At 40.6% G+C, this 144,179-nt stretch overlaps 2 protein-coding genes and 2 long non-coding RNA genes across 11 annotated transcripts; 1 reads left to right on the forward strand and 3 right to left on the reverse strand.

Moving 5' to 3' along the window:
- Positions 1 to 2,308: 2,308 nt before the first annotated feature.
- Positions 2,309 to 15,054, reverse strand: LOC119009657. Its single transcript, XR_005071780.1, has 4 exons — positions 14,918 to 15,054; positions 14,397 to 14,468; positions 13,848 to 13,910; positions 2,309 to 2,573 (listed from the first exon to the last, which is right to left on the reverse strand). It is a non-coding gene; the product is annotated as an uncharacterized LOC119009657 (long non-coding RNA).
- A 931-nt stretch (positions 15,055 to 15,985) lies between these two features.
- Positions 15,986 to 16,892, forward strand: LOC119009656. Its single transcript, XR_005071779.1, has 2 exons — positions 15,986 to 16,094; positions 16,195 to 16,892. It is a non-coding gene; the product is annotated as an uncharacterized LOC119009656 (long non-coding RNA).
- A 15,037-nt stretch (positions 16,893 to 31,929) lies between these two features.
- On the reverse strand, positions 31,930 to 36,393 carry LOC119009641 (cytochrome P450 26A1). The gene is made up of 7 exons (XM_037081104.1): positions 36,087 to 36,393; positions 35,523 to 35,747; positions 34,705 to 34,986; positions 34,124 to 34,273; positions 33,900 to 34,034; positions 32,897 to 33,043; positions 31,930 to 32,782 (listed from the first exon to the last, which is right to left on the reverse strand). The coding sequence occupies exons 1-7, from the start codon at positions 36,273 to 36,275 to the stop codon at positions 32,444 to 32,446; spliced, it is 1,467 nt and encodes a 488-aa protein (XP_036936999.1). The 5' UTR covers positions 36,276 to 36,393; the 3' UTR covers positions 31,930 to 32,443.
- A 9,302-nt stretch (positions 36,394 to 45,695) lies between these two features.
- exoc6 (exocyst complex component 6) lies at positions 45,696 to 108,609 on the reverse strand. Of its 8 annotated transcripts, none has more exons than XM_037081082.1 (25): positions 108,441 to 108,580; positions 92,058 to 92,229; positions 86,419 to 86,466; positions 86,134 to 86,224; positions 85,523 to 85,568; positions 79,782 to 79,835; positions 79,090 to 79,240; positions 78,839 to 79,000; positions 78,564 to 78,632; positions 78,013 to 78,096; positions 77,309 to 77,355; positions 77,042 to 77,162; positions 74,615 to 74,686; positions 74,236 to 74,333; positions 72,144 to 72,249; positions 71,153 to 71,262; positions 70,906 to 71,017; positions 70,686 to 70,820; positions 67,075 to 67,254; positions 66,238 to 66,267; positions 59,498 to 59,639; positions 59,015 to 59,088; positions 51,543 to 51,655; positions 51,079 to 51,090; positions 45,696 to 50,186 (listed from the first exon to the last, which is right to left on the reverse strand). In XM_037081082.1, the coding sequence occupies exons 1-25, from the start codon at positions 108,578 to 108,580 to the stop codon at positions 50,060 to 50,062; spliced, it is 2,496 nt and encodes an 831-aa protein (XP_036936977.1). In that variant the 3' UTR covers positions 45,696 to 50,059. The 8 variants fall into 8 exon arrangements, with proteins under 8 accessions (XP_036936977.1, XP_036936982.1, XP_036936979.1 ...); XM_037081087.1 differs by lacking the exon at positions 108,441 to 108,580 and adding an exon at positions 107,194 to 107,519; XM_037081084.1 differs by lacking the exon at positions 66,238 to 66,267 and having other exon boundaries at positions 108,441 to 108,609.
- Between the last annotated feature and the right edge of the window lie 35,570 nt (positions 108,610 to 144,179).

A 144,179-nucleotide genomic window follows, 5' to 3' on the forward strand; every position in this document is an offset into this window, starting at 1 on the left:
GTGGGCGTTCTCTAGATGAACAAGTGGACTGGATTGGATAACGATGCACTGAAGGGGCCCTCTCTACCTTACACTATGAAGAGAAGGGAAATTTATGATCATATTTAAGTGAATAATGACAGGTTATATGATTATTTATTCAAACTCAAACTCATATTCTGGCACTTTTTTTGTAAAATTATATAAATAGATAAATAGTAAAAACACCAAATTATTTAGGGGGGGGCTTAAGAATATTTCAGGGGGATGGATTTTAAAATAGGCCTAACGACGCCACTGGTCAGAGCTGTGTTCAGAACAGAGTGAAGATCTGGTTCCATTTCTTTGGAAGCAAGTGCTTGCCGGTGTAGCATACAGTGAGTAGCCATAATCCTCGGATTGACTTCATCCGTGCAGTAACTCCACTCTTTCGGCCGGTCATTGCCGCAGTGCCATAAGTACAAATGGCCACACAATTTTTCCAACTCAGTCTCGCTTCAGTCATGAAAGCATCCAAAAACACTGATGTTTCTTAAAAATGAGGATGGTATTAATATTATATTATTTCAACGCTGCACAGGCATCTCAAGTCGTTAGGATTGTTCAGGCGGAAAGCCCAGTCTAAACTGAAACCTTATGAAATATGTATCAACGGTGCCGTTGATGGATTTTGTTATAGTTACGAGAATTACCAATTCCTAATCTCGTAATTAAGAGATCTTTTCTCACAATTACGAGATCCTGATCTCGCAATTACAAGTTTTTGTCTCATAATTATGAGATAAGGTGTCTAATTTTGTTTTTTATCCAGTGAATGCAATGCGCTTCTGTACTTTACCACAGATAGCACACCAAAACAATCAGTTAAGGTGCAATGGAAATGTCTGTTGATTCATCCAACTGAATAGAAAACTGCTCACATGAACGCACTCAGTAGCTGTGACTGAATGTTAGTTCTTCAATTCCCTTCTCACTGTCATTTGAAAGTGGTACAACTTTAAGTTTATTAGCTGCCTCTGTCCAAAGCACAGCTTCACACATTTCATCTGCTGCTGGGAGAACAACTTCTTGTCCAATTGAGCGTGGCTTCTTAATTTTTGCGATCCGTTGAGCCACCAAATATAAAGCCCTCTATGCTTTTTCTGAAGTTGTGGCCAGGTTAACTAAGTCGTGTTTTCTGATGCATGTATTCCTCACTCTTTTGGTGTTAAAAATATTTTGTTTTGTCCTTAAGCCCTGTATATTCAGGATTGAGAAACTGTCAGATTATTTGACCTGAACATATGTGTCTGACAGAGAGAGCAGGTGAAAGAGCTGTGTCTCCCTCCACCACCCTGTGATACCCTGGATGAACTGCTGCTGAACTCTGTGTGACTGTGGTCATGAAAAAGTCTCACACACACACACACACACACACACACACACACACACACACACACACACACACACACACACACACACACACACACACACACACAGGTGTGTATATATGTGTTCTTGTGTGTGTGCGTTTGTGTGTATGAGTGAGCAAGTGATTGTTATGTACATGTGAAGTAAGTGTTTTGGTGAACAGCAAATGGTAGTTCCTGCCCTGCACTGCTGATCCAGAGGCTTTGGCCCTGTAGTCACCACACATCAGTCATCGGTTTGTTATACACTCCTGATCAAAATCTTAAGACCAGTTGAAAAATTGCAAGAATTTACATTTTGCACTGTTGGATCGTAAAAAGGTTCTAAGTACCTTTTTACGATCCAACAGTGCAAAATGTAAATTCTTGCAATTTTTCAACTGGTCTTTTTTTATTTTTATCAGGAGTGTATGCCTGTGTTAACAAAAAATACAGTGATCTTACATGAGCTACATAAACACTCTCCCTTTAGGCTGCAGAATCATTCACTAAAGTGTTACAATATGTTGATGTGGGTTCAACATTATCTATTCTGACAACACAGGACAGTTCATAGTGTCCAAACTGGAAAGAGTTCAACCACTGAGAGCATTAATATGCTTAGTGACTTTCATGGCAGTGTGTCAATATATTTAGACATGTCTTTGGTATGATTATCATAATGTTTTGTTTGGACTTGTTCATAACAGGATTTTGACTGACCAACATTAGACCCTGCAATCAGTTTCTCAGTGAGGGATTTTAAAACTTTAAGACCAGAGGTGGAACCCGCTGTCTGAACACACACATCTACTGTCATGCAGTACAAACAAAGACACATCCATACACAGACACATCAACACACCCAGAAAGAGACAGGGCACAGCTAGTGTTATGAATTGAATTTGATCTTAACCCAGAAGCACAACTCAAACCACGGATGACAGTGAATAATGATTCTTTTAATGAACAACTAGGTGAAAATAGTGCAAGAGATGGTTTGTGGTCCCAGGGTCCCGACATGTCTTGTAGAATCACCAGGAGAGATGAGAGTGAAGGTGTCATGGCGCGGTGAGGCGTGGTGAGGTCTGTCTTCCTGAGCATACTCGCTTGGCAGGGAAACACAGGAGATGAGACAGCATGCAGGCAGAATCCACAGGCAGGCAAAGCAGCAGCAGACACAAGCTACAGCATCCGCACAGCAATCTGGAGCAAAGCAGGAGAGGCACAGAGACATTAGCTACACAAGCTAATCACAAAATGTAGTGGAAAAAAAATAATACTGAAGAGCCAAGGTGAACAAGGTGACAAAACAATCTGGCAGCCAGCAGCAGGGAACCCAGAGCCTTTAAAGGGAGTTGATTGAAGATTGGATCCACCTGGCTGCTGCCTGTGGAGAGCGAACCATGCCCACATGCAGGCACACAGAACAGCCAGAGGAAGGGACACAGGAGGAAAACAGACAGGGAAAACACACATACACAAGGGAGAGGGTAGGGCTGCCATGATGGGATCATGACAGCTAGTTCATTTAAAGCTATGTTAACACACACACACACAAGGTTGAGGTTGAGGTATGCTGCAAGCCAAACATACATAGCCCTGGACAAAGGTAACACGAGGACAAAGGTAAAGTAGAGGTTAGAGCATGGACAGAGAGCAGAGAGATGGATGGATGGATGGATGGACAGATGGATGGATGGACAGAGGGATGGATGGACAGAGGGATGAAATCAGGGGGCTGGAATTGAAAATAAAGGGGAGGACAGGCAACAGGAGTGAAAGATGTTCAGGGAAAAAGGAAAGAAGAATAGACAAAAGACCTTCTGTAACATGAAATCAGAAAATGTTCTGCCTTCATTTTAGATGGATTGTTGTTATTCACTCATCCTTTGTTGAAAGGTTTAATGATGTGAAGGAGAAAGAGTTTTGTGAGTGACTGAGGGAAACTCTCACTAACAGATTGTTCTTGACATTTCTCATCAATGTCACTGAAAGGTGATTATAAAACTCTGCTTACAACGAGGCAGCAGCAGCTCAGCAAGGTTGTACATAGTTTAGTAGCTGGTGATTGTGTGTGCACATCGATGGATTAGTGATAACAGTAAACATCCAGGACAGCAGGCAAATCAGTCCTGTGTGTTTTAAACTAGTGCACATCACGCAACATAGACAAATGTCTGTTGTGTTTCCCCTGGTGCATTTAGCCACACTAGATAACCCCCTGCAGCCAGCACCACCACTGCCGAAACACACTACCCTCATTAAAATGTATTTTGGCCAAACCACCTGATTTGTTCTGACTTCAGCCTTTTTCAAGCTAAGGTTAATCTCTTATCCTAATAGGAGCTGCCATTCACTAATCTGTCGAGTTCTCTTAGCTTTTTAACCCAGCTGATGAATGTCAAATACCACAATCATCCAAACACAAGCAAACTAGCTGTCACAGATGTTTCTCAAGCTGACAAGGCTTTCTGGTGAACCTCCTTAGCCCTGCAGTTCTGTGCTGTGTGCTCCTGAGAAAGGTTGACACTGCCACTGCCTCTCACTCATTCAGGATCAGGCCCTGTGTGCTTTGTGCTACTTGAGTTAGCAAGCTACTGAACGCCATGCTCAGGTTCTGTGTGCTATGATCCTTGTCACTGTAATCTGTATCCAACTAGTGCTGACTCATGTCTCACTCACACTAACAACAATGTTGTCATACTCATCGTAAGCTAAACATGACTCTACTGAGCATGACTGGATGGGTTTATTGGAGGAGTGCAAGGCACGGATAATGGATTTGTTAAATTTTATTTGTCAGAGCATTTGATTTATTGATTACTGTACAAATACAAATTTTGACCTCTACAAATCAATTAAGAAGGCGGTAACTTACCAACCCTAGATTTAAAACCAGGTCATGTTCTATGTGATGTCCTCAATATCATTAAAACTAGTGATGTGTGAGAGGGATGGTTGTCCAGTAAAGGTTCTAATGTAAAGATGATGTCAATGACATCACTCATGAGTTAAACTGAGCAAAAACTTTGGGATAATGACCAAATAATTAGTGTTTTGCTGTATAAAGATCAGTCCCCTCAGGAGTGCAATTGGACATCTCTCCTAGAAACTTTCCTGGTTCAGTTAGATCAGTGTTGGGTGTCTTTGTATGGGCACTGAGACACCTGTACATGAGCAGGACTCAATCTTTGATCCTACAATTGTATACTATTTTTTTCATAAATCATTTTGTCAAGTGTTTTCGTATTTTTTAAGTTGTATGATTTTATCATTGAAGGGAAGGGCTGTGGGAATGAAGAAATGAAACAGGGGACAGCAGGAAATGAGGGATAGACCAGAAGAGAAGAGGGAGTAAAGGGGGTGAGAGGTGAATAAAGAATAATCGCATCCTCATTAAATGGTTGGTATTTAGAAGATCTGAGGCCTGTGGTGTTTATCACTACACCTCTAGCCTCCTGTCCTCTCCCCCAGCTCTTTCAAGCTCCTCACATGTGTGAAGGGCGTAAAATCACTTCCTGGGTGGATCGCTTTTGACCCCATCTTCTCTGTGGGAGGTGGGATTGAAGGCCAAGCCTTTCACAGGGCTAAAAGGTGACCGCTGTCTCACGAGACAGACACGGACAGATGATAGAAGGAGGAGAAGGCTGTTGATGGTTCCAGCTGGAAAACCAGTCAGAGTGGAAGACCTTGAGTTCAGGAGGTACAAGGAAAAGAAAGAATCCTTCCCATCAAAAACTGCTTCATGGGGACATTTTAACAATGATGACTGAAGGATTGAAGACATGAAACAGTGGCAAAATACTATATAGCCTATATTTAAACATACCTTCTAGACACACTGCCATGAACTTAAAGGCACCTTATTGGGATGCATTTATGATTTGAGTATAGAGTACAGTTCTAAAATGTATACAGTTGTAGTTTTCAGTGAAGTCTTGATTCAAGCAATTCAAATTTACTCCAACTTGTGAACCCAACAACAGAGAATACGATACACACACACACACACACACACACACACACACACACACACACACACACACACACACACACGCCTCCACTCTGCGACCTGCAGTCAACCTCTGTCCTGCTAACCTGTATTTATTGGCCATTAAAGGCCATAGTTCACTTGAACACTGACAAGCCTGATTTATAGGCAGATTGATCACACCATGTTACTACAGCACACACACTTACGGCCTAGTGAGAGGACAAATCATAGATGGATGTGTGAACAGAGATGATTAATTCATTATAGACACACGTATGTATTACAGCAAAGTGTAGAGAAATCCTGTCGCTAACTTTTCTTTTAACTTAGTACTGTGTGTGTGTGTGTGTGTGTGTGTGTGTGTGTGTGTGTGTGTGTGTGTGTGTGTGTGTGTGTGTGTGTGTTTAAGTGGTGAGCCATTAGCCAGGAGTCAGGTTGTCTGGTTACTTCTATTGTTCTATACTTCCTGATGACCCTAAAAGAGGTGTGTGTGTGTGTGTGTGTGTGTGTGTGTGTGTGTGTGTGTGTGTGTGTGTGTGTGTGTGATGTAGTAGTTCAATCTTTTTATGTACATCAGGAGCAGGAACTGTTTCCACCACCAGTAACAGAGACCCCAGATTCACTAGCCTGACCATACAGGTAGGACTGTTGTTACAATACCTTTTATCACTATATTTTTTTCACTATTACATTTTCATTTTAGAACAGTTCGTCTCAGTTCAACATCATCAGTTCAACATCTCTGTGCAGAGTGTTTTGGCACAGTATCAGAATAATCTTTGTTCATACTGCAGTTTATACCCATTGCTTGAACACTGTAGACACATGCTTAAACCAAAGTAATATAACTTGAAGTTGTTGTTACTATACCTTAAACAAAGTGTAATCATACCTTAAACAAAGCCGCTGCTTTGCACTTTAGTTGCAATTCTGTAACACACTTGCTCCTTTCTGTAAGACACTTGCTCCTGTACATTAAACACTATTTCATAAGACATACATAAGACACTTAGTTCAAAAATTAAATCTCAGGGTACACATCTGTTCAAAAAAATACAAAACACAAAACTGAACACCAATCAGCCAGCTACAAAAAGGCCTCACTTACAGTTTTTCTTGATTGCTCTGATCTGCTTAAAGAAACTGGGATCCACTTGGTTTTCATCGTCATTATCTCAGCAGAGCACAAGACACCTCTTGCAAATGTGTTAAAAGTCTGCAGGCCTTAAAAGTCGCAGCATCTGTGTTGTTCTTTGCCAACATGGATGGAAGAGGTCTAAGGCAGATGAGAGTGAGTAATAGGTGCAGAGGAATGTCAAGGTTGGATGATGTATGCAAGAAGATTTTTCCCTCAGTGCACTGCAAGAGAGGATGTTAAATGTGATCTAGCTGAGGCCATGTGGCCCCATCGTCAAGACAGAAGAGACTGAATATCAGTAGTGGCTATTTCACATACTCTATAGTAATCCCAGCTAGCAGGGAATGTTCCCACAACATTGGCTAACACTCCCTACAAGTTCTTATTATGTTTTAAAAAAGATGTTTTCTATCTTGTTCAAAGAAAATTTTAAGGATGTTTATCATTTCAAATAATGTTCCTATAATGTTAAATGTTAAGAAAGGAATAATGTTTTAGTCCAACATTCTGAAGATGTTTTGGTGATGTTGTTGAAGTAACAGATTATAGAATGTTCTTCTATAAAACATTCCTATAATGTTACAAAATAGCAAAGGAAGAACATTCTTAAGGCAACATTTAGAAAATGTTTTTGGCATGTTTTTAAGGCCTCCGATAACGGAATGTTTTTTTTATCAAACGTTCCCACAATGTTATACGATAACAAAGGAAGAACATTGTCAAAGCAACATGCGGAAAATGTTTTCAGAATATTATCAAGGCCTACAATCCCAAAAAATGTTTTCTAAAACATTCTTGTAATGTGATATGTTGAAAAAGAAAGGAAGTTTTAGCTGTAACATTCTCTAGATGTTTTGGGTATGTGGGTGAGGTAACATATTATAGAATGTTCTTCTATAAAACATTTAGAATGTTACATGAAAACAAAGGAAGAACATTCTGAAAGCAACATTTAGAAAATGTTTTCAGGATGTTATTAGGGCCTCAGATTATATCACGTTTTTAAAAAAAAAAACAAACAAACAAACAAATGACAACAAAGGAAGAACATTCTTTAAGCAACCCTTGGAAAATGTTTTTGGGATGTTATTAAGGCCTCAGGTCACAAAACATCACCATGTTTCCATTGATAAATTGGCTAGGTTGCCGTTAGCAAATGACTTTATCAGCTACAAAGCAACTAATGCCAGATCCATGCTGCCTGGCCACTGGCTGCTCGCTCCTGTGCAAGGTCGCTGTCTGCAGGTGCCCTAATGGCCATCAGTGTCATTCTGATTCTTACACATAGGCCTACCCTTAAATTGGTGAAAACATCCAAGTGTAATCGATGGATGAATGGATTCTCACAATCACAATCAGTGAGTCAAGGATATTCAGGTAAAATCAAACAAATCATTTTATAGCTCAATATCACAAATCACAAAATTACCCCAAGGGGCTTTACAATATATATTCTACAACACAGGCTACATGGGACAGATCTCCTACAGCAATGGAGGAAACCTCAGGAAGAGCAACTGAGTTGGATCCCTCTCCTGGGATTGAAAGACATGTAATATTGCATGTAAAATGCCAATATGGACAATCTGGGTGACAAAATTAGAGATAAATTCATGACAATGTCAGATCAACTTAAGTGTTTACAGTATTTTTTACATTATTGTTGTGGCCAAAAAGTTAAGTTTAAGGTTTAGGTTTAAAGTGCACATGTCCCCCCCCCCTTTTTTGGTCCTAGCAGAATGTCTAGTGGCAATTTTAATGTGTTTTAATGTTTAAATATTTTAATGAAAAGTTACTGCAAAAAATTTGTAGATTTTTTTTCAAACCATGCAACTCTAAAATACTATAATTCCAGGAACATTAAAAACTTTCGTCTAAAAATGTTTTATGAAAATTTGGGCATAATGTTCTAACAGGGCTTTTAGTAAACATTTTAAGGAGGTTATCACTAAAAATGTTTGTAATGTTTTTAGAGAACGTTATCCTCAAACATTCAGGGAACTTGAAGAAAACTTCCCACTGAGAATGTTTTCAAGAACATTCGGGCATAATGTTCAAGCAATGTTTTCACTGAACATTTTTAAGGTGGTTATCACAAAACATTTTAGATCGTTTTTAGAGAACGTTATCTTCGAACATTCAGGAACATTCAGAACAAGCAGTTTGGGGTGGCTGTAGCTCAGCGGGTAGAGCAGGTTGTCTGGTGATCGGAAGGTCACCGGTTTGAATTCCAGGTTGTGTCAAAATGGCCTTGAGGAAAATAGTGAACCCCAAACTGCTCCTGATGTTTAGTGGGCACCTTGCATGGCAGACTCCACCATCACTGTGTGAATGGGTAACTGTGGCAAGTAATGGAAAGACTGCTATATAAATGCAAGTTGTTTTTTTTTTTTAATAACGTCCCGCTGGAACATTAAGGCGTAACATTCAAGCAATGTTGTCATTGAACATTTTAAGGAGATTACCACAAAATATTTTTGGAATGTTTTTAGAGAACGTTATCCGCAAACATTCTGGGAACGAAAACTTCTCACTGAAAACATTACAAGAACATTCTCAGTAACGTTCTCAGAATGTTTTTAGAACAACAAATTGCTAGCTGGGATAGATTTTTATACTTTACTGTAATGGATTTTGTCTTTATCTTCTTTTCTACATTTTAAAACAAGTCCTCGGCTACAGTTCAGTTGTTCAGAAAAATCCTTGCTGTTAAGCTGCAGAAGTGTTTTTTGGACTATGAGAGTACCAGCTTTCCTAATGTCTCATACTCTAATAGATTTTATTTTGGTTTAGATGTATTTTGTGTAACATTTCCAGTATTTGAGTTTTCAGCCACAGTTTGAAAAAAGAGTCAATGGAATCAATAAAATTTGCATCAAAGCATCTCTGATTCAGGATCCAGTTCTTTGCAAGAAGGCAAATTTGACAACAACTGGCACTGGCATGAAAGCTCCATACAGTAATAGGCTACAATGACAAGCAATGGTGCACTGATTCACGCTGAGTGCTGTATTTTGTATTTTGTTGTCCACTGTGTAATGGTTGATTGGAAGAGCTCATACACTTGTTTGCAAGTTCTGTTGTTTGAGGGCAAAAATCGCTTTTGTTGCATATTTCAAATGTTTTGGCACAGTTAGAGCCTTCTGCAAACAAAATGTGTAATTTTGACCATGAGTGCCACTGTTTCAGCCTGTGTGTTTTTGAAAATGTGGACTGCTGCATCAAAGCAATAAAGAAAAACTGTGAGCCATTTTGAGAAATTTGCAAGCATGGAGGCAGAGAGAGCTAGAGGCAGAGGATGAGGAAGACAGAGAAAGAGAGGAGGACGTGGTCGAAGAGGCCATGCAATGACCATTATTTCGGATGACATAAGAGCAACTTTGGTGGACCATGTCATACACCATGGCCTGACTATGATGGTCCACCCTAATCTAAGCCGTTTCACAGTTTCATCCATAATAAGCACATTCCGACTGGAAAACAGGTATGTCTTAAACTTTCTGTTCAGATTGTATCTAGAGTATTTACAGTACTGTACCATAACACGTTACCGTATCACATGTACTGTATTGCAGGGTGGCTAATGCTCCTTTGGCTAATACTAAAAAAGTGGTAGTTTTGTGAAACATACCGTGACAACGTGTTGAGAAGTTACAGTAAAGTACAGTATATACAGTACTGTAAAAAAGAAGCAAACAATAACAATTGGTGGTTGCATTTTTCTATAGAATGGCTAGAAGACCTACTGGGGGTGGATGCCAATGCCTGTTCACCCAACTGCAGGAACTTGCCATAGTGAACCTAGTAAGAGCAAACAATGCAATCAGTCTCCACCAGCTACAGCAACAAATACTTGCAGATAGGCAAGTATTCAACAACATAAATTGAGTAATTTCATTTACATGAAACAGGAAGCAGATTGTGTACTCTGGTTGACTAGTTGCAGAAAATACTACAGAGTATGATTGTGTTTCAATGCACTTTTGTGTTTGTCAAGAGAGTCTATGTAAAATCCATCCATCAATGTACTGACTTCAGTATATCACAAAATCATAACACATACTGGAGTTCACATGTAAATGCACTCTTTACTCTTGAAACTAAATTTGAATTGTATTTTCTTAAGGAAATCACCATCATTAATGACCAATTCTATACCAATTTACCTTAATACCTTTGTATCTAGCTGCATACATGCTAACAGAAAGGCAAGTACAGACAGTAATTAAGCTGGTAAGGCTGTGGCTAAATGATGATGAAGATGTATGAACACAGTAACAGCAGGTTAACCAAAGTTGTCATATACTAGGAAACCTTTATACACTGCTGCATCAAAATGAATCTATAGGTCATATTTTCAGAGTTTTTCTGTGGCACCGAGGTAAAACAACATACACGCTGCCCCCATGGGCATCCTCATTCTTTTGCTCAAGTGGCTCAAGACTGATTAGGACATTTCAAAGTTCTCGCCATTCGTTGGAATTCGCAACTTCACTTATATAATTAGTGGTTGTTTAAGGTTGCCTCACCAAATACCCGTAGACTATGTAGGGCTCATAACACCGCTAGACAGGCAAACTGTTGCAAATCGATCACGGAATGGCATGCGACCTGTGCTTGTACTGTTAGAAGTAGCATTAGATAATGCAGGATTATTAAACTGCACAAAGTTTGCTATCACAGGCAACAAGATCAGCACTGGCTGATATTCTTTATCCATGTTGACTGACAGCATAGGCCCGCCCTGTTTTTTCTTATGAATAAGAGTAATGTGTTAGGGGTGTGGCAAATCAAGGAAGGGACGTGTCATCACTAATCAGTCCCACTGATAAATGAACAAGATCGGTTAATGTAGTGAACAGTGAACACAACACATGAGCCTGACAATAACAGTGATGTATTTGGAGCTTAATGTTTAGGGCTGACTAACAGTAAAGTTAACCTTGACCACTGACACTCCCCCACTGTACTCCTGTCTGTCCTCTTGTATGTCTGTCTGTACTCCTGTCTGTCATCCTATCTATAAAAACGACTCTTAGTCATAAAAACGTCTGTCCCATCTGTTTACCAATGGCCATTCTGTAATTAAATAATTTAGAGCATATAAAAATAACTTTGTCACCATCCAGGATGCATGATAGGTCAGGATCTTAATCACATGAACTGACACACTTGAACGGCTTTAAGCCGGTGCTGCTTGGTTCAGTGTGAACAAATGAAGGTGGCGTGAAGGTGAACCTTCTTTGTGGCAATAATATGGAGTTTCTGTGTGAAAAGGGGAATATCATATAGTGAACATTAGGTAGGCTGAGGGTAAAGTCATTTCCTGTCATGCTTTTTATCACTTCATAGAAATGAATAAGCACTCTCAGCAGATCAACATGTGATCATCGTGTGAAAATGACTGAAGAATAACCAGAAAATGTTAGGTTGCTAAGTGGTTTCTCCAGTCAACAATTTTACTCATGCCAGTAAGCAGAATCCCATAATTTGGATATTTTGCTTAATGGGACATTCCGGAGAAAGATAGCTGGTTGTTGAGTCTCATTCCCAGCTTGTTGGTATTTGATTAACTAAGTATCAAAAACTTCTTAAGAATCGCTTTGGCCACCTGACTCCCACCAGAAACCTGTGTCTGATGTGTTTTTGCTAGGTAAGAGAAACACACAGGTATAGCCCGACACGCTGCTACTTTGGGGTTAGGAGGTGAGCAGGGTTCATGTGCAGGCCAGATGACGGTATGAGACGGAGGGAGTGAGGGGGGTGACTGTAACGGTGTCTCCCTTTTACTTGTCAGCAAAAGCCCTCTGGCACTGAGTTCAGTTCAAAGGTTGTGAGAGTTATTTGGTGGATTCTTGGTTTGCATGTAGAAAGGATGCACTATAATAACAGTCACTTAACTGTCTCAACTGTAGCATTGCTTTCTACTGGAGGATGGTACGTTTGACTTTGATACTTTTATTTTACTTTACTATACAGCATACATTGATGAACATCAATAACATCAAAGCTCATATATTGTATTAAATAGTGTGACAGTTGAGTCATTTAAAATCTAGTATTATATCTGCACATTTACCCACTAAAAAGACTGTACTTGATTAAAATATTGAGTGATTGTGACAATTCAGTTTTTGTCTTCTGTGATATTTACACATGCAGGATTCAGAGCTGGAACCATGACAGCCTGTTGTTTAGGAGCAAACTAAAAATTATACTCAGTGATAAGAAAAACTAATTTGTAAAACTTACACTGAATAAAAATGATCCATAATACCAGACACAACAAATATCAAGGATCCCCTTGGATAATTCAGCACACATAGATGAATATATGGAGCTGATTTCTTGGTTTAATGGGTGGAACCTTATGGTTCACTACCAGTGACCATGGATGTGTTTAAGGTATAGTTATTTTTAAATATAGTCACGGTGGATGATTACTTGCAGCAACACAACACAGACACAGGACGGTATGATTCTGCTTTTTTATGTGATGCTTGACCCTCCATCTCGCTTCTCATAACACCACTCTCCATCTCCTTGATTCCACCAAAGAAAGACAAATACAAGACTTGGTTACTCTTCATTTAGAGAACTAAATGGCTCCATCAGAACACCTTCATCTATGGAAAGGATGCATGCATCCTTCATGACACAGTGACATTCAAAAGGCACTGATGTACATTTCCAAAAACTTTACTTTACTTGTGACTTTGTGTCATTTTGATTTAGTTCCCTCATAGTAAATGTAAAACTATACTATACTATGCCATACCGTACCATGTGATCTACTCTACTCTACTAACATAAATCGGCCTCCATTTCCGTTTCTCTCTCTCAAAGACACGCACGCGCACACACACACACACACACACACACACACACACACACACACACACACACACACACACACACACACACACACACTACAAAGAAGACAAGATAATTCTTTAAAAGTGACAATGAAATATAACCTGAAGCAGAGCAAACACTGGGACTATGATTGATAATGGGAATACACAGAGACAGAGAGAACAGAAACTCAAAGTGGATGATAAATGTGTTCACACACATGTGCATTTGTGTGGGTGGGTGGGTGGGTGGCTTTGCATGTATGTGTGAGTGTGTGTGTGTGTGTGTGTGTGTGTGTGTGTGTGTGTGTGTGTGTTTGGAAGTTACAAGTGACCTATGGCAACCTTCCAAACTGGAGCCCTGCTCAGACCCATTATCCTGCATCCAGGTGTATCCAGATTGTGTGTAAATCTGGCTCAGATAGTTCACACCTGAGATCATAATGCGTCTCAAGTGACAACTTGTAGTTGGGTTTCATTTCCTTGCTTACTTTTAATTTGATCCTTTGGGTAGTTGGTAAAGCTGTTGGGGGCCCTTTCAGTTGGATTTGATTCTGCATGAAAAATATGAAAAACAGAACTCTCATTCACTTCAGTCGAACTAGTTTGGTGACAAAGTGGAGGTGCCCATGTACAGAACTCCAACAGTAATATTCGGGTTTCCCAGCAAAACATTTTAACTCAACTTTTGCTGCAACCCAACATCATCTAGCAATCAAATACATTTGATGTGTCAGCAGTACTCGAAGCAGCGCACACCAGCAACACAAACCCTAGCACTGCTATAATGTACATATCTGGTTGCATTTAATGTGTTTCTCTTTAAAGGTAAGAAAAGTTGAGTCTCATTCCCAACTCACCGGTCACCATCCACCTGTCAGTTTTTTGACAAGTTGGGAAACCTAAAGCGTATTTGACGAGTTGGGGATGAGACTCAGCAGTCAATCTTTCTTTCAAATAGGACCTTTATAACTTTACACTAATTGACCCTTCCTGTCCTGCTCATTGTCGCTCTATGCTTCACCAACAGTTGAGCAAACCTGGTATGTGGATGAACCTCAGTCAACTCTTCTGTTTCCCTTTTAAATGTAAGTGCTGAAGGCTAGGTCCATCTATGACGAAATAAAAAGACGGTTAAACAATATAGCAATATAGACCAAGGTCTCACTGACATTACATGGTCACATCTTAGGTTTGCTAATGTTAGCAAAATGTCACCATCCTAGCTAGCTCACAATGTTAATGGTAATGGTGATGCTAATGGTTAGATGACGTTAGCTTAATGTCAGATCACCAGCGTCAGTCTGATTTGCTTCCTTATTATTGCTGACAGAGAGACGATTGCTGATCCATTTGTAAAGAGGTCAGTATATAACCCTATTGTGATAATTTTCAGGTTCATACTTTTATTTGTGAGTCCTAGTAGAATATGTTACATACTTTAATTTTAAAAAAAAACACATTATTTGTCTCATCTGGTACATTGCTGGAATGTATATATTTTATAATAAAAATGTATATATTTAAATTTTCATATAAAGCCTGTTTCATAGTGACTTACATAATTTACAGAAGTAAAGGCTCGACTCCAAACCAGGCGTTTCAGACCGTGCAGCAGCAGTGCTTCTGTGGCAGAGAGTAACTCTCTTGACGTGGATTTTGGTCTTTTTCACTTTGCAGAACTTTTGAATGCACAACAATGCTACAGAACACAACAAAGGAAAGGCAAAAAAAAAAAAAAAAAAATTCATCAAGATTGGAATGATCTGGTCTCTACAAGCATCATTTTGCCACGTTCATAAAACCATGGCCTCTGCCATGTTTCCTATTGTCAGTTTGTCCTAGCAACATTAACTAAAGGGGGAGGCTTCAGATCAGTCAGTCAGGTCAAAATACAGGACAAACACCAGGTGAATTTACACTATATAACAGACATGACCATAACAGATCCTACCATACATGCTCATGCTACTATCAAGCTACATATCAACAGTACTCTAATGAACCTGCTATAGGTTGACATCAGTGGCTGTCCAACATACTGGTGGTCCAGTATGATCCAGTGGCGAGTGATTCATTCACAGTTTATACAGTGGGACGAGACCAGGGCTGCTGTGGAGACAGACCACCCACTTCCATCCAAAAGCCCCAATCACTCCCAAAGGTGTCATACCACCTCTGCATGTAATATATGGCTAGAGCACCATCACTGCCAGCCAGTTATATAATTGGCTGTTCGCTCAGACAGACTGCCAATCATGTCGCTGTTTTTCCTGTTTTCCATGACTTGCAGGCATTTGCAAAAGAAACAGCAGTAACAGCAATTAGATTTGGAAAAAGACATTAAAAACTTTGGACAAAGACATTAAAGAACAGTAAAAGTACACAATACAATACATAATGAGTTTTAAATATAGTTTTTTCACAATATCATGGTTATATTGAGTATGAATTATAGTACTCTGATCATTAACTTTTAAGGCAAAAGTTGAAGAATAATGATCCATTTGTCATGACTCCTGTCAGGGCAGCTAATCCTTTCCCTTTGTTTTTGTCTTTTTCCCCATGTCTGTCTGATCCTCTTGTCTCCCCCTCCCCTGTCTGTGGTTTTTTGTGCATGGGCGTGGTTAGCACTCTCTGCAGAAAGCGCCAGGTGATACCACTTCCACTAATCAACCACTCTATAAGCCTCTGGACCTTCAGTCACTCATTGCCAGATCATATTTTCAGCCATAGCGGTATTTTGAGTTTAGATCCTGATTCACTCGTGTTCTATGTTGTTTCTTGTGAAAAATAGCTTGTGTAGTTATCCTGACCTGTTGTCTCCTTGTGCTACAGTTGATTCATCTTGTCTCCTGCCTGCTTACCTGCTTACCTGCCTACCTGCCAATCTATTAGTCCTACCTGTTGGTGTTTTGAGCTCTCGCTGTTTGCCTGCTTGTCGGTGCTCCGGTGCTCCCCGGTCCCAGCCGTGAGCATATCACCGTGCAACGAGATCACCAGCGAAACGCAGACCGCGTAGTACACACGGTGCTGCCATTGCATGGAGGACGCCGAAGAAGGGGGCTTCGCTTACCGGCCACCGCCACCTCACCTCACGGAGCCAGGGATTCTCCAGCGCGTCACTCCTCCCCCCTGCTATTTATTCACCGTGTCACAAATGAATATTGACTTTGAATTGACTTCCCACAGTCTGAGTCGTGCGTTTGGGCTTGATCTCTGTTGTTGCCGTAACACCGTTATTTAAATATGCTGTCAATGTCATGACAGCTACAGAGCTTGTGTTTCAACGGATCCATCTCCGTGACAAGATGAAGACTCCTTCCACTGATGAAGACTGTGTGATATATCTGAAATCTGGAAACAGGCCTGCCTGTGGGTGTACCTTGAGTCTCAATTAATCTGTCACTATATCTAAGGTGAAGAATGAACATTGATATGTAAGAATTTTTAAAAGATTCTGCCTTTATTTGATTAAAAAAAATCTCATTTCTACCCCGTTTGTGTGAATATTTAACAGTAATAACAATATGAAATAGTTTAATGTTCTCCTGATTAAAAAAGGAGCTTTTTAAAGTAAAAAGATCTGTATATTCTAAGCCTGAATTCTTCGTCGCTTCTACCTGTTTATTCACTCAGCTGGTGCACCTTGATTGAACTGTAAGTTTTCACCAGTCTTGTTTTCTATGCTAACACGCTGTCTGTCACCAGCCTGCCCTTATACCTTTTAGTACTTGTAGCTAAGTGCCGGTCTTTGTGGAAAGTGCCAGGACGCTAACCTCTAAATGCACTCCAGACATTGGCATTCTTTCACGCCTACTCTGTCTTTCGCTCCCTGCCTTCCTTTCAACTTTTGTGTCATTGTGTGATGGTCATTTGATGTTCACCTTAACACCCCCCCCCCCCCAAACACACACACACACACACACAACAGTGGCTCCTCTTTTGTGTTCAAACTTTCTCTATCATCCTCATCCTCTGTGCTGGTTATGACAAGGTTCTCCATTACTATTGGATGGATTAGCATGAATTATGTTGGACACGTTCAAGCCTTCCTCAGGGTAAACTTTAATTGTAGTGTCCTTGTTTAACATTTCTATTTCTAATCCTTTTTTACGACCAAATACCAAATTACCTTTCCATGAGCCTGAACTACTACAACTAACGACATGTCTATTCTGTTTTTGAAATACACAGTGAGCAACTAATCTGTTGGTCAGTGGCTTTCATGTAACCTTAAGTCATGAATTGTACCCATTAAGAGTGCTGTGTTTATTCGACCAGATGAAGTCATTTATATATTGAAGGATTGTTTGTTTGGCTGCTAATTGTTATCAGCAGTGGATTCATACAGGACCTGGCGAAAAAAAAACAACTCAGTGAGCAAATTCATGCCAATCCAAATTAATTTATAAATAAAAAATGAAGCTACTATGAGCACAGATGATGTAGTTTAAAATGTTATGTGGAATTAATCTAACGTTATATACATACTAAGGTTGGATGGTAAAGTTCAATAGGCAGTGATGAAGTTAGTGTGCACAGTGAACAGATCAAACAGTTAAAAGGATACATGACCACCACCAAGTTCAAAGTGAACTGTTAAAAAAATGCAGACAGCAGTTTACTGGGATTGTTTTTTCCTGTTTTCCCTCTGACTAGCACAGCATCTGGCCTATCGCACCTAAGGAAAGAAAAATGATCTGCTGGGTTCAAAGTTAAGCTTCAAATTAGTCTCATGTCTCATAGAAGTCATAATTTAGATATATATCTACACTGTTCACCATCTTTAAAACTAAAGAGGATCTTGTGATGGGAATCACACATCCCAGCTGATACTCACATCCATTTTCACCCACACACACATGCACATGCACACATGATAAAGGAGGAAAGAAATTTAAGTGCTTCAGCCATTTCTAATGTAGCAGAGAGTCTGTGGTGAATTGTGGCAACAAACTTTATAAAGTTTGACTGTGATGAAGACACGCATGGTGTCAGAATGTTTAAAGTATGTGCCTTGATCTGTGCACACCAGTAGAGCAGAAAAGTATTTCCTGATGCTAAAATGCTGGGTTTATTGAAGTAATTTGATCAGATCATTAAAAACCTAAGGTCAGAGATTGTGTTTGATTTTGGTTTGTGTGTATGTGTGTGTTAGTGTGTGTTTACATATGTGTCTGTAGGAGTGTAGGGGATATCCATCCTTCCTGACAGGCTGCTGATGAAACAGTTATATTGGGGTCTCCTCACAGACAATAGCCATTTTCTTTCTTCCTCATCAAAGGACTGACAGTGTCTAAAATGTGACATATAGCTGTGAGATCCTTCGGCCTCTCCACGGCCTCGTACACCATCACATCATCTGAGCTGTGTGTATGTGTGTGAACTGGCATTTTGGAGTTAAGTTCATTAAGTGGGTTGTAATTAGCTAATGTAGGTATGCTTTTTCTAATACCCCTCTCTCTCTCTCTCTCTCCTCTGACTGGAGACATCAGACGGTCAGCCTTTATGAGTCAGTCTATTGCATTTGGATGTAATGACTCTGAGGAGATGATAATGGCACTAGAGAACAAGTGTTGTTTGTGTCTTTTATTTCTTTTTACTGTCTTTTAGATGTTTCATTGTTCCTGGGCACATGAAAGTGGAGAATCCATGTAAAAGTTAAGTGATGTGACCTCCTTACCTGCTCTAGCCTGAGTTCACATCTTTGCTCAGCCTTTGTGAAACATGGTTCCCACTGTAAAACCTTCAGCTCTTCTTCAATGAATCCATGTCTCCAATTCAATTCTAAAGCAGTCAGTAGAATTAAAAGATACTTTCTTAGAGCTTAGGAATTTAAATCCTTCAGAACTTAAAGCTTATTATTGGCTGCATCAAGCAAAGAAAACAACTAAGGAGATGCTGAAACTACTAAAATTGGGTTAAAAACTGCCCAACACATTATTAAAACCTGAATTATTGGTGTACTATCATCCTCCAGGAAGAAACATTTTTTGATGACGTTTGGTGAAATTAAATTGTAAAAAAAGAAATCAACAGCAGAACTCATGGCTATGTAAAAGCATCTCCACTCACACAATGTAAGGAGAACTCAAGGGATTGGGACCAAACAGCTGTGCAGCCTGAATAAAACCAATTATCAGTGAGGCTTATAAGAAAAAAAGGCATCAGTATGTTAGGGAGCATGAAGATTGGACTCTGGAGCAATGGAAAGAGGTCATGCGGTTCCAATGAGTCCAGATTTACTCTGTTCCAGGGTGATGGCTCGTCGGGATAAGAAGAGAGGTGGATGAAAGGATGCACCCATCAATGGATTTTTTTCCTCCCTGATTGCGCGGACATATTCCAAGATGACAATGCCATGATTCAGCTGGCTCAAACTGTGAAGGAGTAGTTCAGGGAGCGCGAGACATCATTTTGACAGATGGATCAGCCACCACAGAGTCCAGACCTGAACCTCATAAAGAATCTTTGGGATGTGCTGGAGGACAATTTAAGCAATTTCTCATCTTACAAGATCGTAGTGAAAATATGATTGGACAGTGAACATGAACAAATGTTGTGACATTCAAATAAGCTTTTCAAAACAAGGGCACGGTGAATGTGTGCTCTAATCAAAGCTAAAGGTGGAAAGAATCTAAAGCTAAAACTGAAAGAACCAGGGTGTTTTTCAGTTGCTACTGAATTTTTACAGAAGCTGTCTCCCTTATTGATCTTATTGGCTCTTCTGATTGGCCTTTATAGAGACTTTGAATGAAAGTATTTATAATGAGTATAGGGCAATATCAATTGGTAGCCCTTCAATCAGAGCACTTAGTTTATCTATAGTGTGGCTGTAAGGACTAGAGACGACTCAATGCTAGACCTAAAAAAACATTTGATTAAGTATTAAGTGCCTTTAAAGGCTAATAGAATTAAACACGTCTGCTTATTTGACATATCTCTGAAATGCAAATCAAGCACCAGCTGTGTATCCAGAAGTGAAAGTTCTTGTTAGTGCAGCATTACAGTATTTTGGCTGATAGTCTAAATGGTTGTTAACATGAGACAGTGCAAACAATGACCAGTGCTAATAATGCTGTTCCTGATCCAACTGCAGTTACTTAGTTACAAAGCTAACAGAAAATCAAAAGTGATTTGGCTTTTCAAGGCTTTTTAAAAAAATGATTGATGCTGGTAGTGGTGTTGTTGGTGTGCTGTTGGTCTCTTGTTACTGGGCATTGAGTATCATTTAAAGTAACATATGAAGTCGTGCGTGAGAACTTTTACAGTAGAGAGCTGGCACACTGAGTATTCTTTTAGAAGAAATAACTGTCTACTACTGCACCACTGTTGTGTGTATGTATGTGTGTGTGTGCATGTGTGGTTGTTGCTGTCTCCTGTATGACCTCTTCGCTAAGTCATTAGTGTCACCCTCACCTTGGCCTTAAGTTGTAACCCCCCTGGTATTCAAAGTATTCCCTGAACCTTACTGGGAATAGTTGTTGTTGGAAGTACAGGGGAATTCTGAGGCATAGACCGCTGGCCTCCTGCCTGCCGCCAGAACCCCTGACAAAGTTCAGAGCTGTGCTGAACTTTTGAACTTGGTGAAGTATGTTTAAGGGCAATAGGCAGACAGCAAAATCTGCACACAGTAATCCCGGGGGACTTTGGCAGCAGTGTAACAGAGAGGATTTCCCCATTTGAGACCAAGCGAACTGCTGTTGTACTAGTGAGCTCTCAGGACAATGTGGTATAAATGTCTAATCTGACTCTATACAAATCCTGTCAGTGCCATTAAAATACTTGAATGGATCAAGATGATACTCTGCATGACTCAAAGGTTTTCCTTGTACCAAGTAAATAAGATAGTATAGTTAGTATTGAGTATAGTAAAGAGTAACATAACAAATACTACTAACAGCAGCAAATTCGTTATGTTTCAACTATCTCTCAGGTTTTTAGTCTCATAATCACATAAATAAACAACTCTGTTAAATGCCACAGTTATATAAACACAAGCAAAATAGCTGTTATAACCTACCTCTGTCTGAAAAGGCTACCTGGTGTATCACTGCTCTGTGCTGTGGGTGTGTGTTTTGCTCTAAAGTTAGACCCTGAAAAAGTCTGTTGCTGCTGCAGTGGCTCTGTTCTTTGGCTCAGGGCCCGTGTGCTTTGTGCTAACATATCTGCTGAATGACATATCTGCTGAATGACTAGCGTGTTATTATTCGGAAATTTTGCACCATCAACCTGGCCAAGCCTGGTGGAAGACTCTAGTTATGCGCAATGAGTGCATGGGCAGAGTGCATGTGAGTAGACAGGTACCTAGGCGGCCCAGCATGTAGCCCATCCAATCATGCTTAAATGTTTACATTGTCAAAGAGGTCATACCATATGGGAATCAGGAAAAGTCAGGGAATCCCCCCAGTTGTTCTCCAGGGTCCATCAATGACTGTGCAAACTTTTAGGGAATCCATCCAATAGTTGTTGAGCTATTTCACCAGTGGAGAGACCAACAGAGACACATTACCATCTTTTCTACCATACTGCTAACATGGCTAAACCTGGCGACTGAAGCTGTCAAACATCTGCAACATGCTGCCACTGAAAAAGAGTTTCAGCCATTTTGAATGTAAAAGTTAATGTAAATATTTGTAAGATTCACAGTTTTGAGGTATATTAATACATGTGGTGTTTTCTAGGCACTGTAGCTGCTTCCTAGCAGGAAATGAATGAAGGACTGCACTGATAAAGACACATACAGTACAGTCTGTTAATGCAGTCATGAAATTAAAGGTTTACATCTTGAACTGATAATTGAACTGAATGTTTCTAGATTGTGCAGTGAGTAGAGTGTAAGTGGATTATCTATGATCAATTTCATGCATGTCTCCTTGCCAGGGTATTCATTCAGGCAAAAAGAGTCCCTCGGAGTGTCCAGACACCATTTTAATATTGCAGAATAATGAGTGGAATAGTGTGATGTGAACTTTAAGCAGACATTTAGATGTCTACAAGATGAAACTTATCTTGCGGTCCACTTACTCACTTCAGATGCTTATTTTCCAGTTCAAATATAAAATATTTGCTGATGTTGTGGTAGGGTGGGATCATAATGTCTAGTGCATAGCTTTCAATCCTCGAAGCAAGGCTCACTCCTCTGCTGCTGCTCTTCCTCAGAAAGCCTGTTGAGGAGAATTTGTAACTTTGGGCTACCTAAATAAAACTGATTTGACTACTAGACCATCTGAGGCTGCTGCTAAGAGGATCCCACACCTTCTTTTTGTCCACAGTATCTGTGACCACTGCCTCAAGCCCCCTGCTGCACAAATCTATCCACTAAAAAGTCAACAGTGTTCAAATCTGTCATTTCTCAAGGCAGAGATTTTGGATGATTACCTTCTACAAAGATACGGTTCAAAGAAGCAGTGTACTACTGTTCATCCAACAATACCAGGAAAACAAGCCCTCCTTATCTGAGTTTACAGTTCTCATACCTGAGGAGACACCTGAGGTGTGGGCTCAGCCGATGTTACAGTACATTTTTCTGGAGCTGAAATGAGAGGAACACATATGACTTTGTCACAAAAGATATTTATGAAGTTTTGTTCAGCAATGACTTTATTAATGGTCTTCTGAAAATGTGATCACATCTGCTGGATCATAAATATACATGGATTCTAATATTTGGTTAAAAGACTCTCAGCCATTTTCATATCAGTCAGCTGCTTTTGATTTCCATCCACAAGTTTCTGGTCATCCTCTGGGTGAATGTTTAACCACTCCTCTTGACAGAATAGGTGAAGTTCAACTAAATGAGTTGGCTTCCTGGAATTGACTTGTTTCTTCAGCACAGTCCACATGTTCTTATGGGGTTCATGTTTGGACTTTATGAAGGCCGTTCAAAACCTCAGTTCAGCCTGATTGATCCATTCCTTTACACTTCTGATGTTTGTTTGGATCACTGTCCTGTTGGAACACCCAACTGCACACAAGACTCAATCTTCTGCTGGTGATTGTAGGTGTTCCTCAAGAATTTGGAGATAATCCTCTTTCTCCATTATTCTACTTACTTTCTGTAGAGCAGCAGATCCACTGGCAGCAGAACAGCCACACACCATAATACTACCAGCACCATGCTGGACAGTATTGTACAGGGCTACCAAGTTTCGCCAAAAGCTTGGAGTGAGACTTTAGGAGATGGCAAAAAGAGTAATATCTGATTTTAAATCAACATCAGGATTAGACTGCTGTGATGTCATTATTCAGTCTTGTTCTGTTATTGTTCAGGCAGCCCCTCTATCATGTCCAATTATTTTTGCAACTTCAAAAACAGTTTCCTGAAATTGTATACATTGTTCATACTGGACCGGTATAATTATAGAGATGAAAATAATGATAAAATCTGATATAGCAATAAAAATTCAGACAAATGATCACTGCCCAGAATGAGCAGGTATTTCTGCTCATCCCCTCACATCTTTAAAACATTCAACAAAAAATAAGTTGTGTATTGTAAAAGAATGACCCACAGCCTCTACTGTCCTGTAAACCCTCTGAGCTTATGGTGTCAGTCAGCTCACAGGCAAATTAGTGATTTCAGTTTTAAATCCAGTCTGACACTCAACACTAACAAGAAAGAAAGAAGTAATAATATGGCAGTTATGTGGAACGTATGACCTCAGTTTTTTTTCATGTTGCTGAAGTGTGCATACAAGCTTCTGCAGATGAAGTGGATTATTGATGATCTGTATTAATGGTTTGATTATTCTGATCCTCTGTGTAGGAGCAGATATTATTAGCTATGTTACAGGAGAAATTATCAGACTGAACTATACCATTTTCCACTGCCTGTAAATTGTGGTGACTGTTTAAGAGCACATTTTATTAATGTAGAAAAATAACATAATTCATGTCAAAATTAGGTTGTTACCTTTAGTTTGACCTTCAGCTCCAGTTGACAGACAGTCAGGTGTTGTGTTGTTTGCAGTCTGTCAGCCAAAGTTTGTTTTTGCCTCCTGAGATGTGATGGCATGACCCGCCATGCCCTGCCTCTGATTGGTTGGTACATTTTGCCTTTCGTTGGGTTGGTGAGATTTAGGCATGAGGACTAATGATTGGTTAGGGCTCATATCTGGGTAAGCCAATCAGAGGCAGAGAAGGGCCCCAAGTACGGCAAGAAGCAACTAAGGAATATATTTAGAGAGGAAAAATGAAATACAAATGTATGATTCTAACCATGTGACAATTGAGGAATAGAATGTGATTGTGTGAAGATGCTCATTTGTGTGAGTCTCACGGTCGATATGTGAGACTTGGAGCTCTGTATGTGTGGTCTAATTGGGGTTATAGGCCTCACCTTCTCTCCTCCAAACACACTGCTGCTCGTTGAGTTTCCATCAAGAAGGTTTTTTCTTTGTCCATGTGATCAGCAGCAAACTTCAGTGGAACTTTAAGTGTCCAGACCAGATTCTTCCCTCAGCAGCAGGTGACACTTTTTCTGATCGTGGCAGTGACAAAACTGTGCTGTGAAATGTATATGTAAAGTTGGTTGCCCACTTAATCTTGGGACCTCTGAAACGACTGACCAAGTGACTTTCCTGACTTGTTCAAATCAATAATGTGCTCTTTCAGACCAGTACTGAACTCTTTAGACTTTCGCATTGTAGTGTTTGTGGCTAAGTCTAATGGCTGTATCAAACAAGTCCTATTAAAATTGGCCCAGAAGTGTCACCAGCTGTTATCAATCAGAATCATTTAGAAGAAGTTAAGAGGCCATGATACAAAGAACATTTGATTGACACATTCCATAAACACCAAAATTGATCACTCCAGTTGCTGTATATATATTTTTTTTTACACATTTTCAGAAGACCTATAATAATTAATTATTGAAACAATCTTCATAAATATTTTGTGTGACAAAATCATATGTGTTCCTCTCATTTATTACAGAAACATGAGAGCTGTAGAAATCATTGGAACTGAAGACTGACATGATTAACATGTTATTTATAAGAGGATGGAAACTTTTGATGAGGACCTCAGTTATACTAAGTTTCATTTACATTATCTCATTAATGTCATCACTGTGGACATCTGTAATGGAACAGCACTGTGGTCCAAAACTTCTCTAGACAGAGGTTGCAGATCTATCAATACTGTTTGTCCTTCAGCCTTCAGGTGGCTGCATAGAAAGAGAAAGCTATGTGGACAACATACTGTAAAAATCACCATTTTTAATTTAAAGCCATATACAACTCAATTCTATTCATATTGATCTGACTCCCCAAAATGTTCAATGTATTCAACACAAAGATTGACATGGATATACACATCTATACACTGGCAGAGAAAAATAAGGCCAGAAATGGCTTTTTCGAGGAATTTTTATTTTCATTTTTATTTTATTTTTTCATGCAAAGTTCTTCTTAGTTTTTCAGAACAACAGAAATTCAGGAGGGCTCTTCAGCAACACCTCCCAGAACATGACTGCTACCATCTATAGAGCATCGGCCACAGCAGTAAAGTGAGACATCTGCACAGAAGTATCTGCTGCCCCCTGACAACAGATACAGATGTATCTGCTGCCACCTGACGACATATACAGAAGTATCTGCTGCCATCTGACAATAGATACAGATGTATCTGCTGCCACCTGACAACAGATACAGAAGTATCTGCTACCATCTGACAACAGATACAGAAGTATCTGTTGTTCTATTACCAGGCAACATAACAGCTTTACTCCTCAGACTATGAGACTCCTGAACTCATCCTCAACACTCGTCCCTATCAAATAGTTTTGTTTGTTGTGACTTAAGAATTACTAGAATAAAGGAATTACAAACTGCGTTATGTTATACAGCCTTGTTTCATAAAATGACAATAAATTTATCTTAAATCTTGTAGTAGGGGAAACAGCTTAGAAAAGCTGTTTGACATATATAGGTGTACTGAGCTACTTGGCCTTTTGTTTAGTGCAGCTTGTAGAGAAACTTTAACCTGATGACTTCACTGGATGTGAGTCAACCCTCTGCACACTGCTCATGAATACATTGTATGTGTGTCAACTCACACCTTGTGCAAGTGACTTCAACTGTGAAAGGTCAAATGTGAATTTGTGAATTTAAAAGTGACTATCCAAACAAATGAATTACTTTCACTTCTCCTGATGGCTCTGCTGTCTGACAGGAAGCAAATGCAACGTGACTCTCAGACTTGAGAATTGGAAAGGTTATAAGTAGCTCAGCTACTGTGAGTGACCTGCTAAGAGTGGCTCTAAACACATGGTAACTACTGGTAACTACTCTTTAAATACATTGTATTGTATGGTGTAAACTGAGCTTCGTCTGATGGGCACTGCTGATTTGTATTTAATTGTATGCCAAGGATGATGTGTACACATTTTAAAAGATATTCTAAACTGTAAAAAAAAACAATTCATGGTATGTTTGATTAAATGTATGTACATATACTATATGTGCATACATCCAGAGTGAATCCCAATGGACAGAGATGTTCATTGGCTCAGGGTTCTCAGTCAAACAGCGAGAAGATGCTCAGCAATGCTATGCAAAAGTGTCGAAGTGCAGTGGATGTGTTGTTAAAAGGCCAGGCTGCTCAGAATACAGCAACGTAATACTAATGTATTGTTGTTATGTAATGCTCTGCCACTCATCCTCCCATTCACATTCATACACTGATGGAAGAGGCTACCCCCCCCCCCCCCCACACACACACACACACACACACACACACACACACACACTCAAGTTAACAGTTAACATGATAGTCCAGTCATTTCACATTATTCTCTTCAGCATTTACATCATTTCACCACAAACACAGACAGATAAATCTTCATGAGAATAGTTGTGCACAGGGTGCTGAACTCTGTTTGACCTGCTGAACTTGTCGACAGTGTCTCAAGTTATGAATTATCACAGTGAGCTGCCAACAGCCATGCTAACGATGCAATTAGCATCTGTTATTTGGGCACTCATATGACTCCACAGCAGGGGATGAGGGGCAAGCAGATGCTGTGCAAATGCAGTTTGAGGAATTAACGCTCCCATTGAAGTTTATGTGCATCCTTACTGTGCCTGACTAGGCCCATATGATAGCATTACGAAGTGATTATTATTTGAAAACACAATTTCCCCTCTTCTGCTGATCAATTGTTTGACCTTTTAGGTCTGGATCACAGACCGTACAGTCCCTTGGTTATTTCTGTATAAATGATTAATGATTTTAAAGCAAATCATATGGTAATTATCTTTACAGCTGAACCTTACAAATAATAATAGAATACCAACCTGATTACAAAAAAGTTGAGACGCTGTGTAAAACTTAAATTAATCCAGAAAGCAATCATTTACAAACTGTGTTCCTTAAACATTTTTCTTTTTTCAAAATATCTGTCAGGCTTGTCACAAAATCATTCATTGCTGGATCCTCCTGCTTTTCGTGGTACTTAAACCAAATACAGGCAAACCAGGGAGGGCAGACCAGATTCTGTTCATCTCTGTGCTTGTCCCTGTTTTCTCCAGTCTCCACCCCTCACTTCTTTCATGTACTGTTCATGGCAACAAAGTGTTTTGGTGTATAAAAGTGCTGCCTTCAATGACATGACTGCACCAGCTATTACAATGATTTACACTGGACCATGTTCAGGCCTGAGGATCTAATTGAAAGCAAGATATTTTCAAACCTCTTTCAACACCGTGTTGTAAATTCACTACAATGGTCACAAATTTGGAGGAAAATGGCCTTGGCCGTGCAAAGTTTTGTCTCCACTGGGTGATGTGAACAATGAAGGCAAGCAGACGCTCTTTAGAATGAGGAGAGGAGACAAAGTTCAGAATAGCTCATTCACATCGTTCGAGGGCTGGACCCGTGCGGATAGGATAGCCGGACATAAAGGTGTCAGCTACAATTTACTATTACAATTTGGCCATTAAACTGAAACTCTTATCGACAGTGACTTACAATGAGTACAGCAGTTCAGCATTTGTGGATCCAATAATCGCAAGAAGCACAGTAATAAACAAGGGCCAGGGACAACAGCACAATGCGAAGAAGTCGATGTGGAGTGGAGGGAGGCTAGGTGTGTAAATCAGAAGGGCACCAGAAAGAGAAACAACTTGTGAAAGAGGCCAAAGCACATCTCCCAGTACACCATTAGCCTGTAGAAACACTGGTTCTCACTTAGCAAGCCGAATGAAGCCTTTTATAAAGTGTTGCATATACATGCAGTCAAAATTTTTGCTACACTGATTAGTACATGTAGTACATTCATCATCATCTATTCATCCACCTAGACCAAGACCCAATAGTTTCCATCTGTGCAGACACCTAAATCCAGCTGTCTTTAGCAGGATCCATGCATTATTCGCTGAGAAATTAACAGAAAACATCTTATCTTGCACTGTCAAAGACAGTGAACAAAATTCCTGGATCTGTCCCTTTATCTGGATCAGCACCAAAAGTTGTCTCTCCTGGGCTGGGACCTATCCTCCATCCAAGTTTCATAGAAACTCATTCAGCAGTCTTTGTGTAATCCTGCTGACAACCAACCAACCAACTGACAAACACATAGACACAAATGAAATCAGGTGGAGGTGATAACCAGGTCACACAGGACATGAAAAGGCTTTTTACATGCACATTACACACAGCTCATTATGTCATTCCACATAACATTTTCAAAGACATTTGAGGTCTTACATACATCTACAGTATGAAGTGATGAAGGTATAACTAATATATATATATATATATATATATATATATATATATATATATATATATATATATATATATATATATATATATATATATATAATTATATAATTATATAATTATATAATTATATTATTATATTTAAGTCCATATCCAGCGGTATATTAGGATCAATCATAAACTAACAAAAGAAACAAGAGGCTCCCAGATTGGTGTACACTCTTTATATAAATCATATTGCTATGATGAGCATCAAATACACAAACAGACTTCAAAATAATGTATTCATAGAACAAGGACAACAACACAGGAGCCGTCATTTTACTGACATTAATGGACACAAAGTGTGGCTGGTTCCTTTTAGATTACCATCGCAAGTAAGAGAATTACTACATAAAATATCTCCACGAGCATGAATATCTTAAGCTGTTTACATGCTGATAACAAACGCACCGTTGGCAAGACTGAACCAGAAGTATAACTGATCTGTCTTCTGGTTACTCATATTGATAAGATAACTACATACTATAGAGAACCACATATGCCATCTCCACTGATGACATGTGTAATATTATATTACTGAATTTGTAATGATTTTAAGGCACTATTGTTAATCTTTTTATTTTATTATTAGGAAGATTTCATATTCATAAAGTGAAATGCATTACTCAGCCCCATCCTTTAAATTAGTTTGGACTGACGTTGATTGTTATTTTGAATCTCTTAATCTGGTGACCAATAAAAAAAACATTTCACTGATTAATATGTTAGTCTGTTCCATTTATGTATATACCGATTTAACTCTGCCCTTTCCTGTTGATACTTTTGTAATTTTTTTTTGGCCCTATTGACTTTGGCTTTATCGATAGAACAGCTGAAGACTGGGACAGGAAACAGGATGAGAGAGAGGGGTAATGACACACAGCAAAGGGCCTCAGGCCAGGAGGCAAACTCAGGTCTGCTGCAGCGAGGACAAAGCCTCTGCACATGGGATGCCTGCTCTACCAACTGAGCTAAACAGTGCCCCACTTTTGTCTTTTTTTTCTCTGTCACTTTATACATTGAAGTGACAACAGTAAACTTTTTAAAAAATTTTTTACTGTCAGTTCATGTGACCAGTAGAGGAGCAGGAGAGCCACGCCCCACAGATTTCCTGCCCCTGCAATATTGGTCTGTTTACAGTAAAGACCAAACTGGGACTGAGAGCCTGAGAAGCACAAAGATCAAGTGAGGATCACAAACCATGAGTAAGATGAATCCATCACACCTCGTACCTCTTTGTTTGTTTACAAGCTCTACACCACCTGCACCACCTACACTACCCACCCAGTCTAACACTCTACTGTGTTAACAGTGAGATGTTCAATGACCACCGCAGCATTTGTTACCATAAATGTGAGCATGAATCTTATCTCTGACCCCACAGTGAACATGCTACTGGCCTACTTCCACTGTTTCTCTTCAGGTTCAGTGCCCTGAATCTGAACTAATCAGTTTGAACTCTGTTTCACCCTCTGTCAGCTCATCTGCCAGGGTCATCAGCCCTCTGCTTTGCTTTCCCTCCTTCTATGGATTCCAGATTTCCCTACTATTTTCCCTTTTCCCTCCAACTTATTGATTCTGTAAGCATAATGGAATGTGTGTGTGTGTGTGTGTGTGTGTGTGTGTGTGTGTGTGTGTGTGTGTGTGTGTGTGTGTGTGTGTGTGTGTGTGTGTGTGTATGTGTGTGTGTGTGTGTGTGTGTGTGTGTGCATGTGTGTGTATGTCAGGACCACCCATCCTCTGTGTGTCAAGAGTAAATATATTAACTGTCATCCCCAAATCCTTGCTGGTGTTTCCAAATAAACCACAGATAGTTGCTGTTTATCTCCTCACAACTTCATTAAACCCTTTGTTTTCATATTCTAATATTCTGCTGTTTGTGTTATAATAAAGAAGTGATTTCAGATCATCATGACTATTGCAGAAAACATGTATTCATACATGGCCACCAAAGCAGATTTTTATTTTATTTTATCTTTTATATAAAAAGACTTATTTGTTTTCTTTGTGAGAGTGAGAGCAGAAGCTGTGCAGAGACGGAGTCAGGAATGAATTATCCCATCTTAGCATGAAGACTTGGAGCAGGGGGAAACAGGGCGTGGTTCTGTCAGAATCAGGAACAAGTACTTTACCAACACCCCATCAGCAGCTCAAAAGCTCACTGAGTGGCACGTTGAAGCAGTTTGTTGATCTCAGCCCCCAGAACAATACATGACCATGCTAGAGCTGAGTCTTGACAAAAGACAAAAACTTAAACCTGCACTCAATGACCACAAATGTGTTTGTGAAGATGTGTTTCCTGCTCGTCATGTTTATTTAAAGGAGTACCCCACCTATTTGGCATTGCATCTGTATGACCCCCAAATAAGATGCAACAGGCTAGAATACTGTCCTTATTCCACACATCCTATGTTGTTAGAAGCTAGTGCCAAAATTACCCACAATTCAACTCAATCATCAATACTTGAGATGTAGCATTGAGTTGCTAACCCAAGCTACGTCCACTATATAGCAAGTGCATCTATAAAGCTTAAAGGTTCCATGTAGTGTCTGATGTGTGAACACATGAAGACATGGTAGAAGCTGATTGGCTGTGCGCCTAACTCTGCATAGAGCCAGCCAGAAGTTTCTTCTGCTGTCAGTCGTGATGCTGAACCAGGTCGACATGACTGCAGCTCTCTGGTTTACACAGATGTTATTCTTTTCCACTCACTAAAGATGGTAAATGAGGGAACTTTTCAAAATGTCAACTCACTGTGGTTCAACCCTTAAATTTAAATAAAATGACAAAAACAAACAAAACAAGATTCTCCACAAAACAGTTTTATTAAATTAAAAAGCCCAAACATCATAAGTCACTTAAATAAATTTGGGTAAGACACAAAGTTATATAAACAGACTCTACATTATATATGTACATCAACCTATAGATACACCTCTGAGCTGATTAAAGTGTTCCATGTCTGTGTATAGTGCCTCTTGTTTAGTTTGCTCATATTAAAAAAATATATATGTACAGTCCAATGTATTAACATCATAATATAAAATGTAAAATACGTTTAAGTCATCTACAATATGTACAGTTTGTGTCATGCCACAAAATCCACATGGACTTGAGACAAGAAGATCAGAATCACAAACACTTTCAGTTCATGTGTAAATGCAGTCTTTGATTTGTTTCTTGAGAGCACCCAAGTGCTTCCCACAACTTCCCAAGTACCTTGATTAAGCTGAAGCTTCCCTGTGGATTCAGAGATCAAACACAGATGATACCTCTACATTGATTTAAGGAAACCCAGCCTGTTGGCATATCGGTTTAATTTTGTACATAGCTGGTAAACTTGGTTGGCAGATTGTCCACAGGATAGACAGTAGGTCCTGTTTTCATGGTGGGGGGGCCATTTAAAAGACTCCAGTGACACTTTGTGACCACTTCCACCAGGAAGATCTTCAACAGGACCTTAGCAAACTCCTTCCCCACACACATCCGGGAGCCCCCTCCAAACGGGATGTACTGAAACCTGGAGGAGTCGCTGGAGGGTTTGCTCATGAAGCGCTCCGGCTGGAAGTCTTCCTTGTTGGGAAAGATCTCTGCCACATCGTGGGTGTCACAGATGCTGTAGATGACGTTCCAGCCTTTGGGAATTTGGTAACCCTGAAATGGTAAGGGGAACTAATCAGTGAGCATACGGATATATACATAAGTCATAAGTTTACAGTACTACAGCTCATCCACAAATTGAGTTCAGAGGGATCTTTGTCAACTTACGTTGAGCTCAAAGGTCTTGAGAGCCACTCTGAAGCCTCCTGGGACAGGAGGGTTGATCCTCAAAGTCTCTTTAATTACACAGCCTGTGTATTTCAACTGCTCCAAGGACTCGATGTTTAGACTCTGGAGGTCCATCCCCTGCTCCTCCTGAAGATACATACAGATGAGCTTGTGAGCAGAGGCAGAGACTGTATGAACTTGTAACTTGTTGTATGTAGCTGAGCAGCTTCATCCCACTGGATTCATTTTCTACATCAATTAGTGTTACTAACAAAGCTTCAATGTGGATTATCTCTGCAAGTGTTGTACCAAATATTTCAAGTGAAGAGAAAACTAATTATATTAATGTAATCTCATCTTCATCTGCAACTGAACTCAAATACCAGGCTGGAATTGAATGGACACAGAAACATGTGTCAACACTCACAACATGTGAATGAGTTGGAATTTGAATGTCAGCGTTATAAAAGAAGCATCCAACTATTGAGTACAGCCCTCATACCAACCCCATACTGTTCAATTAAAAAAAACTTAATTTGTTCCGGGTCAATTAAAGACCGTGTTTAAACACATGGAAACAATATCACAGCAGATATCAGCAAGCCCTCTTTCTAAAAAGCTAGACACTCCTGCTCCACTACTAGCTTTTCCTCCACATTTCATGGTCTTCCTTGTGAGTGACCTCCACAATAACTGAGCTCACGTGATTCACTGATAAAGACCATGAGATGTAGCTGAAAGCTCACTGAATGATAGTAGACAGACTTGTAAACAGTTTTGGGCCAGGTCCTCTCTGCAAGGTCAAAAATGGGTCTTTTCTTACACGATGAGGTATGATTGTTAATTTTATCAATTCTTCATAAAATGATCTCATAAATTAGATGAATGCAAAGGTACTGGGACTGTTGTCATGGTGACTGATCAGCTAAATAAATGGCAGACGGAAGTATTTAAAGGGTTGAAAGACAACTTCAAGATGCCACAGTTACACAGTGTATAGTACCTTGTCCATCAGTTCCTGCCTCAGTCTGTCGACAGTGTCAGGGTTGAGGCCCAGGAACATCAACAGAGAGGTGGCTGTGCTGGCCGTGGTTTCATGGCCCCCGAACAGCAGCTCTGTAGCAGACTCTTTAATGGCCTGGAGACACAAATGTAGATGCACTATTTGTTTAGGTCCAAACAAAACCATGGCTTATAGGAAGGACAGTGATGACATCATGTGACTACCTGCATGCTGAAGGGTTCCCCATTCTTCTTGCTGCTGTCGATGAGCTGCTGCAGAGCGTCTCTGTGTTTTGTTTCCTTGTCTGACTCTTGCACCTTCTTCTTGATGTTCTCCTCTATCTTTGAGTGGATGAAGTTTCTCGCCTTCAGACCCTGGAGGACAGTAAAATGAGCAAGGAAACAAGATGAATCAGACTGGACGTACACATGATTCAGTTTATGAATGCAGACACATTTCATCAACTCTACTTTGTTCCGACTTAAAAGGACCACACAAACATTTTGAAGACTTTAGCACGTTTACTGGCAGCCATGAGCTCCAGTCATTTTATACTGTTGTGAAAATCTATTTCAACACTGTAATATAATGGAATTGTTTTGATGTTGATGTCAATGTGCTTTTAAATATGGTTGCCTATGCTGCAACATGCAAAATCCCTGCTATGAGTGTTCAACTCTGCATTAGTTTATGCAACTCTGTATTCATATCCAACAGTCATGCATCTACACGTGTCTCATTATTGTGCATTTTGAGTCACATATTTCAATCCTGAAGCGGAAAGTGTTCAGTTTTTCTCCCTTACCCTGTACAGCCCGCTGAAAGGCACATCGATGGGCAGTGAGAACAGATTCTTGATCATTTCTTCAAAAGCCTCCACCAGCTGCTGCTCGTCAGTCTTTATCTGTTCTGGCTCGAAGCCCAGGAGGATCCTCATGGCTATGCGGAACATCAGCCTCTTCATCTCCAGATAGACCAGCACGCAGGAGTCCTTGGCCAGCCACTCCTTCACTGCAGCCTGCACCTCCTCCTGGATGACAGGGATGTAAAGCTCCAGAGCCTCCTTGGAAAAGGCCCGCATGATGGCCTGGAGAAGGGCAGGAGGTAGGTGAGATTTATGGAAACAAGGTGCATCATCTAGTATCATTTTCTATCCAATCATCCACTGGGGGACAGAGCAGTGCTGTCTCAGTGCACTGCACAAATGTCCTCAATCTGTCTGGTAACAGCCCTTCAGGTGTCTCAGAGCAACTTAAACCATCTGCCAGAACATGAAGATGTTTTCCCTGTTTCAGTATAAATCTACTGATAATGCTTTACTCTGAAACAAAGAGATTTTTAACCTATGTTAGTGTATAAACATGCAACATGTCTGTAGAAAATCATTGAAAGTTAAGACAGGCTTAAGTCACCTTCATTAAAGTCCAATGAACACAAATGATGGTGACTGATTATCAGACACGGCAGTGATGAGACTACTTATTAAATCAACTGTGGTAGTCGTTGTGCTCCTTGATTCAAATTAAGCGAGCCGGAGGAAGGAGACACATGTGCTCTTCCTGTCCATACCCGAGTCCTCCAGTCCTGTCCCGTTAACACTGAGGACGCTGTCAGACCACTCACCTTTTTCTTGGTCTTGTGTTGGGCTCCGTGCACATTGGACAGCGTGTCCGAGCCCAGGATGGTGCGCACAGATGCGGGCCACTGCGCGGACACGAGCCGGTGCTCTCCCAGTAGGATCTGCCGGACATTATCCGCTCCGGTGACGCGCACCGTGGGGTTCCCGAAGAGGTGTGTGCGGTAGATGTAGCCGTACTTCTGGCGCTTCATCCGCAGGAACTTTCTCCTCTGCACAGTCACACACAAACAGCAGGAGTTAACGGAGAGCCGGAGATCTGTGCGTTCACACATTATCATTACAAATCACTGTCCAGCCTGCCAACGTTAACATTAATCAACAGGCTGCTAAAAAGCACAGGTTATCTCAAAGTGTTAAAAATGACATTAACCATGTCAGAAGCGTTCGGGGACACAGCGGACAGTCTGCGACCCTGTGAGCCTCACGGTCCCCCAGCACCAACACAGCCAGCAGCATTTAAACAAGGTAACACATCATCCGTGTCCACGTGAGGACACCAGGCATCACCAGGTGTTTCCGCCTGTCAGCTGACTGTGCCGCACGTTTACCTGGAGGATGAGCTGCAGCGTCTCTCCGATGAAGGGTAACCCCATGGACCCGGGTGGCAGCGGGCTGGGACAGCTCGGGTCTCTGCCTCGGATCATGTAAACCTCCCACAACTTCAACGCCACCAGAAAAAGCAGGACGGGGAGCACGATGGTGCAGAGGAAGGTGGCCAGCAGTGTGCTCAGAGCCATGCTGCTGTTGCGCTTTGTCAGAGAGGTCGTGCTACTCAGGTGAAGCTGTGTCAGCGTCGGACACTCCTGGCTGCTCCTCCGCTTCTTTTATAGGCTGCCAGGGCTGCGGGCAGCCGGTCACCCTCTCCTCCCTCAGATAAATTAGTTCACTCAAAGTTCATCTTTAATTGTGGGTGTCGCTCGGCCCCGCCCCCCGGCCCGGCCCGGCCCGGCTCACTCGCTTCTCCATTTGTTCCCAGGCCGCATCTTTAATCCTGCCTCCTGTTGCACGCAGACAATCCGCGGCGGATTTCACTGAGAAAAGGTGAAGACTCCCTCCGAGACAATGGGAGCGCGTCCCAAGACGTCTTTGTTGGCAATAAGCCGGCTAGTTTACACACTCATTAGCTCGGCTTAAATTCCGCTGCAGGATCAGGAGTCATGCCTGCAGGGCCGCCCGCATCGCATTCAGCAGCAGAAAGCTTTGAGCGACACTTTTCAGGTACTTTACAGGACGGAGGAGCTGAAGAATGTCTTAATCCCTCCGCCCGTGGCTTTGCTGCGCCTTCACTGCAGCCTGCAGTCTGCAGTCTGTCCCTGCAACCTTCAGTCAGTGTCTACAGTCTGCAGTCTGTCTCTGCAGCCACAGCTCTGATCGTGTAGCTGTAATCATTCACTCTGATCATTCTCTGCTCATCATGTCTATATGTCTATATTTGCCCTTAGCGTTGATTGGATTTGTACTTGAATGTACCCGCTGCTGTGATAGTTTCTATGTCATATAATCTATCACAGTAGGAAAACGGGCAGCTGACCATGTTCAGTTCCAGCCTCTGATCCACAAGGAGACTTTAACCCTCCTCTCTTGTAAAAATGATAAAATGATATCACTGACTGAGTTCAAACCTGGGTCAGCAGGGACACGAGGGATGCGCGCACACAAACACGCAAGCAGGGTTATCCTCGGGCTACGCCGCCTGAAAAGTAAACACCGAGCAGATTCGAGTCCACAGAGCCGAGACACCAGAACCGAGTCAACAGAGTCCAAGTCACCACATCCTCACTGTGCGTGCGCGCTGTGTGCGTGTGTGTTTGAAAGAGAGAGAGAGAGAGAGTTAGCGTGTGTGTGTGTGTGTGTGTGTGTGTGTGTGTGTGTGTGTGTCAGCGAGACGGCTGGCTGCTGCTGTTGCTACAATGACACATTACATGGATAGATGTGTGTATTCTGGCTGACTGTGAGCACCCTGAGGTTCACCCCGGTGTGAAGGCATGGCAGCTATCACTGTTGCAGTCACACAACAGCCCAGACACATGATCTGATCTCATAAACTTCCACCACTCTCCCTTTGACTGTTAGCTGCAGGGCTGCAGATACTATGAGGACACTGGAGACATGCAGTCTGTGTTTGTTCTTGGACTGTCAGGGTTTGAGCAGCCTGTGGAGTGAAACCTACAGTCTACACTGAACAACACAGTGTGTTTTAGAGTCCAATCTAAGACTGAAGGCCAGCAGTAACTTAAGAGATTAAGGGATAAAGGTTCATTTATTATTAATTTGACATCACCGGTATGTTCAAATAACATCTGAAGCGTCCCTTTATGTGACACAAAAAATATATATATATTTTTTATAGAGTTGAGGAGTCTCACAGCCCAGGGAGTGAAGCGACTCTGTAGTCTGGTGGTACAGCAGCAGATAATTCTGTATCTGTTTGCTGTAGGTATACCTATTTACACATTACATACATTCTATTTATTTTAGGACCGAAGAGAAAGAAGTGTTGAGGGGAAACAGCTTGTACACAAAACATTCACATTGCCACTTTGTAGATTGGCTGTTACAAATGTGTCAATATGAGCCACATTGTTGGACCTTAAAGCAGTATACTTATAAGCATTTTTAGAGTTCTGGCATTGAGCTGGTTTTGACTGGCCAGCCTGGCAACCCAAATGTATAGCTGGTCTTAGACAAAAATGATACATGTCCCTGTAGCGGTCCTGTCAGATCATAGAGGGCTTCAGTGATAACCTACAGATTCCCAACAAGTCAGCTCCAGAGGCATCAGGGCAGCTGCTCTTTTTTTGATAATAAATAGTAACACATTGTGTGAATCTGTAATTTCCTGATAAATTCCTAAAAAAAATTCCAAGAATGAACTTTATAATTTGACACTGGTCATAGTTACAATGGGGGACAAAGGGTTCAGCTATGTTTGTAGTCTTTTTTTTAAACTGTGCACTTTTGGAGAAGAAATGCAAAGTCAGATTTTTATTATTTACAATAGTAATGGGGTAATTCATTTTTTCCATCAGTGAATAAATAAATTGTGCTGATCTCAGTTGTTGTGATATTCCTCTGACATATATATGCTTAAGGTTTAAGCATGACAGGAACAGAAAAGCTCTGATGACAGTTTTCATGAGATTATTGTGAATCAGCGACAATATGAATGTGCCTTGCTGACTCTATGTTCAGACAGACAGCAGTGGGTGATGCATGATCAGGGTGAGTGGGTTTCCAACTGCTCGTTCTGTAGCGGGTGAGTTTTTGTCATCACAATGTGAATGTGTGAAACAGGATTCTGCTGTTCAAGTGTGATAAAGCCAAGGGGGGAACACAACTTGTTCAGGCAGAAATGTAGCACAGTTAGTTCACCTCGCTGTTCTGTAAAGAACATACAGAGAGTGAATGGACCAGCACTAGAGGTTGAAACAGGGCCACATCAATGTCTATATAATGTGCTGTGTGTGTGTGACCCACCACCAGGTGATTCAAACAGCAGTTAGTAGTTAACCCAAAGAAGAACAGGACAGAACAGAACAGGTCTGCAAACTGAAGAGACACTGAGGTCCAGGAGCCTCTGGCCCTCTGAGACACTCCACAGGACCCGATTAGCTACAGAGCAGAAGGAGCAGTGAGACATTATAAATAACCTATTATAAAGACCTGTTACTGTTCAGAACGCTGCTTGACATGTTTCACCAGTGGGACTCAGAGCAGAACAGCAGCCCCATCCAAGCAGAGGTCCACAACACAATCATTTCTAACATTTCTATGCTTTATAATTCAGATTCAGCGCTATGTAATATATTTTATTTCCTATATATAGAATGTTCTATATTTATATAAATATAGCAGAATTAGACCATAAATGACACTGACCAACAAAGGAACAGTTTTTATTTTCTCAATTCAGTCGTGCAAGATCAAAATGAAAACCTAAATTATTTTAATTTTCCAGAATTACCTGAGATATTCCAATGTAGTAATCTACAGTCACGTGTTTGATGAAGTGTTTGATAAAGTGTTTAATCTCTCCTCCTCCCTGATTGTGGATGCCTGAGCCTTTTTGAGGATGCGCCTTTAATTGGGAGCGTGATGCTTGCCTGATACTGCTGACCTGCGCAGATCGCATTTATTCCGGCATTTTACTTGGATGGTTTCTCTTTCATTTATTGGAATGTCGATCCAGAGTGTGTACAGGGTGTTTTTTGATTTAGATTTTTTGATTTAATTTCCATGCAGCTTCTCTCCTCCCCGGAAGTTTACCTAACCTGTGACAGCACTGCTGGTGATTTCTTTCGTGACAGTCCTCTTCTACTCCTGCAGACAGTGACGCCTGATTGGCTTTCAGTGACAGCAAAGTTTGACAAAATCGAAATGGGGTGTCCCAATGAGACTTCTTCAAGTTGATTTCTTGTTGTCTTCTTTGGTGCTCCACACACATCTGAGCTCAGGATGTAGTTAACCTACTAACCATTTCCCCTCCCTACAAGGAACTTTATGTAAATGGACATGCATTTCTATAGTGCTTTTCCAGTCTACTGACCACTCAAAGCTTTATAACACTTGCAACATTCACCCATTCACACACACGCACACACATTCATACACTGATGGCAGAGGCTGCCAATTGCACATAGGGAGCAATTTGGGGAGCAAGATTGCTCAAGGACACTTCAACATGCAGCTCAGCTCAGCTCAGCCAGGGGGAGCCAGGATTCAAACCAGCGATCTTCCAATCACTTGAGTACCTGCTCTACCTCCTGAGCTTCTGCCGCGCCTATAGTGACATCAGTAACTATTACACATCAGAGGTAAAAGTCTAGTTTCGGATGTCTGCCTGGATATGAATAATATGAAGAGGATACCCCTAGGCCGGCCTTTAGCTTACAGCAGTGCTTCATATTTATGTGTATGTGTTCATCATCAGGCTTCACAGACTGTAGAGCAGCCCTGAGTTACTCACTGTGAAATGTAACAGACCACCAGGACTGGCAGGTCCAGGATCAAAATGGGACCAAAAATGAACACATAAATACATCAGCTGTCAGTCATAAAACTCTGTGTGTGTATGGTTTGTGTGTGTGTGTGTGTGAGAGAGAGAGTGTGTACTCTGTTGTGTTGATGAAACACAGACAGCTGATAGGCTGATGAGTTCACTGACATCTGCTTCTGCTCTCTCTCTCTCTCTCTCTCTCTCTCTCTCTCTCTCTCTCACTCACACACACACACACACACACACACACGCACGCACACACACACACACACACACACACACACACACACACACACTGTGGCAGAGAGCGCACAGTCAGCACTTGTGCTGGCGTGTGTTTCAATCTCCCTCAGCTCGTGCATTGGCTGACCTGCCTGTGACCCTGACATCTAGGTGAACTCTTGCACTCAACCAAGTTCACCGGCTGTAAAATGGGGGGTGGAGGATGGAGGGGGAGAGATAGGGAGAGAGAGATGGAGGAAAGGGGAGAGAAGATTACTGAGGTGTATAATCTTGATTTCATGTAGAATGTTATTGTAATTATTACTTTATTACTGTTATTAAAAGAAAAGGTTTCAGCAGTTCAGTTTGGTTCTATAAAGCATGTATTATGGTCTGGGCTCTCTCACCACAGGGCAGCTGCTGTCAGGGATAAAACTAAAATGTTTAATGGATAATATATTTTTATGATTTAATAACTATATTAATACTATATATTTTTCTAAATGGTTCTGGGTATGTGATGGTTAGTTCAGCCTCTGATCTTCGGACACCTGCAGTGACGGGACAGAGGGAACACAGCTGAATACTATATTCAAGCACATAGGCAAAACTGTGGCACTGAACTGCTTTTTGTAATATGAGAAATCACTGTGTGTGTTCTGATGCTGATGCGAATATCATACTGTAATTATACATCATATAATTAGGCTCTCCCATGATGAGGCAGGTCTGGCACAGCTCAGAGAACTAATATAATGAGCCTGCCTTAAAATACAAAAGGCACATCATCAGGTTTATTATCTCACACTGATAAATAAAATAATGATGATATAATATCATCTAAACTTTATATGTTAGTTTGTGGAGTGGCCCTTTAATTATACATCCAGTACATGAAATGAGACAGTGGAGAAACACAAGAGGAGAATGTGGTCGTGGAGAAGACAATTGATAAAGAACTGGTGCAGTGTGTGAGGAGGTGGGACGATGAGGACGTGCCATGGGTCACTGTCTCTGCTGTATTGTTGAACTGAATGTAGAAGCTGTTTACTGCCTTGTAAAAGTGTTTGATCCCTACACTTAAGTTCCTCCCACTGCTGTCAACATGCAGGAAGGAAACACTGAGCCCTCCTCTCACTGCATTCACACAGGAAAGCAATATGACAAATGAAAATGTTTCCTACCATAGGACGGCGTTACTGTTCTCCAGCTGCTGCTCACTGCTGCCATCTCAGGGTCCTCTCACAGACACCAGTCATGTCTCTACTCAACTCACGTTAACCAAATATGCAACACTGTGAGAATGTTTGGTATGTGAGGGGAAGTTAATACTCTGACACACTCAACCAATACTGACTTTGAGGTGTGTGTGGGGATATGACACCCATCTTCACTCTGTAGATGTAGAGACAGAGGGTGTGTATGTGGAAGAAACGTCACTGTCCAGAAGAAGACTGGCAGATTGTAAGAAGACTGTGTGTGTGTGTGTGCGTGTGTGTCCTGTGATAACAGAGATCTCCTAATGTCTCTTGCCTCATTATGTCTGCGGCGACAGGGATCCTTCAATTTAAATTTTATTTGTAAGGGACAATGTGCAATTAAAATATAAATGTAACCATTTAATGCATTGTACCAGAGTCAGCCTTAGGCTAATTTACATCTGCAGTCCCATTGCTGACCCAGGCCAAAGTTCACTTACTGTTTCCCAGGTGGCATGTGTGTGTAGGGATGCAGTGAGACTCTGAGGGCGAGACGAAAGATGAGAGAAGACTTTCACAGAACAAGTAATGAATCTGTCAGAGTGTGTGTGTATGTGGAGAGAGAGAGGAAGAGCGTCCATATCTGTGTCTGCTAGTTCAGTTAGAGATGAAGCACCGTGCCTCTGCTCCTTTGTTTCATGCAGTGGTTTAAAGGCTCATTCACCAAAGTAATAATTGAATAAAATCAACATATTTAGTGAATGACCTCCACCTATAGAACTGGAAACCTTATCCACACAGCTCATATGGTGACTGCAAAGAAACCAGGCTGGAAGAACCTCCATGATCATTTAGTTATTTTGCTTGAAGTTCGAAGAGAGGGCAGCATGAGAAATGCATGGTTTCCATGGGGACAGTAGGGACAGATCATGGTGACATTATCTCTGAACTGAAGCCATATTTCATTTCAGCTCACTTTTTACTCCTACACGTTTGTTGTGACCGTGACATGTTTGTCAGCATAGTATGGTGCTGTGTAATACAGTGACACTCTGCTGTTGTGTTTGCAGTCTAAAATTGACAGAGATAGATGTGTTTTCAAACCTCCTTGGACTGCGGAGGTGGCAGCAACTGTTAATCTTCAAAACATCAAATTGATCTTTAATAACAGGGTCAGTTTGGAGACCAGTGTTCACACGGACAGAACAGTGTTTACATGGACAGAGTTCACATGGACAGTGTTCACACAGACAGGACAGTGTTCACATGGACAGTGTTTACACAGACAGGACAGTGTTCACATGGACAGTGTTCACATGCACATGGTTTGACTCTCAGTATTAAACAGCAGGAGCTGTTGACTCTGACCCTGAGAGTCTAACCCAGCATCCCGGCAGCTGTTCATGCCACTTATGGATGAACTTTAAAGGATACAGAATAGGGCTGCATGATATTGAAAAAAATTATTTTAACCTTGCGATATATATTGTGATATGAAAAAATACAGGAATTTTCATCGGATAATCTGAATAGCACTTTATGTTATGCTGCACTGCTTCTATCTTGTGGACAATTAACCTGCACTGATCTTACCTCTTTTTGTCGTACTGAGCTGTGTGGTACCGACATAAATGGTCAAACAAATTAGTTGTGTTACTTCTCATTGTGACACCAGATGCAAGGCAACGTCGACACAGAACACTTTGGTCAATATAGCATTATAACAATATAACACTGCTTTTCATTTTGGCACCAAGTCCTCCTTTTCTGCGACTTTCTCTTCTTGTTGCTCATTTTTCAATGTTGTTACCAGTGACTCACTCCATGTGCAGGGTTGTGGTCTGCTTCAGCACACTGAATAAAAAATAATGTGATTGGTGGATCGCTGTGCATACAAGAGTCTGCATGCACACTGCGCGTCAGGTATCCTTGAAATTAGATGAGTTCATTTGCCTCCTACATTGCAGGCCCTGCAATTGACTACTGCGCAAACGTACATCGCGATGACGATGCTCAAACGATGTATCGCTCAGTTCTACTACAGAGGTTAAACTTGACTGAGCAATTACTTAAGTATTAACATTTGTGTTTAATTCCATGAGACTGTAAGCCCAGATGTTAGTGGTTGCCAACATGACAAACATGGAAAGGCCCAATTGTCATTACCTAGAAATAATTATCTGATTTCTCAGCATAATGCATTTAGATCTGGTGATAACTGTGAGATATGCAGTTTTGGACCAGCCTGACTGTAGCTCAAGAACACAACGATAACAAGCAGACATTACTGTTCAATAAACTTTTATTACAGCACACAAAATAAAAACAACAAATTTAGGACAACAACATCTCAGTCAGGGCATCTCACTGAGAACAATGACATAAGGTAAAGCAAGGATTCCTTTGGATATCAAAATGTACCCTCTCTCCACATCTGAGGAAGATCTGTCATTTTTACACTCCATTTTCCATAAATCACTGGCATATAAGCGGTTTTATGTAAAACCTTGATTTTGAATTCCACCTGTGGTCCTCTGATTTGGCAGCGTTGATGAACTTTAGAATAAAATTATTAATAATAATAATAATCATAATAATAATAATAATTTAAAATATTTTGAATATGTATCTGAATCTAATACATTCACAGATCAATGCTGTTCCACAGGAGATGATATGAGACATTATATATTACATTAATGTACATACATGTCATTTTAAAGTATTTATCTGAACAGCAGTGAGAGGCAGGCCTTTTTTTTCCTACAACCCTGTCTCCTGGAAATAACATTAACATACTACTCATTTGACATAATGAGGAACAATTTATCGATCCATGTTAATAAACCTGCAGTGTGGGATTTTCTAATATAACTGAACGTCTTTTACATTGAAACTCTTTCAAAACCAGTTCACAAAATGCTGACTGTGCCTTTGACCACCGGCTAAATCTCATACATGTCGACATGTTTATGTATTTACTCTCACTACCAGCAGGGAAAACAGAAGTTCTGCACTCCAAGACTGATCACACTGAACATATGAGTAGCAGCAATCAACTTTTTTGAATGGTTGTATTTAGACACTCCACGCATGGCACAGGAAGTGTTAATCAACACTGAGCCAAAACCTCGATCTGTGCCTGTCCTGAAGTGCTTTAGTTGCGCAAACCACCCGACACAGGACTGCATTTGTTTCTAGGAGAGAGGGTTGTGTTGTGTTGTATTTGAGGCCGACGCACTCTCTCCTGTTCCTGTTTTCATCTGCTGTTGGTGTTCCCTCCATGTTTCCTTCACGTTCACTTGTTGTCTTGATAATTTCAGTGTAATACACATTTCAGCATTACCTCCAACACAACGACTCACGCCGTACTTCCCACTCTACTGCTATGAGTTTCTTATTTTCACAGACATTCACTCATAAAATGTTTTATTCCAGTCACTGTTAAGTTACTGTCTATGGAACAGTTCTTACAAAGACATTTCACATAACAAGCTTCCCAGGCCACATTTCCTCCCTTTATACTAGTTAGCTTTAAATGTGAAGCTTTTCCACTTGAATTGCAGACTTGAACTGCACTGACTTTAACATCACAGTATGCTAAAAAAAAAAAAAGAACAGGAAATGATTATTGATTACTTGATTTAAGTATTTATGGTCAAAAGAGAGAGCAAGAGCAGCAGAGTGGTGAGTATGTCACCATTGTGTTTAGGGCGTGTCACTTCTTATTCGATACGTGGTCATTATATGAACGCTTTTATTTGAGAATTCATGGTAAAATGGATCACTGATTACTCATAGCAGGGGAGGCTGGGTACACCCCTCCAGATCAGAAGGAAACCCTTTGTATGAAACTTAATTTGGAAATGTCATTTATCTTATAATATCTAGGAGCAGATAGTTACATTCTTTAGGACCAGTATTTACATACTTCATGTTGGAATGTTGTCATAGGATCTTTGCTAGAACACAATACAGCATTTTCATGTTTGAACCATGTGAATTAGTGGAGAGAAGGTACCAATGTAAATATGTGAGCTCCTCACAGTGTCACAAAGTAAGCAACAAACGCAAATTCAAACTCTTATTAATTACATATTTACTTTGAGTGTTGGTGGAGGTGCATATCAGTGTCAACCTCCAATTCTGTTTGCAGCAGACAAACTGCTGTAATATTTTCTTTACAAAATATGCAGTATATACAGTGGCATTTACAAGCAAATCTTTAAAAAAGGCAAAACATTAAAAAGAAAGAACCTCAATCAGTTTCAGTGCAAAAATGCCTGCTGAGAGTGGAGCACAGACCCAACAAATAAACAGAATAGAAACAGTCTCAATATAAAATGCCTGTCATCAGGAGTCATGTTCAGTTTTTAGATAAGCATCAACCTCCCTGTGAGGCTGTACAGGAACCAATTCATTATTGCTGTGCTTTGTGGATATATATGGGCTATGAGATTCTAAAGCTTCATTTCACCCTGAGGAACAAAAAGAAAATAATTCAGAATGCAAGTTAACTGTTAAATATATATGTATATATAATCACTAATAACATAACGATTCCCCAAGGAGGTCTTGTTTACTTGCAAGCATGAGTCCAGTAGTTTGAGAGGGTTGCAAGAAAAAAAAACTGTGGTTTAAATCACAAAAACCACGTCCTCAACCCTCATCTGACAGGAGCTACAGAGGGAGCAAGAGGGCACGCACTGATGTTGTTCTACATGAAACTGCCTGATCAGCCTCACCACCACTGAGAAGCCAAACGGCTGCTATGAATGAGCAGAGCTGGGAGGCCGGGAGGAGCACAAACTTATCTGAGAAAAACTCTGGTATAATTACAAGTCATCAGATTTTACTGTGGTTCATACAACACGTCTGTTGGTCTGTGGCTGCTCAAAAGTGCTGGGAACAATTTAGACCCCCTCACCTGGTGTTAATATGTGACCTAGGTGTGCATTCATATGATCAGGCCTGTTTATTTGCGCTTGGAGATAAAGGATAATTCCACCAATTTTCTACATTAGAGTGTTTTCACAGGTATTGGGGGAAGGTGTGAAGATATGCAGCCTTTTGTGGCTCCAGAAAAAGCTGCTTAAAATCTAATGAATTGGCTCCTGCAATGTCACTCAGCTTTTAGTTTATATTTAAGTATCAATTTTTTTTATGTTTCCAAACTGCCTGGCTGAGATCTGACCACAGAACATCTCCAGAGGTAGTCTGGCTGATCCAATCACATTCCTATTTCTAGCATTCACACTGAACATATCCAGATACTGATCGATGTTCATACCATGTGTCATTTTGTGTTACGGTGGTGAATTTCACATATCATGACATCACACGCAAAGCCTCCATTAGGAATCCTTCACGCATTGGTCAGTGACATTCCAAAGCAAAATCCTGATCACTTCCTTTAAGTGTTTGCTAAAAAAAGCCTGGATGTGTTCACCTGCATCATCTGACATAATCCAGTACAACAGCCTGCAATGACCTGGACAATGTCTACAGGAATTTGTGTAACAGACTGCATTATTTGGTGTTATACTATTCAAACTGTGTGCAAACTCAAGATGGACCAAATCATTTTAAAAGCCACTTTTCATATTTTATCCTAATTCTTTTACATTACATACAATGTTTCTCTTAATATGTCTTAACTGACAGGACAGCTTCAGAGATGACAGGAAACAGGATGAGAGAGGGGGGTGACACGCAGTAAAGGGCCTCAGGCTGGGACTTGAACCCGGAGCCGCTGCAGCGAGGACAAGGCCTCTGTACACGGGATGCCTGCTCCTGAGCTAATGGGCGCCCCATGTGCAGAGAACAGGTTAATATTCATCGTGCTTCCTGGCAAGTGACAGCCATGTGTCGTAGTCATGCAAACACTGAACTCCTCCATAATCTCAGGGGGGTTCAGTGTGTAATGTGAAGCAGAAAAGAAGACAAACTGGAAGCAAAGCCACCAAGTTCAACAAAACTTCACTTTTTTCATGAACATCAGTCCTTAAAGACGTCATCATCCATTCATCTATCCCTTCATCCATCCATGACCTCAGCGGCACTTTGTTTCTGCACACATGCATACACCCTAACAGTTGAAGGATTGGGACAATGAGTTCTATTCGGTCTTTGTCAGAAACATCTTTATCTACATTTCCACACCATACTTCTGTGGAAAGAAGACTGATGGTCCTGACCATCTGAATGTGGTTGAAGTTACTAATGAGATCACAGTTATTCTATGATGTTTACCTCATAGACACTGAGCAGGAAGACCTGGTTTCCAGATGAGGGGCAGAGGATAAGAGAAACCTAAAGGCAGGAACACATTGGACCAAAGGCTGGACATCTGAAATGTTTGGGGAGACTTGGACGAGTTCAGGAACAAATCTGTTCGGTGTGGTCAGCTGTGTTGGGAGCGTTTGGAACTGCGTTGAGAGTGTCTGGTCAGATTCAACTTGCAACGTCTGAGAGTGTTGTTGGTCGTAGGATTGGACTTTGATTGGTTGTCTGCTAGCTGTTCAAAGACCATTCTGATTGGCGGTGTGTAGCGAATCAGCGTGTTCGTGGGAGGGGCAGAAGTGACGATGGTAAACAAACCACTCGTTCCCTCCTGCAACGTCTTTGTATATTAACGAGCCCAAGAGCAGACAACGAGACTATCAAGTATTGTATTCCACAAACGTCTTCTCAGGTCAAACGAACACTGAGCCAATACTGTGCGCGATGCTTGAAGTTGCATCTCCGAAAGCGTAGAATGTACACGCTACTGTGTAGTTGGCGGTAGCTGAAGTGGTGTGTTTTAATGCAACTTTTTTGCTGAATGGGTCAGACGAGAGGCAATGGAGTGGTCGGATAAAGGCAGTTGGCCATTGGTTTGAGTCTGGGCGGTGTGTGAGCCCCTTAACATCCAGCTAAATCCTGCGGGAAGTTTCTGATCTTTGATTGTTTCTGTGCACATAAACAACTGGTTTTCTAATTTTTACCTCTGCCAAGGAGGTAATGTTTTCACTTTCACTCCCAGCTCCTTTTTCAGCTGCTATATAGTAACAATTAAGGATAGACACCTGCAACTACCAACAATGTGCAGCTGAAACAATGGGATTTAGAAAGGTTCTGACTGTTATCAGGCTTTACTGAAATAAAGTTTGGATTGTTGGACCTTCTTCTAGCTTTTAACATGAGACCCATGTTAAACAGATGCACAATTGGTTAAAGTGGATATGTTGGCTGGATTGGTCATCATTGAGCTACAGCTTCTTCTTTAGCTTATAAATGATCATAGTTTCATTAAATCTACAAGACTTTCACCTGACACAACAAGGAACTGTTGTCTTTTTAGCTGAATAGTTCAGGGAGGCCAAACATGCTCTAATCTGATTTTCAGTTGTTGTCATGTTGAATGTATGATTTGGGTTTCTAATAGGAGAAGAGAAAATTATTCTTGGCCTTCACCTATGATACAGTAGGTGTTGACCTTTGAGCCCATTGTCCCAGTACCTGTGAGTGTTACGACCTGTCCTGTACCAGTCTCCCTCAGCAGCTACAATCATTACACTCTCACAGATGTACAAAACATAGTTCGTCTTATCATAGCCATTAAAAATACTTTACAAACATTTAACTGTATCCTCCTGGGAAGAGTCCAGTAAACTGTTTATTATATGTGTGTGTGTGTGTGTGTGTGTGTTATTTACATTGAGTATTCAGTCAGGTATAACAGTTAGGAGAGGATATAACTTTATGTATGTGTGTATTGTATTTACTAGGAGTCTGTTCCCTGCATGCCTTGTACAGTGTGTGTATTGCTGTGCCTTACTTGGTGTGTGTGTGTACGTAGGCTGTCCATCTGTCCCTTTTTGTGTGTCTGTATTTGTGTGTATAAATTGCCTGTGTGGTTCTGTCACTCTCATGTTGTGTTTTATCACTTCATCACATGTGAAATGTCCTTCCTCTTGGCAGTTCAGTGTGTTTATGTGACTGCATGCATGTACCAGCCTTTATATCTCTTTTTAACCGACATGTCACTCCTGTGTATATGCGTGTGTGTGTGTGTGTGTGTGTGTGTGTGTGTGCGTGTATGTGTGTGCGTGTGTGCGTGCGTTTAGGAGGACATGCCATTGACCAGGCTCCTCAGCTGTTTGACCACAGTCTCTATCAGCTTCTGTTTGTCTCTGTCATTCTTCCTGAACTGAGAGAAGATGTTGTTCTTCTTACTGGTGTCCTTCATCCTGGAAGAAGAGAGACACGGACAGTCACAGAGATGAGTCACTGTAATGATTGTATTCTGTCAGTGATGTACTGGCTTGCCTGCTGCCATTAATGACATTGTTGCTATTTAGGGTTTGATCTGATTTGCTGCTTCTCTAATGACTTCAAGCACTGATAAATCAGAGGAGAGACAGGACAACAATGTTTTTTTAGTCTTATTTAGTTTGGATGAAGTGTGTTTAACAATGAGTTAACGAGGCAACTGACCTCATCTTACTTTGGAAAAAAGAGAGAAACTGGAATTCAGAATGTGTACGGTTGTTTTTTTAGTGAGGGAATAGAAACAGGAGCATTATTTGTTGTCATTTACTTATAAAAAGGGATAGTTCGCGTTTTTTTGAAGTGGGGTCATACAAAGTACACATCTATAGTCGATCTGTGCCCTACCATAATCACCGATCAACGCAGCCTCAGTTTAGAGAAATAGAGAGCCGCTCCGCTCTGCTGATCTGTGATCACGGTAGGGAATAGATTGACTAATAGATATGTACTTTATATGACTTCACTTCAAAAAGACAAACTATCCCTTCAAACTAAGTAGTGAACTGGCTGCTTTGACAGCTCCTCCATCACTATAGGGGCTATCAGACTGTTGCTTCATCAGCGGTATAAAGTGGTTTTAAGGGACAGGATGGGCCTGATATCAGAAGACATCTGTGACACACTACATTGATGTCTTTGAGACAACATTGTTGTTTCTACGACATCAGTTAACCATCAGTTACCATTTATGCTGAGTTTTAGCGGACATAAACTCTATACTGCAGGAGGTTTACGCTACGCTATTGTTTGTGCACATATGAGAGCATACAGGAGAGGACCACAGAGAAGGAGTGAGGAAGCTCCACCTACCCTCGGTAGACTCTGAGCAGCAGCAGGAAAACAACAGAGAGAAGGAGATTTAGACAAACAGAGGAGTGACAATTAACCAAAACTCAAGGAGGGGAGCATAGCAATGATAAATGTCAGTTGTGTTGATGTGGTCCCCAGACAGGAAGGAGATGTATCAATCAACACACAAAGCAATTAAGTATTATGTAAATAAATCATTTAATTAATTTGCCTTTCCTTGTCCATATTTTCAGGATATGTATGTTTTAATGCGCGCTATATTATGTTGCCTCCTGTTGAAGTCAAATGTCCCGGCACCAACAGTTAGAAGATGTTTTACATTCAAGACAGTTTAACTGTTGTTCTTGTTGGTCATCCCAGGTCTCACCTTCATACTTCAATGCTACCTGGACTTTAAAAACAGATGTTGACATAGAATACAGACGTCCCCAGCAGTGTGCCCATACAGTATCACATGCACTCACTTCTCCAGTAGAGCCAAGGCAGTGGCTGGGTTCACTCTCAGGTATTTGGAGGTTGGCTGACCATAGTCTGCCAGGTAAGTCGACCAGTCCCACACCATGAACAGGTCCAGAAGCTACAGAACACACAGAGACACAACAGTACCTCACTCCACAGAACTTTGCACAGAACCTCAGAAAGAAACAAGAAAACTGAGGCTTGGAACAGGTGAGAGTTTGATGCTTCTGAAGAGACTGCAGTGTGTCTAATGTGGCACATTGACTGGGGAGTTTTGATGTAGTGAAGCTGTAGCTCCATCCACAGGATTTAATAAACATTACTGTGGAAACTGTGCACTTGTACATGAAGTCAGTTATGCAACATGATATATAAAGTGAGAATATAAGAGATATTATTATCATATTATTTATCATGACAATCTTAATACTCGTTTCATTTGCTCTGTGTTGCTGTTTTCTGTTATAGCTCATTTGAGATTGCAAGTACGGAGCCTCGCAACCAGTTTTGGTTGATAAAAGAAGACAGCAGAGTGCTGTGTGGAAACACTCATCATTTGGGGCAAATGAACAAGGAAAGTCACAAGATACAAGCATGCCCATTTTCAAGTGATAACCACAGAGCAGTGCTAAGACAACAAATTTTAAGCACCTGAAGGAGTTACATATCACCTCCACTGTTGGTGTTGGCTCCCATCTCAACACCCCTGTATTAAAAGACACTGCCCAGTAACTACAAGCTTTCAGGTCTGAGGATCTAAGATAGCTAGGTTTCAGCTGATTCCATCACACTGAAACACCGGCCGGCTGAAGTTGTGAAATTTGTGTCATTTGAACACCAATTTGGAAAGCGCCAATTTCAGGGGACAAACCTCCATCTTACTCCAGACAGAAGTCTGACAAAGAGACGCATTTACAAATGCAGACAAAATAAACTCTGCTTATATGCGAAGGTGTTATTTTATACAATTCATCTGACACATGTCACTAACATTTTACTATCATGTTCAAATATCTTGAATTGAGAGGAGTGCAGAAGTCACCCTCAATACAGCCTTACAGTGATCTTGAAACCTGGGCCTGCACTTCTAACAGAAACCTGTGAACACATGTCTTTGGCATCTGAAGGCAAGCAGAGTGAGAGCTGTGTTAACGGCAGGTCAGGAGCAGGGTCAGATCATGTGATGATGGTAAACACTTGTGTATCCTGGGTCACTGCGTCACTCTGACACGCAGAGAGAAAGAGGGGCACTCAGAGAAGAAGGGAGGAGGAAGGGGGTTCTGCCGCTACATGATGAGTGTGAACAGGAACATTTCAAATGACCCCCCCATGACCCCTGATTAACCTGATGAAGATGACCCCCTACCCCACCCACACACACAGTGTATGCTAATGTCATAGGGTGAAACAGCTGGGTGTTTAGGTCATGTTGAAAGAGCAGTGAAAGAGCAGCTTAGTGATAATAGCATTATTCAGCTGACTGAGAGACTCCGACAAACAGAAAGAGGCTTAGCAACAATGCCATTATTCTCACCTGGAGCTAAGTGATGTGCTTCATGCAGCCAAGAAGAGACCGACACGTCTTACTGTGACAGTCACCTACCTGATTTGGTGCGATTATTTCTTAAAGGAACACTCACTTTTACGTCACTTTATTCAGTTATAATAACACAGTAATTTGCATACAACTTTGCAGTGAGGAAGCATTAGTTCCATTTTAATGTGCAGTCACTGGCTCACCATGGATCATGAGGTTTTTAAATGAAATATCAATATTGATATTTTTTAATAACACTAAATTGTACCTGTTAACATGAATCACCAGTGAACAAAAATTCTGATGACAATTCTTGAAGTGTAGTTATGAAACAACTTTGCGTTGAGATACGTAGAGAGTTTGAATTTCACTGCATTACAATAGACTTAGTTACCTAAATTATATATTTTGTATTTCTCTGCTGATATTTCTGATGTTGTTTACTGGCTGTCTTACAATTAACATCTACATGATATATCTGTGATTGACTGCTGGTAATATCCCTCTGCTGCAAGGCTCTGCGGCTCACTTTCAGTCTGATCTCCTGATTAAATTTTGTAGATAATCTGGATTAACTGTTAGTTTGTTAACAACCTGTCAGTTCACCTCACTGCTCATATTATTGCCCTGTCATAAGTCATTGTAGTGATGCCCCAGTATTCCCACATTTTAGCAATTACTTTGCTGAGTGCAAATATGAGGTAGAACCATCAAAAACCAAAGCCAGGCTCACATTACCCTTTTACATGTTAACATTGAGTCTTCTCTATCATTTGAAGTGTGATAGACATTTTTTGTAAAATGTAGCCATGTTTATCAGGGCCTGATCGGTTCGCTATATTATCAACATTATACAGCCGCCCTGCAACATAAAATCCCTGCAATGTAGTTAACTTTGAAAATCAACAAAGAAAATGCAAGTTTCTCAATGAATCCCTGATTCCAGTTGAGTACAGTTTCTCTGTATCTGACCCCAGTCAGAGGAATCTCAATCACACCTCTCCACTACGACATAAATCTTAGTGATGACCCCAAAACACAGTGACAACAATCTTAGTCAGTACAGCAGCAGTCTGCCCTACCTAATGAGGAAAGAGACACTCTGACAGTGAAAAGTGGCAGAGCAGAGACAAAGACAGGAGCAGCAGAGGTCCTGGAGAAAGGCCAAAGAGGCCGATGTGTTTACCCACAAAACTACAGCTTATCAGCTGCCAAAACAGACATTACCTGAGCTAATGTGTTAACATTATCAGTCAGGCATAGAGAATAGAAAACATAGGAGTGGGATCTATAATTGCACCCTAACCCTAACTAAATTCAATTCTAAATTAAATTTTGAGGACCAGAATGTCCCTGCTTCCGGGGTCTTACGAACTACAGGACCTTAGGTTAGGCTTGCAGTGCTTAAGGTTTTTGATTGGATGAGTATACACAGCATTTTATTTCAGTCACCAATCTGCTGCCACAAACCAGTTTGTTAAGTGGTCATTGTTATTTAACACATCAACATGGACTTAAAGAGGCAATACACGACAGATGGACAAACGCCCATTCACAAGGTTATTGGTGGTTATTGTATGAACTCATTTGTGTAATCTTTGAGTCTTTAGATCAAGTAGAATTGCAGGCAACAAGGGGCTAAATGGAAAAAAAATCTGTTTATGTTTACATATATATGCTAATATAATAAATATAAACAATAATAAGATGGAATGCTGCATACAGTCAATACCACAAGTGAGGAACAGCCGCAAATTATCTGTCACCACATCACTTTGAAATGAGCTGCAAATGTGATTTCGAGAAACTATAAAACATTGAATCTGTTTAAAAAAAAAATAACTGAACACTACTCGAAAACTGTTTTTTTAATAGAATACTGTTTCAATTTGGAAACACTGTGACATGTAAGGTGTGCATCTTTTCTTCATAGGACAACAGTGAAATAATCTAATCTATAGTACATTTATAGCTTAGACATTTTAAAACTCAATTTTAAACTTTAGTATTTAGTAAGCTTTCTTATCAAGCTTAGTTTTGAGCCAGTGCACCTTAAGTCACTCTGTAGCACGCAAACCAGAGAGGAGCTTCTTCACCGGCACACTCCCATCCTCACCCTCAGGACTAACCACCAGACCTAGAGGGACAGGGCTTTCTTCATTGCCGCTCCCACTGTCAGCCTGGATTTTTGACATTCAACTACTCGAAATATTTACAGGATAATAGTCTAAGAAGCAGTTATACCTACAAAATCAGCAGCTGTAAGGTAAAGGGAAAGTCAAAGGGTGACCTCTGTCTAACCTCAACCTATGGATGCCTCCCAACCCATACACCTCAGGCCAGGATTAACATGTCAGCCAAGCAGCCTGTATAAAAGGGAACACGGACACATCCCTTCTAAGAAGCTGCCTCACAGGAAACTAAGCTTTCCTCAAAAACAGACCCACTGCCGACATTGAAGACATCTCCACTGTGGACTCACCACTTGACCCATCTGAATGCAAAAAGCTTGATCTTGATATCTCCCTAAACAGAATGTCTGTATCAACTGCTGTAACATTGGAATTAATAGGATACATCAGTTAATTTATTTGCATGTTTTTAAAAATACGACATTGACACCTGTTTAAAAATGCATTATTTACGATGACATAGAATTTCAACCATTCATCTGCCAAGTCTGGGAACTGAAGCTGTCATGGTGTCTGAGACACAGATACTTTGAGAGCACTGGAGTAGGAAGAAATACAATCCCAACAGACACAATTCGATCTAATTCTAATCTAATTCGATCCCTAATAAAATAATGATTTAATAATAATAATAATAATAATAATAATACATTTTATTTAAAAGCGCTTTTCTAAATACTCAAAGACACTGTACAGAAGACGAACGAAGGAAACGATCTTTGGCTTCTAATAGGTCGATAATCTGGAGGACACTAAACTCAATCTCTTGAGATGATGAACTAATTAACTTGTGATCTCATGATAATGGCACGTAATGTATCTAAATCAAATCAAATCAATCTTTATTTATATGGCGCTTTTCATACAGAAAAAAGTACCTCAAAGTGCCTCACAGAAATAAACAAACAACAGCAGAAATCTATGTAAAGTAATTACAGTAAACAGAGCTAATAATGTGTCAGTGACAGCCTGGATAACTTTTTTAGGATAACTCAGGACTACTTAACTCACCAACATACCCTCTAACAGTTTGTTTACTGTTCCAAATACAGGTGACAGCAAGTCTTTATGTAAATGAAATCATGGATCAGCCTCTACTCTGACTTCCTGGAGTATTGAGATGATTTAACCACCCTCGAGGAGAGGGACCATTGTAAACTGTGTTAGACAGAGAAGGCTACTAGACTGAACACAGCTGAACCATATAGATTAATTAAGGAAAATATTATAGCTATATTTTCAGATCCTGCCTTGACACCACCCAGATTTAAAACAACAGCCAACTGCCTTTATCCGACCACTCCGTTGCCTCTTGTCTGACCCGTTCGGCAGAAAAGTTGCATTGAACACACCGCTTCGACGTGCTGCCAACTCCACAGTAGCGTGTACGTTCTGCGCTTGCGCAAGATGCAATAAGCGGGTGGCACTACATTGCACTACTACGTGCGAAGAAAAAACAAGACGCACACAGTATTCTGCCCCTCCCACACACCGCACTGATTCGCTAGCACACCGCCAATCAGAATGGTTATACAGCTGACACACAACCAATCAGAGAATACAATGTCTCAGACGGCCGAAACTCCTCAGACTTTGCATGCTGAATCGGAGCAGACGATGTCCGCGCGGCTCCGAAAGCTTCCAACGCAGCTGAACACATCAAACAAATTTGTTCCCGACTGGGGAACTGGCGTTCTCCCAAAATGCTTCAACAGTTGGGTCAGAGTGTTCCTGCCTTAAGTTAGCTGATGCACGTCTGAGGCTGATGCCTTCACATTTATAACCTCACACTCCATATATCCATGTCTACTGCTATGATGTAAAACTAACCAATAGGGAGGGAAAAGCACAGCCAGGTTAGGGCTAAACTATAGTGACATTGCAATATCTTTCTTATAAGTAATATGTATCATTAATAACCATTCAAAACAATAAAGCAAGTGGCAATGAAAATACTTCTCCAAAAACCAGCTGCATAACAACAACAAATACTGGCGCTTAATTCAATATTGCTGTGGGTGTGTGCATGTGAAAGACTCGTCCCAGAGGTCAATGCACTTGGTAAATGGTCCCCAAAACAATTCAGTTCCATTTCAGTCTACAACCACGAAAAGGAACACAACTCAAAAGTCTGCTCCTGGTGCAACTGCAGATTCTCCAAAAGAGCGCTGCTAAACTCAGCAGGAACAACACACAAATGTCAGGAGTTCTACATTTGACTCTTTGGTGTACCGTCACCTTTCTCCTGCACCTCTAACAAGCCGCTGACGTCTGTGCTGCCCTGACCATATTAGCGTTTATGACCTGCACTCCCTGGGACAAGACATGATGGTTACGTTTCCACTAAACGACAACCTAAAAGTAGAGATTGTGTCCAAGCATGCACACATGCCAGCATGGCTGGGTTGGCCCAGTCCAGTGTTTCCAGCACATTAATCTATTTGTGGCAGTCTACCACAATATGAACAAATATTGATTTTCTATTTTTGGAGCTGTGCATCCCGTTCTCACTCACTCAAGACAGCACCTGTCAGTGAATAGCATGAGGTTTAATACTCTGATTCAGTGGATGGTGGTGTGGCTTTTAGACGGTAAAACTAACAAAGAAGGGGAGGAGGACTATTTACCACAGTTGGCTTGATCTTAACTTCCTCTGGAAGGTAGACGGCTGACCTCACCATCGAGATCAAACCCCCATAAAAAGCGCCAGGCCTTGAATAGTGTGTAATAACATCGTCATGCACTGGGGACTTTTTCCCAAAAAGGTAATAAAAGCCTCACAACCTTGCGAAATGACTCCTTTTACTGTACGAATTTGAGCAATTTGGTCCAAGAGAGAAACTAGAAGAGGCGCCCACTATATTTTATCCAAGTTAGCTTGGCGCTAAACCAGAAGTCTGATTCTGTGGGAAACACTGCAGTCCAGCAGTCCTGAGTGGCACCTCTGTGGTCCACTTCTGCATTCACCAGATTATTATAATTATTATTCCTCCTCCTGACACAGAGTCGGAGAAGAGGCTTTATTTTTTTAGAACAAGCTGAGGACAATGATGCGGACATTATCACATGGAGGTCCATTTTTTTCAACTTTTTTACTGCAGCAAATTCAAATGTCCTCAGTATAGCACTGTGACCTGGACTGGATCCAGAGTAAAGCCTCCACCTCAGGCTCAAATTAACAGGTCAACACAGAAACAAGTTAATGGGACCCAGCAACAATTTACATACCACTGGTGTTTACAACAAGAAGGGAGGTAGAGAGTTTTTGCTTGTGTGTATGGATGTAGGAATGTTCCTGAGCAGGTGAGCTATAGGACAGGTGAAAGTTAAAAAGGTTAAATGAAGACACAAGTCTGGAAAAGAAACAGCCAGTGAAAAACTATATAGTTGGGTGTGATATAGATGAAGTGAAATACGGGACAGCTGAGAAGTAAACAGTGAAGTGGAAGAAGGTGGAAACAGATTCCAACTACATAAAACAAGTTCTGAATACATGTAAATAACTGGTCCCACATTCTGATGTGGTGTTCATGCATCACAGAAAGAAAGCCTCACATTGCAACAACTTAGATCAGAATTGTTACATTAATCCATAAACAAAGACTTGACATAAGAATACAAGCTAAGTGATGCAAGATTCAATTTAGATAACTAACAAAAGTCAAATATTGCCACAATAAATGAAGCTGTACTCAGCTCTATGAAGCTAGAATTTACTTGTTCAGTGCAACTCAGTGAGATAGTTTACCTGTCGTAGGTCAATGAAAGCCAGCTGGAGCGTGTCTCCTTGAAAGCCAGGCACCGGCTCTGAACTGGCAAACACTGAAAAAAAAAAACCCCACAAATTATACCAGACAATAATGAATTGTTTTAAACAAAACACAACACACATATAGCAGGGTTAACTTCCCTATGAACAAATAGGGAATACTGTCAGTAGGCAGTAATTAGAAGGTTACTGATGGAAAAACTAAATGTAGGATATGGTCATGCAGAAATAGGCATTAATATGTGCTTAATAATAAATAATAACGAGCCAATATGCAACCAAAACTGGTTCATGGTTAATCCATGTGCCCTAATATGAAGTGTTACACATTTAATCTGACTGTGTGCATGGTATCATAAGTCAGTCGGATCAAACTGAAAACAGGGTTGCATTTTTAAAAAATTCTTCTTGTGAGTCCCATAAGACTAAATTACATTACCATAAAAATTTATTTTAACTTACATTCACACTGAATGACGTCTAAGTTGAATTGCTGAATGGCCCCCATACTGATCTGTTTGAGTTCTGTGTCCAGCAGCATCTGCATCAGTGAAGTGGACAGATGTTTGCAAGCTGACATACAAGCTGTCTGGGCCACTTTACCCTGTAGACAGAGGGACAGTGAGAAGGAGGGAGGAAAAGGGTGGTGATGGAGGAGGAGAGGATGCAGAAGAGGGAGGAAAGATGTAGAAAAAAATAATGATGTGGATGAGGAGGACAACGAAAATAAGACAGCAGGGAGAGAGGCAGTTTGTGGTAGAAAAAAATGTGTACAGGGAGTACAGGAAAGTAACAGGATGAAAGTAAATAGGTACAAAAAGAGATTGTGGAAAACAGTCATCACGAGAGTAAAAGGTTAAAAGGTGAGAGGAGGGTTTGTGGTGTAGGAGTAAAAATAGATATGGGGGATAAAGAACAAAGGCAAAAAGTTACTGACTGTTAGCTCCACCCCGAATGTTGGATGAACAGTGATACAGGTGCAGATATAGATCACACACAGCAACAAGCATTTCACACAGTCTATCACCTAACCCAGGGGGGTCAAGAACCTGGAGGGTAAGTGATGGCCTTCTTCTAAGATATGTCATTCTTCAGTTTTTCTTCCATTCACAAAAGTTTGTTAAAAACAAATTTAGTCTGCTCAGACAATTTGACAGCTACCAAACCCCGCTCGGACAGAGTGGAAAAAAACCTAAATGAGTACTGTAAACATGAAAAATGCATAACTTCCATGATAAGTGAATTACAAGAAATACAGAAACATAGCTGTTAATGAAATTATTCTTGACAAACTCTCAATGCCTGTTCTACCACTATACAACACACATTATGATTAGGTCGGGTAGATGATCAGATTTCTTCAACACCAACACAGTTGTGTCTGAAGAGTGAGTGAAAAATATATTCTCAGACGTACTGTGATTCTCTTCGCAAAGATCATGTAGGAATGAACTATACGTTCTTTATAGCTGAACCAAATATATGGTGACACATACAGCAACGTTCACACTGCAGGATTTTAATAACTGTTCTTGGTGATTTTGAACAAAAAGCCCCACTCCCATGAATGATGACTGGCATGTGTGAACTATTCAAAGACGTGATCCAGAAGCATAGGGACAGCTCAGAGACAGCTCAGGGACAGATTGGGGACAGCTCAGGGACTAGTTACAGACGTAGGTTGTAGCTACAGCCTAAAGGCAGGAACACACCGGCCCAACCATTGGATGTCTGAAGCGTTTGGAGAGTCTCGGACAAGGTCGGGAACACATATGTTTAGTGTGTTCAGCTGAGTCGGAAGCTGTCGGAGCCACGCGGACGTTGTCTGCTCCGACTGAACATGCGAAGTCTGAGGAAGAGGGCCATCGGACGCCATTGGGTTCTCTGATTGGCGATGTGCTAGAGAATCAGCGCGGTATGTGGGAGGGGCGGAACACTGTGTGCCCATTGGTTTTCTGCGCACTCCATTCCGTCATTCCCCGTTTTCGTGCTTTGCAGTACTGGCACGAGACTAGCTGTTATGTCCATTCAGGACAAATTAATTTGTGTTCGTTTGGTAATGCCTCGGTCGTCTGGGCAGTGTGTGGGGGCCTTATGACAGAAGACACTGCTCTTTTTTCTCCTTCTGTCGTCTGTCATGTGCAGCGGCTCTCTGAACCATCTGTGTGCAGAGAGTAAGCACAATAATAGCCGATAGTTGATATCAGTCTACACGCAAGCCCTTCATCCTAATCCATCCTCCCACACATTTTTCATTTGTCTTTCCTGTGTTGTTTGGTGTGGTGACCCACTGGTGCTGGTTCCTCGTGTAGTGTGCAGAGCAAAATGACTGCAACACTACAGATGACACTACAGAATGTTGTTTCATTTTACACCTTTGAAAGTTGTAAAGTGAGGCCAAGGCATTACAGATGTACAGTTAACGGGCATTGTGTTAATGTTTTAAGCTTGGCTACTTCTTGAGTTTTGAAGAGGATGGCTGAGTGTGAGCAAATATGAGGGAAATACATCTATCAGTTTCTTTTAATGGATTAAAAAAGTAGTAGTCATACTGACAAAAAAATTAATCATGTAAAGAAATGAAACATTTTTAATGCCCAAGATGCATTGATAATTTTTTTTAATTGAACTGTAGCACTCTATATCAGAACTGAATTGAATTGGACATTCCCAAAGGTGTGGGAGGAGTATCCCACTGTGGTCCATGTGTGTGACGTCTTGAAATAAATAAATGCCCTGCCATGGACAGTATAATACGTGTATAGCAATACATATTTTTGATACCTAAAAGAAGGCCCACCTACAAAAATAAATCAATCTGGCCTTCGCTACATTTATCTTTCTCCAAACCCAAAGATTTCTTCAGCAAGCCATGTTAAGGTGATTTCTGCACTGCTGAATAACGTAACATAGAACCGTGTGTCATCTAGTGTTTCATATTTCCTGTTTACTTTAAAGTTTATGTATGAATGAGAAAGTGTCTTAAACTAATGCAACATACAGGTGCTATGGTCTGTACGTAGTTTCACTTATTTTCTGCCTTCTGATCAGACACCCTATGATGATATCATAACACAGCAGCCACACAGAAATGATGATGATTATTAGGTGATTGAATTAAGTTTTTGATATTCATTTTGGGTAAATTAATTGTTATATGAATCAATCAGCAAAAAATAACCTTCAGAATAATTGATAAATAAATAAGTGGATACATAAATCAACAAATAAAAAAAACAAATAATTAGGTGCAGTCTTGTACTCTTTGTACCCAGTCAGCACTGGTTATATCTAGTGTTGACATTAAAGTCATGCTTGGTATATTCAAAAACATACTGCAAAGCTACGTACTCTAGCATAAAAGCTGGATATACCTGATGACTCTGATTCCAGTGATGAATCAGAGTTTAGGTTAGGCATGGCTAAACAGCACCAGGACTTAATGTTTTTAGGTGAGCAGACAGGCAGAAAGAGTATTGGTTAAAGTAGCAATTAAAGCTGACAGGTTTGAGTTCTGTTAAGTCCTTGTTTTACGTTTTGATATTAGCCTCACTGTATTGATTTGCAAGTAGCACAGTATTATAATGTGTGATTAATCTAATTAAAAATATATCTTCAACAGCTAAGCATGCCTTATAAGACATAAAGGTTCCCAACCCCTGCGACAGAAACTGCAACTTTACATTTTCAAAAATTTCACCGTACCATGAATATCTACTAAACATGCTTGATTACCAAGTCAGTTATTATTGTCATAAAATATCTAACTGAAAGCTATGAGACCATCAATTCTGCTATTAATCTGCCAGGGTGTTCTTTAAAAACCATCACACATAAAACAAAAAACACAGCTAGCCCAACACGTGCAGGTTAGGCACAATCAATAACTACACACATGGATCACTCTGCATCATGTTTACAACTTCAAGCCTCATTAGAATAGTTTTAATGTTAAAACGTTAAGAAACGTTAAACGTGTCCACTGCTTTTGTAAGGAGATACATTTTAACTTCTTAAGCATTTGAAATGTCAACAGTAACTCTGAATGCATCTTTAAATTAGTAAGTGTTAAACAGGACAGAACAACAGATCAACACAAACCATTCTCACAGATACTCATGACCTCTCAATACCAGGGTTGATGTGATGTCAAGACTAACACACAGCAAGCAATGTTATTGACATAAAGAGCTGTATGAGGAAACAAAACAGAAAACACTGAAGAGCGCATCAGTCATACCAACAATAAGATATGACAATGAAAAACACAAACCAATGAGGATCTTCCAGACGAATATGTTGGATCGGCTTGACTTGGTTTCACTCAACATAGCCCATCGAGGCAGGGATATGCACCTCCATTACATAAAGGGGAACGTGCTTGAAGGTGTGTCTTAAATTGATGACACACGTGTCTTTAGTAGTGGTCAGAGGAACGGCTGTAAATACTCTTTCTCCCCACAGTACTAACAAACAATAGCTGCAAATAAAGCACCACTAGTTCTGTGACAAACATGTATACTTCCTATAGAATCTTCATAATGAAAGTCGTGATGGGTTCTCACCAGCAATAACTTTTAAACAGCTCAATGTGAACAAGATTAAACAGTAAAATACTGCAGATGTCTGACAGAATGAACAGTAACACTGAAGAGAAACTAAACTTCAAACCATAAAGATTCACCAAGAAACTGCAAAATGACTGAGAACTGAACAGTCATTGGTTGAGTCTCCTCACACAGTCTCATTTGATAGGTAGAAGGGGGTTGTCATGGGCTGCTAGGAGGTGGGGCAGGCATGGTTTGGCCCTGCTATGAGGGTCCATCCTGGGTTTGATGTGGCTCAACTTGGTGCAGTAAAACTGGCAATGGAAATGTTCATCAGCACGACCTGGTTTGACTTGCCACTGCAAAAAGTGTATAAATGATGCACAACTTTCAACTGTCAAGTTTCCGTATGCTTCAAATAAGCCAGACTCAAGGTGTTGTAGTTGGCTGAACAGACCCTAACCCTGGAAAGCAGTTGTACGAAGAATGAAGCTCATGATCGATCGTGAAGGTGTCTACAATCTATTTTTGAGGTGAATCACAGAGATCACATATTTGATGCCCTGTGTTTCTAATGTTTACACAACCTGACCAGCTGATCTGCACTACGGAACATAATAGTAGAGCAATGTAGACTTTGGAATCTGGATCAGTCCTATATCCAATGGACGAACTACCAAACCGGATACGGGATCAGACTGGTCCCAACCAAGCAGGAATCTCCAGCTCTTATAATTGAAGCCAATGCTGAAGTACCAAAAACTGTAATTATTCAGACACTCACTTTGAGGCTGGCTCCAAAAGAGTTAATCCTCACAAGTTAAGTTTTAAAATGCTGACCCATGTCTACAGCCTGGTGCAAAAAATGGTTTTCATCTCTATACCTGATTTATCCCTTCATGACAGCTATACAGGGGAGGAACTGTATATCCCTCACTTCAAGTTACACATAATCAGGGACTTGCTCACTTTGACTGACAAGCAGCCCACGGATGAGACAGGAAAAGATAGACAAGCTAACAGAAAGAGACAGTCTGGTAAGGGTAAATTTGCTCAGATCGAACAGACCTGGGCTTGTGGTTTAATTTTTGTCTCTGCTGTTGAATTTTAACAGTTAAGACAAAAGTTAAACCGAAACGCTGCATTCCAGGCAAAGTTGGATTTTCTTGTTGAAATTCAAACTTTGCCCTCCAAGCACTAGAGGTTCACAAGGTCAGACCTAAGCCAGAATTTGGTTGACTGTGACAAAGTGGTGTTGATTTGGCAAGTGTTCACACAAGTGAACTTTCAGCAGTGCAGTCTCCATGTATAACCAATACATGAGGTAAAAGATGGAACTATAAATTTTATTTTATGCCACTTATACAGATAGATTTTTTCATCATTCTGTCCAATAGCTTAGCATAAATCCTGTAGTCTACAAATACATCCTACCCCCTCTCTATGGCTGCTGCTATTGTTGTGTGGTGTCAGAAAATGTCTCCCTCATAAAGTAAGGTAGATGGATGTTTAAAAAGTATGAAGTCCAACTTTAAGTGGCGTTCCATTGTACTTCTCTCGTGGGGTTCGGATATTTCTGAGTTCCAAGTTGTCTGGAATGCAGCATGCCGTTATATTACAAAACCATGCAACTGGTCTAATGTGACAAATGGTGGATGAGAAGTAATCATTAAGGTCTCTGAACACAGGACCCTGATGCCCTGACATTTTATTACAGTGGAGTATGGAATACATTCTGGAACTTGGCATCAGCTTGTGTGACAATTGTATTTCAAGCGAGAACAGTAGACAGTAAAGAAGTAATACTAGCTATTCAAACCATGTCTTATTGAACAAAAGATTGACTTTGTATTTCAAAAGAGAGGCTAAGATACATGAATAAGCATTCTTGGCCAGCATTTAACAATCATTAGAGGACCTTCCCGTCTGGCTTTAGCTCTCAGCTGTGGTGGTTGTTACTAAAATCGGACTGGATCGGATTTCTCATAGTCGGATTAAACCACCTAGATTATTTGATTGATAGTCGCATTACTCGTGCATATATATGTTCCATTGGATTGCATTTTGAGTTCTGCGCAAGCTTAAGACTTTTTTTTTCTCAGGGGCGTGAGCCAGAAGTAGAAGGACGGCGGCGGTGGCGGCTTTCCTCTGAAATAACCACAAGCAAGAGCGCCATTATGCATCTAGTTTGTGTAATTATCATGTATACTATATGCAAAGTGTACAAGGATGTAGCTTCTCCTCGCTCTTCGTACGGCGTCTTTCTCGAATGCCGAGGCAGCTGGTGATGTAAAGAGATCAGCTGGAGGTGAGTCTGTTACCACTAGCTGAAATGACTACAGTGCCCTCTGGCGTACCGGGGGATGACATGCTTCAGCCAGTAATTCCATTTTCTCACTAGCATGTATACTCGGACAATTGCAGTTGTCTGATAGAGCAACATAGTTGAACTATGGCTGTAATCCGACTAAGCTGTGCATGTAAATGCACTGAATGTTAACAACATCCTTTAATGTCATCTTAAAGGTTAAAGTCGAGAAACAAACAAGTCTGGAGCAGGGCGGCGTCTGCAGTCAAACATAAGCATGCTTTTCATTTCCTCTCTGCCTGTAGAATGGCAGCATAATTTTGTAACAGCCAGGCAGGAATACTCACCGACATCGACGCATGGTCATTGTTGTTATTCTGAGCAGAGACACCCCCAAACCAACCAAAAATGGAAGAGAGGAAGGGAAAGAGGGAAAGGACAGGAAAAGAAATGTGGCAACAATAAATGGACAGGAGGAGGTAAATTCAACTGGAGATATCTTGCATGCTTGACAAGTCAAATTAATCAAGGAATTAAACTGCTAGAAAAACAAATTAGTAACAGCTGTGTATAACAGGGTGTGTGGACGGGAAGACACGAGACATTCTTGAAAATAAAAACCAAACAAACACACCTGGAACTCATTCAAGACATGAAAAGAGATGCTGGAGAGAAGAGCAGGCACTGAACAGGCTGTAGCTTTCAGCTATCTTGGCCAGAACACACATTCACTGACCTTCACACTGACCTTTGATATCAACAAATGTGTCTTGTTGAAGTTTATGTCAGCATGTGTAAAAGGTAGTCTACGAGTTGGTAACAGCACACTTACATGTGGAAAGATCATGTGGACTGATCACAATCCCAACACGTAATAAGTCCAACTTTAAATTCACAACATTAAACAGTTCACTTTAAGACAGTGCACACATTTAAATAAGGATGTGATGAACATACAGTGGCAAAACAGCAGACGACATTTTGGAGTTAAGGGAAAATTAAAAGAAATTAAAAAAAGGAAATATAGGATCTTATAAACTCAAAAAAAACCCACAATCAACACTGACACAAATCATTTGACAGCAGCTAAAATGAGTCTAAAAAACCAAGAAGGCAAACCCACAGTTCCACGAGAAAAGCGACAGGTTTAATGGGTCAGAGGTTAGGAGGATGATGAGACTCACCGGGAGGTGTGTGAACACCTGGAAAGTAGACCGCAGAAAGTTGATCAGGTCCATGAGGTATCCAGAGGCACGACCGTCTGACTCAGCCATTCCCCATTCATAGTCTGCCAACTGGATAAATTCATCGATCTTCTGGTTGAGTTTGGTATAAATCTCTCCCTCTGCAGCGTGACGAGCATCCTGGAAAACATTTCTTTTAAGCCTCTGTAACAAGTCTTAATAGGACTAAATACAGTGTTAAAACTCAGCCCTCTGGCTGAGACAATCCACAAGCAACTAGCAGTTGAAAACTCCATTGCAGCACAAGAGCTGAGGACTGTGGAGCTGGAAAAGCAGGTCAGCACCCTTATGGAGAGTTTGGACATGGCCGAGAACTATAGAAGGCACCTAAATATTAGGATTGTCGGCTTGGCAGAGGATACGGAGACTGGGCAGCCGGTAGAGTTTTTCAAGTTATGGTTACCTCGCGTCCTAAAGTTGGCCATAAGGAGAGCCAACCATGCTCTTGCACCGAAACCGGACCCGAACAGGAGCCCCATGTCGCTGCTGCTACGATTCCACAATTTCAGAGACAAAGGCCAGCGGCTTAATCTACAATGGTCTACATGGTCTCTTTTTACAGTGATTTCTCCTCAGCGGTGATGAACAAACGCAAGTCATATGATGTGGTGAAACAGTGGCTGCCGTACAGAGGGATGCCGTATGCTATGCTGTTCATCATCTTAAACATTTCTTAACTGAGGAGCACAGCTGCTCGTAACGTGAATATTCCGTTTCCACCTCATTTCGATCACTCCCACAGCAAGGATTTTCCTGGCCGTCAGTTCGCTCTTAGTGCGTTTCAAAGGTGCCTGTATGGTGAAGAGTTCCTGTTTATTTGGGGAAAGACCCTCAGTTTGTTTTTCTCTGTTGTACATTTGTGCTTGTTTAGTGTAGTTTATGTGTTAACTTTTTGATCAAGTGCAGCAAACCAAAATTAGGACATGTTTTTTACACACTGTAGCCCAGCTTCTGCTGTTTAATTTGATATAAAATATGACTATATTCTTTCACAATTCGTGCAGTAGTGCCTCTTTGGTTGTTCTGCATGTCCTAAAGTCCCTCAATTGGAGAACCTTGGAGTTTTAAGAGTTAAGCTCAGGACATGACATGTGTATAACATTTAAATTGGGTATCAGTCAATACGTTTACATGCACAGCTTAGTCGGATTACAGCCATAGTTCGACTATGCTACTCAATCTGTAATTGTCCGAGTATGCATGCCGGTGAGAAGATCGAATTATTGGCTGAAGCATGTCATACCCTGGTACGATTGGTGATGCTGTACCCATTTCAACTAGTGGTAATAGAGCCACCTCCCGCTGACCTCTTAACGTCACCGGCAACAACAAACTCTGCCTCGGCATTCAAGAAAGATGGCGTACGAAGAGCGACATGAAGCTACATCTTTGTACATTTCGTAAATGGTGTACATGATAATCACACAAACTAGATGCACAATGGTGCTCTTGCTTGCGGTGATTTTGGAGGAACGACGCTGCTTCTGGCTCACGGAACGGGAAAAAATTCTCGAGCCTGCGCAAAACGCAAAAATCCGATCCGATGGAAGGTATACATGCACGAGAAATGCGACTATCAGTCGAATAATCTAGGTGTTCTAATCTGAGTATGAGAAATCCCATCCAGTCCGATTTTAGTCAGACTAAGGTGTATACATGCATCATAAAATTCCGATCATAGTCGGACTAACCAAGTAATTTGGTTCTAATTGGATTATTATCCTGCCCTCATGGTGAATAGTGTCTTATGGTCATGTCTGATTTAAATAATATTAAGTTCCGTTCTTGGAACATCCATAGCCTCTAAAAACCTGTAAAGAGGATGGCAGTATTACCATTTTTGAAAAAGGAAGATGTTTTTATTGCGTTCCTCCAGAAGACTCACTTGGAGGAGAATGATAATGCTAAATTGCAAAGGAATCAGGTCTTGCAACATCATATTATTCTATTCTATTGTGTAGCTATTCTGATTAGTAAAGAGCTAGCATTTAGGTGTCTTGATTGTGTTAAAGAGATATGTAATTGTTAAAGGAATACTTGCAGGAAAAGAGGTAACATTTATGAATCTATTGTCCCCCAGTCTATTCACCTGATTTACTTTCCAAGGATTTTGCAGTGTTTATGGAGTGGGCCTCTGGGGACTCTTTTGTGGGAGAAGATTTCAATTGTCACCTTAATCCCTCTCTTGACAAACTTCCATCTGACATTTCACATTTCATTTTCACTTTTTTTTTTCAGCCCCACATAAAAGCTATACCAGAATTGATCCCCCTCCTCAAAGGTGTCTCTTGCTTTATCATGTTCCAGAGATGAAACTCCCCAGTGCTACAAGGATCAAACATTACAACTAAATGCCCCAATCACAAAGAAGGAAGAGGAAGTTCTACTTGCTTTGAAATCTATGCCAACCGGCAAGGCCCCAGGGCCAGATGGATCTGGATGCAAGTTTTATAAGGAGTTTAGAAGTATTCTTTTAGACCCTCTGCGTCTATGCTTGATCATTCATTTGAAAATGGGATCCTATCTCAATCCCTTAGGGAGGCCAACTTTTCTCTCATCCTTAAAAGAGGGAAAATGCCCAGATAGCTGCGCCACTTACAGGCCAATAGCCCTACTTAACTCTGAACAAAAAACGACCCTCCAAAATTTTGGCCTCACGCCTAGAGATCGTGCTGCCCCATATTATCATGGTGGACCAAACCAGTGTTGTCAAGGGTCAGAACTTCTCTGATGATGTGAGGAGGATCCTTAACATAATTTTTTTTTCTAATTTTATATACTATTATAATATTTTTTTTCCACTCAAATTACACACAGGTGCGCACACACACAGATAGTGTAGAGGGGATGAGTGAAAGGGCTGCCACACATGCTACGGTGCCCAACGTGCAGTGTTAGGGGCTGGTGCCTTGCTCAAGGGCACCCTGGTAATGCCCAGGATGTGAACTAGCATTCTCAAACTGCCAGTCCACTTTTTTTGGTCCGAGTGGGACCTCTCTTGACGCTGAGAAGGCATTCGACTGCGTCGAGTAGTCATAATTGCTCTATGCTCTTGAGGACTTTGGCCTAGGCAACAATTTTGTGAATTGGATTAGTGTTCTGTAAAACACACTTCAACGGCAGCGGACACAAAATTACCTTATACCTGGATGACATTTTGATACATTTATCGCACCTCCAAACTTCTGTTCCCTGCCTGATTAAGGTCATTTCGTCATTCAGCACCTTTTTGAGATATAAAATTAACTTCCGAGGCTATGCCTTATGTGGGAATGCATGTAACCCACCCACTTCCTCTTTCCAAAGCTTAGAGTTTACCAACTGGCATTACACCTGCAAGCTGGCACAAGTGTGGTCCAGCCTCGATTTGGCATGATATTGAATCCTTTCAGTCGAAGTGTCCCTTGTTGAATCCAATGCTTATGTATAACCCTGAATTTGTTAACAACCTATACACTAACCTGACAAGCAGTACCAAGAGACATCATTCCAGTGCAAGACTGTACAATCAACACAAAGACAAGACACAAAGATTTGCATTCACATTTTACCTTGAATGTGGACAGGCCATACAGTCTTGTAGTATGGACTGTTTCTGGGGAGACGTTGGTGATATTTGTTATAAACTCTTCCAGGTACCTGCAGGCCTGCTCCAGGTGGGTGGTGTTAATGATGATCTGCACCAGCTATGTGAGATTACAGGTGTGAGACTTGGTAACAAAATTCTTGATCCAGATGATGTGTGTTTGATAAGTACAGCACTGTTCCTACCTCGGTCAGTCCTATGTGGGGTTTCTTGATAAGGTTTTGCAAACAGCTGCTGAGTGTTCTTGTCAGCAGCAGGTTGGTTGATTTTCGCAACATGTCATCAATTTCTGTTGAACTGGATACACAGACAGTTGCACAACAATGACACCAAAAGTCAGTGAACATTAGAGATGTGACCAAGTGTTGTAGTGTCCACCTGGTCATACTGAAAACTGATCATATACAGTAGTTACTGCTCAGTGAGACCAACCTGCGGTGAAGTGACTCTGAGAACTTGAGGCTGGCGTAAATGAACTCTTTGACCTGTGTGTAGATCTGAGGGACAGACTGGGACATTGGCAGCTTCTTTGGGAAGTCCTGCTGCTCACACACACACACACACACACACACACACACACACACACACACACACACAGAAAACTAGTATTAAATGGCTGATATTAAATTGTGAGAGTTGTTGACAAAGGAGAAACTTAAAGTTGTTGTAAGTGTTGTTGTCATTTCACCCTCTCTACTCTCTACATCACCACATGAATGTGTAGCAGTAATTGCTATAGTGATGACTGTTGGAATATTGAGCTATTTAACACTTATCTTAATGAAACTATATCACTTACAGTAATTTCAAAACACTTTATGAAATGGCTATGGCAAATAGCATTAAATGCAGAACATTTAGCAGCTGTCTGAGCACACTCTTTTAGCTGATTTCAACATTTACGCTACATTTATGAAAGAAAACCACGTTTTCTTGACGGTAAACCTCAAATTTCACAAAACAGTAAACAGTAACTAATACAGGCTACTTCTTTGTTGCCCCAGAATTAAAAAAATCACTCAATTGCATGATTTGAATCAGGAGAAATTTTGTGAAATGTTGTCTGAAACAGTTTCTTGACTACGTGGGCCTTCTTGTAAATGCTGCAAAGATTCTACAGGAAGCATGTCCCTTGCATGTAGAGTGGGCGTGGAAATTAGATGAATGTCATGACATGTTAATGCAAGGCATGAAGTGGAAGGACTTGCCCCCCTAGATATCTCTGCAACATTATAAAAACATCTTTGACATAACACACAACTGATCTTCACATTCTTCTGACAATGTTTTATTTGAATATTTTAAACTAAGATTCTTACATATTTCACCTTTAATATCAGGTCTAAACATACCTATACATATAAATGCTGTGGAAGGCAGGGAGGTGATAGGGTGTGGTTGAAGGTGGTGTATAGCTTGTTACCTTCTCTATCTCAGCATCATGGAAAGGAAAGCGGCTGATCACCAATTTGTACTCCTCCTCTGTCTCCACTGGGATGGGACTGTAGTTGTCTAACTCAAAGATCTCCCTGTGGAAAATAACACAATGAAAAGGTTGCACACACTAATATTCTTGGTATAAGTATCAGAGCTTTGAGTAGCTGTCTCTTTAAACATACTGTACATGTTTGTTTATTAACATCAGATGTTGTCCTTAGAGGACGAGATGCTGTACTTGCATCTGAAAAAAGTAAAAATCATTCTCTGAAGATGATTTTTAACAGTTAAGTAAACTGGACCAGTAGTCACACAACAATTGAGTCTTATGATAGAAACAACACATTTTAATATATATGTAATCTGTTGTGATTAATGCAATTAATACATCAATACATCTCTCTATAAAAGCAAGGAATCTCTGTCTGTCTGTGTGTCTGTCTGTGCATGTGTGCCTCAAATATCTCTGCAGATCAGGATCAAACTGATCTCAGAGTTTCAACATGGCTGCTGCGTGGTTCAAGGGTGCGAAACGTTGCATTTGTTTGGACTACAATGATACCATTAATAAATTATTTCATAAATCCTTTACAAATTCCACTAGCATTGTCAACCTTAGCCACCATAGTCATGTGCGCACCAGAGCCAATCACTGCAGACCATAGCCACATGCGAACCAGCTCTCGAGTCGACGGACGCACCACCACATCCAAAACCGGACTTAGGTTAAATAATGTCCACCGCGCTTTTTCACGAACACTGCCATCATATTTGCTTTGTGTCTGGTGCAGGAAGAAATGGTAAAAACGGGCTTTTGTCACAAAAGTGTCCGCAAGCAGCAAGTTTGGTTGCTGAGGAGCTGGGGAAGTTGTATGAGGGACACCGGCGGTGATACAGACAGTGACAGAGATGGTGAGTTTTGAGAGTTGAGAGATTTGTGACATATAGCGTGTTTGGAGTGTATAGTTAGTATGTTCTATAGTGTTTAGTGTAGTGTGTTTAGTGTGTAGTGTAGTGTTTTTTTTGTGTTGTGAGTCAAAACAAGGAGGAGACTGCTGAATGTGGAACAGGCAGGAATGAGCTGAGGACCTCTGGGCCTGAGGCATTGCCTGCATTTAAATGTAAATAGTTACATATAACTTTGTAAATTTCAAAAACTTGTGCATAAATGTAGCAAACAACAATTTATATTTGCATTATAACTAATGCCATTGGTTCATTAAACATATTTGTGGTTTTCACAGTAAAAAAAGTTAACTTTTTCCTACTATGATTTTATGTTATTTTAGGTCCATAGTGTTAATATAGTATGTCAAATTGAAAAAATAACTGTTCAGTCACACATGTGAGGTTGTGCTGAAAATAATAACACCAAACAAGGCAAGGTAAATAGTTTTTAAGGTGAAATATAATGGTATACTCAAAAGTAAAACAAAAACAGCCAATTGTATCCCTGATGTCCCACCTTCAAACACAACCTCATTTGGCCATCTATGAAAAAGCTACTTAACCTCCCACTTTTCTATAGGAATACATGCTTCCTATGGGCAATGCACTAGTAGCTAAACAAAATAAAACAAAATGAAATAAAAAGTAAACAATCAACAATAGAGACTCCAAGCTTTGGAGCGATGGTGACATTAGCTTATGAATAAAGGGTTCTTTCCTACGACAGCTTCTGTTGTTAAAGAGTGACCTCAGTCTGTGGTGATGACTGACATCATTCACTAAATGGGATATACCTATTATATTATAGCATTAACAAGAAACAGCGTTAAATGGCATTTCTTAAGGATTAATAATCTCCCAAAACAAAAGTGGTACAAACTTCATTCTAACCAATATCTTAAATGTGAGACTGTTTCAACTTGTGGCCTTCATCAGGGTCAGTGAACGCTCAGAGTATTTCTAGAGTGTTGATCTTTTAGGACTGCTTTCTCTTCTCCATGCACTTTGCAAGGGGCATAGGGCATAGGGCATTAGGGCATATCTATACACAAGGATTTACCTACCTGCTTGGTTTCACATGAATGCCTCACTCATCAATGTAATAACAGTCACACATCATTTGAGCCCACCTGAAAACCAGTGCCCACTTCTTCAGCAGAGTTTCATTGTACTGGTCTCTGACTTCAAACAGCAGGTCAAACAGGCGATTCACCGGGAAACCATAACCCTACAAATACACAAAAATCACACCAAGACATTCAGGTTTGTTCATCTCACTTGTTCTACACATTTCAAAACTGGGTGCCTAAAGCCTTTTCTTTAAAGGGTACAAAGATCCCAAGTTCCCTTATTTTACTGACTTACAGCTCAAAGTGTCACTCTGAAAGCTGTGCTCAGATGATTAAAAATAATTAATAATTTGTCATTGCACACACACCTGACCTCAATCCTTTGGCTGGCTTGCCTCAGATTCAAATAAAGTAAAAATAAGTATGGCTCTGAACCAACCTGTAGTGTGTCAGCGAAGATGACTATGAGGTTCTTTAGCTCCAGGACCAGGTCTGGGTCATCACAGTATGACTGGGGACAACAAAGATCATAATCAGTACAAACCCCCTTAAAGCTGCTTGTCAGGAAAAATAATCTATGGCAAAAGCAGGGGCTATAATGTGGTGATGATTTATGAAGAAATGTTAACGACATCTGAAAAGTACTGTGTTGTATAATTTACAAAGAATAGCAGCAATCACAAAAAGGTGCATTTATATTTACACTCCAACTACTTTAGATGCTCAGTATACTCATCAATTCAAAAGCGACTGAATGCTTGTTAAAACATTCTCCCAAACAATGAGGGAGTGTCGTCACATCTTTTCCTACCAAAACCAAAAACACAGGACAAGGTATAGATCGAACATATGTTTGAGCCTCTGATGTTAGCATGACTGGAATATCTGATTCACTCTCCACAGCAGTAACCTGGCTTTACCTTCATAGCCAAGAACTGGGATGTGATAAACTACATCATTACATTACAACACCACTGCAGGTGGGCCTGTCCTCAACACTACTTTATATAAGAATTTGGGGCATTGTTAGTTGCTTTGTCTAGGGTTAGATGATATGACCCTAAAATTATGATGCAATATATATGTATAATATATATTATATTCCAATGTTTTCAAATCTCACCCAAAGTGCTTCATGAATTTGAGGACTGTGAGAAAAAGACCTAAATATCAGTATTGTGACAATATTGTTGTGATAACTACTTCAAAAAAAAATCAATACCATATCAATCATCAGTAATATGTATATTTTGACAAAGTGGGTAAAGGCAAGTATTACAACAATCTGGTAATTTCAGAGTCACCTTACATCCCTTTATTGTAATGCAGCCTTTAAATCCAGAAAAAGACAAAACTTATAACATATCTCCATTTATAACAATATCTAAAATCTAACACCACAACAATACAATGTCAATAAATTGCCCAGATCTTGCTTAATCGCATGCTCTCTGTCGCTCTCTTCCTCTGTGGAGACACTGAGGACACTTTTTCCGGTTTCAGATGTGAAACACATGACTGTACAATCCCAGACCTGTGAGTGGTGCACAGACTGATTTTGGTACACTTCACTCCTTCACTATTTACCAAACAAGAGGAACTGGTGGGTGAGTGAGCAAAGTTGTTATCTTTGAGTCAAATGACTATGATTTCAAGAGGCAAATCTGCATAATTTTAACTGTGTACATGAGATGCCCAGATAGAAAGCTTGATAGGCAAAGCAACAGTAAATAAGGGGGGAGGGGCTTAGCAAAGGGTCAATCAAAACCAACAAGTCCCTCTATTTTTCTCGACTGTTGAGTGATTTATGACCCTGAAGTAGCACAGTTGAGTCCCTAAACACTGACACAAGGTTCCTGCAAACACAGGAGTTTGTAAATCAACCAAGTAAATGAACCCAGCATCCACCTGCCTCATTGTTTACCCAGACACACTTACACACACCAAAAATCAGCTGGAGACCCAAACTGCAGCACATCACAGCAGTGGGCAGACTGTTCCTCACTAGTTGATATCAGCTGGTATATATGTTGTATATATGTTGTACCATGTTCTGGTACATGCTCTGTTTGAATGTGACATATTTTAGTCTTGCAGTGTTTAATATCATATGGGTAATCTTTTAAATTGATGTTATTAATGATAGTAAATAGATCTGTAACAGTTTGTAAATGGTCAATGTGTCCATTTTGACAATGAATTTGAAGTGAACTGGCTCATGGACAGGTTTGTAAAAAAGACTTGATCCCTGTGGATTTACCGTGCTGTGGCTCTAAGGTCAGTGTGGAGCTGCTTTTGTCGTGGCGCTGCAGAGGGACTGGAGGCCACGGGGGAGACCTGGGCCTTTGTTAGTCTTCTTACCCCACGCTGTGCAGGCTATTCTCTGGCCTGTTAGCATAATCCTCTCGGTCATTTACAACTGACTGGAACCCAGCAGTCAGGAATATGCCTTCTAAATCTGCTGTTATTGTTGCAATCTGTCTCTCATTAAGACCCCAATGACCTCCTCTCTGGCTGCTTACGTATGTGTGTTTTGACCTCTTCTCTTAAGAGTGACATCATTAGTGTGTTTGTGGGGGCACTGACCTCCACAGTGTTGTGTGTGTGTGTGTGTGTGTGTGTGTGTGTGTGTGTGTGTGTGTGTGTGTGTGTGTGTGTGTGTGTGTGTGTGTGTGTGTGTGTATCAGTGAGTAAATGACGGTTCTTCCAGTATAAATAGATCCACAGCAGGCTCTATTATCTCCATTAACTCTTAACTGTCTCCTTCTCATTCACAGTCTACTCCCTGCTGACGCTGTGTGTGTGCATGTGTGTGTGTGTGTGTGTGTGTGTGTGTGTGTGTGTGTCTGAGAGAGAGAAAGCCTACAGAGTGTGTGCGCAGCACAGCGATGATCTTGGACAGAGCCATGTTCCACAGCTCTTCAGTGAAAGCTCTGGTCACCAGCCCCTGTGTGGCGTGGAGGATATGGTCCTCCACAACAAAGAACCTGATGACACACAGAAAACACACACATTTCTTCTGTCACACTGAAGCAAACAAAACTGAAAGAAAGTTAATGAAACCATTTTAAAGGTCCGCAAAGACAATATTGTGTACTGTGATAATGAGGAGACACTGGGAGTAACATCTTACCCAACAATCTGATTGAAGTATCTCCTGTAGCCTTCCACTGTCTCATGCTGAAAACACAGACACACAAACACACTGTCATGTTTAATGGAGGTACATTAATGCATTATACTGTATGTATAAATGTTTGTATTTGTTAGCACGGGCTGTTTTTTCAAATTGTCATTGTTAGTGTATTCAAGATGGTAACAACCAAACCAGACAGCTGTTCATACAGGAAATGATAGAGGAATCGCATCTTAACTTGTAGGCTATACTAGTAGAAGCCAACAGGGAAAAGTGCAAAGGATAGAACCATGCACTGTGTTTTGAACTGTCTTTTTAAAACTACACCACTGGTCAGCAAAGACATATTTAAAATTCTTCACAGTGAAGTCAAAGTTGGAATTTAGTGCTTTAATATTTGATAGTGTGCATTTGTCTTTAGTGACATGCAAATGTTAGTTGTTAATAACTGGAGGGGTCTCTGAGTTTATTGCTGCCTTATTTGTTTCTTTACTAAACTGGCTGTCAACTTTCTGTGAGTAAAAGCTTCTTTATCCAAAACATTTTGACCAACAGAAACCTGCTCAAGTCAGGAACATTTGCTCCTGATATATAGACTACATTTAAGAAAGAAGAACTGAATTTCATAAATATACAGAGCATAATACTGCTACTATATTAGCCACTGGCTGTAATGCTGAGCCTGTTTGTGTGTTTCTTACCATGTTAGCCTGTGGTTGCAGTACTAGCCGGGCCTGTTTCTTTCTCTGTTTCCTGTAGTAGTTCTCAAATGTTTCCCTGTCACCCTGCACACACAAAAATACAACAAACTTCAACAACCTCTCCAAAGGTCACTGACAACGACATGTAATTAGTTAAAGAAAGCCAAACGATATTTAAGTTTTTATATAAATAATAAAATAATACATTTCAGAAGTAGGTGGCATAAAGATACAGTTCATTGAGGTAACTGTTTGAAAATCGTAATGGAGAAAGTGAAATAACCGTCTAAATTTGAAAACAAAATCATGTACATATTCAAAAACATTCTCCAGGGGGCTCAATCTGAAAATGTCACCTTCTTGCTTTTTTGTAAAAAAGGACTATTCTATTTTTCAAACAGAAACACAATGTTGGCCCATGAGCAAGCACTTGTCGTTTATTGATCATGTTAAATTCTAAATCCAATTATAATGCTGCTACACCACCACGTGACTACGACCCTGACAGCGAATGAGTGTGTATGCGAGTGTGAGACAGAGAGAAAACCTACCAGCACAGTGTAAATGTGCAAACACCTGTAGACTGGTGAGAAGTCCACCAGGTCCTGAGCTGTAAGAACCTGTCAGGCACAGATCAGGAAACAAGACCTATGTCAAATATTTGTTGGATTATTTCTCCATTGATGTATGCAACATTACAGAGTCACTTTTCAAAAACTCTCATTGGACTCACTACTGATAAAAACCCAGTTTAGGTTAAGATGAATATGACTGTTTCAGGAAGATCACTTTATGGTACATCCAACTATACCCAATATTTCCTCACCTCTTCATCTGCTTCATCCTCATCTCCTGTGTCGTCGTCCATCATCAGGCCGTTGTGAGTGTGGGAGTGTGTTCGTCCATTAAGGGAGTACACAGGCTTGGTGTACTGGCCCATACTGGCCTGCTTGGCAACGGCACTGTTAAATGTTCGGTGCTGCTGAGCCTAGAGGGACAAACAACACACAAAACACCATGAGCTGAAAAATAACTTTTCCCAGCTACTATGATATTTTCAAATACAATCTCTCATACCTGTCTCATGGCAGTCTCTCCAACCTTGTCTGAGTGCTTTCTGATGCTCTCCAGGAAGTCCTTGAGGTCCGACATGGAGATCTCCTTAATCTCTTCTCTCAGTCTGGGCAGGTTTTCAGCCATGATCTGACAGAACCTATACTGACTGACCCTGCAGGGGACACATGAAGAGCCTTGTTATGTACGTTAAATATTCAATCCAACTGCCATAACCTAATATATTATGTTAAAGAATGCAAAACAACAACTGGCTATATTTTTCTATCTGTAAATTTTTCAAAAATAATGCTGAAAACTGAACTGAGGGTCAAATTCCCATTAAATGGACTCCTTGCTTTCTAAAGTTACATCCAGTTTCTGGCTGATGTTTTCTTTAGTGATTCAGACATGTGGAAGGTAAACAGCATGAACCTACAGAAACATCATCTACTCGCAGTAAGAAGACACTGGATTCAATTTATTTTTGATGGAAACATCCCTACAGCTGGAACTATTATTGCATTGTTAAGAAGTTCAAACTTGGAACCTGTACATTTAAACACTGTTGTAACATGCTGGAGCATTGTTTGCGTATTTAGTATTAAGGGACATTCAGGGGATACTGTGTGAATGTTAAGCCCTGTTTGAAGCTACCAACTTTTCAGAGCCATCTTTAGAGTTTTCTTTTAAGAACCTTGATGGTATACACCTACCTGGGGATGTAGACCTTCTCCAGCTGCTCCATGGTTTTCAACGCAGCATAGTATCTGCAGAAAAATACAACTTCAGTTAAAATGCAATCACAGCTATGGGCCTGTACTCATAACCATTAAAGGACAGGCTCACATTATCAAGGCTTTTAACAATAATCAGGCACTGGAACTGATTCAGTCCTGTTCGTACTGGTCATTTGAAGATTAATTCCTGTGATGGAAAAATTCCTTTTCATTATGGGTTGATGAATTTTGAACTATTTTGTTGAATATGATTTCTTATGCAAATGTATGAACACCTAACCTCTGCCCTATATGATTGTAATAGAGTCACGAACCAGCCAAAACTCAGATAGAAAGTCGCCTTCTTGTCTCATGTTTTATGTCTGATTATTTTATGCTTCACACAGAGTCCCAGGTCATGCGTCATGAAGTTTTAACTTTATGTCTTGTGTCGATGAGAAGCCTGTCTGGTTGGGATAGTCATATGTACGTATGTGTACAGCTTAATCACTGCTGGCACCGAGAGCGCTTGTCTCTTCCCCTGACCTTGTTGATATCTGTGTATAAATTGTGAACACTCCTTTACTCGGGGCTCATTCACTCAGCTCATGAATTTGACTGTGTGGTGAGTCCATCTGCAGGTGGTTGGATTAAACTTACCGAAAAGACAGATCTGACTTTACTCTTTTATTGACAGAAATTTCCACCACATTCCTAATTAGCTTCTAATGTGAGTGAGATGGGACATGACATACTCCAGTGGTTATCTGAAGCTGATTTAAGACTTGGTGGTTTGATTGAGTGATATCATGTGAGTATCTTGCCAAGTTACAGGAGATTCTTTTACTGTTACTATGTTTCTGCTCCAGTTAAGTAAGACATCACTGTCAGGGTAACACAAAAAGGGAAGGTTGTCAAAGAATTTTAACTTTGGAAGACATCCACTTGATTTGTCAAAGTCAGGCTGATGAAGCCTCATTTCATTTTTAGATAAACTTGAATTACATTTTTGTATAAAATTCATAATGAGGATTGTGGATTGTATCTTCTATGGCTTACATAGGGAGTATATAAAGAAGGATCTTTAAAGGGGCATTATAATGCTTTGTACATAACACCACATTTCCCAATGTTACTAAAAAGAAGTTGTATCACACCATATGTGGCTGCAGTGTGAGCAATGTGATTTATGTCTTTAAGTGACATCCCCTCCCAGTTAGCCATGGTCAACAGAGAAAGGACATTCAAAACTGGTTCAAAGGTTAAGTTTTTTCACACTACTCTGTGTTGCAGCAGGGCTGTGGTCTCAACCCTCTGCAGACTGAAACTTGGCTTACAGGTAATCCCTCTGTCATTATCTCAAGTGGAAGTAGATGTAATAAAAAGATGCAGTTTATCGCAATGCAACAACTTGCTGCAGTAAAACAACAAAGTGGAAGGTTCAAGGACTCTGGATGAGAGGGGAGATGTGATCAATGCAGGTTTTCTGTTGTTCAGCAAGAATTTCCTCAGAGAGGTCTGATCTAAGGTTTACATCAACAACGCTTGCTTTACTATTTACTGTTGCTCGGAAGCACCATCAGCTGCGCTGGGATGCCTCTCTCAATGGCTACTACTCTCTATCTCAGAAAGTACTGACTGTAATCATTCAGACTTTAAATTGCAAATATTAAACTTGTCTGTGAGCATCGGAGGGGCGCCCATGAGTCTGTGAGCAGTTCAGGAGGCTTCCAGACAACAAGAGCACCTAATGGATTAAATAGTAATGTATTAAAATTGTGACCATTATATTAAACTATGGTGAGGTAGTGCTTCCTTGTTTATATCACCAGCTGATGGGTCAACTGTTCACATTTTAAGGTCCAAGAGCTATAAAATGTTTGTCTAATTCATTGCATGCAGTGCAGTGATATTTATTCTCAATGGCTATTCAGCCACCTGTGTTACAAAGATATTCTGGTCTTTCATAGTTCGCACACAGCCCAAGGGTTCAGCCTTGGGTCAGTGTGCTGAGCTCCCATCATTAGGCTGATAGGCAGGCTGTGAAGAGATCTAATTGGTCGGTCAGTGAGTGTAAAACGTGTTGTATACACATGAACAGAAGACAGCCTCATAAACTGTACAGTGAAAAGGTTTGTCAGAGTGCAGAGCACCAGGACGGGGGAAACAATGGCTGCAAGTGGCAGGACATTGAAGAGAATGTGACCTGGGCATCATTATATACAGAGCAGATAATCATGTGCATTTATGCCATATGAATTCCTTCCAATTCATGGTAAATGTATAGGGCTATGTCATTAGTGCTTCAAGTACACTTCACATACACAGATCCGACAAGGTGGCCAGCATTGTCTAATTGCCTTGGATTGGCTGTGGGCCGTGACAGTGCAGCAGTGAGGGGGCCTTGTTGTGAACAAGGGCACACTGAGGGTCAATTGTCCGGCCAGTGAATGGCCTCTCCGTTGGTACACAGTAATGAACAAGACAGGATCATTATTTTCCTGTCCAACATGAACTCCTTTCCCCTCTTTAGACAGGCATGTAAATACGGCCAAACGTGAAGTTCACAGGGTAGTTCATAGGTGGCCATTCAATCAAACCCAGAGAGCAGTGGATGACTGACACTTTGGAGGATGTCTGAGTTCTGAGCTTTCTCTTTCTAGCAAAAGAATAAACTATTCTTTAGAATGGACAACAGAAATGTATTCAGTTTTGCTTACAGGTTTACTTACACTTCAATTTGCCAAAGAGTAACACAGTACCAGGTTACAAAGCAGTCTTTCACTGCCTACTAAGCTGCAAATATTTGCCTCCGACCACAGTCAGCATCACTGATACATGTGTCTAAGAATTGAGGATAAAGCTTCAATTCAATATCTTTTTTATTATATTCAAACATTTAGGATATTGATAATGACATTTTTAGTAGTCTTATTTTGGGGGGGATTATCATAATGACATTATGGATATCTGAAATTGCTTTTGTATAGAACCTGTCAGAAAGTTGAGTGTCTCCACCAACCAGTCTGGTTGCAGTTTACATCTATACTGTGCAGACTTATATACAGTAGCTCACAAAAGTGAGTACACCCCTCACATTTCTGCAAATATTTCATTAAAAAGAAATGACACAATGATGACAACATCACAGAGCTGGTGGATGCTAGCGACCTCGCACTCCTCCACCTTCCATTTGAGGATGCCCCACAGATGCACAATAGGGTTTAGGTATGGAGACATGCTTGGCCAGTCCATCATCTTTACTCTCAGCTTCTTTAGCAAGGCAGTGGTCATCTTGGAGGTGTTGGGGTCGTTATCATGTTGGAATACTGACCTGTTGCCCAGTTTCCAAAGGAAGGGGATCATGCTCTGCTTAAGTATGTCACAGAACATGTTGGCATTCATGGTTCCCACAATGAACTGCAGCTGCCCAGTGCCAGCAGCACTCATGCAGCCCCAGACCAGGACACTTCCACCACCATGATTGACTGTAGGCAAGACACATATGTCTTTGTACTCCTCTCCTGGTTGCTGCCACACACACTTGACACCATCTGAACGAAATGAGTTTCTCTTGGTCTCATCAGACCACAGGACATGGTTCACGTAATCCATGTCCTGAGTCTGCTTGTCTTCAACAAACTGTTTGCGGGCTGTCTTGTGAATCATCTTTAGAAGAGGCTTCCCTTCTGGGACGACAGCCATGCAGACCAATTAGATGCAGTGTGCGGCGAATGATCTGAGCACTGACAGGTTGACCCACCCCTTCAACCTCTGCAGCAATGCTGGCAGCACTCATATGTCTTATTTCCAAAGACAACCTCTGAATATGACACTGAGCATGTGCACTCAACTTCTTTGGTCAACCATGGCAAGGCCTGTTCTGAGTGGAAACTGTCCTGTTAAACCGCTGCATGGTCCTGGCCACCATGCTGCAGCTCAGTTTCAGGGTGTTGGCAATCTTCATAATCACACCTGAGACCTTTTAACACTAATACGAGTCGTATGACATCACCATTTAGGAGGTATGGCTAATTGCGCCCAATTTGGACATTTTCAGTGGTTCAGACATTGATGGCTTTGTGTTGAATTATTCTGAGGTGTTGTCCCATGAAAAGATATAATAAAATATCTACAAAAATGTGAGGGGTGTACTCACTTTTGTGAGATACTGTATGTAGTGAAGACCTTTGAGGACATAATAATAGGTATTAAGTGTATTATTTATAAGCGTATTTATTGAAAGAGATGGAGGTAGGGAGGAGGGAGGGAGGGAGCGAGAGAGAGAGAGAGAGAGAAAGAGAGCACACAAAAAATTGAAACCGCCTTTTATCTGTTGAGTGTAATCTCTTCATGTCTGTGACATATTCTATGATATCTGGAATAGACGTTCTCACTGTATTGACAGATATGGTTCCAGTGAATAATTACTAGTGAGTAGCATGTTGTTGTACAGATGATCAATAGAAGCTTCTTCACATGGTACAACAACCATCACCTGAAGCTCAATTTTAGCAAAACAAACCAAGGAGTTTGTGGTGACCTACAATGCAGAAGATACGCCATGGCCTTAAGATAATATTGTGACATACTGTAGCTGTCACTGGCAGCAGGTGTAATTATGACTAGTAACACTTTGATAATAGAAACCTGAAATGGGACATTTTCTGAGTAAGAATTCTATTACAGACATCCCGAATGGTCCCTTTAGATATCTAAAAATACTAATATGAATATCTGAAATTAAAAGCCATATACACAAGAATGGAAAAGGGGATTTTTTTTGTCTTCGAAAGAATGACACGGACATCTGAAATGACAGTTTTGGGTAAGAAGAATGTCATTGCAGATATCGGAAATATATATCCAGTGTATCAAATTATAAAACCGACAAGGATGTTTAGAGATTTTACATTTCGTTAAAGTTAGTAAAATCAAAGTTAAATTTTAGTGAGACTTTTATTGTGGATATTGTTTAATGAGAAGAAATATAATGAGAAGTTACAATCAATATCAAAAAATGTGACTGCAGATAGGAGTGTGGTTCGATTAAATGTTAAAATGGCTTGCCATATGGTTGGGAGTGATCAGTGATCAGTGACCACACCCTGGGGTTCATCTTCACATCACTGCTATGTGTCCGTGTCCAGACAGATAGTGTTGCTACAGTTACTACCATCTCTAGCTGTTTACATGGAGTTTGCCTTTGATAATTATCAATCAAAATGATGACGTGATTTTCCTTTACCCCTATTGAAAGAGCAAGAAAGTGGGTACACAGGAAAAAAACTGCCTTTAACTTGCTGTGTGTATTCTCTTGACGTCTGTGACATCTTCTACAGATACAAACATTATAACTGTAGTGAAATGCTGCTATTATGTTGATATGACTGTCTACTGTTTGTTTTCAGGTTTACTTTTATAGAGAAATGCAGACATATACACATAAATGCACATATATAAATAAACTGTAGTGTTAGAGTACCACACTATATCACAGCTGGGTCAAGGGGTCTGATGCTGAGATCACACCCAACTGAGATGTGGCATGGCACTATAGTACTTCAGAACATCAAAGCTTCTCAAGGTGGGGAAAAGGATGTTGTCCCCACTTGTTAGCTGAGCTATTAGATAGTGTGAAGTTATTTCTAAAATTCTGGGAACCTTTGAGACTTACTCCTGTAAGCTGTGTTTATAGTTACACATCATTGTGCTGAAATGCTTTGGGAGATTGGTACCTTTTGGATTCCAGCTGCTCCTTCAGTTTGCTGTACATTTCTAGAACTGCAAAGAAATAGAAAATGTGAAAGCTGATCAGAAACAGGTGATGTTACTAGTGGGCTTGACTTAAGTTGCAGACCGTCCCCCCTGTGAATTGTTGCTGCAACCATTTCAGTGCTGTATCAGTCCCATTATCAAAACAGCCCTGATACCCCTCATATTGAACATGAATATGAATTTCATCAGATCAAGAAATGTTTGAACTTCCTCAGACAACTGGTCTGAAACACCAGAATTATGAATCTTCTCCTTATGTAAGGACACATGAATTTGTTTCGTTTTAGAAATCATAGCTCTGTAGTACTTGGCTTTAGGAGAAAGTTCTATATATCAACTTTTCTTAATATCTAAAGGGTTACACAAGGTCTTACCAGAAACTAGCTAACTGTTAAATTAACTTATTCTCACTAAGCATGGCCAAAATGACTGACAAGGTTTGAACTTGGTCATATTCCAGGATAAAGTACATTAATATGGACTCCACTGGCATCTTGAGGTCACTCAGGTGACTAACACGTCATTAACACTAGAACTTAAGTGACCATTGATACACAAGCAGCAGTGGTACCTGGTATGCAGAGCTGGAGCTTCTCCACAGTGGTGGCCATGTTCCTCTGCTGGATTCGACAGCGGATCACCTCCTCTGTCTGAGCTGTCACCTGAGGGAAGAAAAACACAATTGAAGGAGACAATGAGAAAGAGGCCGTCACTGTTAACTACTGGGTTAAAGAACGGTCATGTCTAAAGCAGAACTATCTTTGCAGTTAATGAGCATGCATATGTCCTGCAAGCACAATAAGGAGGATGTCTTTGTCTGCTGCACAGTCATGCATACACACATACTTGCACTTACCTCCCTCCCAGCTTCTTGTAGTCTTCGATTAGTGTCAGTAACTTGACCCTGTAAAACAAACAAAGACATCAGTGTCACTGCTCATAATTCCTACACATTTTTTATCATCAAAAAATCCTGTGTCTCATTCCTGTGGTCCACTGGCTATTAAAAACACATCAGTGAGTGGTGTGTATGTGCACGCTGTGTTTTTACATTACAACTACATCTTATTCTTTTGGCTGCTCTCTGTTGCCACAGAGGTACATCTGTTTCCATCTCACTGAAAAACTGGGCCTAGCCCAACCTGGCATGAAAATCTGGATCCCTTAATTTTATGTGGCATGGGATTTTTTTCCCCTGACGCCCTTCTTGATGCAAACCTCCCCATTCATCTTGGCTTGGAGCTGGTAATTTTGAAAGCACAGGCTCATGAATTCACAGTGCCAATGGAGCGATCCTGGTTTCAGTGCCTTGCCCAAGGACACCTCGACATGTGGACAGAAGAAAGTGGGGATCGAACCACTAACACTGATCATCTGACAACCTGTTCTACTGCACTGCTGTTAGAGGGTGTTATGGTATTTATTGTCCAGTGTGAAAGGAGTATTAGGTATTATTCAGGTTTTATTATATATGATTATTTATATTTTTTATATTTTTTATATTTGAGCTGTCAACTGATCACCACCTGGTGGTGAGTTGGATCCGTTGGCAGGGGAGGAGGCTGGACAGACCTGGCAGACCCAAACGTATTGTGAGGGTCTGCTGGGAACGTCTGGCAGAACCCTCTGTCAAAGAGGTCTTTAACTCCCACCTCCGGGAGAGCTTGGACCTGATCCCGAGGGAGGCTGGGGACATCGAGTCCGAAGGGATCATGTTCTCCACTTCTATTGTTGACGCGGCTGTCCGGAGCTGTGGCCGTAGGGTCTCCGGTGCCTGTCGTGGCGGCAATCCCCGAACCCGGTGGTGGACGCCGGAAGTAAGGGATGCTGTCAAGCTGAAGAAGGAGGCCTACCGAGCCTGGTTGGCCCGGGGGACTCCTGAAGCAGCTGACGGGTACCGGCAGGCCAGGCGGGCGGCGGCACGGGCAGTCACGGAAGCAAAAACTCGGGTCTGGGAAAAGTTCGGGGAGGCCATGGAGGAGGACTATCGGTCAGCCTCGAAGAAATTCTGGCAAACCGTCCGGCACCTCAGGAGGGGGAAGCAGTTCTCCACCAACACTGTTTACAGTGGAGGTGGGGAGCTGTTGACCTCGACTGGGGATATTGTCGGGCGGTGGAAGGAATACTTCGAGGATCTCCTCAATACCGCTGACGTGTCTTCCATAGAGGAAGCAGAGGCTGGGGACTCGGAGGTTGACTCATTCATCACCCAAGCCGAAGTCACTGAGGTAGTTGGGAAGCTCCTCGGTGGCAAAGCAGCGGGGGTGGATGAGATCCGCCCTGAGTAACTCAAGTCTCTGGATGTTGTAGGGCTGTCTTGGTTGACACGTCTCTGCAACATTGCATGGCAGTCGGGGACAGTGCCTCTGGACTGGCAGACCGGGGTGGTGGTCCCCCTATTTAAAAAGGGGGACCGGAGAGTGTGCTCCAACTATCGGGGGATCACACTCCTCAGCCTCGCTGGGAAAGTCTATTCCAGGGTACTGGAGAGGAGAATTCGGCCGATAGTCGAACCTCAGATCCAGGAGGAACAATGCGGTTTTCGTCCGGGCCGCGGAACACTGGACCAGCTCCATACCCTCCGCAGGGTACTCGAGGGTTCATGGGAGTTTGCCCAACCAGTCCACATGTGTTTTGTGGACTTGGAGAAGGCATTCGACCGTGTCCCTCGTGGCATTCTGTGGGAGGTGCTCCGGGAGTACGGGGTCGGAGGCCCCCTGTTAAGGGCCGTACGGTCCCTGTACGAGCGGAGCAGGAGCATGGTTCGCATTGCCGGCAGTGAGTCAGACCTGTTCCCGGTACATGTTGGACTCCGGCAGGGCTGCCCTTTGTCACCGGTTCTGTTCATTACTTTCATGGACAGAATTTCTAGGCGCAGCCACGGGCCGGAGGGGATCTGGTTTGGGAGCCACAGGATCTCATCTCTGCTTTTCGCGGATGATGTGGTCTTGTTGACTCCTTCGAGCCGGGACCTCCAGCATTTCCTGGGGTGGTTTGCAGCCGAGTGTGAAGCGGCTGGGATGGGAATCAGCACCTCCAAATCTGAGGCCATGGTTCTCGACCAGAAAAAGGTGGCTTGTCCCCTCCGGGTTGGGGGAGAGCTACTGCCTCAGGTGGAGGAGTTTAAGTATCTTGGGGTCTTGTTCACGAGTGAGGGAAGGATGGAGTGTGAGATTGACAGGCGGATCGGTGCGGCGGCCGCAGTAATGCGGTCGTTGTACCGGTCTGTCGTGGTGAAGAGAGAGCTGAGTCGAGTGGCGAGGCTTTCGATTTACCGGTCAATCTACGTTCCTACCGTCACCTATGGTCATGAACTTTGGGTCATGACCGAAAGAATAAGATCCCGGATACAAGCGGCTGAAATGAGTTTCCTCCGCAGGGTGGCGGGGCGCTCCCTTAGAGATAGGGTGAGGAGCTCTGTCACCCGGGAGGAGCTCGGAGTAGAGCCGCTGCTCCTCCACATCGAGAGGAGCCAGATGAGGTGGCTCGGGCATCTGTTTCGGATGCCCCCGGGACGCCTTCCACGGGAGGTGTTCCTGGCATGTCCCACTGGGAGGAGACCCCGGGGAAGACCCAGAACACGCTGGAGCGACTATGTCGCCCAGCTGGCCTGGGAACGCCTTGGGATCCTCCGAGAAGAGCTGGAGGAAGTGTCCGGGGTGAGGGAAGTCTGGGTGTCCCTGCTCAGACAGCTGCCCCCGCGACCCGGTAACGGATAAAGCGGTAGAAGATGGATGGATGGATGGATATATTTTTTCAAATTCAAGTAATCCCACTCAAAATAGCAGACTGACTCCACTCTCAGGGTGTATCGGTACATATATTTGTCCTAAACCAACTCAGATGTCAGGGCTCAGTGGAGGGATGTCCCGAGCCGATCTGCAGGATGTGCATTCTTTCTTTTTAATTTGCGTCAGAACGCAGACGCACGCATAACGTTACTCTGTTAAACCTGTGGCTACAATGTCTGCAGTGAGGCTGCGCGGAGGGGTAACAAAGGCGCTGCATTTAATACATGACTTGATACAGCATATAAAAAACAAAAACACTCAAAGTTATAAAACTTTATAAAAGTTCACTTAAGCAATACAGGCAAAGACACCATAGCAACAAACACTCATGGATACTCTCAAAATGAAATATCCTCAAGACAGCAACATGGCAAAAAATATTACACACAAGGTAACTGAATTCATTGCTCGGGATAACCAGCTCATCTCCATAGTAGAGAATCAGGGTTTCTTCGTCACCTAGAATTTTTGAATCCCTGGATGCCCTTTTATCTCGGCATAACATTGCATTGACTCCATTTTCAAGTTACAACATGCTGGTATGCGCACTAGTCGCCACATTTCTTCCGATGCATATGTTGTACGTCACTGTTCACGCCCAACTTGGTGCTTCATGTCACATCACATGTTTACGCCTACCCCAGTGGTGGCGTTTTGGGAAAGAAGGAATATCAGACCTCCCTTTTAGATAGACAGTGCGGAAGAGTGCAGCCTTTACCTTGAAGCAAATGTGCCGCATTTTCTGTCTAAAATGGGCTAGTAATTCCTTTCTCAACCAGTAGAAAATGCTCTGAACACCTGATTATGCATGAAAAAAAAATACCATCATACATTGTGAAAAAATACTGTGATATACATTTTTGGTCATACCGCCTAGCACTTAGTACCAAGAGCTCATGCAAGCATCAGCAAAATAGACACCAGCAGGTGACAGACCCTCGGTCATGCTTTCCTGAGATACAAAAAACTTGCAGTAGATAACCCAAAGGCTTACAGAGGCGTTGCTCAACTTCATTAGAGACAAGGCCAGTCTGCCATTCAGAAAATACATTTCACAGACTGCAACCAAGTGTCACTGCAGTTAGTGCACAGTTAGGGTTAAAGCCATGGGCCTGCCTGAAGGTTATTCTGATCATGTAGATATTTGCTTCCCTACAGTCTTGCATTTCAAATATTTAATCTGAATTAAAGCTTTACAGCTTCTGCTGCTACCTTTCTGTACAGGAAGCCTGACATAAATACATTCCTTTGGAATACAATTCAATTCAATGCATTTGTATATTTTTTTTTCTCGTCTAATAAGATGTGCTGTGTGGTTCAATTTAGCCTCATGATGTAACCTTCAACACAATACCAACAATAATAATGATAATATCAAAATAAAAAGAGCCCTTGTATCTGTATGAGTATCAGCCATTTGTGTATTGGAATTGGATGGGAACTGAAAAAACGTCATGTTTCTATTAATGGTGATCAGAGCTGGAGCAAATAAACATCTGCAGTGGGGTTTGGGTATGAATGCCAGTTTCACCCATTCACACTGAAGACAAAATCCAGATGTGTAGCTGTTGGTGAGTGTGTTGTTCAGAGTCAAAGATTTATTAGGGAGCAATAATTTTTTCACGCTTGTTAAGTTTTACATTTTCAATACTATCTTAGAATGTATGTACCTTGGTATTGGTTCACCCACACTGCTGTCACATGTCTTTCGGTCCCTACTCTCTGTCTGCTCCCCCTTTTCATGCCCTCTCTTTTCCCTCTCTACTTCCCTCAGCGCAGCTGCTCAGCCTTGTAATCAGCTCATAGTCCATGAAGGGGCAAGGACAAAAGCAGGCAAATTCAGATTAACCAGGCAGCGGGAACCTGAACCCATCATCAGTGCACTGGGCCTTTCATGTGGTTTAATGGCTTGTGACAGGCTCTTTCTCACAGATTCAGTGACAAACTTCTCGATTCTAGATGGGGATTTTTGAACTCTCGGCTCTTGTCACACGGCTGAGAGCCATGACCCAATTGACCAGTCGGCTTTTTGATGACAATCCTTTCAACAGTGAAGCTTCCAAACAAGGGGGTACGACTACATAATCCCTGCCTCTCTATTCAGCCTAAGCACCACAGTCAGAGCGCTGAGGAGCAAAGAGACAAGTAACATGTCTAGAAGCCCAACTAAGATAGTTGTCTGAAACAACATAATGCTGCACTGGTCAGCTACCAGCAGGTACAACCTATGACACTTCTATTATGAGGCCCCATCTTGAAGTTCTAATTCAAACAGTAAGCACCAATCACGAAACTGGAAACAAAATCTTGAAAACGTTTCTCTTCTTAACTGAACATTCGCTGACTTGTGAAATGTCTTCATTTCATGTCATATTTGATTCTTCTGGATGTCAGCTGTATATCAGATCCTGTTGTGTTGGCTCTATTGAGACCAGAAGTACAAACAGGGTTTGTAAACTCTAGAGGTGACAGGTGTTTTTGGAGCATTCCACAACTGTATCAGTCTTTTGTTGAACCCGTCTCAACTTTTATTCTGCATTTACATGTCAGACCAGATGAAAGTTATCAATACTGAATTTGGTTCTTCTAACAATCTAGTTGGTAGCTGGTTGGAGTCCATAGCCACTATATTTTATGATATAGCAGCCAGTATGTTTGCAGACTAAACTGTCTTGCTGGTCCTCTTCACAGTCATCTTTCTTACCATCAGTTTCTCTGCATCAGCACGGACTTTGAGGAGCTCTGTGATGGCATCCACAAAGCCTTGGTGGTGGAAATTGCACATCTTCTCAATCTCACGGTCATGATTCCTTATTCGGGCATCCAGCTTTTCCATGAAGCGCTTGTGGGCATTGGGCTGGTCATCATAAATAGACCTGAGAGAGACAAACATGGGAGTTGAAGGAATAGAGGAGTGGGTAAGGCAGGAAATATGGACAAATACAAAACTGTCTGAACCATTGTTTGAATGAATATGACTTGCTCATATGTCCATTTGCAGCCTGACGGAGGTTCCACATTTCTCCAGCTGCTCTCTCACACAGTCTACAAAACCCACAGACAGATAAATCTGCAGCTCTTCTGGGAGCAGCGTCTCTCCTCCTCCTCTGGCAGGAGTGACACTGAGTTACTTTGGAGTAAATATCTGTGTATGGGTGAAGTGAGTGCAAGAGTAGGCATTCTGTGACAAGACCGTGAATGTGGTCGATAATGAATATGTAGGTAAAGGCAGCACACCATCTTAATGAGCTCTTCTTTGTAATCATGAGAAAGTTTCATCGCCAGACAAGGCTGTCGCTGCACATTTTCAAACTATCATACAACCTTAATATTCCTCATAGTGGATTAACTCAATAATCTGTTAATTGTATCTCTTCTAATTTTAATTTTCCAATTTCCTTTGGGCTTTTAATTATGAGCCAGTATGTCCTCCACATAGAGGTTATTCTGAGCAGTCTGAAAATAACTGGATTCATGAACACACACCATGTTTAGAGCTAAACAATTGGAGGGGTAATGGTCTGTAACACACCTGAGCTGGATAGGGAAACGAGAGATGAACTACGAGCTCAGCAGTCTATGCGTTCCTCCACCTGTCTGTGATGCACTCTCACTGGTTGTTTGGAAAGTATGCTTGTGTTTCAGCCCACACATTAAAGCTGAAACAATTACTGGAGTAACTCAAATAATTCGATTACAAAAAATGTTTGGAGCAAAATCTCTGCCTCAAGGCTTTGTTTAATTCCTATCAACTGCATTACGTGGCTTGCTTAGCTCAGGGATCATTTTTCCACACAGACTGTTATTGTGGACACACACCACTACATTCAGAATTGAGTTGGTGCAATGGCGGACAGAAACCGTCGGTACAAGACAGAGAATGTCCAAAGTTTGGGATCATTTCACATTTAAAAAAGAAAATAACAAAATGCAATATGCCCACTGCAAAGCAGAACTGGCGTACCACAACAAGTCTACAATGATTCAACATCTGATCTGAAAGCATCCAGTTGTTAACACCAGCTCATCAAGTGTCGCCGACACAAGCTAACGTAAACATTGATGTTAGCTAATTCAATGTAGGCTACCATGGCTAGTTACAATGTATGGTATTTGTAGAGGCTGTAGCCTGATATAGGCTAGATGTCATGTTAAGATGTGGAAACTAATTTGTGTTAAAATGCAAGAGAGTAATAGCCTTCTACACCAAATAACTCTCCACACACACACACTCATCTCGTCTCTCTCACTCTCCCTCACGCACGTGTGCACACACATGGCATGGCATTGATAGCTGCAGCACTAGTGTGCACGCTGAACAACAGCACCGCAAAAACACTGAGAACCAACTGGGCTGTGGGGAGGCCTCAGTGGACAGTTGTTTGCACATTATTGTAAAGAACCCTGCTATGAATCACTATGGGTGATTCATAGCACACACACACACACACACACACACACACACACACACACACACACACACACACACACACACACTTTTCTGTCCTATCCTGGCCTGGCTTCAACAGGCACAGATGGATGTGTGTGTGTGTGTGTGTGTGTGTGTGTGTGTGTGTGTGTGTGTGTGTGTGTGTGTGTGTGTGTGTGTTTGTGTAGAAGAGGGAGAGGGAGTGACAGAGAGACAGAAAACAGAGAGAGGGAGAGAGGGAGAGAGAGAGAGTGAGACAGAGAGACAGAGAAAGAGAGAGCATTTCTATCCAATCTGAAAAAAATCTCAGGATCACAGTTCAAACTCAGCTAATGAAAAGTGGTTTGACTCTGACTGCAGGTATCTGAGAAAAAACACTTTGAAATTGATCCAGTGAAAAACACAGACAAGCTGACAATCATGAGCTGTGCCTCCAGTAGTGGGAAAAACTGAAATTATATAGAAAAACACTGAGAGCTAAAAATGAGCAGCATGAACAGCACCAACTTGAAGAAACTGAGGAGTCCATTGATTAAAAAAAAAATGGCATTCATTCAACAAATCAAACAAGGAAGAATTGGCTATTCAAAATGGTAAAATATGGGAAAAAAAAAAAAACACATTGAAAATCTAAACAGTGCAATCACACTGGATTCAGACCAAAATAATCTGCTCAACAAACTAGAAATCAGAGAATCAATCATTAAAGACAACCAAAATCCTTTAGATTATGAAGGTAATGAAGGTGAACTGCTGGCTAAAATCCAGGCCCAGCAACCAAGGAAAGCAAGTGGCTCTGATGGCATCTTAAATGAAATGCCTCAGTTTAACAACCATGAAATCTGCCATATTGAAATTATTCAATCTCATTCTGAATTTTGGACATTTTCCTGACACCTGGAGCCAAGGGCTTATCAATTCAATCTTCAAAAGTGGAGACAAATATGAGCCAAATAACTACAGAGGCATATGTGTCAGCAGCAACCTGGGGAAGTTATTCTGCAGCATCTTAAACAGCCGACTGCAAAGCTTCCTCAGTGAGCACAATGTCCTGAGCAAGAGTCAGATTGGTTTTACACCACAACACAGAACCACTGACCACATCTACACCCTCCACACCCTCATCCAGAAACACGTCCGCCAGAACAAAAACACAATCTTCACTTGTTTTGTAGATTTCAAGAAAGCATTTGGCTCAATTTGGCACCATGGTCTGTTTCTGAAACTACTAGAAAAAGGTATTGGAGGAAAAATCTACAATATTATTAAGACAATGTACATAAATAATAGATGTGCTGTAAAAAGTAGAACCATGGAAACAGACTTCTTCCCCCAAAGTAGAGGGGTGAGGCAGGGCTGCACTCTGAGCCCCACCCTGTTTGATGTTTACATCGACGAATTGGCCAAATCCCTGGAAGAGTCAGATATCCCTGGTCTCACCCTCTCTGACACAGAAGTCAAATGTTTACTGTTAGCAGATGGCCTAATACTGCTCGCTCCATCAAAGGAGGCTCTACAAAAGCAACAAGATCACCTGCAAAAGTTCCGTCAGACCTGGGCCCTGACTGTTAACCTGGAAAAGACAAAAGTCATGATCTTCCAGAAACGACCTAAGAGTCAGAAAAATCCCCACAAGTTCCACCTGGACTCTATGGATATAGAACACACACACAGCTACACATATTTAGGACTAAATATCGACAGGATATTTCAATCTGGCCATTAAGGATCTCCGAGACAAAGGCAGAAGAGCTTTCTGGAATATAAAGAAATCCTCAAACAGACATACCGATCAAAATCTGGATAAAAATGTTTCAATCAATAATTGAACCAATTGTATTGTATGGTAATGAAGTGTGGGGCCCTCTCATGAACCAAGACTTTGAAAAATGGGAAAAACAACCAATTGAAACACTGCACACTGAGATCTGCAAAAGCATCCTCAAAGTCCACAGGAACACCCCCAATAATGGTTGCAGAGCTGACCTGGGCCAATTTCCCCTTTTCTCCAAAAAAGATCCAAAAAAGAAAGAAAAAAGTTCTACCAGCAACTGAAAGCCAGCAAGCCCTGCTCCTACCACTACAAAGAGAGAGTGGCAGACACAGACAGAAGTGGCTGCCCAGAGGAGCGGCTGTGTCAGTTCTATCCACACAGACAGATGGAGACAGAGCAGCACATCCTGCAGCATTGTGACACATACACAGACATCAGAACTCAGCTCTAAATAAAGATACAGCTCCTAAGGTGAGTAGTTCAAAAACCGTCTTTTTAGTAGACTCTGCGTACACAATTAATGTTCTCAATGCTCGTGTTCATGTGTAGAGACTATGAGCTGTGTTTCATGTTGTGTTGAGCCTTCTTAGTATTTTAAAAATAGCGATTTTGATGCTAGTGTCCATTGAAAATTAGCTTGTCCGAAAACGAAACTACAGTAAATGCCACTTTTGTCATAATTATGCTTTTACATGAAGGTTTGACTCATATATAATCACAAATAAAGCCTAGGTTGCTTTTTGGCAAGACTTTCACTTTAAGTGACATCCCATTCTTAATCCACAGGGTTTAATATGACGTCAGTCCACCCTATGCAGCTATAACAGCTCCAACTCTTCTGGGAAGGCTTTCCACAAGGTTTAGGAGTGTGCTTATGGGAATTTTTGACCATTCTTCCAGAAGCACATTTGTGAGGTCACACACTGATTTTGGACAGGAAGGCTTGGCTCTCAGTCTTTGCTCTAATTCATCACAAAGGTGTTCTATCAGGTTGCGGTCAGGACTCTGTGCAGGCCAGTCAAGTTCATCCACACCAAACTCTCTCATATATTTCTTTATGGACTTTGCTTTGTGCACTGGTGCACAGTCATGTTGGAACAGGAAGGGGCCATCCCCAAACTGCTCCCACAAAGTTGGGGACATGGAATTGTCTCTATGCTGAAACATTCAGAGTTCCTTTCATTGGAAATAAGGGGCCAAGCCCAGTTCCTGAAAAACACCCCCACACCATAATCCTTCCTCCACCAAATTATACACTTGGCACAATGCCGTCAGGCAAGTACCGTTCTCCTGGCAACCACCAAACCCAGACTCGTCCATCAGATTGTGAGATGGAGAAGCGCGATTCGCGACTCCAGCAAACCAGTGGCGGCATGTTTTACACTACTGCATCCGACGCTTTGCATTGTAATTGCTGATGTATGGCTTGGATGCAGCTGCTCGTCCATGGAAACCCATTCCACAAAGTTCTATACGCACTGTTCTTGAGCTAATCTGAAGGCCACATGAAGTTTGGAGGTCTGCAGCAATTGACTCTGCGCACTATGCGCCTCAGCATCCACTAACCCCACGCCGTAATTTTAGGTGGGCTACCACTTTGTGGCTGAGTTGCTGTCATTGCTAATCGCTTGTCATAATACCACTGACAGTTGAATGTGGAATATTTATGAGCAAGCAAATTTCACGACTGGACTTGTTGCACAGGTGGCTTTCTATCACAGTACCACACTAAAATTCACTGAGCTCCTGAGAGTGACCCATTCTTTCCCAAATGTTTGTAGAAACAGCCTGCATGCCTAGGTGCTTGCTTTTATACACCTGTTGGCAGGGTCTGAAATTAACACCCGCCAAGCACCAATGGCGGGTAAATTTTCTGTTTGGCGAGTAAATCACACTGGTGGGTAAATGTTTGTACCACAATAGAAAAGAGACTACTGCGTTTTGGGAGGAACACACACAAAACAGTGTGAAGACCCGGCCGCACTCTGCTCGGACACCGAATTTCCACTGTCCACTGCGCTACGGCTCCGATCCGGTTTTGCTCCGCTGTCCACCATCCTGTAACCCCCGGTTTCGATTTGAGTCTGCCATGGTGCAGTACAGACAGCTGGCGTCGTGAGGCACGCGATAATCAGGTGATCACTCGCAACCGCAGTTATAGGTCTGTGTTATAAAAACAACAGCATTAAGTGTTCCTGACCAAAGGAGCAGTAGAAGAGCTTATGTTTGTCTCTTTCTTGAGACTTGTGTGCTGGTGTCAACACTGAGTGTTGACAACTGAATTCAACTGAATTGCTGCGTTGTGATCCAGCATCCACCAGATATAGAAGTCCTTAGTGAAAACTATGCTTCTCAGACATTAGTGTCACTGTCATATGTAACCTGTTAGGAAGCACGTTTGATGTACTTTTGTTTTAAAATGAAAATGCAATCCTACAATAGCGTTTAAATTTTCCATTTAGTATCATTTGTATGATAATGTAAATGAAAATTCAATAATCAATGACCACTTTTTACAATTATTTTGCTGAGAACATTCACTGATTTTCTGTTGTGGATAAAGTAATGTTACATACAGAAAATTAGAGAAGTAACAGCTATATTGACTAACATGATTGTAAGTTAATTTAACTGCAGTTTGGATGAAAAGAAAGGACTCATTGTGGGCTCAACATATAGAAATGAAAAGCAGGCCTCACCCTAGCCATGCAATGTGCCAACAACAGCAGCTAACTGTCTGCTTTTTTGCTTTCTGAGTTTCCCTGAGTTGCAGTAGGTGAAGGCAGGTACTCCAGTTGCTGTAGAACAAGGGCAGAGTTAGAATCTTAAAAACTTTCCTACAGTAAAACATTACATAGATCATGAAGCAAAGTTAGAGAAGCAAAGAGCTACATCCAAGCCACTTTAAAGCCACTAGGAGCCGGTCATTGTTATTGTGATGAACAGAGATTTGGGGGTTTAATTGACACCAGGAGAGGTAAAAATTTGAGGAAAAAAAAGAGGTACATCGACAAACACGCCTCATAGACACAATTAAGGTTACATCGCTCATTCTACAGTCATAAAACGAGCTAGGCTTGTATTACAGTTGGATGAATGAGGTTCCCAACCCCTACAAAATCTACGTGGCCTCATCTCTGCTGGAGTAACTGCTCCATCTAGTGCCAACATAGTGAAATACAACCTTCATAGCTGTGGATAAATAAAATTTAATTCCAGCCATCTGTATTGAAATAGACGTGATCATTTTGTGATATCTGACCCATCTCTGACATTCATTTAGAAATGACTTGAAAATTCCTTAAACAAAACCTGATCCTACTCACTGATCAAAAACATTAAGCCCGTATCTACAGCCGATGCACGATGTACATTACCCCTCCGGCAGCAAATATGGTGGTTACTGTTGTGTCTGTTGATTACAGTTGCAACAAGAAATACATCACAGTGTCATTTAAAGAGGGAATGTGATTAAGGTAGAGACCATGACAGACAGATTTCAAATTACAGATTAATCAATTATGAAGGTAATTGTTTCAGGTTTTCCCTGTTTCCTTTTCAGTAAAAGGGGATCACAGTGTGGGACACACAAACTGTGCATGCACCTTTACAGAGACTCACTGAGGGGAAGAAAGAAAAGAGCTTTCCAATGTGACCAGTAACCACATACCAACATGTGGGTCATATGACAGGGAAGCCTTGAGAAAAGAAATGACAAACAAACAAGTCAAACCGGAGAGATACAACATTTTGTTGAGCGCACCTGTAATCAACAACCTTGATGATATTGACAGAATTGTCACAGGTGATCATCTCTCTCTGTCTGTCTGTCTGTCTCTCTCTCTCGCTCTCTCTATACATATAACATATATCATACATATAATATATATCATATATAACATATATATTAAAAAAATATCATACACATAATATATACATATATTATGTATATAATATATATTTTGTATTATATATATATATATATATATATATATATATATATATATATATATATATATATATATATATATATATATATATATATATATATATATATATTTCATTATTTTTTTTTTTTTTACACTAAGGGTGTCACAATTTCAAAAATTCGAAATTCAACCAAAGTTAAGTCACAATCTCGAACTTCGAATTAAAAAATGGGATTGTCGATGCTGCCACACCCCCATGTCACGTCCGGTCAGCTTGCCAAGTGGAAAAAAAACACACACAGTAAGTGTTGAAGTACTGTGAGTCTACCTCCTCTAACTGAGCTACTAGCTAAGCCAGTAGCTATTGGCTACAGCCAGCCAAACGATAGCATGGTGTTACACCATTCCTGTTCGGCTCCCAGACCGTGGTTGGGAAGCACAGACGAGATGATTTCCACCAGGGCCAAAGTTTGTGTTTACCGTCGTGGTGAACCACTTTCACGTGTTAAGGTGGTCGGGAAATAATGCCAGGGAGCTTTGCTGTATCTGGAGGAGCCATAGCCTTTATTCACAGCCAAACTGCAGCCTATATCATACACTTTATTGCCCTCGCTACTACTGCTACTCCTTTCACTTCTTCTTCTCCCATTCATTCACTGTGCGCAAGTACGCATGCTCCCTCACTCTCACTCACCCACTCACACCTTCCAAACTTTACACACACACACCTCATGCACCGCCCTATTCCTGAAAGGGGCTAAGCAACTCTTACAACAAGTGGAGACCCATCGACAGAACTTGAACCCCCTCCTCTTTCACTTAAGTCACAGGTGCGGAAGTATTTTGGATTTCCAGTGAGTTATGTTGACAAAAAAGCCACAGTTTGCAAGCTCAGAAGAAACTAGATGGCAGGTTATTTTGTTTAGGTTTCCAATTGACTGAAGATATAAGTTATTGTTAGTAAATGATTTAAATTTGACAACGTAGTATGGTACAGTGCAAACAAAGGTCAGATGTTATATTGCATAAAAGTCTAGTATAAAAATGGCAGAGCAACCTTTGTTTAAAACAATAAATAAATGTAAAAATCGAGAGTTGAATTGAACCGTGACCTTGGAATCGAAAACTGAATCGAATCGAGGATTTGGAGAATCGTGACACCCGTAATATATACATATAAATACATACATATATAAACACATATACAAATATTTACACACACATATACACACACACACACACATATGTGTGTGTGTGTGTGGTTATTTTAAATCCTCTGATTCCAGCTTCTTAAATGTGAATACATTTGTATTGCAGATGATACAAGACTTTTGAGAACATTAGCTTGGGCTCTGGGAAAGGAAACACTGACCAACTATTTTTGGCCATTTTGTAGACCTAGAGAAAACACTGACAGATTAATCAATAATCAAGAAGATCGTTAGTCACAACCCTAATTGTGATAGCTCTAAGTCATCACATTTGCAAAGCTGCCTTTTATGCCACACTGATCTTTACACTAGCTCAGTTTTTTACAGGTCATTTCTCTTTAAGAGTAGATGTTTTTATGCAAAGCACTTCCGAGTGACCATCTTATTTAATGCCACTTCTCTTCTTTGTTTTTGTCAATCAAAAAAAACAGGACTTAACTCCTGTCCCTTCAACACAAACTAAAAACAGACAGGCTGGAAAACAGACAGCTAGATAACAAATTTATAACATTCATTTAAATTCAGAGTTCAGTCTTTTTGTGTGTCTTTTTCCAGCTGCCAAAGATTTATTCACTGGTGGGGGTCTCGTTCAGTCTTCATTTGTCTAATGATATTTTATCTTGAAGCTCATAGCTGATAAATATTCATCCAAATCCAAACACAATAAGTTAATTATATAATTATATTATTATATAATAATTAATTGTATCTTTTTTTATTGATATATAATTTGTTTGCTGTTTAACCATGCACTGCATCAAACTCCTTAAACCCCATTGTTCTGACAAACATTAATCATAAAGCCAAAGAACCCTGCCCATTAGACTCTGACACTGTGGAGCTACACAGGGGAGACATTTTGTTTAACAAATCAGATGTTACCTCACCAAATCACATGCCAATCCTTATTTGTTTGAACTCACCTCAAGTACTAGAGGACAAGTTGAAGGGCTGGCTAATGTTTGGTGTCCTTCATAAATGACTAACTGAAAGAGCTGAAGTGAAGAACTCAGCCTGGTGTAAAGAATGGCACAGTACTGGACACAAGCACACCCATGCAGCAAAGTAATCATCAGCCTCTATGCTGCCATATGAGGTTTCTTCTTCCTGTTATTAATAATTGAGAGCAGGTGGTTGCTGAAACAAATACGTCTCTGTCTACTGCTTCCTTCCAAAGCAGGAAGCTTACTTTGGCCAGCATATAGTGGCCTCTGGGTTTATACTATGCTCCACCATCCTGTCTTTGTAATAACAACCACAAGCTAAATTTGACTTTAAATTCAATATTTTTTTGTGTTTTCTTCAAAATGCAAATATTAGTTTGCAAGTTTACTAGTTTGTCTGCAGTGTTGTCATAGGTAGGCTACCAACAGCTTGCACTCTCTCAAACTGTGAGAGTTGTGACATTCTCACAGTTTGAACCTAGCTGGTCCGTTACTGCTGCAGTTCCGCAAAATCTGTGGTCTGGGAATGCCCCATATATTGTGCTCTACACTCTACCCATTGCTTTCAAGTTTGGTCATAGCAGGGCTTCCCCCTTACTTCAAAATATTAGCTGCCTCTTTGTAGACAGAGCAACACAGACCTCTCATGTCATGTCATTGTCCATAGCTGCTTATCCCTTTGCTGGTTGCTGGAGCCAATCCCAGCCTTGTCTCAGGGCGAGGGCAGGGTACTCCCTGGACAAGTCGCCAGCTCATCGCAGGGCCCTCACTGATGAGCAATGTGGGGTTCAGTATCTCGCTCAAGGACACTTCGACATGCAGCTCAGACCTGCCCAGAGCCGGGATTTGAACCAGCGACCTTCCAATCACTGGTCGACCCGCTCGACCCGCTGAGCTACAGCCGCCCCTGCAACATAGACCTAACTTTTACAAACTTAGTCTTTTCTCAAAATGACTAGACTACAAAACCAACTGCAAGAGAAACAGAGAGGGGCTGTTGGCTGCTCTGATGCCTTTAGCTCCAGTACTGAATATTAGCAAAGTGAGCTAGAATGCTTTTGAACCAGACGCTGGAGAAACCTCATCTGCTGCCATCTCCTCTGGTACATAACTGTATTAAGAGCACAACCTAAAGTTTCTTGGGAAAAATATGATGTTTTTTATACATCACAGATGTTGAACAAAGACATTCATATGTGAGCCCTTATGCTATAATGTGAGACGCACTGTGATCTGACGGCAGTTATGGCTCAGGGTTACAGCCAGTGTCTTGTTGTCGCAAGGTCAGTACTTCGATTCCCCTAGTCTTGTCAGAGTTTCCTTGGACAAGATACTGAACCACAAACTGCTCCTGATGTGCTGGACGCTTTTTTTATGAGAAGACCGCAGCAGCCCACAAACACCCACTATAAAGCAGCTAACATTGAAAATGAGTATAGCGCTGAGCTAGCAGTATAGCGGCGCAGCGCTGTTGTTCCACCGTCTGGGGAGAACCCTGGACTTTGCAAGGGACATGCAGATATATTAACAGCCGTATATTTGGAAACCCATTTTACTTTAAAAATGTTATCCCACCTAGAGAACAATGCCATCTGCAGTCGATTAAGTAGTGGATAATCTACCCTCGCTCTACCTTTCCCATCTACAGACAGTTGCACATGGTCTGCAGTGAAACACACATTAGCCATATGTACAGTGTTATTACATGCCACTGAAAACAATTGAATTGAGGGATGTTCTCTGGTTCTATATCCCTTCTGTAAATGTACTGATTGTGATGTGACTGCTCCCATTTCATGTGGGCTAGCTCATTCCATTGTTAAATTCTCATTTGTAAGTGCAAATCGTTTGCGATGTTATTCAGTACCACGCCAGTTTGGATAGTTTTGATAGGCCTCATAATTGGACAACAAGCCTCCTCCACACTTGGCTAAATGGTGCATTGAAAAACAGAATCTGTTCTACTCTTTACATTAAAGAGAAGTGGGAGAGGGAATTGAATGTAAATATTACTCTGGAAGAATGGCATGATATGTGTGAAACACAACACAACTAATAATTCAAGAACATGGTGGGAATTTGGGTGGAAAAACCTGACCCGTTACTTCATTACACCTAAACTGAAGAGTAAACAAACTGGTTCCCAACATACATGTTGGCAACTATGTGGAGAGAGAGAGAAGCAAATCACAAACACATCTTCTGGGAGTGTCATAAACTTAATTTGCTCTGGGTAAGTGTGCATAACATAATGAAAGACATTCTGGGATATGTAATACCCAGGGAATGTAAAGTTATGTATATTGGAAGTTTGAATAATTATGTCCCAGAAAAAGATATACATTTAACCAAAATGTTATTGGTCACATGTAAAAAAGCAATTATAAGAAACTGGTGCAATGCTGAACCACCCACTACAACTCAGCGGCTAGAGATCATAAGGGAGGTTTACATCATGGAGAGAATGACCCATCGGCTTAGAATGAGAGAAGGTGTCTTTGTTTCTAAGTGGGAAAAATGGATGCCGTATGACATAGCAAACCATGCTTAAGGATTGACAGATTTGAATGTATGTACTTTGTCCTGGATAATAAATGCCGCTCACCATGACTGTTTTTCTTTCTCAACACATTTGTCTCAATTTTCTATCAAATTCTACAATGGAATACATAATCCAAAATTTCTTTTTGTCATAATGTAAAAAAAAAAAAAAAAAAAAAAAAAAAAAATATCCAATGGAAATGTGAGTGTCAAAAAAAGAAAACAGAATCTGTGCTGAAAAATTTAATCAAATGCGAGGTACATCCTTGGTATGAAAAAGGGCCACAGAGCAAACACTGGGAGAAGCACACAGAAAGGCAAGCAACCCAGTGTGTGTGCATTAAGTTAGAAAGTTAAAGCATCACCATAAAGGCAAACTTTTAAAGCAACTCTCAGAGAGAGATAATTTATCAGTCTCATTCTCAGATTGTCAAATACAAACAATTTGTCCCCCACCACTACAGGAACATGCAATATGTTATGTCACAGATGTTGATCAAAGGCAACAGCATGTAATCTAAGGTATTCAAAGTCACTTCATTTTAACAAGGCCAGATACCTAAAAGAAAGCCATAGTAAGCCGATTCTGCTTTTTGATACAGGCCACAAGTCTGTCAGAAACATTAATAGTGTTTATGATGGACTGAGTATCAGTCAGTGAGTTTACATGCACAGGTTAGTCAGATTACAGCCATAGTTCAAAGATGCCACTCAATCAGACAACTGCAATTATCCAAGTATACATGCCAGTGAGAAAATGGAATTATTGGGCCAGAGCATTTCATGCCCTGATACGCTAAGTGGCGAAGTACCCATTTTAACTAGTGGTAACAGAAACACCTCCGGCTGACCTCTTTGTGTCACCAGCTGCTTCGGCAGTTAAGAAAGATGGCGTACGAAGAGCGAGAGAAGCTACATCTTTGTACACTTCGTATATGGTGTACATGATAACTACACAAACTAGATGCACAATGGTGCTCTTTCTTGCAGTGATTTCAGAGGAAAGACGCTGCCGCCATCGATGTCCGTCTACTTCCAACTCACGGCCCCGGGGAAAAATATCGCGCCTGCGCAGAACGCAAAGATCCGATCCGATCCACTGGAACTTATACATGCAGGAGAACTGCGACTATCAATCGAATAATCTGGGTGCTTTAATTCGATGATGAGAAATCTGATCTGGTCCGATTTTAGTCAGACTAAGGTGTATACATGCATCTTAAAGATCTGATCATAGTCGGACTAACCCAGTAATTTGGTTTTCTTAAGTGTCATGTAAACGCACTGAGTGATAGTTGCCTGAGAAACTGATTAGCTGTTGTCATCATGTTAGGAAAAGTCAGATAGTGAGTAAGTCATAGTACCCATCCCAAGGGACATTTGTATCAGGCAAAACAATTTTATAACTTCTTCTCTTTATGACTTCCTCCTTTCAAGTAATTCATTAGCCCACATCCAGTGGAGGGTACATGTAAATGCCTGACTGGTATAAGCAAACACAGTCACACGCATTTAGTAAAGAAGAAGTGGCCACTTGATCATTACACCAGGTAACCTGTTAGGGTGGCTGGTTTGAAGAACTATCCAGTCTGAGTTCACATAATGTCCCCATTCGTGGCTATAGAGCACCTGCCCCAGAACATGGCAATGTAACCATATATTAATTAATATGATTTTAACAGTAGTTCTCTTCACTGACAGTATAAGAATGAACCCAGTAACCCTAACAACAGTAGACAACTAGTTGATTTGCCTTGGCAAGACATGTGAAATCAGCTAACTTGCCTACTTCTGATGTGAGGACAGTCGTAACCAAAACATTCAAAGAAATGGTTACCACTGAGGTCTGACCTACCTCACTTTTAGCATATTGTATGTAATCTGTTGCTTTGATAGTATCTTTGGCATCTACTCAACAAGGACAGCTATGACTACCATGTGATTTAGTCTGCTGCCTTTTCTGAGTTTCTGAGGCCACCTTATCTAGAGCATGATGCAGAGGTTTCCCACTCTGATGTTAGTGTAAACAAACGTTATGATTGGTTCAAAAGAATTAACAATGTTTACAGCTTCAGTTAGAGCTCACTAACACAAATAATAGTGTGCTCACATTTTGGAATGAATAGTTGAAGACTGTTGAGGAGGAACCGACACGAGGCAAAGGGCATGACTGTCATTTTTCAACAGCTAACCTACATCATCTACATAAGCTTTGTTGTTAACACCATATAAGATTCACTGAAAGTGAAACGAACAGAGACATCACTACCGTCACCTCCAGGGCACACATTCATTGGTTTCCCCGGTTAAGTTGGAGACAACCACAGCCTGTAGGCTCGTCTAAGAGACAGGTGTAGGAGAGAGATGGAGGCGTTCATCTGAGTGGTTCTAGACACTAGCTTGTCTCACTAACGTCAATCATTATGGCCTCTGAAGTAAGCTTGGTAGCTAACTACCGATCATTGTCAATGCAGGGTGCTAGAGACCGTTAGCATGAGAAATCAACACCCCCATTTCATTGCCATCAGGCGCTTTGGCGACCTTAAGACGACACCAGGTGGTTAAGGAGACCTATTATAGCACGGTGTAACGGACTGTCAGCAGCAGTATTTCTCATATTTCTGCTGAACAGCGAGCTGAAATTGTTAGCACCGTTAGCTGACATTAGCTGCATAATTATGAGAAGATGTCCCACAGCCACACCCACACATGATGTTTACATGATGACAGGTCAGCAGCCGTCCATCAACACACGGCAGCTGGAAATACTCCATGACTGCATTTAACTGATGGTTAGTGGTCAGTGCTGGCCTGTTAGCTAACAAGCCAGCTAGGCTCATGCTTCATTTCAACACCATATAGCCTGCTGGCTAAAATTGCTAATGTTAGCCTACCGGTGGCTAGGGTAGCTAAGCTAGCACTTGAACAAAATGTCTGATAAAGTAGGAGATGCGACCAAACACATAGATATTATGTTTGGCAAGGGCTCGCTAATATGCCATAATAGCTTACCGGAGAGTGGGACCGACACAAGCCGTGTCGGTGCTCTCAATCTCCTGCAAAATCCGCTCGTGCTCCGTTATACACTCCAAGGTTTCATTCTCCGCCATGATTGTTGTGTGTCGGCTCTGACTGAAGCTACAGCGGAGGGACTACATGTCAGTGTGAGCTCCAGCCTGTGGGGGACACATCACAGCTGCGACGATTTCAGTGTCGGCACTCTATTTTCTCAGATCCTCCACGTTAACGGTCGTTACATCCGCAGAGCTTTACCCCAACACAGCGTGGGGGACAAGGAAACCACATCAGTGCCTCTGTTGGCTGTTGTCTCCATTGTTCAGTAATCTAAACAATATAATTACAGTAATAACGACAATAATATGAAATAAGAAAGACTGCCAGAATCGATATTTGATGATATTACTGATCATAGCTCTATTTTGATTTGTATTTTTATATTCACACCCTATTCATATTTTCATATTTAAGCATTGTTAGTGTTGTTTGTTGTTTTGTACTAGTAAATTCATCCTATGTGTAAACCTACTTGGCAATCAAAAATCAATTGTGACTAATACACTAATCCCAGTTAATATTATATTAGTGCATATAATGATATTATATTTGCACATTAAACAAAAAGCACTTTAAAACTGATACTGTCTTTGATTGATTTTCAGTTTTTCTCATGAAGAGAATATAATAATTACACATCGTCAACTGTAAATCAAAATGTAGAGACTAAAGAATATCAGAAGTAGGCGGTGCTCTATCTTTCTGTCTGTTTTTTCATGTAAGGCTGCATATAGCCCCGGGTGTCTTGAGCAGTCACTAGGTTTAAGCCTTGCGGAATACCTGGAGCACCTGCTGCTGCTCATAAATCTAATTTCTTTGACTGCAGTATGCTAAAGTGCCATTACATATTTGGTATTTTAAGTAGATACACATTTCTTTTCTTTTCTTTTTGTCATCTTTTGGTGTGCATATTGTACGTTGAAATTGTGGAATGTACCTTTAAGACACACTGTTGCCAAGTTACATGGAAGCAATGACTAGTAGAGGTGTACAACCTGGGAATGAGGCTCAGCAGTCAACTATGTTTTCCAGAATCCCCAACACGCAGTCATGAACACAGCAAAATACACTTTAAGTTGGTCATAAGTAAGGATTGAGTTATATTGTGTGAGTCAATAAATTGTTTTGATGAGAATCCTGCCTAGTATACCTTTAAAAGATGATGCTCTGAATATTGAGTTTACCTTAAGGTGGTTCCCAGGGGCAGGTCCACAGATTCTAACTCTGCAAAAATATTCCCAAAGGCCTTCTCTTCTTCTTTGTTCTCCTCTTCACTTTGACTGGGTGGGTCAGGTAAAGCAGCGTGCACCCTGTCACTGGCCATTTCTCTCCTCTGTATTTAGGTACAAGGACTAAAATCTGTATATGTGAAAGAGAAGGAAACCAAGAACTGGGTGTGTGTGCATGAGTGTGTCTGTGTGGTGAACTCCAGGACACCTGCTATGGTCAGCAGAAAGAGCCCTCAACAGGAAAATGAGACCTTGTGATTCACTGAACTTTGAAGCCAACAAAACTAGCTGCTCCCTGTGTATCCATTTATTTCACCCACTTTAAACCCAGAAGAAACGCCATGAAGAGTCCTGCCTGTCATACTTGTTCAGTCAGCTGCAGAACTGCAGCTTTGATGTTTATACACAGGGCCACTAATTTCTTTTTGCAGGCCCTATGCAAGAGGCTTTTGACAAACTAAGGTTGATAGATTCCTAACCCATTTAGGCAATCCACAATGATGCAACAATCTGTTACATTTTAAGAGGAAAACAGGCTAGCGTTGTGAAAACCTTTCTCAAATTAAAATCAAACATCTTAAGTTGACCCACCCAAGCAAGTTGAACTGATAGAAAATGATAATAAAAATAAAAGGTAAGCAATGGGGATCCTCTATAGGTCAATAAATGAAACTGATGCAGTGTTCCTCAAAAATGTTTATTTTAAATTGCAAAACATTTTAAACTTAAACATCCTGGTCTGGTGGTGCTGAAGGCGGCCGTGCTGCTGCCTAGTCCGCGGGTCCAAAATATTTCAGAAGCGCTCAAGACAAAACTCCTCAGGTTACCAAGCAAAACAGATCCTACGCAATTATACCTACTATATAATTGAGTTATGTTACACTAATGCAGAAATTCATTATGTGTTTTTATATTAAACTCTGCAATATACAGTACAATGTCCCTAAAGCATGCACCCAATTTCAAAGTTGTTACTCTTAAGCAGTTTTCAACGCATTGTACTTCTTAGAGTTACAAAACAGAAATAAATGACTGATGAGCACTATGATATTGAAGGAATATTTTTGTGTATATTTCACAGGGTATTACAAAGTGGACTATTTGTGCCTAACTGATGATATAGTCTTAACCTATATTCTGTGGGCAGAACTAACGGTCATATATAGTATAGTTTACTTAAAATTTACTTTGATTTATGTGGTAAAGAAAGACTGCGACTACTCAGTAGAGTTAACAATAATCCACTCAGAATAATAATCCACTGCCACAATAGTCCCTAATAATCCACAATAGGCCTAATATGTATTAGAGTTGTCTAGCACACTTCACATTAGAGACCTATAAACTGAAGACACATCAAAATAATCGTAAAGGAATGTTACATGGCAAATATTTAACAGCATAGGCGGTCTATGATGGAACAGCAGCTCCCAATGAACGAGGATATAGCAGACATGACGGACACCTGCCTAACAATACACCCTCCCTCCCAAATGTAATGCCAACGTGCTGGTCCAGCTATAATTCACCAAAACGGGTGTCAATGCAGTCAGTCACTCTTATGGCATTCACATGTGACATGACTGGCTAGCTGTACTCGTGTGGTTGCTTTGGAGCAGCATGTTCTTTTTTTATATTCCAACACACAACCAGTGTAACAATATAAACATTGCAGCCAAGATTAAGTCAACATTTTACGAAAATAAAACAAACCCAACAGTAACAAGCAAAGGTAGGTGTAAAAGAAACGTATAATAATAATAATAATAATAATAATAATAATAATAATAATAATAATAATAATAATAATAATAATGATAATAATAATAATAAAATACATCATATAACATGATAAATAATAAGATGCACATTCTTGATAGATGAATTCATCACAAACCAATGTTGCATGACTATTCCTTAAACCTACACAGATAAAAAGGTATTTGGGGGAGTGTACAGGAATTAGCCATTATGATCATCACTTTCCAATCATTTCCAAATAAGGAGCCCATATCTTCAAGAAGAGATCTAAATTATTATTAATCTTATAAATAAGTTGTTCAAAAGAAGATATCTTAATTAATCTCTCCATTCCTGAAAACTAATCATTTCTATTGACTTCCAGTGTCTCAAAACTAGCTTCACCCATGTGTGTATAGGCCGGATTTCCTTGGCAAAATACCCAGAATAAATAAAGCTGGCCCCTCCATGAACTCTACCTTCAGTACTTTATTGATACATTGGATAACAGACACAGAGGCTGTGCACCATCACACATTCTTAAAACATATGTACCATTGTGCCCCTTTCCTTCTCACATTCCAGCACTCATCATTCTCCCTAAGTCCCAACCTGGACATTTTTGCTGGAGTCAATAGGTGCCCCAAGGTCTTTTTCCCATGCTAGCTTAACACCTTCATAGTTTGGGGGTTGATGTTTTCTAAACACGTCATAAAATCTGGATGTCCGTCCTCTAAGCCTCCAGTCTGATCACCATAGCTCTTGAATACAAGAGACAGGTAAAAAAATTTGACCTTTCAATCTGCTATTGTAATACAGCTCCTTGACTGAAGGAACTTCCAAAAATCTTTTCAGGGGATATCATATTTACAGATACATTGCTCAAAGGAGATTACGTATTTCCTGTCAAATAAGTCTTCCAGTCACATTACCCCTGCTTTCACCCAATTTTCCCACATTTTTTTTTTCAATTTGCAGTTACTTATAATACCATATTGATGATCCCATCGTGTGGTAATAGTTAAAATTGTATGCCTGGTGTGCCCATCTCCAACTTTCTCTTGAAAATGCCAACACAGGGTTTCTGTAGGTTACATCATCTTACATCTGGGTGAGGAAAGCTTGCACTGAGAGGTTCTCTATCAACTCTTTTTCTATCGCCACCCAGGCAGGAGCACACACATTCAGTAGTTGTTGTTTGAAAGGGTTCCATAGTTCCTCTATGTAATGCTTGTTTACTCAGACAGGGAGAAGACAGAGTACGTGTTTTATTAGAGATACACATTCACAGGAAGAGCAACTCTCACCTTTCCCGTTTATAATGTCCTCCGTAACAATCAGCAACTTTGAAGATCTGACTTATTTCACTCATCTGGTTGGGAGTGAGTGAAAGACAAATCCAATGTATTTTGAACACTATTTCTGTATTAAATGCAATGGCCTTAACAAAGGCACTGGCAAGTGAAATAAGTCAGCGACTGACATTTAATCAAACAGCAGCCCGAACACAAATCAGCTATGTTTTGCACAGAGAAAACCTGAACAAAGAGGCGGATCTGAGGACAGCTACCTCTTCTCTTCCGGTTTTCACCATCTGTTGTATGGTGACCACAGGCGCATTCGGCTCACGGTCGTCAGTTAACATGGACCCCTGTTAAATCCGAAATACCAGCATCTTTTCATTCACAAATCTTCTGTCAGAAGCTCGTCTGCTGATAACATTAAGTAGAATTTGTATTTGGGTAGTAAAACCAGCATTTTTAAAATATCCAAGCACCCTGTATCATAGCTACATATGTGACATTTTTTAACAAATCAATACGTTTGATAATCGGTCCAAAATTCAGCAAATAATTCTACTTTGAGATTGAGGAGTAACTCTTTCCCTCGTAGGTCGATGCACTGCTGCCTCTGTTAGCACTGTTCCAAGATGGCAGCGCTTTAGGCACACCCCTCCACATTCAATGCAGCGTCTATGTATATATCTCTATAAGTCTATGGTGTGGGTGGCCTAGCGGCTAGCAGCTAGCTACACACGAACATCCACAGATTCCGTTTCCACTTTGTTGTCCGTGCGTCTCCGGATCTTCTCAGACCGGAACAGACTTGGTCCGGACTCGTTTAGTCTCATTAATCCACAGTTTAGATGCACAGAACAGAACAGGAGCAAATCGGCAAAATCCTGGTCCAGCTCGCGCCGCTGCAGGTATAAATCCTCTTGTTGTCATGGGTTTGAGCTCTGCAGTGATTGGCTCTGATGCGCACGTGGCTACGGTCTGCAGTAATTGGCTCTGGTGCACACGTGACTGTGGTGGCTATGGTTAGCCACCACAATGCTAGCATAATTGGTAAAGCATTTATGAAATAAATTGTTAACAACATCATTGTAGTCCAAACAAATGCAACGTTGCACACCCTTGAAAATCTCAGGTCAGTCTGATCCTGGTATGCAGAGGTACTTGAGGAACAGACACACATGCACACACACACACACACACACACAGATTCCTTGCTTTTACAGAGTGATGTTACAGGCTGAGGCTACAGTTGGCACGTTAAACACTGGGTCAACATTGTAGCGATACACTGTACAAGCAACCCGTATTGTGTTAATTTAACATTAACTTTAGGTCAATTTTTTTCTCTAATTTATCACATTGTCTTACCTCAGACCCGGCAACTTTTTCCTCCTCCTCATCCCCAGCGTCTCGGTCATGCGGACGTTAGGGATGCGTTTGATGAAGTCTCCTGGTTAGCCAGTGATAGATTGCTGTCAAACTGTCATTGTTGCCCGCCCGAGTGGTCCATGCCATGAACCACTATGCCACGCCATGCACCAGCATAGTCTGCATATAGAAGGAAACAGCTCTGATTCATAGTTCCAATCAGTGAATGAATCAATGAATGAATGAATGAATCAGTGACAATCAAGAGAATGAGAATGCACCAAATACTACAGTTTGAATTGTCAAAAAGAGGTAATATGAAATCATATTTAAACCTCTGGAACAGAGAACATGAATTAAGCTGAAACAAGCACATCAGATAACACCTGGCTTTTGTCTCTGATGTCAGTGTGTGCAATCAGCATTCACTCCAACGTCAAATGACTCATGGGTGTTTATCGGCTGAGGCTGGAACACGATTATCAGATGCACTTGAACATTTTGTGAAAGGCGTCAATTGGCTATTTTAGGCAGGTTTAATCCCTTGTTAAATACCTGCATAAATGCATTTATTTCAGCTGTGGTAGCCAGGTTCAGAGGAGACAGACAAGACATGAAATACAAAACGTGATATCTCTGGTTCAGTGTGTCCGCTTTGTTTTAAACTGTCCATAATGAATGTAATAGTGCAATGATAGACCAGTAGACTGCTTTTTAAAATCTGGTGCCTACATTACCCACAATGCATTATAAGCCCAGGCCACACTACATGACTGTAAAGTCATCATGACGTCACTGCACTTTCTGTCTTGCAATCAGGAGTCTTGCCGACCTTTCTCACTACATGACTGATCATTAACAAAAGTCACAGGACACACAGGAATTACACAGTCGAAGAAGTCTGAGTTGTTTGTTCTCTGATTTACAGCTAAAAATGCAAGAAATATAATGAAAAGAATATGAGTGAACCATGGATTTGGAGAATGCTCAGAAAATATGGCTCATTTTTGACTGCCTGAGAATAGTGAACAGCTTACCACAAAAAGGTTACCACATTCTCTGAGTAAGGCAGCAGGCCTTGACCAGCTTACACAGCCACTTTCTATTTCCTGCTATTCTTCTTCAAACGGATTGGCCCATTAGTGTGAATGTGGACGTAGCGTTAACAATAAGCCCTTTACAAAAGCCCTGACTATGAGTTTCCTTATTACCCCACCAAAAACATGAAGTGGTTCTCATCCACACACACACGCATGCATGCATACGCACATGCACATGCACATGCACATGCACACACACACACACACACACACACACACACACACACACACACACACACACACACACACACACACACACACACACACACACACACACAACCAGCAGTATAGGAAATGTGTCAGAGTTGCAGGAACAGACACACAGATGGCTTGATGATACACAATAGCGCCAGGAGAGGCAGGAATGTATGTAAAGATATAAGCTGACAGATAGATGATTGGAAAATGCATAGACAGCTTTATTTATATATCTCTTTCCCTCACACACACACACACACACACACACACACACACACACACACACACACACACACACACACGCTCACACACTTCTACACACTATACGCTATAATATCCATCATTAATAAATAGTTAATGTAGTTATAAAGCATGTTGTATTGGTTAGATAGTATAGTAAACTAACAAACAGTGAAATGCTTTACAAACCATTTATAATAACCATTGTAACATTTATAAACATCTGTTACAACTTTACAAAAGCCCCTCACATAATGTTTATGACCCACTCATTATTTGTATTATAAAGATGATGTTAACCTTCACAATACGCTACTGCCAGCTACATGAGTAGAACAGAAACCTTATTTGACATGTCTGCTTGTGTCAGAGTGACACATCTTCATAAGAATGTTCTTTGGTCTGCTTGATTCACAGTGGTGTGTGGGTTATTAAGCACCACAGTAGCCAACCCTTACAAACTGTCTACATCATCATCATCAATGTTCCTAATAAACCTAGGACAAAATTATGATGCGTACTTCTTCACATGCGTTAATCTCTTGTGCATGTGTCCCTTTTAAGAGAGGATATATGGATCATAGCAGTGAGGGTCTCTGTCACTCTGCCTATTCTTCTCTCCATGAGCTCTTCCTTTCTCTGCTCTGCCAGCTTCCTACCAGCTTCCTGTGTCTGTCCAGAGCACAGGCTGCCATACATCTGCTGACCTCCATTGTAAATGACACTCCAAACAAATAGGACTGAAGGACATCCTGGAATGGAGTTGGTCCACTGTCAAGCCAGGGAGGTTGTCCAGATGTTTAAAACAAGGCCAGGGTCTGACAAGACCACGTTTTAATTCAACCTGACAGTTTAGGAAAGAAAACAAATAGAAAGCTGCCATCTGTTTTCAAACTGGCTTAGCAACAAAGGCTGGAAACAGAGAAACTAACATAAGAAACCTAGTATTTAAAAAAGGTAATAATAGCATCTCTTTTACAACTCTGACACTGTCCAATTACAGATATGTAGACAATACATATACATCAGTAATATCCAAGAAACACCTGAGGTCAGAGCCCCTTATCTTGAGAAGACTCCTGTGTACATACATGGCAGTTTACAGAAATAATGATCAGTATAACTACACTGATGGAAGAAAATGTTCTGTAGACTGTAGGGCTATGCAGATGATGAACTGTGTCTGCAGCTTATAATAAATGGATAATATTGACCTGTTACTGATGGACATTGTGCTGGGAAACTAATAGAAAAGAAACCCGGGTGCGCAGATAGTTGAGCAGTTAAGAGCGCATGCCACATATGCAGCATACCCTGGTTTGAATCCCGGCCAGAGGACCTTTGCTGCATGTCACACCCCCCTCTCTTACTCTCCCATTTGCTGTCTATCAGCTGTCAAAATAAAGGTGTCTATGCCTAGAGAAAAAAACTTTAAAAGAAAACCCAGGAGGATATGTTTGTACACATGTTTTTAAAGAAGAGAGGAGTTGGGAGTATCTGACATATATATCTGTCAGCTCATAGCAATGTGCTTGAACTGATGCATCACACATCAGACTCACTGGAAAAAGTCACTAACCTTTGACCTCAAAATGACTAAGTAAAGTAGACTCAGTAGTTGTTATAAGTTGTTAAAACTGAAACATCTTGAATTCAATACTCTAAGGTCATCAGTTTCATGGCCTATTTAAAGTAAAGTCAACTTTTAAAATGTACAGTCCACATGCAAGGAAGAGGTAAAATAATCTATGGTATGATTTACACTCAAAATTGAAAAATTGACTTTTCACATGCTCAAAAGTGCAACGTCAATTTAAGTGGTAAAACGTACTGAGGTATTTCTGAATTATCCTCTCAGAATGTCATGAACTTATTCCCTCTCCTACCCCTCTCTTCATTATAATGCAAATACAGCACTGTGCTGCAGCAATGCTCTGAATAACACACAGGAGGCAGTGACTGTGATAACTTGATTAATGATGATGTTTTCTGAAGTCCCACTGCCATACAGCTGCCAGCTGAGACATCAGGTTCAGCTCAGCATACAGCTGTGTTCAGACCCAGTCCAGTTTATCTGACTCCACTGTTAACAGCATCCAAGCATGTCAGATGTTAAGTGACAGAAGCTGCCCCCCGCTACGAGAACACGTCATGTTTGATCGTGCACATCCACAGAAAGTCTATGATGGAGTTTTCTCATTCATTTGCCTTTTTTCCTCCTCTTCACTCTCCAGCCTTCTTCATCATTTCTACTTTTCCCTGCTGCCAAAGCCTTTTATTCATAAACATCATGATACCTGGCCAGTTGTCTTTCTGCCCATAGACCATGAACCAGTTTTGGGATGCTGCAATTCAAACATCATTGTGTCCCCATCTGCCTCTGAATCATTATCTTCAGACCGAAATAATCTCAGTTTTTTTTCTTTTCTGATTGTGAATATTTGGTGTTACAGCTTTATTCATCAATTTACAAGCTCAAGGTACGTTTCAGTTGTTTCTCTTTCATTCTTCCAGTTCACCATCAACAGACTGTAGAACAGCCACGAGACCAGGGCAGGAAACAGAGCACTGAGTTGGCAGATATGATCTTGCTGAAGTTATTGAAGTAGAATCACACATGGAGCTATCAGGAAAAAACATCCAGACAAGAAAAGTAGCTTTGTTCAGCTAGAGTAAACAAGGATGTAAATAGGTATGTGGGCAGTAAGTCAAGTATTACATAATCATTAAAATGCGTAAAAATGATTTCAATACTCATCAAATTAGAAAGAAAGGGATAAAAATGTAGAGAAAATTAAAACATACGTACCTAACTGACTGTGTCAAGTGTCAAGTCCACTGTAAAACTGTGAAACAAAACAAAACAAAACAAAACAAAACAAAAAAAGATATCTGTGAGCTAAAAAAATTTTATACTGTGAAACAAAAAAATCATATACCGTGAAACTAAAAAATAATAACATACTGTGAAACTAAAAAATCATACACTGTGAAACTAAAAATAATAAGCATGTACTGTGAAACTAAAAATAATGTTTTTATACTGTGAAACTAAGAATAATGATTACATACTGTAAACTAAAGAAATATATATATATACTGTGAAACTAAAAATAATGATGATATACTGTGAAACAAAGAAAATATACTGTGAAACTAAAAAGGTAATTATATACTGTGAAACAAAAAAAATAATAATTATATACTGTGAAACAAGAAAAATAATTGTACACTGTGAAACTAAAAATGAAAAATTATATACTCTGAAAGAAAAGAAAATAATTATATACTGTGAAACTAAAAGTACAAAATGTATACTGGAAAACTAAAAATAATAATATTATTAAAAATTACACACAATGAAACAAAAAAATAATAATGATAGTCTGTAATACAAAAAAAAATACGTATATACTGTTAAACTAAAAATAAAAAAAACTATATACTCGAAATCAAAAATATACACTGTGAATAAAAACAAATAGTGATTACGTACTGTGAAACAAAAAAATAATAATGATATTCTGTAAAACAAATAAAATACGTATATGCTGTGAAACTAAAAATTAAAAAAAAACTATATACTCGAAAACAAAAATATACACTGTGAATAAAAACAAATAGTAATTACATACTGTGAAACAAAAAATAATTATATTCTGTGAAATAGGAAATAATAATGATATACTGTGAAACTAAAAGAAAATGATATACCGTGAAACAAAAACAAGAAATTAAATACTGTGAAACAAAAACAAGAAATTATATACTGTGAAACAAACAAAAAAAATCAATCAATCAATCAAGTTATACATTAAATATCAAGTTATTGGTGTGCTCTATTTTGTCATTCGTTACGATGGGGATACCAACTGACTTACCTCGTACTCCAAACAGCTGTCAGTAGTATTTGTCTGTGTATAGTATTCATACAAACAGCTGAAGCAGCACTGATGGGTGCTGACCACTAGAGGGAGCCACAGAGAGCACACTGGTCTCTGCACCTCTGCAGCTCTTCTTCTCATCTGGAGTCACATTTTACACATCTGTCCCACCAGGATACACAGCTCTGTTCTCCCTGAAGTACTCGAAACCCTATAGCTCTTTCTCTATGACTGCCATTTTATTTCATTTTAACCTCTGTCACACACAACCCTGTGTCTAAAATGCATTCATTAACACAAATACAGTACACAGCCTTACACACACACACATGCCAGAATATGTATTTCACCTTCATTAAAAATAGTACAACTGACAGCAGTGGGAAAAGATTTGATAAAAAAGTTTTTTCATAGTTAAAATACAATTCGTATTACTTCAAATAATCCCACATCATGAAACATATGGGGAAATGTATTGCATACTGCAATGGAAACAGCCCAAAACTCAACACAATGTATAACCCATCTGAAATCCACAAGTTTCCTCAAAGTAACGGTGCATTTCTTGTGGACGCCTGTCGTTACAACTCCTGGGAGAGAGTGAGGGAGGATCTCTGTGAATGAGACTTATTGTAACATGAATAAAACTAAACAACTTGTCCTTGTCTATAAATGTCAGTGCCTGAGTGACAGAGACAGATTTTCAACAGCATAGTGCTCCTAGTGGCTCGGACTTCTGCCAGGATGGCCCATGGATGTTAGATCAGATTTGGATCTGGAGAATTTGGAGGCCAGGTCGACACCTTCAGCTCTCTGTTTCGTTTTGGGCCACTCCTAAGCAGTTTTTATGGTGTGGCAAGGTGCGTTGTCCTGCTGTTTATAAGACAAAAACTGAACGAAGGTTGTGCCTGCTTAATATGCTTGTGCTTTCAGCAACTTTCTTCTTCCTCTAAACCAGCTGAACCCAGCGAAGAACAACTGAAGTACAGGTGATCTGATGGTGGTCAAACTGCACAGCAGAGCCAGGATACAAATCGGAGCTTGTTTTGAAGGGAGCTGCCAGTGAGTGCTGTTGGAGGTAACAGTCATGGACAATGGTCCTGGTGGTGAAAGAGTGGCTCTAGGTGGATGTTTGTCTCCGTGAAGAGCTCTTGTCCGCAGGACAAAAAGCTCTGATGGGTCTTTGAGTGTCTCTCATAGCATCAAGTTTACTCAGCCACATTCACCACTTACACACACACACACACAATTATTGCTCAGCAGACATAAACCTCTCAGAGGTTGTCAGCTGTCTCTCCTGTCTCCTACAAGTGGGCAGGAACCAGGAGGAATGTTAACATAATGCACACACAGCCTTCATCCTTCTCTGCCTCGGAGTGTTCCTCTTCATACACATCTGTATGAGACCATGTCTTAAAGTACTTCCAGGTGATTTCTCTATTTCCACAAAATGAGGTTAAAGTAAAACTCTGCCAAAGAGAGACCTAGGCTTTATTTGTGAATGTAAATGGGTCAAACCTTTGTGTAAATGTATAATGAAAGAGGCACTTTTAAGATCTACCATGTTTTCAGGCAAGCTAATTTTCAATGGAGTGCAGGGGCACTCTTACGCTAGTATCAAAATCGCCATTTTTAAAACACAAAGAAGGCTCGACACAACATGAAACTTTCATGTTGTGTCAAGCCTTCTTAGTGTTATAAAAATAACCCCTGCACTACGGTAATACTGTAAATCTTAAATGTGCCTCTTTCATCATAATTATGCATTTACATGAAGGTTTGACTCATACATTCACTAAAAAAGCCTAGGTTGCTTTTTCGCGAGAGTTTCACTTTAATTTCAAAGCTCATCAATGGGCAGAAGGAAAGTTAATTCTCTTCTCAAGAGTCGATTCTGAGGTCGATCTTTGTCTCATGAATTGTGCTCATGCATGAACTTTGATTATATTGCTGAATGTGAATAACATTGGATATGAAACATTATAGAGAAGGGCATGATTTTGCCACAGGTCTGCTGATGCTCTGTAGAGCAGCAGTCTGCAGGCTGAATCTCAGTACCTGCCAGACTTGTGATTATTTGCGGTGTAGTCTTTCTGTCTGCACTGCTGTGGACTCCTCTTCACCTCTGCTGCTCTGAATGAAGAGGTCAAGCTCATCCTGCTACGCAGATTTATCAGACCCTAAGAAGGGGAAGGCAAACAAAGATAATGGTCCCCCTCTGTCATCTGCATGTTGAAGACTGGGTCTAAAAGATCCTCAGCTTACTGATGTCCAGACCTAATTTTACATCCAGTCAGATACCAGTGTTTGTGAAGCCGTACAGAGATTAATCCAAACACATCAGATTTACATATGTGAGAAACGTGGTCGTAGCAGTTGCAGATTGAGTTGTTTCTTTGAGGTTATAAAGAGAAATCTAAGAGAAAAGCAGTTCTGTGAGTGGTTGTCTAAACTTTCTGAGCTCCCAGAGTCTCATATGCTGATGAGGACTGCGTGTGACACAGCTCCTAACTGGACCACATGGCCTCAGACTCAGGTTGTTCGCTAGTGACTCCCAAAACAACATGAAGCTTATCAGCTACAGGTGTACAGGCCTTTGTCTTCCGCTCGCAGTTTCAGTTTTGGAAGGAAACCTACCTATTCATGTAACTTACACACCTACAGGGGTGGCTGTAGCTCAGTGGGTAGAGCTGGTGGACTAATGATCAGAAGGTCACTGGTTCGAATTCCGGCTCCCCTGGGGCGGGACTGAGCTACATATCAAAGTATCCTTGAGCAATGAGCAATGCGATGAGCTGGTGACTCATCCAGGGTGTACCCTGGCCTTCGCCCATTGAGTAAACTGTATTTGGCCCCAGTAAAAAGCTGCAACATCCCGCGACCCTCACGGATTAGTGGAAAGAAAACAGAATGGTACACACCTACGTAAGAATTAATTTTCATGTCAATTTTCACTTACAGGAACAGAAAAGAAAATATAACACACAGTCTCCAAAGCACAAGACACAAAATACCCCAATCAAATCAATGAAACAAAGAAAACAAAATAAATAAAATAAAACAAAACAAAAATCAGAGTCAAACTCTGTATAGTTGTTCATAAATCTTCAGTCAGAAGGAGAGGAATGTATCTGCTGTATGTGACTGTCCTGTCCATCATGCTCCTGAAACACATTCAACGAAAGCTAACACATTATCACAGAGGTATTCAGTTAAACCTCCATCCTCAGTACCAACCAAATATAAATCCAAAACATAAATGTTTTAAACAGTATTTGTGGTAAGTCAAGATATACAGGACGGTAAAAAAATAAATGAATGTCATTCTCCACCATGTTATTCAGGTCACAGTGTGATTCTTTTACCTCTGTATTGTACTGTTTCAATGTGCAGTGGTAATATACCACATTTTTACCTTTTCACATGTACGGCAAATTGTACGTAATGTATTTTCCACATCTGTACTCTCTCTTAGATAAACAATAAGTTCTGGCTTGCTCCAGATTTTCTCAGCCCATGCTTGTGCAAATTTAGCCCATGCTCGGTGCTCCTCCACCTCCACATTAATTTGTGGAGGTACTTTACTTCCAGTCCAGGCTCTTCTTTTAAATCCAGAACTTCACAGGCACTTTCACCTGTATAAGACAAATCCTAGTGAAATATCTTACTGGCTATCCTATTAGTTGGTTGACTCAGCAGCCTGTTCCACAAGCTGTCCATGCTAACCTCCCATCCGACTTCACACCCCATATCTCCATCAAACGCCAGGAGAGGTCATATCATATCATCCGCATAAAGAATAATACAATAACACAAGAAAATATAGACTTATTATTTTACTTATTTTACTTAAACTACTTATTAGTTTCAATGTGTTTCTAGCTACTGTGCATACTGTATAAATATAATCTATACAGCCCCCTCCTTGTCAGAACCCATTCTGCTCCTCTTCCAATCAACTATTCAGATCTAAAGACTATGCTAATCTGTCATTCATAATCCAGGAATACAATTTATACACTGTACTCAGTAGAATAATAGTTCAGTGGCCCCTCAGCTCATGTTTTGGGAAATTTGGAATTCCCAAATGTGTGGATTCTAAACAAATGTGTGTTCTCTGAAGATGCATTTTAAGAACAAATGTGCATTCTGAAAAGTTTTCAAACTGTCTTGAGAAGAGTCATTTAATACATCAGTCTGGTGACATGTTCTCATACCAGACATGCACAAGGATCTTTTTAAAGATTATTTATCTCTGGATTCTCTGCATGTATCTGATCCAGATGCATTTTTTTTTTTTGTCAGAAAGATACTGTTTAAAGTATGCTACATATGTATGTAAGGTATAATATGTACCTCATGTAACCAAGGTGAATTGAGTTGAGCCAACTCTCTGGACTCCACCCTGAGGGGCAGGTCTGCGTCTGCCTTCACACATGCACTGCTGCTATGAACACATCCATAAATTGCTTACTTAGAGAAACTGCATGTGAGAATGCAAATGTTAGACTCAGTTGGCCTGGACATTAAATTGTCTTTACCCTGCCAGCTCCCGAGTACAAAGTCAGACAATTTCTGACTGATCCAATCTGTGAACAGAGTGGGTCACTGATGAGCAGGCATGTTGATGGCGGTCGTTACATGGAGTGCAGCCGCCATGTTTGCTTTTTCTGCTTGCCTCTATATTACTTTCTATTGTTAGTTTGATATTGTGGGTACCTCCAAATACCTACCAGATGAATCTTCCTCCTCCTGCAAGCTCTGCCCATGATGATGATGATGATGATGATCATTATTATTATTATCATTAACAGATGTTTTACAACACTGACATGACTGAGCTTCATCACCACATCATCATCACAGCTTTGCCATTTAAATGTAAAATATAAATAGAGACAACAAAAACAACAGGTGACACTCTCAACACAAATACACACAGTCTAAACTTATCTCTGTGTGTGTGTGTGTCTGACAATATGTGCATGCTAACCCAACCTGTCTGTCATGGTTGTGAAATTGTCCTCTCTATTTAAAATGGGGAAGTGAAAGAGAGTCAGAGATACACACACACACACACGCAGTCATGCACACACATGCAGGGTGTTCAGTAAAGCAGTGCAGTCTTACGCCCTAGCAGACACATGTGTGGTCTCAGATAGCTTGTTGATGTTGAACAGGAGAACATATGCTGTTACTGATAGGCAAATCTTCCAGGACCCATCATTGACGCCTGAATGTGGAGAGAGACGTCTAAGCTGATACAGAGACACAGAGGGCAAAGGACAGTGTCACGGAAAGAGATCACATGGTTAAAAACATATGTTAGATCACAGTTTGCCACAGAAGCAGACCTGCTGTCTGTCTGTGGGGGAACAAATTAAGCAATCATCACTAAAACTCCTCTAACATAGGCTGATAATCTAAATTTGATCATGTTCCTATGATTTAAAACATATGTATCCACGCATTGGATAAACAAACTCTGGACTGTGTAAAGGGGATGTTTTTCTCTTTTCCGCTGTGCTCTCAACCACTCTTACATTTTCTCAGACCAAAAAGAAGAGCTAAAACAAGAGAACACTGGTGAATCCCAGAAATCAATAGGGACTAACAAAATAAAATACAATCATAGATACAAACAAAAATAAGACAAATTTTGGGATATATTTTGTATACAGGGTCTTGAATGAGGCCCACTGTACTCTTTCTAAAGAGAAGATCTGGGCTGCTGTTGTTCCTCTGACCTGCATTCAGTTATTGCTGCCCATAAGTGTAACGAGGAGCAGTGAGTGGTGCATGTGCTCTGACAACTTTATTCACCTCATGGATTGTCTCTCAGGCTATAAACAGTTGGTTTTGGGTTATATGTATATTCCCTTAACTGCACAATCTTTACATTCCAAAACAAAGGCCGAATGCACTGCCAAAGGAAAAGGCTTAAAAGCAATGTAAAGCACCCGACCATGCTCCCATAGGCTGCCCTGTCAGCCCACCCACTGTTTGTAGAGTGACGGCTGATGAACCCTCTCTGCCTGACAACTCACATATCATCATACACCTGCTCAAGTGTTTCTGTCAAAACTCATATTTGAGGTAAACAATGCTTTTTTTCATTCTTGGTATTTTCCTCATAAACTTAACATTGAGTGTCTGAATTTAAACCGACCTAGTTTTAATGACCATTCTGCTGGCTGACATTTGATTTCTTTGTCAAATGTTAGCTTCATTGTTTTGCCACTAGACTAGCTTGTATCTCTGTATCGTGCACATGGTCTGTGATCATCCCTCTCTGGCTGCCAACCAACAGCCTGCTGTGTTGTATTAGTCAAAGTTTTCTGCATTAAACTTTAGGCTAAAATTGGACGTCTAAGTGCTGTTTTTTTAGACATCTGGACTTTCTCATCTCTCAACCAAGAGGCTTCTTCAGTTCTAACCAACTAGAGGGGAGCTGCAGGCTTTTAAACTTTGTGTGGGAGTGTCCTTACAGAGTGTGGGAGTGTCCTTACAGAGTCAATAGGGACACGTGTGAGTCAAGACACAAGGAACATTGTTTTAGTGTTGTTTGATGGACCAGGATGACTTTTCACTGCTTTCCAGCACTTTTTCATTTGAGGTCTTGTCTGTGGACATAAGAAGACATAAGATCAGCTGTGATGACAGTATGAACACAGACAGGACCAAATAGCAATCGATACCTATCAGCTGAAGATTTTGAAACTTATTAGCAGCCCACAGGCAGAGCAGCCACTGCACTGATCTTTCCATTTGGCTGCCCTCTGCTGATACACAAGACCAACACATCTTCATCAGCGGCATGGTTATTGTTTCTGGTTTAACACACCAGAATCTGAAGAAACATCCATCTATTTTTTGTCTTTTAGGAAAAGCCACTGTAACTTGTGGCCTGTGGCAGTGGTGGTCTAGATGTCACTCTGCACACCTTACCCAGAGGAATCTCCCCAGTAATTTTTTGTTCTTGGTCCCTGGAGTCTCCCAACAGTTGGATATCTCTCTCTCTCTCTCTGATGGTGACGAGTCCGCCTACAGGTGGGAGGTTGACCACCTGGTGACCTGGTGCAACCAGAACAGCCTAGAGCTCAATGCTCTAAAGGCAGTGGAGATGGTTGTGGACTACAGGAAGAACTCAGCCTCACCTGCCCCCATCACCCTCTGTGACTCCACTATTGACACTGTGGAGTCTTTCCGCTTCCTGGGAACAATCATCTCCCAGGACCTCAAGTGGGAGCTGAACATTAGCTCCCTCATCAAGAAAGCACAGCAGAGGATGTACTTCTTGCGGCAGCTGCAGAAATTCAGTCTGCCGAAGACAATTATGGTGCACTTCTACACAGCCATCATTGAGTCCATCCTCACCTCCTCCATCACCATCTGGTACGCTGCTGCCACCGCCAAGGACAAGGGCAGGCTGCAGCGTGTCATTCGGTCAGCAGAGAAGGTGATTGGCTGCAACCTCCCGTCTCTTCAGGACCTGTACACCTCCAGGACCCTGAGGCGTGCAGGAAAGATTGTTGCTGATCCCTCCCATCCCGGTCACAAACTCTTTGAGACACTCCCCTCTGGCAGGAGGCTGCGGTCCATCAGGACCAAAACCTCACGCCACAAGAACAGTTTCTTCCCGTCTGCTGTCAGCCTTATCAACAAGGCCTGAATCCCCCCTGACACTCCTCACACTCCACCTCTACCACTGACTCTACTGTCACACTGACAGCACCATAACTCTATGCGTTACATTAACGCTCACCTTGAACATCCTGTTCATTTGCACATTTTCATTTGCACATCATTCTTGTAATTGTTCACTGCCAGCCGGTCTGCTCCTTTTATCCTTTTACGCAAAAAACAGATTGTGTATATATATATTTATATTGTATAGTTATATTTTCTACTTTTTAAAATAGTTTATATTGTTCATTTGTTATATTTTCACTTAATAGTTATTTGATGCATGCACCAATATCACCACAACAAATTCCTCGTATGTGTAACATCGTACTTGGCAATAAAGCTTTTTCTGATTCTGATTCTGATTCTGATATGCCTAGAAACAACCAAGAGGCATCCTGATCAGATGCCACAACCATTTCAACAGACTTATTTCTATTCAAAGGAGCAGCAGCTCTACTCCAAGTTTCAACACAACACCCACAGTCTGATGGAGCCAGACCTCTTAGATTGTGTAGCAGCTGGATTCCTGAGTTCACTCAATGATGCAACTTCATAAATCCATCTGGCCAGACTTCAAGCTATACACCTATGGTGATCAACCAAATGAACATCCTTTGAGGAGCAACAGGCAGCTAAGTGTATGCTTTAGGTGAGATGACCAGCGAGAGAAGTAACTGTTCATTTGAAAACAACAATGGCGGCTCCTCAAGAGGCTAGTGTATGCTGATAAAGCATCAGTTATATTGAAAGTGGACAGTTTTTTATTTCTTCATTCAAAGGACTCAGAACACTGACGGTTTTTCTCTTCTCTTGACTTTGCTCTGAGGCTCCACTGGTAGGAGCCCTCTCCTGCTGTTGGCCTGATTGGTTCAACTGGCCTGTCATAGACAGTGATTGACAAGTGGTTCATCCGATCACTCTAAGTATTTTCAAAAGTCCTTGCCCTTGTCTTAACAGTTTCGTGTGGCTTCTTTCCAGAAGGTTCTGGTTAAAAATCACCTGATGAGTGAGGTTACAGTACCACATCATCTGTAAAGGTTAAGACATTTCATCATTATAGAACTGGCAACCACGATTGCTTAATTATGTCAAATCAACATTCTAGAACTGGTTACCATGGTTACTCCAGTTGAAATATTTCAACATTCTAGAACTGGTTACCATGGTTACACTGATCAATGCTGTTCAACATTCTAGAACTCGTTACCACGGTTACTCTAGTTACATCATTTCAACATTCTAGAAATGGTTACCATGGTTACACAATTTGAAATATTTCAACATTATAGGACTGGTTACCATGGTTACTCTAGTTAAGACATTTCAACATTCTAGAACTGGTTAAAATGATTAAGACATTTCAACATTTCAGAACTGGTTGCCATGGTTACTCTGATCAAAGCATTTCAACTCTCTAGAACTGGTTACCATGGTTACTGTAGTTAAGACATTTCAACGTTCTAGAACTGGTTAAAATGGTTACTTTGGTTAAGACATTTGAACGTTCCATAACTGGTTACCATGGTTACTCTAATTATATCATTTCAACATTCTAGAAGTGGTTACCATGGTCACTCTGATCAAAGCATTTCAACATTCTAGAAATGGTTACCATGGTTACTCTAGTTATGTCATTTCAACATTCTAGAACTGGTTATCATGACATCTCTAATCTAAGCATTTCAACATTTTAGAACTCGTTACCATGGTTTCTCTAGTTAAAACATTTCAACATTCTAGAACTGGTTACCACAGTAAATCTAGTTGAGACATTTTGTATACCTGGTTACATGGTTTGTCTGATCGAAGCATTTCAACATTCTAGAACTGGTTACCATGGTTACTCTAATTCTATCATTTTAACATCGTAGAATTGGTTACCATGTTGACTCTTGTTGAAATATTTCAATATTCTAGAACTGGTTACCATAGGTACTCTAGATATATCATTTCAACATTCCAGAACCAGTTACCATGGTTACTCTATTCATATCATTTAAACATTGTAGAAGTGGTTACCATGCTTACTCTAGTTGAGACATTTCAACATTCCAGAACCAGTTACCATGGTTACTCCAGTTATATCATTTCAACATTCTAGAAGTGGTTACCATGCTTACTCTAGTTGAGACATTTCAACATTCCAGAACCAGTTACCATGGTTACTCCAGTTATATCATTTCAACATTCTAGAAGTGGTTACCATGCTTACTCTAGTTGAGACATTTCAAAATTCTAGAACTTGTTACCATGGTTTCTCTGATCACAGCATTTCAACAGTCTGGGACTGGTTACCACGGTTACTCGTTATATTATTTCAACATTTTAAAAGTGGTTACCACGGTTACTCTAGTTAAGACATTTTAACGTTCTAGAACTGGTTAAAATGGTTACTTTGGTTAAGACATTTCAACATTCCAGAACTGGTTACCATGGTCACTCTAATTATAGCATTTCAACATTCTCGAATTGGTTACCACACTTACTCTCGTTATATCATTTCAAAATTGTAGAACTGATTACCATGGTTTCTCTGATCAAAGCATTTCAACATTCTAGAACTGGTTACCAATGTTACACTGATCAAAGCATTTCAGCATTCTAGAAATGGTTACCATGGTTACTCTAGTTACTGTATATCATTTCAACATTCCAGAACTGGTTACCATGGTCACTCTAATTATATAATTTCAACATTCTAGAACTGGTTACCAATGTTACACTGATCAAAGCATTTCAGCATTCTAGAAATGGTTACCATGGTTACTCTAGTTACTGTATATCATTTCAACATTCCAGAACTGGTTACCATGGTCACTCTAATTATATAATTTCAACATTCTAGAACTGGTTACCATGGTTTCTCTGATCAAATCATTTCAACATTCTAGAACTGGTTACCATGGTTACTCTAGTTATATCATTTCAACATTCTAGAATTGGTTACCATGGTTACTCTGATAAAATCATTTCAGCATTCTAGAACTTGTTACAATGGTTACTCCAGTTAACATGTCAACATTTTAGAACTGGTTACCATGGTTTCTCTGATCACAGCATTTCGACATTCTAGGACTGGTTACCCCAGTTACTCTAGTTATATCATTTCAACATTCTAGAAGTGGTTACCACGGTTACTCTAGTCAAGATATTTCAACGTTCTAGAACTGGTTAATATGGTTACTCTAGTTAACCCTTCATGCGCCAAAGTTGCAAATTTGCGACACCCCACGGTACTCAACAAAACAGCTGTTTTCTCCTAAAGGGGGGTTACATGTCGTTCATACTCCCCACCACTAGTTGGCAGACATCTCTTACTTAGACCTTAGTTCATAAATATGTCATGCTTCAATGCAAAATTTTCGAGGAAGTCCCATCCAAACTGTTGGGTGAGAGACTGGAGACATCGCGCAATGAAGCTATTCTGCTGAAGCGGTATTGCTGGATTTAGAAGTTATTGAGACGAAATAAACGACAATGACAAGAACATAGTTGACATGTAGGGAAGTGATTGATCTCCCATTCGCTGATTCTGATTCTGAAATGGAAAATCTAACTTTGGGAGATGACGGTCGGGTGATTAGTGAGTTTGCTAGTCGCGGTGCGTCTTGGCATAGCAATGGTGCTGCCGCGCAGAGCGAGGAACAAGCATCAGCACAAACATACGACCCTCTACCCAACATAGGTGGGAATGGAAATGATACACGAACTCGTATCAGTAGGGGAGTGAATGGATGTGGTAAAAGTAGCGGGGGTGGTGAGAACAGCGCTGGGACCAGCGTTAGTGATCACTCTTTCTACCGCGACGGTCACATAGCCTCCATCCGCGGCAGTGGTGTAGCTATGCGACGCAGCAGTGTTCACGAAGCACAGAGCACACACGAGTCCAACTCTTCTCACAACAAGAGAGGGGATAGCAGGGGGAAACGTGGGCTAAGTGTTCGTAGAAGGGCTGATGGGTTTCGTAGGGGAACAGGGGAAGGCAGAACAGGGCTGGACATGGTTATGATGATGATGGTAATGGTGGATGGGCTTACTTGAGAGATGAGGAAGTATATCAGGAGTGGATGAAGCTCTCTGATGAGCAAATTGGATATCGTGGTGACAGAGCTATAGTTCTTATTCTCTCTGTGCCTTGCAATGAGAGGCTCCACACTACACAACACTGCAAACTTTTATCTGGATAGATGGGCACAGATAAGGCCTCTGCAGCTAAAAGATGCCTACTGTTATATAATAATGATTATAATAATAATAATAATAATAATAATAATAATAATAATAATAATAATAATAAAGAAGAGAAGAGAAAACATGAAAAAGGGACGCAAAAAGACAAGAAAAAGTGTCCTAGGGAGGTTATGGTGGGTAAAAAAAAAACCATAATCCATTATGCCCGCCACCATATGACGTCGTAATATGAAAATTAGATGGGGAAATTTATTCTCAAGATAAACATTACTTCATTCTCAATATTTGTCTCATTTACACTTTGTCTCTATCTCAAACCATTTTCAAGCCAGAGCCTTCTGAAATTTAGATGTCAAAATCTAGTATTTTTTAAAAACCTGGCGCCTAAAGGGTCAAGACATTTCAGCATTCTAGAACTTGTTACCATGGTTTCTCTAGTCAAGACATTTCAACATTCTAGAACTGGTTACCGCGGTTGCTCTATTTACATCATTTAAACATTCTAGAACTGGTCACCATGGCTTCTCTGATCAAAGCGTTTCAACATTCTAGAACTGTTTAACATGGTTACTCTAGTTATATAATTTCAACATTCTAGAACTGTTTAACATGGTTACACTAGTTAAGACATTTCAACATTCTAGAAATGGTTACCACGTTTACTCTAGTTAAGACATTTTCAACAAATCATGTCAACATTCTAGAAACTGGTTACCATGGTTACTCTAGTTAAGACATTTCAACATTCTAGAAGTTGTTACCATGGTTATCGTTGTTGAAATATTTCAACATTCTAGAACTGGTTACCACGGTTGCTCTATTTGCATCATTTCAACATTCTAGAACTGGTCACCATGGCTTCTCTGATCAAAGCATTTCAACATTCTAGAACAGGTTACCATGGTTGGAAATCTGCTGAATGCCCTGCTGAAAAGCTGAAAAAGCTGAAAAGCTGAAAAAGTTGAAAAGTTAAAGGCAGAAAGAGTATAAAAAGCTGAACACGTTGATAGCTGAACAGTTTCTGTAGCTGAACATGAAGCTGAATGTATAAAGAAGCTCAAAAGGCAGAGAGATGAATATTTTCAAAAGATGAAAAGACAGAAGAGCTTAAAGAGTTCAAAAAGTTGAACTTTTTCAAAGTGGAATTTTTAAAGGAGTTGAAAAGGCAGAAAGATGAATATCTGAAAAGGCTAAAAAGGTATAGAGGAAGAGGCCCGAAAGAGCGTGAAAAGGAGATAAAAGACAGAAAATGCCGAAAGGTTGTAGAACAAGAGGGCAGAAAGAGCTCAAAAAGGTGAAAAAAGACTGAAAAAGTGGAAAGTTAAAGGCAGAAAGAGCTTTAAAAGTTGAACATATTGATCGCCAAACAGTTTCTGTAGCGGAACATGAAGCAGAATGTATAAAAAAAAGCTGCAAAGGTACAAAGATGAATATTTTTAAAAGATGAAAAGGCAGAAAAGCTGAGGAGGGCTGAAAGAGTTTAAAAAGTTGAACATGTTCATATCTGAACATGAACCAGAATGTTTGAAGGAGTTGAAAAGGCAGAAAGATGAATATCTGAAAAGGCTAAAAAGGTCTAGACCAAGAGGGCAGAAAGAACTTCAAAAGGTGAAAAAAGACTGGAATGGTTGAAAGTTAAAGGCAAAAAGAGCTTAACATGGCTGCATCATCTTTGTAAAGTAAAATTTGTTGGATTCTAATCCAGTTGAAGAGAATTCTTCCTCCAGTGTTCCAGCTGCTCTCCAATCAAGTAACTGTGTCACTCACGCTAGCTGACGCAATGCACACGCATTCTACAGATACACACGCTGGAGAAGTAACAGAGACAGAGATGAAAATGTCCCCATAAGAAGAATGGGAAAATGCCTCACAAATCCCTGTGATTTTAGAAAAATCGTTAATAGTTAGGGTCAAAATATCTATATGGTGAGTGAGAAGAGATATTGCTGAACTCGGTCATCTGGTTTTTATTTCTGGAAAGTGAGAAATGAGGGCACAAATGCGAGAGACAAATCAGGTACCGTCTGCTGTCCTCTAGAAATTTAGGCATAAAATTAACATTGCAGTTGCATTGCATTGGGATCTAAATCAAGCTGAAGAGAATTTTTTTCTTGATCAGCTTCAGCTGCTCTACACTCTAGCGATGATGTCACGCACTCTAGCTGATCCAATACACACCCATTATGAAGTCGAACTAAAAGTGTGATTAGTTCAAAACTGTAAAATATTTTTAAAAACTGAATACAAGCCCAATAGTTCAAGGTTAGGTGACTCTTTTAAAGTAGGAATGGTGTCTCTAGCTCAAAGCATGAGGGAGAAGAAGAGGTTGAAAGTTGACGATTTTTGACAAGGATTTGAAGCTTTTCCCATTTGCGGCAATGTTATTTTTTCATATAAAAAGCTGAATTTATGAAAATGTTGAAAAGTTGAAAGGCTGAAAAGCACAAGGCTGAAAGAGCTTAAAAAGCTGAACATTTTAATAGCTGAAGGGTTTCAATAGCTGAACGTATGCTGAAGTTATAGCTGAATGAAAGTTGAAAAAATACCAATAAGGATGAATGGGCAAAATTTTGCATAAAAAGCTTAATATTTCCAAAATTATGAAAGGTAGGAGAAAGAAAAATACAAGCCCAAATGTCCTTAAAAAGCTGCACATTTTGATACTTTAATGGTTTCAATGGCTCAAGGTTTGTAGGAGAAGAAACATGCCGAAAAACGTATGGAAGCAGGAATAATAAAAAGAAAACGAAAAGAAATTCCAGAAGAAGAATAGTGTGAATGCCTTCACCATTCACACTAATTGTATAATTTCAACATTCTAGAACTGGTTACCATGGTTACTCTAGTTACATCATTTCAACATTATAGAACTGTTTACCATGGTTACTCTAATTATATCGTTTCAACATTCTATAACTGTTTACCACGATTACTCTAATTATATCATTTCTACATTCTAGAAATGGTTACCGTGGTTGCTTTAGTTGAAATATATCAACATTGTAGAACTTGTTACCATGGCTACTCTGATCAAAGCATTTCAAGATTCTAGAACTCGTTACGCTGGTTACTCTAGTTATATCATTTCAACATTCTAGAATTGGTTACCATGGTTACTCTGATTAAAGCATTTCAACATTCTAGAACTGGTTACCACAGTTACTCTAGTTGTATCATTTCAACATTCTAGAAGTGGTTACCAAGATTAGTGTGTATCATTTCAAAATTCTAGAACTGGTTACCATGCTTACTCTAGGTGAAATATGTCAACATTCTAGAACTCCTTACCATGAAATATTTCAACATTTTACAACTAGTTACCATGGTTAGTCTGATCAAAGCATTTCACATTCTTGAACTGGTTACCATGGTTACTCTAGTTATATCATTTAAAAATTCTAGAACTGGTTACCATGGTTATTCTGATGAAATCATTTCAACATTATTTAACTGGTTTAACCGTGGTTACTCTAGCTGAGACTTTTGAACATTCTAGAATTGGTTACCATGGTTACTCTAGTTAAGACATTTCAACATTCTAGAACTGGTTAACATGGTTGCTATAATTATATCATTTCAACATTCTAGAACTGGTTACCATGGCTATTCTAGTTGAAATATTTCAACATTCTAGAACTGGTTACCATGGTATCTCTAATCTAAGTGTTCCAACAATCTAGAACTCGTTACCATGGTTACTCTAGTTAAAAAATTTCAACATGCTAGAACTGGTTACCATGGTTACTCTAGCTGAGACATTTCAACATTGTAGACCTGGTTACCATGGTTTGTCTGATCAAAGCATTTCAACATTCTAGAACTGGTTACCATGGCTACTCTAATTCTATCATTTTAACATCCTAGAACTGGTTACCATGTTGCCTCTCATTGAAATATTTCACTATTCTAGAACTGGTTACCAAAGATAGTCTAATCATATCATTTCAACATTCCAGAACCGGTTACCATGGTCACTCTAGTTATATCATTTCAACATTCTAGAATTGGTTACCATGCTCACACTAGTTGAGACATTTCAACATTCCAGAACTAGTTACCGTGGTTACTCTAGTTAGATCATTTCAACATTCTAGAACTTGTTACCAAGGTTTCTCTGATCACAGCATTTCAACAGTCTGGGACTGGTTACCACTGTTACTCGTTATATTATTTCAACATTCTAAAAGTGGTTACCACGGTTACTCTGATCAAAGCAATTCAACATTCTAGAACTGGTTACCACGGTTACTCTAGTTATATCATTTCAACATTCTAGAACTGGTTACCATGGTTTCTCTGATCAAAGTATTTCAACATTCTAGAACTGGTTGCCACAGTTACTCTAATTATATCATTTCAACATTGTAGAACTGGTTACCATTGTTTCTCTGAAAAAAGCATTATAACATTCTAGAACCGGTTACCATGGTTTCTTTAGTTAAGACATTGTACCATTCTAGAACAGGTAACCACGGTTACTCTCGTTATATCATTTGAACATTCTAGAACTGGTTACCATGGTTACTCTAGTTAAGTCATTTCATCATTCTGATCCAGTTACCATGGTTACTCTAGTTAAGACATTTCAACATTCTAGAACTGGTTACCATGGTTACTCTAGTGATGTCATTTCAATATTCTAGAACTTGTTACCACAATTACACTAGTTAAGACATTTCAACATTCTAAAACTGGTTACCACGGATACTCTACTCACATCATTTCAACATTCTAGTACTGGTTACCATGGTGCTTTAATTATATCATTTCAACATTCTAGAAATGGTTGCCATGGTTTCTCTAGTTATATCATTTCAACTTTCTAGAACTGGTTACCATGGTTACTCTAGTTGAGACATTTCAACATTGTAGAACTGGTTACTATGGTTACTCTAGTTATATCATTTCAACATTCTAGGACTGGTTACCGTGGTTACTCTGATCAAAACATTTCAAAATTCTAGAAATGGTTACCACGGTTACTCTACTTATATCATTTCAACATTCTAGAACTGGTTTCGATGGTTAGTCTGATCAAAACATTTCAACATGATAGAACTTTTTACCATGGTCTTCTGCCCTCAGCTAAGAGAATCTGTGTAAAAGCTCAAGTCCCTGTAGACCTGTGGCGAGATCCTCACCTGGGAAGGCACTGGTGACAACAGGACTGTTAGACGATATCTTGTGGAGACGGATGTTGGACTGAGCCAACATTTTTTGTGCTCTGATGAGGATGTCGATTGCCTCGTCCTCAGAGGCGAATGACTTTAGCCCGTCGTCTACATAAAAACGGTGCTCAATGAATTTCCTCACATCACTGCCGTACTCACTCTCTCCCTCCACAGCGGTTCTCTTGAGTCCATAAATGGCGACTGAGGGAGACGGACAGTTTCCAAACACGTGTACTGTCATTCGAAACTCTTCCACTTCTCCATCCAGGTCGTGATCTCGGAACCAGAGAAAGCGCAGGTAATCACGATGGTCCTCACTGACCATAAAGTTGTGAAACATCTGCTCCACATCAGCCATCACAGCGTATGGTTCACCTCTGAACCGGAGAAGCTCACCTAGAAGACAGTTGTTAAGATCTGGGCCTTTAAGCAGCACTTGATTAAGAGACACATTTCCACACTGAGCACTTGAATCAAATACAATTCTGATTTTACCCGGCTTCTGTGGGTGGTAAATGCCAAAGCTTGGGAGATACCAACATTCTTGGTGGGGTTTAAGAGGAGGGGCCTTTTCTGCATGTCCTTTGCTGAATGTCCTTTTCATAAACTCAGAAATGCTCTTTCATTTCCGACTTTCTCTTTAGTGTCTTGCGCAGAGACATGAGGCGGGTGAGTGCCTGCTCTCTATTGTTAGGCAAGCGGAGTCGGGGATGACGAAAAGGGAGGGGAGCCACCCAGTTATTTGCCTCATCTTTAACAAACCCATGGTGCATAGCATTCAGGAACGACTCTTCTTCTGCAGAGAGTGCTAGTTTGTTGTCATCTGCTGTTTGTTTAAAGATGTGTTTGCTCAGCTCATCTTTGGGTTGCATGCTCTCAAAAAGGGGATTGTCTTCTGTGAACTTTACCTTCGTGTAGATTCTGTTTTCACAGGGAGAGAGGAAACTGGGGCGGCCGTTGTCAAGTATGTTTGTCTTGTAGGAGTTCACTGTGGGTCTGTGGGCTCCTGAGAGGCAGACATCTCCAATAATTACCCACCCGAGATCAAGCTGTTGGGCATAAGGAGCTTCGTTTGGGCCGTTTATCTGTCGGCAGACCTTGTGAGCTTGAATCACATCTCTGCCCAACAGGAGAAGAATGTCAGCTGATGGATCAAGTGGCGGTATTTGTGTGTGCCTGTTGTTTGGGATCTGGTTACATTCAGTGAGTATGGGTAGTGTTATTGACACTTTCCTGTTTATGCCCTCGATGGCAAAGCCATGAGCTCTGCGCCCTTGTGTGCTCACTGTTCCTGAGCATGTTTTCATTGTGTATGGGAGGGCCTCGCCATGCAGGTTGAACATGTCAAAAAAGGGGGACCGAGCTAATGACACATTACTCTGATCATCTAAGATCGTATACATTTTCCTTTTCTCATTTGGGGCTGAGCAGGGGTACACATTCACCAGGCAAATTTTAGAACACGACTTTTCCTGTAGTCCTTGTCCACATACCTCAGTGCAGCTAGATGTGGTCACTGTGGGGCTTGGAGTATCTGGCTCCCCGCCATGGGCCAATGGTAGGGTGTCAGGGCGTGTATCTGTCCATGGGGGTGGCCCAGCGTGCATGGCGGAAGTGTGTGAATCACTGTTGCACTCCACACAGTGAATAACAGCTTTACAGTTATTAGCCCTGTGTTCTGTTGACGAGAGACACTTGTAGCAGATTGACAGCTCTTTAAGCAGACTTCTCCTCTCATCCAATGACTTCATTCTGAATCCTTTACATTTGGCGAGAGAATGTGGTTTCTTGAGTACTGGACACTGTTTATTGGGGTCGAGAGGGAGAGTTTTTGGTTCATTGTTAGCTGCACCGACCTGTGTTTTGTTCGTTGTGACGGGAACTTTGAACCGTGTTTGTCTCACTAATGTCCTTTCTGCCTTCATGTGTGCAGGGCCGCAGTTTTGCAGGATGAAACTGGGGTCTGTTCTCATTTCAGCGTGGTTGCTGACAAACTGGACGGAATAGGAGAAAGGTGGGTAGTGAGCTTTGTGATCTTTTTTATATCTTGACCCTTCTTTGACCCATGCCTCCTGCAGGCCACCAGGGAGCCTTTCCACAATTGGGTTTATTCCTCTTGAAGTGTTGAGAAAGCTGAGGCCCGGTAGATACCTTTCATCTTTCACCGCCCCGAGTTCTTGGAGGAGGTCTGCAAGCTCTTGCAGGAGGTGACTGTCTTTATGGCCAACTTTGGGAAAACTTTCCAAGCGACCGAACAGCGAAGCCTCGATGGCTTCCGGTGAGCCATAATTTCTGTCGAGCCTTTGCCATAAATGTTCAAGACCTGCTTTGGGATTGCTAACGTGGACAGCGCTAATCCTCAGAGCATGCTGGAGGGACACACCGCTCAGCCAGCATTTCAAGTTCAAATCTCCAGTGGCATTGTGAAACATAGATTTCCACGCTACATAGGTCTCTGGCCTGTTATCGAACACTGTCCTGCTGTCAGGAGGTCACGATGTGAGAGGAGCACAGCGAGGTCTGATACATCAGTTTGTTGGCGCAAAGATGGAGATGGGACATTACATGCTCCAATGTAGCTGGGGGAATGGAATGGCGGTGGCCTGGGTTGTATGATAGGTTGATAGCTGGGGGTGTACTCACATGCATGTGTCATAGCTGTTGGCCCGCTTGGCTCTACGTTGATGATGTTGTTTATGTCCCACCTTTGTTCTTTATCAGGCTTTGTCTCATCTTCCATGTCGGCCTCATTATGAAAGTGAGTGCAAATTAGCTCTGTGGTCGATTCATTACGGCAGCATGTAGCTTTTGCATCAAAGTGGTAGCCATCGTACTCTGCTAGCTGCTAGCAAATTGGCCTGGGTGGTTTGCATTACTGCTACTCCACTGATTACAGCCGTGTCCCAGCGTGACCCTCTGAAATCAGCCGCCCGCTGGTTCTGTATCGTTGTAATAGTAAAATGTGACTGTTCACTTTGCATTTAAGGGGCAAGTGTCTGAAATGAAATATGAGTTTTATGATACTGGATTAATTGGTCTGTCTGGGAGGCCAAGGTTTTATTTAAGTTTTATATTTTATTTAAGCTAAAGCACTTGTCACCGACCAATACGTGTAATGTTATCCGCTCATACTCCCTGTTGCTGTCTATTAGTTTGACTACTTAAACAAATCAGGAGTGTAAAAATGTATGGTGTTGTTCATTAAATCTGTCGACTGTAATTTCGTTCAAGGGACAGCTGAGGAGACCCAGGCCCACATCAAGTGGCGCTCAGAGAAGGAGGCCCTCTTCACAGGGAGGAAAAACTCGACTCGTTTCGACTTTGCCAGTCTTGAACCATATTTTGGAGGTAGTATGCCATTGAATATATCTATGTGTTTTCCAAGGGACTTTCTCACAATCTCTGGTCTTGGAATAACATGGTTACTCTGATCAAAGCTTTTCAACATTTTAGAACTCATTGCCACGGTTACTCTAGTTACATCATTTCGACATTATACAACTGGTTACCATGGTTACTCTAGCTATATCATTTCAACATTCTAGAACTGGTCACCATGGTTTCTCTGATCAAAGCATTTCAACATTCTAGCACTGGTTACCACAATTACTCTAATTATAACATTTCTAAATACTAGGACTGGTTAGCATAGTTACTCAAGTTATATCATTTCAACATTCTAGAACTGGTCACGATGATTTCTGTATCAAAACATTTCACCATTCTAGAACTGGTTATCATGTTTACTCTAATTATATCATTTCAAAATTCTAGGACTGGTTACCATGGTTGCTCTAGTTAAGATATTTAAACATTCTCGAACTGGTTACCATGGTTACTCAAGGTTAGACATTTCAACATTCCAGAACTGGTTACCAAGGTTACTCTAAAACATTTCAACATTCTCGAACTGGTTACCATGGTTACTCTAGTTAAGACATACTCTGATCAAAGTATTTCAGCATTCTAGAACTGTTTACCATGGTTAATCTAGTTGAGACATTTCAACATTCTAGAACTGGTTACCATGGTTACTCTAATTATATCATTTCGACATTCTATATTTGGTTACCATGGTTTCTCTGATCAAAGCATTTCAACATTCTAGAACTGGTTACCATGGTTACTCTTGTTATATCATTTCAACATTGTAGAACTTCTTACCACAGTTACACTAGTGAAGACATTTCAACATTCTAGAACTGGTCACGACGTTTACTCTAGTTAAGACTTTTTCAACAAAACATTTTAACATTCTAGAAAATGGTTACCATGGTTACTCTGATTAAAGCATTTCAACATTCTGCAGCTGGTTACCACGGTTACTCTACTCACATCATTTCAACTTTCTAGTACTGGTTACCATGGTTACTCGAGTTATATCATTTCAACATTCTAGAACTAGATACCATGGTTATTGTAATTATAGAATTTCAACATTCTAGAACTGTTTACCATGGTTACAATAGTTATGTCATGTCATGTCATTCTCCAATAGTTATATCATTTCAACATTCTAGAACTGGTTACCATGGTTTCTCTGATCAAAGCATTCCAACATTCTAGAACTGGTTACCATTGTTTCTCTGATCAAAGCATTTCAACATTCTAGAACTGGTTACCATGGTTTCTCTGATCAAAGCATTCCAACATTCTAGAACTGGTTACCAAGATTAGTGTATATCATTTCAACATTCTAGAACTGGTTACCATGGTTACTCTAGTTGAAATATTTCAACATTCTAGAACTCATTACCATGGTTTCTCTTATCAAAGCATTTCAACATTCTAGATTTGGTTACCACGGTTACTCTATTTATATCATTTCAACATTCTAGAACTGGTTACTATGGTTTCTCTGAACAAAGCATTTCAACATTCTAGGACTTGTTAACATGGTTACTCTAGTCATGACATTTCAACATTCTAGAACTGGTTACTATGATTATTGTAATTATATCATTTCAACATTCTACAATTGGTTACCATGGTTACTCTAGTTATGACATTTCAACATTGTAGAACTGATTACTGTGGTTACTCTAGTTAGGACATTTCAAAATTCCAGAACTTGTTACTATGGTTAATCTAATTACATCATTTTAACATTCTAGTACTGGATACCATGGTTACTCTGATTAAATCATTTCAACATTCTAGAACCGGTTCATGGTTACTCTAAGACATTTCAACATTCGAGAAGTGGTTACCATGGTTATTCTAGTTGAAATATTTCAACATTCTAGAACTGTTTACCACGGTTACTCTAAGACATTTCAACATTCTAGAAGTGGTTACCATGGTTATTCTAGTTGAAATATTCCAACATTCTAGAACTGGTTACCATGGTTTCTCTGATCAAAACATTTCAACATTCTAGAACTGGTGACCTTGCCTACTCTAGTGAAGAGATTTCAACATTCCAGAACTGGTTACCACGGTTACTCTAGATATATGATTTCAAGATTGTAGAACTGTTTATCATGGTTTCTCTGATCAAAGCATTTCAACATTCTAGAACTGGTTACCACGGTTAATCTAATTATATCATTTCAACATTGTAGAACTGGTTACCACGGTTAATCTAATTATATCATTTCAACATTGTAGAACTGGTTACCACAGTTAATCTAGTTATATCATTTCATCATTCTAGAACTCGTTACCATGGTTACTCTTTTTAAAACATTTCAACGGTCTAGAACTGCTTACCATGGATACTCTAGTTACGACATTTCATCATTATAGAACTGGCTACCACGATTGATAAATTATATCAATTCAACATTCTGGAACTGGTTACCATGGTTACTCCAGTCGAAATATTTCAACATTCTAGCACTGGTTACCATGGTTACACTGATCAATGCATTTCAATGTTCTAGAACTCGTTAACACGGTTACGCTACTTATATCATTATAGCATTCTAGAACTGGTAACCATGGTTACACAATTTGAAATATTTCAACATTCTAGGTCTGGTTACCACGGTTACTCTAGTTAAGACATTTCAGCATTCTAGAACTGGTTACCATGGTTACTCTGGTTATATTATTTCAACATTCTAGAATTGGTTACCATGGTTGCCTTACTTGAAATATTTTAACATACTAGAACTGGTTAACATGGTGACCCTGATCAAAGCATTTCAACAGTCTAGAACTGGTTATCATGGTTACTCTAGTTAAGACAATTCAACATTCCAGAACTAGTTACCATGGCTACTCCAGTTGAAATATTTCAACATTCTTGAACAGGTTACCATGGTTACTCTCATCAAAGCATTTCAACATTCCAGAACTGGTCACCATGGTTACTCTATTTATATTGTTTTAACATTCTAGAGCTGGTCACCATGGTTTCTCTGATCAAAGCATTTCAACATTCTAGCACTGGTTACCACACTTACTCTAATTATATCATTTCTACATACTAGGACAGGTTAGCATAGTTACTCAAGTTATATCATTTCAACATTCTAGAACTGGTCACCATGGTTTCTCTGATCAAAACATTTCAACATTCTAGAACTGGTTACCATGGTTACTCTAGTTAAGATATTTCATGATTCTAGAATTGGTTACCATTTTTTCTCCAGATGAGACATTTAAACATTCCAGAACTGGTTACCATGGTTACTGTAGTTGAAATATTTCATCATTCTAGAACTGGTTACCATGGTTGCTCTGATCAAAGCATTTCAACAGACTAGAACTGGTTACCATGATTACTCTAATCATATCATTTCAGCATTCTAGGACTGGTTACCATGGTTACTCTCATTAAGAAATTTCTACATTCTCGAAACGGTTACTACGGTTACTCTAGTTGAAATATTTCAACATTCTAGAACAGGTTACCGTGGATACTTAAGTTGAACTATTTCACCATTCTAGAACTGGTTACCATGGTTACTCTAGTTCAGGGATCTCCAACATGTCGCTCGCAAGCTACCAGTAGACTACCCCAAAAGGTTAATGAATCTGCATGAATTTGAAATCTTTGACAAGTCAAATTTCATTAGTCACTCGGAAAACTAACTTGCATGTATATCCAATCAAATTCATTGATGTCCCGCCCCCTTCTTACACTAAACCATTATTTGCCTGTTACTTGTCAATCAATTAGTTGCGCTGCTGTCAAGCCTGATGAGTCAGAGTGATGCGAGGTGGAGAGTAACCATGACCGCGACAGCAGGTGCCCACAAAAATAAGAGCCTGAAGACTTACTACTTTAATGAAAAGTGGGAAACCGAGTTTTGTTTTAAAGCATTTCAACATTCTAGAACTGGTTACCATGGTTTCTCTGATCAAAGCATTTCAACATTCTAGAACTGGTTGCCACGGTTACTCTAATTATATCATTTCAACATTCTAGAACTGGTTACCATGGTTTCTCAGATCAAAGCATTTCAACATTCTAGATCTGGTTGCCATGGTTACTCTAATTATATCATTTCAACATTCTAGAACTGGTTACCATTGTTTCTTTGATGAAAGCCTCATAACATTCTAGAACCGGTTACCATGGTTACTCTAGTAAAGACATTTCATCATTCTGATCCAGTTACCATGGTTACTGTAGTTAAGACATTTCAATTGTCTAGAACTGGTTACCATGGTTACCCTAGTTATATCATTCAAAATGGTAGAACTGCTAACCATGGTGATTCAAATTATTTTGTTTCAATATTATAGATGCGGTTACTACAATTACTCTAATTATATAATTTCAACATTCTAGAACCGGTTACTATTATTTCTCTGACCAAAGCATCTCAACATTTTAGAATTGGTTTGCATGGTTACTCTGATCAAACTTTTCAACATTCTACAACTCGTTACCACGATTACTCTAGCTATACCATTTCAACATTCTAGAATTCGTTACCATGGTTAGTCTAGTTAATACATGTCAACATTCTAGAACTAGTTACCATTGTTACTCTAGTTACATAATTTCAACATTCTACAACTGTTTACCACGGTTACTGTATATGTATAACATTCCAACATCTAGAACTTGTTACCATGGTTTCTGTGTCCAAAATTATTTTAACATCCTCAAATGGTTTCCACAGTTACTCTAGTTATATCATTTCAACATTCTCAAACTGGTTACCATGGTTACACCAGTTAAGACATTTCAACATTCTAGAACTGGTTACCACGGTTACTCTGATGAAAGCTTTTCAACATTCTAGAAGTGGTTACCACGGTTACTCTATTTACATCATTTCAACATTCTAAAACTGGTTTATATGGTTACTCTCTTTACATATAGTTACATCATTTCAACATTCTACTACTGGTTACCACCGTTACTCTAGTGATATCATTTCAACATAACTGGTTGCCATGCTTTCTCTGATCAAACCATTTCAAGATTCTAGAACTGGTTACCATGGTTACTCTAGTTAAGACATTTCAGCATTCCAGAACTGATTACCATGGTTACTGTACTTAAAATATTTCAACATTTTAGAACTGGTTACCATGGTTACTCTGATCAAAGCATTGCAACATTCTAGAACTGGTTACCATGGCTGTTCTAAGTATATTGTCTAAACATTCTAGAAGTGGTTACCTCGGTTATTATTATTATATGATATCAACTTTCTAGGGCTGGTTACCACGGTTACTCTAGTTGAAATATTTCAACATTCGAGAAATGGTTACCATGTTTACTCTGATCAAAGCATTTCAACATTCTAGAACTGGTTACCACAGTTAGTCTAGTTATAGCCCAGTTATATAATTTCAACACTTTAGAACTGGTTAACACGGTTACTCTATTTAAAATATTTCAACATTC

The sequence above is a fragment of the Acanthopagrus latus genome, chromosome 20 (assembly GCF_904848185.1).
Source record: "Acanthopagrus latus isolate v.2019 chromosome 20, fAcaLat1.1, whole genome shotgun sequence".
Lineage (NCBI taxonomy): Eukaryota > Metazoa > Chordata > Actinopteri > Spariformes > Sparidae > Acanthopagrus > Acanthopagrus latus.

Bases quoted from the DNA above. Each gene is read 5' to 3' on its own strand.
- LOC119009641 (XM_037081104.1), bottom strand. From the start codon at position 36,275: ATGGCTCTGAGCACACTGCTGGCCACCTTCCTCTGCACCATCGTGCTC. The intron at 34,987-35,522 runs GTGAGTGGTCTG...GCCCTTCTCCAG, and splicing joins AACACAAGACCAAGAAAAAG to GCCATCATGCGGGCCTTTTC. The intron at 34,035-34,123 runs GTAGTCACATGA...TTGTGTCTCCAG, and splicing joins GGGAACCCTTCAGCATGCAG to GCCATTAAAGAGTCTGCTAC.
- exoc6 (XM_037081082.1), bottom strand. From the start codon at position 108,580: ATGGCCAGTGACAGGGTGCACGCTGCTTTACCTGACCCACCCAGTCAA. The intron at 71,263-72,143 runs GTAACAAGCTAT...GTGTGTGAGCAG, and splicing joins ATGATGCTGAGATAGAGAAG to CAGGACTTCCCAAAGAAGCT. The intron at 66,268-67,074 runs GTGAGTCTCATC...GTCTCTGCTCAG, and splicing joins AGGTGTTCACACACCTCCCG to AATAACAACAATGACCATGC.